We start from the raw sequence: 144,179 nt of genomic DNA, 5'->3' as shown, positions 1-144,179 counted from the left end.
TGCCAGCATTCATAAGGAGTTAGAGGTTTGGCTTTTGTTTCAACTCTATTTAAGATATACGCAGCGGTGGACAAGGCTTTCCCCCAAAAATGAATAGGAAGATCAGCATGAGCCATCATAGACCATGTCATTTCCATGAGAGTACGATTTCGTCTTTCTGCAACCCCATTTTGTTGTGGTGTATATGGCATTGTAAACAAATGTTTTATGCCATACTCTTTGCAGAAAGAATACATAGCTTCATATTCGCCACCTCTATCATTATTCAAGTGTTTAATGGACCGACCAAGTTATTTTTCTACCTCTAATTTATATTCCTTAAACTTTTCAAGTGCTTCTGATTTGTATTTAAAAAGGTAGATATGTCCATATCTTGAATAATCATCAGTGAAAGTAATAAAGTATTCCATGCTTCGATGAGTTTTAGTTCTTAAAGGCCCACAAATGTCCGAATGAATTATTTCAAGTAATTCTGATGATTTCCAATGTTTAAAAAATGGCTTGCTAGTCATTTTACCTTTGATACATGATTCACATATATCAAAATCATCAGAACATACTTTAGGCAATAAACCACTTTTAAACATTCGAGACATTTTATTTTTATTAATGTGACCTAACCTTAAATGCCACAAATAAGAACTATTACTAGTAGAAACATGCAAATAATCAGAAATACATACTTTATTATCAATAGGAAGAGAGTACATGTCATTCACTCTTATACCTTTCACTAATACACTCCATTTCTTAATCAATACTGTGTTAAACCTAAAATTAATCTCAAAACCTTTTTGAGTTAACACCGGAACTGAAATTAAATTTCGCCGAATGTTAGGTACATAAAGCACATCATGAAGCACAATAGAAGTCCCTTTAATAGAGAATTGACAATTGCCGATACCCAAAACATCACTATAGGAGTTGTTGCCCATGTAGATTCTGTGTTCACCAACCTTCTTTTCAGTAAACTCCACGAACATGTCTTTATTTTTGCACAATATGTCTAGTTGCAGCAGAATCAATCCACCATGAATTTGATGAAGGCTCAAGTACCAATGCTTCAGAAATTGTCATGGCAACAGGGTTATTATCCTTGTTCTGCTTCTTCTGAGGGCAATTGGCTTTGATATGGCATTTTTTACCACACTTGTAACATGAGCCAATTTGATGCTTGTGATGTTGTTGTTTTTGCCATTCTTGTGGTTTCTTCCATCCTTTCTGAAATCCCTTCTTCCATTTTTTCTTGAAAAAAGTTGTCTTTTTCTTGTTGAATGGAGTGTGGGTATTATTTTGTAGTTGTGGTGAAGATTGCGCCATCAACAAGTTAAAAGACAATCCTTCTTTACGCCTGCGCTTCATTCTTTCTTCTTCCAAAACTAAGAGTACAAGCAATGTGACCATTGAAATCTCTCGTCCGCTATGAGTTAAAGATGTGATAACATGATCCCAAGATAATTGAAGACTATTAAGTATAGTAGTTACTTGCATCTTGTCCGACAAAGAGTGTTCAGCGTTGGATAATTCTTTAGCAATTAATTCCATTTGATTAACATAATCACCAACACTATCATTATCACTCATACGAGTATTATTATATTTGTCCAAGAGCATATGAATTTGAGTATCCGATCGAACTCCATACTTACTTTCTAGTGCTTCCATTAGTTGTCGGCAGTTTCATGTTTTTCAAAGAGCGAAATAATATTATCTTTCATATTATGTAACATAGTTGCCTTTGCCATTGCATCATCTTCTATCCATTTATTTTGGAACCAATTAGAATCATCATTTGGTTTAGAAGTGGATAAAGTATGCAATGTTTTCTCATGTGTAAAAAGATAAGAAATGTGGCATTTCCATGCTCGGAAATTATTTCCATTAAGTATTTCGATCCTTGAAGAATCCATGGTATTTTTAATTGTCATTAAAAACAAATGTATACTATTAATTAATATAAAATAAAATAAAATACAATTGTGGACCCAAAATTATTAAAATAATAATAATAATAATAATAATGTATGTTGAGTGAAAAGCAACTTCTTTTCCAAGAGGGGTTTTAAATATTTTATGGCCTTACTTTAATCCTTGGGCTAGGCTTGGCTTTGAAACAGGCCCAAAAGCAAGAGAACTCAAAATTAAATTAGGCCCAAAAAATATGAGAACTCAAAATTAAATTAAGCCCAAAGACAAGAGAACTCAAAATTAAATTAGGCCCAAAAAAAAAAACATGAGAACTCAAAATTAAATTAAGTCCAAAGACAAAAGAACTCAAAATTGAAGTAGGCCCAAAAACAAGAGAATAATGTATTCTTGTTTCAAATTTTCAAACTAGCAGCAAATAGCATTCCGGTTGTCTTCTTCGGCAAGGAGAGACGAAGAACAAAAATGAAAAATAGGAACTTGAGGGCAAATTGTTCGAACTTTTTCACTACATAATTCACCACCTCGCACCAAATTCTACGATGAACAATATGGAGAAGTTGGTGACTCACTTCAGTAACCGAACAAAGATTTGTAAATCTTCTTTAACCGACGGTATTCGGATTCACTTTCGACAACTATTCTTCCGTCGTTTTCACACACAACAACTTCCTTCGTGTGTATTATTGGGTTAATCGGATAATCGAATAATCGAATGATAGAATAATCGAATGGAAGTTACCAAAGTGAAACACTGTTTTATCAAATTGTTCACTGAATTTTCAACAAAATAAATTCTGAAAATTCTTATTCTCAGGACTGTAATTTCACATTTGCGTACACAATTAAACCATGCTCTGATATCACTGAAAGATAAACTGAACAATGGTAATGATCGATTAGCCCATGAGGGTGTTTATCATGCAAGACAAAATAGCCAATCTGGAAGCAAACGGAATGTTTATATATGTATACTGTTTTCTGGGTTTTGATTGAAGTAAAGTATAAGAACTACATCTTCAACTATTTATAAGTGCTTTGATAACCTTTGCCAAGAGTTATCATGATGTATGGGAATAGATACAATGCTATGAAGCATTGTGTCTCTTTGTGTTTAAATTCAAACACCAAATTACTTCCAGATTGTTCTATGTCTTGCAGGAAGGTTTATTACACTGCATATGAGAGAAGTTTCAGTGAAGTGAGTCACACCAATTTATGGTGTGGTCACTCTTTATTCCATCAAATACACCCTATGTTTTTTCACAAATTACCTTTTAAAGTAAACCCAAATAATAAACAAATCAAAAATTCCAAATTACACCACTGTAAAAAAACTCATTCAAAAAATCTTAAACAAATTTCTCACTACAACTATCCATTTTATTCACATACAAAGAACGATTGGTGTGAGTTATTCTATATGGCATCATATTTACTTATATGTGTTCATATTATATTAGTGATAACCCATGAAACACTTTGTTGAAAAATTCCATGATTATTTTATGAAGATTGAAAAACACTTTTGTTGTTGAACCCCCATGGCATCTCTAAATGACCATCTAACAATTCCCAAGAACTAAAGCCTTCCAAGAGAATACTAGTTGATATTAATTGAACAAGACATTACTTATTTTTCAATTTGATTAATTGAACAAGATGCTTTTTTTTTTTTTTTTTTGATTAATTGAATAAACAAATTATTGTGTTCTTGACAATTCCCAGATTTTTTTTTTTTTTTTTTTTAAACAGTGGCACATATTATTCTGTTCTTGTTTTGTTCTATTTGTAAGTAACAACACAATAAGAAATAATGATATTGATGATCATTGTGAGTTTTGGTGGAATGGAATAGAGTTTTGAAGTGAGAAAGAAGATGAAGAAAATAATTAAAACTTAGAGAGGAAGATGAAAAGCATTGAACATGAAGAATACATATAAGTGATTTGGGTGTATCATAAGAAAAAAATAATATCTTATTTTAGGGTTTAATTAGTATCGTCCTTATTAGTAAATTTATATTAAGGTATAGTAAAAATTAAAATTTCAAATTTTTTATTAAATTTATTGAATTATTATTTAAGTGCAAATAGACTCATCCTTGCAGGACCCCTCAAAAATTAAAACAAAGGATATTCTGCCATAAGTGCTTTGTTATTTTATTTTGAGTAATGTTTGAGGGCCCGAAATTCGTGGGTCGAATTTGGCTCAAAACCCAAAACGACGTCGTTTTGGGTTTTGATTTTTTTTTTTTTTTTTTTTCCTTTTCTTTTCTTCCGCCATTTTCTTCTTCTTCGTCTTCTTCGCAGAGACAGAGAGGGAGAGGGAGAGAAAGAGAAGAGAGAAAGAGAGAGAGAGGGAAGACAGGTCGCCGGTCGCCGATCGCGTCGCCGCGCCTCCATCGCCGATCGCCGCCTCTGCTCGTCGCCGTGCCTCCGCCTCCGTCGCCGATCGCCGCCTCTGCTCGTCGCCGCGCCTCCGCCTCTGTAGCCGATCGCCACCTCTTCTTCCTCCGTCTTCTTCCTCCATTTTTTAGGCCCCCTCCAGTCCTTCCTCCCCCTCCTCCTCCTCCCCCTTCCCCCTCCCCCTCCCCTCCCCTCCTTCTCTTCTTCGTCTGCTGAAAAAAAAAAAAAAAAAAAAAAATTCGGGGCATTCGGGGGTCCCGTTTTCGGGCCCCCAATCACTACTGTTTTATTTTAGGATCTCTCTGTTGTCTAGTTAGGTGGAAGCCCAATTCAATGTTGTTGGGTTTGTGAGGCCCATTAATGGTGATTTGAAGAGGGATCCTATTTGTACTTAAAAAATCATTAAGTATACTCAATTTTTTAATATACGTTATAAAATTATTTAGAATTATAATTTCCTTTCAATTTACCTTATCTTTTTTTTCTAAATTACCCTTCAAGGTACACCCAAATAATAAATAAATCAAAAACTCTAAATTACACCATTTTGAAAAACTCTTTCAAAAACCCTTAAATAAATTTCTTATTACATCTATTCCATTTGCTCACTAAACATACAACAACATTCCAGAACTAATTGAGATTTTTAAAAACCACAAAACTAATTTTTTAATCATACAAGTGTAATCAAAAATCAAAATTATTGAATTCCAAAAGGCACACTAAATCTTCAAATTTCTGGTATATTTTGGGACAAAATCTTTAGGGTTTTTGTTTTAATCTCTATAGTCTAATATATCTATATGTATACATACATATGATATATCTGGTTTATGTTTATGCAGGTACTCTTCGAAACTATTTTACTTTCAATTTTACGAAACACAAAGATTCAGGTACTCATATTCGAAACAATTTCAGGAGCTTACACCACCACTCGCACTCACAACCACGCTTCAATCATCTTGTTCTGGGAAAGGCATCTCCAAAGACTCTAAAATTCCACTAGAATTCTATTTGATGCCAACCCCAGGCTTTTGTTCAAATCTGGAAATTTTGATTTTGGAAAAACCTTTCAAAAATTCTTAAACAAATTTATCATTACAGTTATTCTGGAACGACAACACTTGGGGAAGAAGACAAGGAGAATTCAATATGAAAAATATGCTTAAGTGATTTGAGTGCTATGAAAAAAAAAAAAAAAAATTAAGAATTTAATATGTATTGTCCGTATTAATAAATTTATATTAGAGAATAATAGGAACTAAAATTTTAAAATTTTGCTGGACATACTAGATTATTATTTGGGTGCAAATAGAATCCCCTAATTTAAATCAATCATTTTTTAAGGATTTTGTATATAGATCATTTATGAAAAAATTAAGTCAATTCGATGATTATAGCTACATAATTTTATTAAATTTGTTTACAAAAAATAAAAGACAACTATGATTTTGAAATGTCTTTTTGTAGACAAATTTGATAAAATTATATAGTTATTGTTATCAGATTGACTCTTTTTTTTTCTTGTATGATTTATATGTAATGACCTCGGATTATCAAAGTGGGAATCAAAATGGGTCCTATAGGCCCAACAACACTAAATTGAACTTCTCTCCCGCTAAAGAAAATGGAGAGTTACAGGCCAATCCTACTTAGGAAACTTATTACCTGCTATGTCCAGCCCAATTTAACGAAGTCATTTTTGCAATTTTACCCCTAGCCTCAACTCCTGTCCTCCTCTATCATCGTCAACATCGTTGGCCTCAACCATCATTCTCGTCTTCTTTCCTCACCATCGCTCACCTGACACTACCATCCTCCACCTGCATTGCCATCACCATAACTCCTCCATCATCCATCTACTATCTGCAACACCATCGTTGCCACCATAATCCTTCTCTATTACCGATCTATAATCTTTGATACCAATCTTCACAAGCAACTTCAAATCTATCCAATTTCAACGCCGATCTACAATCTTCAACCTTAGAACTAGATAGGTTGTGTATAAAAACTGAAAGAATCTACTTGAATAAATTCATCGGTGATAAATTTATCATTGATTATCACTGATAAATTTATTAATAAATTTGTTGAATTCTTTGCTATTAATTCATCAGTGTTTTGGTTGTATAGTGTTAGTAATTGTTGAATGATGATTGAATCACAAATTAATTTGATTATTGATCATAGAATGATAAAAATGATTAGGGCAAACTTCACTTTACCCCTTGTGGTTTGGGCCGGGTGCAGATTACTCCCTGACATTCAGAAATCACTACATAACCCCCTTGTGGTTGGTGGACTAAAACACACATTAACTTCTATTAACAGAAGTTGTAAATTGACAGTTATACCCTTCTCTCTCTCTCTCTTCTCTTCTTCTTCCTCCATACCCATTCAACAAAACACTTGATTTAGCTTCATGCTACCAACTCTAACACACACACACACATATATGTATAAACCTACAAATTGCATATATATAATCTATACATATGTATATATATAGGCGTATATATTCCTAAAATCTATTAAGACGCTTAAGATCAAACTGTATTAAAAGGAATATAAAAAATATATATATAGTTTTATGAAGTGTATATATATATGTATATATTCACTATTATATATTTATGAGGTTTGATCTTCAATTTAAGAATGAGCTCAAGAAAAAAAAATAAAAATAAAAATAAAATAAAATACATTGCAGATCTAATGATGTAATTGATGCTAGCTTCGAAAATTAAAACCAAACATGCCTTAGTTTGTTTATGTTGAATTAGATGTAGCCTTGTGAATTTGATTGTGGAGGTTTGTTGATTTGGGTTATGTACAGAAAGTGTGGCTGGATAAGAATACAAGAAAGCTTTTGTTTGTCAATTTCTTCAAACGAGTTGGCAATTACTGGAATTGATGATCGGAGATACTGAAACAGTATTCCGACCGATGAATCTAGGTGGGAACTTGAAATCGTTGTTGATTTTTGTTGCTTCTGTGGGTTCTTTGAATATATACATATATATAGTTACAAATTATATATATACATTAATTTTTTATAGAAACTATGTTGTTTAAATTAATTTAGGTTTTTGTTTTGGGTTGTAATTTTAGAGAGAGAATGAGGAAGACCCATGGCATGCCTTTGCAAATTTAAAGATGTTCTAAGGGTATTTTGGTCTTAAAATGTAACTTATTCTCTGTGTGAGTGTTTGAACTACACGGCCCGTTAACTTGGATAGAAAAGTGAACAGTGCATTTTAATCCACCAACCACAAGAGTGTTATATGGTGATATTCAAATGTCAGGGGGGTAATCCGCACATGTCCCAAACTATAAGGGGGTAAATTGAAGTTTGACCAAATGACCCAAATGATTAATTGATCATCCTACATATTTATGACTTTACATTGACAAAAATGATAAATTTATCACTATATTAATATTAAAATTCCACCACAACAACAACCATATATCGAACAAAATCAGTGGTAAATTTATCACTATAGTAATATCAAAATTTTAGCATAGCAACAGTCCATAGCATATTGAACAAATTAGCTTTCATTGAAACTATAACTAAAAATGTATAATCCTCTAAATATATACACAACAATCTCCAACAAACACACAATAATCTCTACATTGTGATTAACAAATAATTGAAGAAAAAATCACACAAACAATCTCCATATTCATTCAAAACAATACATAAACTCAACGTTGAATATAGCAGATTGATGATGGAAGAAAATAATGGTGACAGCGGCAGAGGACGGTGATGGTTGACACGAGCGACGTTAAAGGTGATAGAGAACAGCGGTGGTTGAACTGAGCGGCATTAAAGGCAACGGAGAAGGACGTGTGCCGACTGGAGAAATCATTAGAGGAAGAGAGAGAGAGAGAGAGAGAGAGAGAGAGAGAGAGAGAAAACAATGAACAAGGGCAAAACAGAGCAGGAGTAAAACGGAAAGAAAAAAAGAGCCCCAGGATTTATTGGTGTATAAAACCAAACTTCATGACTAAAATAGGAAAAACTCTTCAGAGCAGAACCGACTAGTAAAAAAGCTTAAAGAGAAGCTAGGTGTTTTATTATTTAGGTCTTTTTAACGTGCTGCTTATTCTTTATGGCATATGCACTTTCATACAAGATATACAAATTTTTTAATTTTCTCAATGTGTCCTAAGGCTCCCATTAATAAAATCCTTCATCTTTTTTTTTTTTTTTTGCTTGGGTGTCAAAAGGACATGCATGTAAAAGTAAATGCACATACCCATTGATTGAATGAAACATATGAATTAATTCTTTCTACAAAAAAAAAAAATTCACTCCACACACTTAATGAAAAAAAAATTAATTACATTTTTATCCTAAAACAAAAATATCAAAATATCATTTTATTTTCCACATCCAAAATCTTAATTTCCAAGCCACCCAAAAATTGCTAACCATAACTAGTTGCCGCACCACCGCTGGCCGCCTCTCTTCACCGCTTTAGTAGGGGTATGAATTCAAGATTGGATTACGAGAAACAACTCTATCTGTGTGGTAGCAGATCAAGTATTGCTAATGATAACATGTCCCCATATAGATATAGAGAGGCGAGTCACTTTAATGTAGAAAAAGAACAAGTGCAATCAATGATTAGAAGCCATTTAAAAAGCTTATCCTGAGAGATGGAGTTAGATATGTCAAGTTTGCAGTTGACAAGTGTGAACTCTCTGGTTGTATAGGCAATAGAAAGTTTGGAAACACTGCGCCGTATTTTGAGACGAGCTATGGCAGTGGCTATGGTGAAGGTGGCAACAGAGACTAGTTATGATTAGAGAATAGGTTATTGGTGGAAGGATGAAAAAGGGAAAATTTCCGAGTATAAAAGGTTGTATATTGAGTAAACATTTTTTTTTTTTAAATTCATTAAGTGCGTGAACTGAAATATAATAGGCACAAAGATAAAAGAGCACGTGGAAATAAAATTTCCTGAATTAATAAGAGTTTCAAAGGGCCAATAAACATGATACAATTTATAGAAATTCAATAGACAATTAACAAGCCTAAGAGGCCACAAAAAGTAGTTAAAAAAAATCCCACGAAAAGTAGGCCTCAATACATGCTATATATAGGGTCCCATATGAAACTGGCAATGAATAAAAATGAGTTCACAAATTCAGTGAATGAAAAGCTGAGTAATACGATATAATTTGAATATAAGAAATAAACATAATTGTACACAACTTAAAGATAACATACTATATTGGTCAAAATCAACATTTGAATATGTAAATTTCTGTCACAGTTTGGGTTTTTAGTGAAAATTGTAGTCATGAATCTCAATACAGAAGTAAAATTGGTTACAAAAAAGTAATTTATTTTTATTTTTAGTGAATTTTTAAGTTCAAATAGTAGGCCCGAAGTTGAAAAAATCACTAAAAAACAAATTTAAAAATAAGTTAACTTTTAAGTTAGAACTAAATAAATGATATTCTTTCTCTATAAGTAAACTTCCAAGTTTAACTTTCGACAAAATTTTTAGTGTTGAAAGAATCCTCACTCTTTGACATTAGTGGGAGAAGATCTCAAAATAGGGTGGGAAAGACTAATATAAGCATCATTTTCGTAATTTAATTTTATTAAATGGGTAACCAAATATAAATACCAATAAATAAAAAGGGTGATATAATAATAGACAAAACGTGAGACAAACATAGTTGGGTCCCGAACCTGCTAATAATATCCTACGAAATTTTATTTTTACACACCATTTCATCTCTATACACATCATATCTTAGTTCACACATTTATGAATTTGATTATGTATTATTATTGAGTAGTGCTATTTACCCTTATTTTTTTTCTTAGGACCTCCCACATCTTCCTTTTTTTAATTCTAATTTTGTTCAAACATAAAATTTCATTTTTATCCCCATCCCTAACTTTCTAATCCTAATTTTTCAAACCCTAACCTTAATCTCACCTACCATCCCGATCACCCCAACACTGGTGGCCGCCCCTTATTTCGGCCAGCAACTTCCACTGCCATCACCAACATCACCTCTAGCCACTAACACCTTCACTCTTACTCACCAACCACCAACAATGCCACCACCTACACCACTCTTAGACTCTTTCTCTTTCTCTATCTCTATTTATCTATCTCTCATCAAATCGCAATCACGATCACAGAAGATCAGTGATGGTGGCAAATCTACCCACCATGCATGATTGTCACGACTATAGTGTTGCTTGCGATTTCTCCAGATTTTGTTTGGTAGTTCAAGGCCAAAACACTACCATTTGTTCGGTGGCCTATAACTGAACTACTACTGTTTGTTCGATACTGGTTTTCCGAAACAAGCGAGACAATTTCAAATGAAAAAAAATTGAACATGAGCATGTGTAAGGGGGCTCTAGGGCAGTTGTATGGGTGGTAGGGATGGCAAATGACTGAGATTTGTGGAATGAGAGACTTGGGTAAAAAAAACGAAGTAGAGGATCGCCAGTGGAAGAAGGGGAAGGAAGATGCCGTCAGAAAAGAAAAGTCGCCGGTGAAGGAGGAGGGTTGAAGGAGGGTCTCTAGTGAAGGAGGAGGTGTGGGAGGGTTGCCGATGAAGGAAAGAGGTTGTCGGATGTAGGGGAGATTATCGGTTGAAAAGTGTTAGGATCAGAGTTTAAAGAGTACATTTGAAATTATGGAAGGGATCCAAAGAAAAATAAGAAATAGAGTAATTTTGGTGGTGGGGGTTCAAAGAAGTGGAAGGTCCTAAGAAAAAAAGTAAAAGCATTTAGTAATTCCCATTATTATTATCATTCTATATACCACATGTTCCAATTATACCCCTAACTTACATCTTGTACACATACCACCTAAATAAGTTTTCCATACACCTTCAAACCTTTTAGAGACCCACACGTCACTTTTCCACACACCCACCCACAATGGTTGTTCCAACAAAACACAACTCCATTGAAGACCCTTATTCCAACAAAACACAACCCCATCGAAGACTTACATTGAGCTATATTGCATTGTTGAAGGTAAGTAATGTGTATCTCCCTCCCATTTTGTAGTTATTAGAATAAATTTAGTTTTGCCCATTTCATATCTCCCTCCCATTTCATAAGTAATGTGTATCTATCTTTTATTTTCGATAATTGGTTGATTTTTTCCCGAACAAAATAAGTTTTGCTCATTCGATACTGGTTTTTCGAATAAAATAGATTTATTCGGTTGTTTACTTCCAAATTTTTTTGAACATTTCAATTCTATACTTCCGAATGGACATAGATTTTCGATTCTATACCTTCTAATTGTTTATAGGTTTTCGGTACTTAATTTCTGAATTTTTTACATTTATTCAGCTTTGTTCTTCTGAATTTTTTATAGAGACAATTGGTGATAAACCTAATATGGAGAGTGCTTGAGGAGTTAGGTCCATTTGATATTTTTTTATTGGTGAGAGATCCACTATTTGTGAAATAGTTTAATGAAAAATCCTTTTGTTATTTTTAGAGGATATTTTATTTCCATATTTATCCCTTATCTATCTGTTTAATTTTTCTATATATTTAATTTTTTTAATTATCTATTCAAATATTTTTATATATTTAATTTTAAACCTACCTGTTGAAATTTGCGTCTATCTGTTCAAATTTTTTCCCTATCTGTTTAATTTTTTCTTTATCTGTTCATTTTTTCCCCTATCTGTTGAAATATGTATTAATTTTTTATTATCTGCCCAAGTTTTCGTCTATCAAATTTGTTTTAATGTTTTTTTAATCCCAAATTTTTATATGTACAATTTTTTATCAGTCCAAATTGGTTCTATCTGTTCAAATTTCTTCAGTTCTCCATCTCATTCTATCTGCACAAATTTCTTCACACTATTAAATTTTCTAATCTGAACTGTTTAATTGGTCTACCCTCTACAACACAGCCATTGAAGTCTCAGATCCTGATCTGTTCAACACAACCTTTGATATTGAAAATTATTGAGTCCTCATAAAGTAACAAATTTTTTTTTTTTAATGGCATTTGGCCATATCCATTTTTTGAACCAAATCAAAAACTGAATAGGAAAGCTCAGAGATTTAGAAGGGTTCAAGCACAATCATTGACTTTGTGAACCAAAACAAGACCTACAAGATTATAAATTAACAATCAAACAGATTATACTTAGTCCAAATACCACAACAACATAAAATAACTATTGAATAAATGTATTGTATTGTATAATTTTCGATTACCAGAGAGTCATTTTGCAGTAGTCTTATCTGACATTGCAAGGACGATTGGTAGTGGTTATGGGGATCGAGGCTCGTTTGGAGAAGAAATCCTCCATCAGATCTCTCAGCCAAACTTTGTGACTAAGAAACAACAGAAGAAATTCTCCATCAGACCTCTGTTCGATCGATCCATTATAGCAACTTCTTTTGCATATATATATACACATACGAGTATAAGCAATAATGGCGAGTGTCGGTGAGGAGGACAACGACGCCGTTTTGAGCGACATTGAGGCCGACGATCTGGTGCCAATTTCCATCAAGTCGCCGGAGGATTTGATAGAAGGGCTTACTGGAGAAGTTCGGCCATTGGTAGAGAGAGAAAGGCAGCGGCGACGCGAGAGAAAATCCCCAAATCGGCATCCTCCGTCGTCACTCCCGGTGGACCTCGGCTACTGTATGGGTGAGGCCATCGATGTACTGAAACTATGATGAGTGAATCGTGTACTCCCAATGTGTTCCACAGCTTGACTGATCGATCTTTGGAGGTTGAAACGATTTGACGATTGTCAATTGAGAAAGCGACGGAGACGATATCTTTGGTGTGGCTGACAAAATGGCGAGCGGTGGTGTCAGTGGCGAGGTCCCAGAGACGGAGCTCGCGTTCACCGACGAAGTGAGAAAGGCCGGTGAACGTCGGCGAGAGAGAGGGCTTCGATGGAGGTGGCAATTCAAAACCCTAACCCTAGAGAGTAGAGAGAGAGAGAAATGTGAGATTTGAGAGAAAATTAAAACGCGTGAGAAGGGTGAAGGAAATGGAAGGGTAATTTACTCATTTTACGGGGCATTACGGGTGACTGTTGTGTCTCTAACAGCAATGGTGGTTGTGAGTTAGACCTCATTTTGGGAATAGACTATTTTAGTAATTTTTTGAATTTTTATGAAAAGATGTGTAGAAAAGTAAAGAGGTAATGTGATAATTTTTAGTAATTTTTTGACTTTTTGACTAAAATAGCCACTCCCCAAACGAGGCCTTAATTTGAAGTGTATTACGAGATTATTTTTATAATTTAATTTGTTATTTTGTAAGATTTGTTAAGTACTTTATGTTTATTAAAAATTATATTAATCGGATATCAATAATTATATGATTGATAATCAAAAAAGAAGTTTTATGATTAAGTTTTTCTTTTGTGAAAATTTTATTGTTTATTTTTTGATTATCAATCATATAATTATTGATATTTGATTAATATGATTTTTGGTAAGTACAAAGTACTTAACAAATCTTACAAAATAACAGTTTGGATCATAAAAATAATCTCATAATACACCTCAAATTGGGGCACAACAGTCACTGCTATACTAAAGGTACAACAGTGACTCTTACGCTGTGTTTGGTTGTATTTTCAAATTATATTTCCACCATATCATCGCGCTTCACGTTTGGATATGATTCTGAAAATACAATTCCACCATATCATTCAAAATACATTTGGACTTCCCGTTTGGCAGCTTTCTTCTTCATTTCTCCATGTCAAAAGCTTTCAACGTGTCTTCAATCTTCTTCATTTCTGAAAAGCCTACCATGTTTTTCATTTCTTAAAAGGTTCACGTGCAAAAAGAAATTTAAAGTTGAACTAATCTACTCGTCTTCCTTTGTTTGAAAGATCACGGCTGATGATTCGTCACAAGTCGCATTCGTTCCTGTGAACTGAGACCATTTTATAAACTATGTCTATGAACCCCCTTCCTCCCCATACCATCTCCCACAAATCAAGTTAGTTACAGTTTGTGCGTTGTGGAAGATTCATTCTCCGAGCAGCCAAACAACGACGACACCAAGGTCAAATAAATCACAAATTTCTGCCAAATTTTTTTTTTTACAGCTCACTGATTTTCTGAAACATCCCCAATTTTTTTCCAAATTTTTTTTGTCACAGGTCAAATTTGTCAAACCTATTCTCGAATCAGACGACTACCAAAGAAGCGCACATTCGCTCACTGTACCCACTCCATCACCGATGGCAACTATTCAACTCCCACTGATCTGGTACGTATATCCTTCAATCCATCTGGTATGTAGAAATGGCTTTTGAAATGGTTTCTAAGAAGTCGAAACGGGTATAGAAATGGTTTGTGATCTGTCTGAACTGTTTGAACTGTTTAAGCTGAGCCGGTCAACCTCTAGAACAACTAGCCGGTTGTCCCCCAGGTCATCCGGTCAGTCGACCGCCGTGCTTTCCCAGCCCTTTTCATGCTTCTCTTCTTCTGCTCTTCTTCTTCTGCTTATTTCTAGTTATTTTTTTATTGTATACACTTGTTTTACAAACTTTTTACATAAAATATTATTTGATTTTTATTTTGTATCTATTTTGCCCTTCAATTAATCTGTTTTTCCTAACACTATTTAACAAGTTCAAATAAACATTAATTTTGATTAGTACTTAAACATAAATAATTGTAGTTGATTTTTGCATTGTTATTTTTTTATATCCACTCCAGATTATTTTAAATATAAATTGTGTGTTTTTAGATGGATGGAAACAATTCAAATGACAATCAAGAATGTGAACTCCCAGAATTGAAATGAAGTTAATAAACATGTTGAGAGAAAATGTTAAAAAAAAATCAAACAACAGGTCGCAGTACTGTGTGGACAATTAGGCATGGGAATCATTTTGCAAATCAGTTGCAAAATCTGTATGGATTTCGATATACATCAAAACAGCTGCGACAAAAATATCAGCGATTGAAAGTTGATTACCAAACGTTTAAGCGGCTGCAGGCACAGACTGGTCTAGAATGAGATCCCATTGTAGGAACTGTTGTTGTAACTGATGAATTTTGGGATAAGGTTTTTCATTAACCTATACCATTTTCAATTTTTTTTTGTAACATTTCATCACACATACAGTATGCTTATTTTCAATATTTTCAATTGCTGTAGGCTACAAAAAATGTAAAGAAGTTTAGGACAAAAAGATTTGAGTATTTCCAAGAAATGGTGGAAATTGTTGAAAATTGTTGTGCCATAGGGACCTTGTCTCGTGTATCCACAAAAGGAGCCCTTGACTCAAATGAAGAAGATGAGATGCTTAACAAATTTTGGAGCCCTGAAGCTGGTGGAAGTAATGCTGCAGAAGCCATTCTCGTTGACTTATTCAGCAATGAATACATAGATCCAGCGAAGGGAAAAAGTCACAAGAGGGGCCTTACAAATAGCCAGACTGACAGTGGTCGTTCTAAAAAGTCACGGTCAAGTGGGTTCGATGATGTGTGTGCAACTTTTACTACCTACGTAAAGGCAAAAACAGAATATTCACGTGCACGATCAACTGACACAGAGGCTGTAAGTGCAAGTGGTGATGAGTATTCCCTTGATGCATGTCAAGATGCATTGCTAGAGCTTGGGGACATACCACCGGTCCAGTACGTTAGGGCACTGACACTATTTAAAGACAAGGAATGACGAAGGTTTTTTATGTGTACTCCTACCTATATGCGCCTAGCTATGATTCTAGCTTTGCAGTGAAGTGAGAAGTTGTGTTTTGATTGAGTTAGCGATTCTCTTTGTCATTGTGCAAGATGATTTGATGATTCCTAATTTATTTTTTATCATTTTTTTTCATCCCATGATATGCTCTTTTTTATCCATCTTCGTATGTTTATTTTTATTGAATTCTTAAGTAGTTTCGGTTTTACACCAATATGTTGTGTTATTGTTCTGGGTTCTTTCATGTCCATATTCTTATGACAAGATGACTACATATTAAACAAATTTTCTTCGCATGTATATTTTAGTGGATACTAGTAAATGACTAAGGCCGACTAAATGTAGCCACTTGTTAATTCAGTTTCACCAATAATGGTAACAGTTAGCATGTTGTCAAACATTATTTTATAATTATGTTTTTACTGTGATGTAGACGAAACAATATGTCATCCGACACAAAAAATAATGCAATGGAGATCTCATTAGAGGAGGATGAGGTTATTGAAGATTTTATGTATTTTTTTATGATTGCTTTTATGCATGACCATATGAATGTGTCAAGTAGCAGACGACCGCAACGAACTTGTCCATTCAAAGGTGATGATTACATCTTCAGTTTATTAAATGGCCATCCAGAAACAATGATGGACATTATGCGAATGGATGCACAAACATTCATTTTATTGAAAGACACCTTACTTCAAAATGGCTTTATTGATATTGAACATATGCATATCAATGTCAAGGAATCGCTTGGAATTTTTTTATACACTTTCGCACAAAATGACCGCCATCGACTACTGGCCGATAGATTTCAACACTCCATGGAAACTATTTGTTGGCATATCAAAATTGTTATGTGGGCACTGTGCAAGTTTGCATCAATGGTTATCAAACCACGTAACCAAGACAAGATACTGGCAAAAATTTTAAATGACAAAAGATTTTTTCTCTGGTTCAAGGTATGACTATATGTTTGTCCTGTAAGTTTTCAATAACAATAAGGAATGATAGTTTTTTTTATGTTATAAAACTAATATCCAAGTTTGTTTCGCTTTTAATGTCAAACAAATATCTTTCAAGTAGGATTATGTCGGTGCTATCGATGGCACATTAATGGATGCATGGGTCCTTACTTCAAGACAAAATACATTCTGTGGTCGCAAAGCTACAGTATCGTAAAATGTACTCGCAGCTTGCGACTTCGACATGTTGTTTACATTTATTAATTCTGACTGGGAAGGTAGCGCTCACGGCAACGCTATTTTAGTTGACTCTATTACAAGAGCTAATCTACAGTTCCCACACCTACATCTATTTGACAGAGCAGTGCATACATTATTTACATGTAGGCAAGTATTATTTAGTGGATGTTGGTTTCACGAACATGCCTGGATTTCTTGCCCCATTTCGTTCCCAATATTATCACTTGCAAGAGTTTCATGGCCGTCATTATTCTAGACCCAAGGAATTGTTTAACCATTGACATTCGTCGTTACGCAATGTCATAGAAATAACATTTGGTGTTTTGAAGAAGCGATTCCCAATATTGCGGTCTATGCCAAATTACAAGTCTACAAGACAAGGCCCTCTCGTGATTGCATGTTGTGTACTGCACAATTGGATCTGTTTGCATGCAGATATGGACCCATTCTTTATGGAAACTGATAATGAAATGGCGGCAGAAGTGGAAGCAAACGGGTTTGTTGGAGAGTAAGCTGACTATGTTGACATGTCACAACATGAGTTGACGTACCAATCAAACTTTAGAGATGCAATTGCTACTGCTATGTGGCAAAATCATGTTGACCATGGCTAGATTTGTGATGTGGACAAGGCAAGTGAATTTAATAGTGATTAATGGTTCAAATGTATAATTATTTTACTAGTTTCAATCATTATAACACCTTTATTACATAACTTCCCCTACTTTATTTGTAATTGTGAATTTAATGACTTTTTTTTTCTCTTTTTGTAGGATAACTGACAATGAGGACAAGGATTGGGCTAAATGGCAATTAAAGGAAAGGGAACCCAAGTATGTTGTTAATAAGGGAACCCAAATTCCTTTCCCAAACAGCATTACATGGTTAATCAACAAAATATAATTGCATGGATGAAAACACTTAATATATTGTTGATGCAATGTACAATATGCAAGGGAAAATACTTTTTTTGGTTGATGGTTGAATAATGCCTGCAGAAATTGTAGTTTATGATGTTCATTCAGTTTAATAGAGAGTGTTTTAGTTTAGTTTACGAAATAATTTTTTATTAATTTTTTTTTTTCATTTTATTCAAATAACGATTTTGTTATTAATTTTAATTGTTCTATTAATTTTTATATTAATTTTTATACGAAATAAGTTTTTATTAATTTTTTTCATTTTATTAAAATAATGGTTTTGTTATTAATTTTAATTTTTTTATTAATTTTCATACGAAATAATTTTTTATTAATTTTTTTCATTTTATTAAAATAATGGTTTTGTTATTAATTTTAATTGTTCTATTAATTTTTTTATTAATTTTTATATGAATTTTTTTTATTAATTTTATTTTCAAATTAATTGTTCTATTAATTTTTATGATTTTGTAAACGAAAGTTGTAATTGTTATTGGAGTTAACATTCGTACATCAGCTAGAGGAGATGTATAATATGTACTTTTTTAAAAAAATACGAATGGCATCTTCACTTCATAATACAACTCACAAATTGTTATAACATTATCACTGGTTAATTTTAGAGTGCACACAATAAATTTACTATTCATAACGTTAATACAAAATATTACAACAAAATAACCATAACAAAATAAGAAAACAAACCATTTAATCGCTCATCGAAACAAGTTAAGCATCATTGTCAGGTAGTGGTGGATATGGAGGAAAGTAGTGATGGTACACCTGAGTGACTCGATGGTCAACTTGATCAATGCGGTTACTTGTCACTTCATCACGTCTCCCAGAGTCTATACGAAACTCACCAAATTGTTGAATTAGTGAGTTCTGAGCGGCGACAAATTCATCAAACCAATTACCCAATGTATTGACCTGATTAGCCATTTATTGTTTCCATTGCAGGTGCTGATTGTAGCGTTCTTGTTCCAACGCTAAATAATCAGTACAGTATTGAGGTTGTTGATTTGGTGGCATGGCATTGTCATTGGGGTCTTCCGGATCAGGTATTTTCATTTGCAAAATTAATAGAGCCCAATAAGTTTTTAGTACCGCCAGCTCAAGTCAGTGTATACTCCAAAATTAGTGAAGTGATTTTCACATCTACTTCACCTTCAATGCTGACACGATGTGCTTTGAAAATTTTGGTTAACAAAGCTCCAAAAGGTAATGACCGGCCACTAAGAGTACCGAGATTTGCAATTATCATTTCCTTCAGTACTATGTAGTATAAATCTAATGTTTGTCCAACTTCAAAACAATATAACAAATAAACATTAAAACATGGAACAACATCAAAATGTCCTTTTTTAGGAGTGACATTTTCAACTATCCATCGATGAAAAATACAAAGGTGGGGTTTTAAATGTCTTGTTTGTAAATTAGTGCTAGTAAATCGGTTCTCACAAATTGTGGTATAAACCTCAGTTATATCACCAACAATGTTAGCTAACTCAGGCTCAGTCTGAAAATGGCATTGCAAATCCCCTGTCTAAACTCCAATAATTTGTGCCAAAGTGTAGGGTTTCAGTGTGAGTACTTTACCTTTCACATAAAAGGTCAGACTACACAGTTCCACTTCTCCCTCAGTAGGTCTCAAGTAAAAGTAAAATAAATATACAAGGCGGGGATATACCTTTTGTGGTAAATTAGTTAAAGGTAACCATCCCATCATATCAGGTCTGCCAAGCAGCAGTGGATCATATTGAGAAGGTAGATTTACCTTTCTCCCCGTAACAAATTCGATTGGCAAAATTTGAGTAAGCTTGTTCGTGATTGTATGCGAGAAAATCAATAGTTGGATAGTGATGATGTTGTTGCTGTTGTTGACATTGTGAAGGGTTAGAGGTTTCGCCATGTTCTGGTCTTGCTCTTTTTGTTCTCGGCATGATGACTGCAAAAGTTAAGAAAAATGTATAAAAAATGTAGGAAAGATGTATAGCAAAATGTATGAAAATGGTGTAGAAAAAAAAAAACAACAGATAGCCAAACTGAGCCTCTGTTGCTGGGGCAAAAAACAAGCAACAGATAGCCAAACTAAGTGCAAAAGGCAAGCAAACTGGTAGAAGCTCAGACTAAAGCCGATTGTCCCGTTTGCTGAAATATCCGGCTTTGTGCAGCTCAGCTCTGAAATTGTGAAGGTATGAAGAATATGAAGCTCTGGTTCAAACTAACCTCTTATGAAAAGCTCTTCGTCTCTTCTTTTACATGGATATCTACACTGAATTTATGATATTGTATGGGGAAGAAGTTGTTTAAGTTATTGGAATGAAGATGGTGAAGATGATGTAGTTAAACAAATGAAGATGTTGACTTATATAAAGCCTCAGTTCCAAAAGTTGCTCTTTTTTTTTTTTTTTTTGTTTCTTTCATCGAATACTGACTTATAGCACTTTTTATTTATTTTTCTTTTCTTTGGTATACTGATCACTGACTATCTGTGGCTCAGTTTTGGCTTTTTTTTTCTTTTCCTTTATCGAACAGTAACCAACTGACAACCAGCAAAGGAGAGGGGGGGTCTATTGCATGAGTGAAATTACACTATTGCCTTTTTCATTTTATACTTACATAACAATTTGACATTTTATGAAAGAGGGGCAAGTTAGTCATTTTATGTCAAGTACATCAATCAATAGCCCCCAATAATATGAACTTCACAGGTGAGGCAGGAGTGAGGGACAATAATGAAGCTAAAAAAATGGTACAAGATAAAGAATTTTTTATTAAATTGATAAAATTTAACAAATGAAAAAATGTTGATAATGTTTGGTAACGTTTACGTTTTGGTTTGTATTTAAAAAAATTTAATAAATTGGTTTTTGTTAATTTTTATAAATATGTAATCTCCAAACGTATTGGTTTGAACAAAATATTTGAAAAATATTAGAAAATATTGAACAAAATGTTTATACAGGCCTAAAAAATTAATTGACATAAAATAATGGACATAAAAGTTATTTGAAAAAAAAATTATTTAAAAAAAATTATTTAAAAACAATTAATTAAAAAAAATTCATTTTTTTATTTGAGTATTTTAAAAATAGTTTGGTTTTGACTGTTGATCAAAAACACGGATATCGAGTTGTGAGTTGTGTGTTTGATTATCAATTGTAGGTTGAATTAAGTTTTGAAAACTATTTTGAAAACTCATCACTAAACAAATTTTTTTATTTCATATGTCACATCAAACTTTCAAAACTCAATTCCACATACAATTCAAAACTCAATTAAACACTCTATTCAAAAACCATAACCAAACAAATTTTCTTCACTCAAATCATAATTTCAAAACTCATAAATTCAAAATACAACTCTATTCTCAAATCATATTTAGAAAACTCTACCAAACGCAACCTTAATCTTTTTACAGGAGTTTGTCCTTGTGGACAAATGATTTTAATGCCCAGGACTTTGGTCTAATGAAATTCAAATTTGAATTTTTGGGCCGAACGTCTTTTTCTATATTCTTATTTCAATTTGAAGTTTCATTGCTTCGAAATCTTCCATCAATAAAAATCAAGAAAGATTGTGGATTTTAATAGGAAAAAGGGTATAAATAATGGAATATAAACCTAGAGAGTGATGTAGAATATTTTATGTAAGCAAAGGAGGATAATAGAGTGTAACAATGGAGTCCAGCAAGCAATTGAGGACAATAGAAGAAATGGGAAACAATGGAGGAACTAAAGTTTTAGTTTTCTATTTTTCAAAAGATATATATTGAGATTTGTTGTTTTTAAAAGATGTGTACAAATAAAACTTGAATTTCATATTTAGTGTGTATTAATGTCAATTATGGTCATTTTGCTTCATGATAAAATTATCTTTTATTAAATATGTACACATTGACAAAAGAGTGTGTATTACAATATAATAGATTGTTAGTTCTAAATAAATAATCCCTAAACTATTTAATTAGAAATTATGTGTATTTAATTATTAGCTAGTCTTTACTTGTTTTGGGAAGTTAGTAAAAAGCTGACTTTTGATTTTTTTACCAAGCTTTTTGACTTTTTTGGAAGTGATTTGGAAAGTTGGTAAAAAGCTGACTTTTTGTTTTTTAGTTTAATATTTATTTATGGTGTCAAATCAAATTAAAATGACCAAAATACCCTTATCCAACATAAGAGATTTATTTTATTTTATTTTTTCATAGGCCCTAATTTGTAATTTTAGGGCTGCGTTTTTGGCACTTCTCAAAGGGATTTTGTTGCGTTTTTGGCAGCCATGTTTTTGGACATTTTGGGTTGTTTTGGAAAGTTGGTAAAAAGCTGACTTTTGACTTTTTATCAAGCTTTTTGGCTTTTTTGGAAGTGATTTGGGAAATTGGTAAAAAGTTTACTTTTTGCTTTTTAGTTTAATATTTATTTATGGTGTCAAATCAAATTAAAATGACCAAAATACCCTTACCCAACATAAGAGATTTATTTTTTTATTTTTTTTCATAGGCCCTAATTTGTAATTTTAGGGCTGCGTTTTTGGCACTTCCCAAAGGGATTTTGTTGCGTTTTTGGCAGCCACGTTTTTGGACAAAATGGGACTTTGTCCAAAAACGTGACTTTTTACTATGTTCCCAAAATGGCACTAAACTAATCAAATGGTGAATTCATATATTTATTAAATATGAAGTCCAATTTTACACCTCAATCTCATGAAACAAACGTCACTACTAGTGCTCACTCACTTATTTAACACCCAACCAAATCCAATCTAATTAACTATTATGGAGCATTTTGGCAAGCTAGTAAAAACCTAACTTTTTAGCTTTTTAACTTTTTTGAGTCATATTACCTCTTTATTTTTTTACACAAAAAAGCCACAAAAAGCTAAAAAGCCAGCTATCTATCTATATCTATATATAAAGAAAAGGGGGTTTCTAACCCACAAACCTTATGAGAGTTCCGATATCCGAATCTTAATTTTTAAATTTTTTGATTTAAATTTTTTTTTAGCATTTATTAACTTCTCCCAATCCACAAGCCTTTTGAGGGATTTGGTCAAAACCCCCTCATAAAAAAAACTTTAATGCATTAGGAATAAGCGTAAAAAAATTTCTTTTGAAAAGTCCAACTCATATTATTATTATCAAAATATTAAATTTTAAAATAATATAATTTTTGATGTAAATGTCGGTTTTTAATAAAAATTAATATTTTTAGAATTCTCTCATCAATATTTATCAAATAAGATCCATGTTGACTATGAAATGTATAAAAAAAAAATTATTACCTTTGAAATTGATATAAACAGTAACAATAACATGTTATTCTCTTTGATAGTAAGATGTTACTCTGTCTGACAGTAACATGTTATTTTGTCTCATAGTAACATATTACTCTAATTCACAATTACATGTTACTCTGACAATATTGTCCAATAAAAAAAAAATATATATATATATATATATATTTTACTTTGTCCTAACGCAATTATGTGTTTTTTTTCTTAGGGAGTTTATGAAATAAAATAAATTGGGTTGTCCTTTTCGCCAAACAAGTGTCCAATAAAGGAATTTTGCCTAAATTTTTTAAGCCTTTTTGACTTCTCCCATACCTATTGCCACACCCTTTTCCACTTCTCCCACACACTATAGTTAGTGATGAGATTATTAAATTTTTTTATAAAAAAATCTAAAAAAAATAATTTGTATATTAAAAAAATATTAAAAATAAATATAAATTCTTATTAAAAAATAACAAGTTGCAATTGCGAACAAAAAAGAAAAAAAAAATTACACTGTACATGTAATGCCCCAAATTTCTAGCCCAAATGATAATGCAACAATCATAGCTCTTTCAAGGAAAACCGAGTTTAAATCTCCAAACTTACATTACATGATACAATAGTTCTTCATGCAACAATACATTAATCCAACAACAAGTAAATAAACAAATAAATACCCCTAAGGGTATACAAGTTTCCAAGGCTTGAACCTAGTTATACAAAACGGTTATTCAAACCCACACACATACAACCCTTGGCTTACACACAGAGTCACAACAGAATGAGAGTCTTGTACTCTCAATACACATTTCCTCGCCTCTAGTTAGGCGGTATCACCACATCTTTTCCTGCACAAAAATCTTGTAGGGTGAGCATAAAGCCCAGTAGGAAATCCTTAACAAAGTATATACATTTTATACAAGTCTCAAGAGATGAAAGGCACATGCCATGCTATGCTTTTTTGAAAGAAAATCACATCTTCATCTTTGAAAACCATCATGCTCAATGATGTCATGCAATTTCAATTCTTCAAAACTTAACAATTCATTTCAAGAGCGATAAATACAACTCTGGTAATCCCTAGGTCGGTGTCTGCAAGTAGATTATATAAGTACTGCCAATTTGTCATTTTTACTAGTAATAACCAGAAGGCTCGACACCTATCCACACGGGTTTTCGGTCTTTCATCCCGGACTCTCAGGCCAACTTATTTAATATCATCTACACCACCTGTCAAGACTTACCAACGTATTTACCCCAAACCCATTCCATGAAAACTTATTTCTCAACATTCTTTTCTCAATGCAAGTTTTTAAATCAACTTTCAAAGTTTAATTTAATCAAATGAATTTGTCACGCCCCAAACCCAGGTATGACTGGCCGTGGCCCACAGGGCCTTAGCCCAAGGCACACGTAAGCCTAAACACGAATCTATAACCACATTGAACAACTAAACAATAGTCCAATAACAAATAACTAGAACTCAATCCAGTGACAAGCCACAATTATAAACGGCAAAATCAACCGTAATCAAAACCATCCAAACTTGTGAAATATAAACTGTTGGGAAAAACTACTCACATTACATAATTTCACATTGAATATCGCAAAATTATGAGATAAACAAAACAAACCTTCAATCCCAGGAAAAATAACATGCTGAATAAAATACAGATAAAATATAAAATGGTTAAAGGAAGCAAACCGAAGCCTGTGTGATACCACAGTCTCCTTAAAATAGATTCGTCGCCTCACCGTTGGGTGCTGGAGGTACGCCGACGTCTACTTCCCAGGATACGACGGTTTTTACCAGCTACAACAGAAGCATCTTCTGATTAGCTTAGCGAACGGACAACGGCAGCACTCTCTCTCAGGAGGAAAATTATAGGAGAAGTAGACTGACAGTGTATGGATGTCAAGGAAAAATACTATATATCTTTTCAAGGAATAGGGCCTCCTTTTATACACCATGAGGGAGAGGGGAAGAGCCTCTAGCCATCAAGGCTGGCAACTAATGCTAGCAAAACTGCCCAATCAATTTTGTAAAACTGATGAGCCTTAAATGCATGAGTTATATACACATTTATGAGGCAATTTCTTATTCAACTATTTTCCTCCAACAATCCCCCACATGAATAAAAATTGACCGAATACAGCAAACGCTCAACGTTTATCAACAAAGACTCGGAAAGAGAGAGAGCACATAGACTAACCCTGCATCAGAAAAGGTAGCTGTTGGCCTTGAACCTTTCGTAGTGAAAGCCTATCGGATTTACTGGTTGACCAGTGAACGTGATGTCTTGAACTGTTCTGCCGTTTATGTAAACCGAGACAATAGACCTCACACAGGAGTTAGTCCAACCATTGTTCTTGTTCTCACTGGTGTATCCGGTATGGCCCTGGAACACTAGCCTGGTTCTGTGAATGTTTTTAAAGAATTCAGCCTTGGCAATTCTTAAAGAAACGGCCCCACTTCGCACTCACATAGGTAACCTAGATACGGTATTTCATTATACCACATCACTAAGGTCATTAAAAGCATTAGCTTAACCTTTCACCCCCACAGGGCATCACTGTATAAAGGAATGGGCAAAAGGATTTACCTCTTCAGTGACTCACCCGTTACACGAAGTTAGGTTGTCCCTTTGAACCTAGATCTTGGGATCTCCAGCCAACTAGGTTGGGTTTTCCGTTCCGGTAACCTTTACTAAAGGCCTTAACCCCATTCCTCTTGACGACTTTTCTACTAACTCTCGAGTTAACCCTTTGGTTAGCGGATCCGCAATGTTGTCCTTAGACTTGACATAGTCTAGAGAGACAACTCCATTTGAGAGTAGTTGTCGTATGGAATTATGTCTACGATGGATATGTCTAGACTTTCCATTATACATATTACTCTGTGCCCGACCAATCGCTGATTGGCTATCGCAATGAATACTGATAGCTGGCACAGGTTTCGGCCAACGTGGAATATCCTCAATAAACTGGCGAAGCCATTCAGCTTCTTCAGTTGCTTTATCTAAAGCAATAAACTCAGATTCCATCGTTGATCTCGAGATACACGTTTGCTTGGCAGATTTTCAAGACTCGGCTGCCCCTCCGAGGGTAAACACATAACCACTAGTGGATTTGGAATCTTTTATATCAGATATCCAATTTGCGTCACTATACCCTTCTAGTACCGCTGGGTATCTGGTATAATGCAGCCCATAATCCAGGATGTAACGGATATACCCCAACACCCGCATAATGCCTTTCCAATGAGTAGCATTAGGATTACCCGTGTATCTACTCAACCTACTAACAGCGTAGGCGATATCCGGCCTTGTACAACTCATCAAATACATCAAACTCCCAATGACCCGAGAATATTCTAGTTGAGAGACACTCTCACAATTATTCTTGGTCAAATATAGACTTAAGTCTACTGGTGTCCTAAACATACTTGTATCTGACTTTCCAAATTTCTCAAGTAGCTTATTAACATAATGAGCTTGAGAAAGTACAATACCACCAGATGTTCTGGTGATCTTAACACCCAGAATGACATCTGCAAGGCCCATATCCTTCATGTCAAACTTAGAGTTTAACAATCTTTTGGTAGCTTTAATCATTTCATCATTGCTACCAACAATGAGTATGTCATCAACGTATAGACACAAAATGACATAACCTTTGTTAATGTCTTTAACATATACGCACTTATCACACTCATTGATTCGAAACCCGTTTGACAACATAGCATTGTCAAACTTCTTATGCCATTGTTTGGGAGCTTGCTTCAAACCATACAATGACTTGACAAGCTTACAAACTTTCTTACTTTTTCCTGGAGCTGAAAACCCCTTGGGTTGCTCCATGCAGATTTCTTCATCTAAATTTCCATTTAAGAAAGCTGTCTTTACATCCATCTGATGCATTTCTAAACCACGTAAAGCTGCTATTGCAATCACCATGCGAATGGATGTAATCCTTGTCACAGGTGAATACGTATCAAAGTAATTTAGGCCTTCTCACTGTCTGTATCCTTTGATAACTAGCCGAGCTTTATATTTGTCAATTGACCCATTCGCTTTCATCTTTCTTCGAAAGATCCGCTTACTCTCCAAGGCCTTACTGCCTAGGGGTAGATCAACCAACTCCCAAGTATGGTTCTGTAAGATGGAGTCAATCTTACTCTTAATTGCTTCTTTCCATAAAGGACTTTCAGGTGAAGTCACAGCTTCATGGAACGTTCAAGGTTCTCCCTCTAACATATAAGTCAAGAAGTCTGGACCAAAAGACTTTGTGGTTCTAGCCTTTTTACTCCTTCTTGGCTCATCTACTTCATCAGCTTGATCATCTACTTGATCAGTTATTTGATCAGCTGTTTGATCATCCATGTGATCATCTATGTGATCGTCTTCGTGATCATCTATTTCTTTCATGGAACTCGGAACCCTGTCTTGGGGACGACACGGAAATTCATCTTCAAAGAAAGATGCACTTCTAGATTCCATGATAGTATTCTTGTGTATATCTAAAATATCAGACTTGTGCACAAGAAATCTATATGCACTACTATTTTGTGCATAACCAATGAAAATACAGTCCACGATTTTCGGACCTATCCTAACCCGCTTGGGTGTAGGTACCGCCACTTTTGCAAGACACCCCCACATTCGTAGGTATTTATATGAAGGCTTGTGACCTTTTCACAACTCATATGGAGTTTTGTCCACTTTCTTCCGTGGTATTCTATTAAGAATATAATTCACGGAGAGAATTGCTTCCCCCCATAAGTTCTGTGGCAACCCAGAACTTATCAACATTGCATTCATTATCTCTTTTAGCGTCCTGTTTTTCCGCTCAGCAACACCATTTGACTGAGGCGAATAAGGCGCTGTGGTTTGGTGAATAATCCCAAACTGAGCACAAGTTTCGGCAAATGGGGATTCATACTCACCACCACGATCACTTCTCAATGCCTTGATTTTCCAGCTTAATTGATTCTCAATTTCATTCTTAAAAAGAATAAATTTATCAATAGCCTCGTCTTTGCTTTTAAGTAAATACACATAACAGTATTTAGTGCAATCATCAACAAAAGTGATGAATATAGCGATCCCGGTTTTCCCTTCATTGTTTAATTGTATTTCAGACTCGGTTCCGTGGATGTGTTGTTGTCTTTTTCCTGTTTCCATCCTTTACTCTTTGTATATGAGTCTTGGGTCGTGTTGGGTAGGTTTAAAATAGGTTGGTTGCGTTTGGAAACCAAGGGTTAGTGTCCATTAAATTTTCATAATGGTTCATCTAATATCCTTATTAGTGGTTCATTTAATATCCTTATTAGTGGTTCAGTTACTATCCTTATTAGTGGTCCATTAGAGTGACCAATCCTTAATATCTTATATTTATTTATGGGGTTTCATTACTTTGGTAACCTCTTGGTCATAAATGGAGGTTAAATAGAATTTATGAACTTGGTTAATGGTCATTATTTTGGTGTAACCATTTTCTTGTTTAATGGTCATTATTTTTGGTGTAACTGTAAGGTCCTAATGGCCTGTTATATATCAGTAGGCAGCAGTAGGTTAAACATGATTTTTTTCATCATCTTTTCTTTTGAAACCCTAGAGCCAACTCTCTCTCTCTCTAAACTTGTCTTCTCTCTAAGAATTGATCTACCTAGGGTGAGTATCTAACCTTAGTCCTTTATTAAAAAGATAGAGTGGGTTGAGGGCTTCGTTTTAATCTGAGAAACTTGGGATTTGGAGCACGTTGGTCTTTGGTCATCATCTCCGTTTGAGTTCTTCACTTCGAGGTAGGGATTCTTACTCATCTTTATGAGCTTTAACCTAGATGTTGGGCTTTTGTTTAAATGGTTTGATTTGGGAAGTTAGGGTTTTGAAATGTGCTATTTTGAAAAGAGGGGTTTTGTTTATTTGACTCATCCCTACGTGTTTTGGGTCTAAAATAGAGATTGTTGAGGTTGTTAGTAATATTGGAGCCTTAGGGTTGATGTTGAGAATATGGGGAAAAGCCCTAATTGTTATGATAAATTAACTTGTATAATTAATTTAGGGAAATGAGAAATTGAATAGAAAGTATTCGAATTAGAAAGGTATGGGATTAAAAGGGTGTAGTTGGATTAATTTATCGCTCACCTAGACAAAATATTGATATTTTATCCATTTGGTGCATTTATCCTCTGTTTAGAAATAACTGTTTTAGGCTATCGGTGGAGGATAGTCTTGAGGGTTGTAGACAATGCATGGGGATTAGGCAAACCAAAACTAATCAGTTGAGTATGCTATTGAATAGGGCGGTTGGTATAATACATCAAAATTTTGTATTGATTGATCGAATTTGTACATGATAATCGCTTATATACATTGTTTTGTGTGGGAGGAGATAGGGGATGTACTCCACGGTTTATTGGAAGATGGGGGATGGACCTCTAAACCGGATTTTTGTTTGATATTGATACAGCACTAAAATGTGTATCATTTGTGAAGTATAGAAGTGTTTTTGTTTGTTATTGATACAACACTAAAATGTGTATCATTTGTAAAGTATGGAAGTGTTTTGTTTGAGATTGATACAGTACTAAAATGTGTATCTATTATGAGGTATGAAATGTTTAAAATGAGTTATTATCTTGCCTGAAATAGAAATACGGTTGATATGAGATGTGATCTCGTTTAAATTGATTGACCAAGTTATGAGTCATAGTTATGAATTGAGAATTTGATAAGAAATGGAAACTGAAATAGAACATGGTCATATTAGTCATGGGATTGTAATGTGTTATAAGTTGTTGTGTAAGAGTTAAACGTTTATCAATTGCTAACGTTTTAGTTACTGTTCATACTATGTTTAGCATATCTCTACTGGGCATTGGCTCACCCTATATGGGACATCATTTTCAGGTACAGGTGTTATGCCACCTCCAAGGACATAGCTTGGAAGGCTTGAGGCTATTAGACCACCTTTTGTTGTTTTGTTGTATTACATGTTTATCAAGCCAAGGGCTTTCTTTCTATAGAGTTTGCACTCTCTTTTTGCAACCAAGCGTTGTCTTGGGAAGTTGTAAGCCCATAGGGCGATTACTTTTATTGTCAATATGTAATACATGTTGTAAGAATACTCTGATGATTGTAATATAATATCTCTTTCCTATATCTTGAATGTATGATATTATGGGTTTATTTTGAGGGCGTTACAATGAAGTACTTGTTGCCACCACGTGACTGTACAACTTTCAAGTCACACACATCACTATGCACTAAACCCAAAGGTTGGGTACTTCTTTCAATAGAATGAAAAGAAGACCTTGTCAATTTTGCTTCTACACAAGTTTCACACTTGTGTTGTGGATTAATCTTGAAAGATGGTATGTGATCTAACTTGATTAATCTACGTAAAGAGTCAAAATTTACATGACGCAATCTACCATGCCATAAATTAGGGGACTCAAGCATATAAGCAGAAGAAGAAGCTTTCTCATTAATCTTAGGGATAAGTGTCATTACATTCAATTTAAACATACCACCTGACATATATCCTTTCCCCACATAGACCCTGCCCTTGGTCAACACGACCTTGTCTGATTCAAACACCATGTGGAAGTCATACTTGCTTAGGAGAGACCCCGTCGGTTCTTACGAATGTCCGGCACAAAAAGGACATCGTTCAAAGTCAGTTCTTTTCCTGAAGTCATCTTCAGGATCACCTTGCCTTTACCCTCAATAGCTGAGGTTGCAGAGTTTCCCATAAACAACTTCTCCCCGTTTGAAACCGGTTCGAAAGTTGTGAACATTCTCTTCTCTGCACAAATATGGCGAGTAGCCCTAGTGTCCACCCACCACTCCCTCGGGTTTGACCCCACCATGTTCACTTCTGACACGACGGCTGACAGATGCATGTCGTCCACGTTGTGTGACAATTCCTCCATTTCAACCATATGTGCCCTATTTTTGTGTTGGGGAGGGTTTTTCCTGTAGGGTTTTTTCTTCAGACAATCAACTGCCCGATGCCCGTCACTTCCACAGTTGAAGCATTTGCCATCGAACCTAAAAGTAGGCTCCTTTGGCTTGTAGGCTGGCCTTTTGGAGATTCCTCCTCTAGCCCCCAACTTTGAGCTTTTGCCTGTCGGTGGTTTTTTCCTTGCTCCCGAGGACTCGCCATGCTCAACCATGTTGGCTTTGACAGTGGAGGTACTTCCTCCTTTCTTCCTGTTGTCCTCTTCAATCCGGGGCCTGACAACGAGCTCTTCGACTGTTATCTCCTTTCGTTTGTGCTTCAAGTAGTTCTTGAAGTCTTTCTAGCCGTTAGGCAGCTTCTCAATCAAAACAGCTGCCTGGAATGACTCACTTAGGATCATCCCTTCTGCATGTATCTCGTGCAGAATCACTTGGAACTCTTGGACTTGACTCATGACAGTTTTAGAGTCCACCATCTTGAAGTCCAGGAACCGGCCGACGATAAATTTCTTTACCCCAGCATCCTCAGTCTTGTACTTTTTGTCCAAGGCATCCCACAACTCCTTAGTCGATTTCTTAGCATAGAACACGTTGAAAAGCGGATCCGCCAAGCCGTTCAGAATGTAATTCCGGCATAAGAAGTCTGCTTGTTTCCAAGCGTCCAGAGCCATGAGCTTTTGTTTATCTTGCTCATTCTCCTCTACGGCTAGTACATCTTCACTCAGAAACCTCGCAAGGCTTAGAGTAGTCAAATAAAACAGTATCTTCTGCTGCCATCTATTGAAATTCACTCCCGTGAACTTCTCCGGGCGCTCGTGATGATTGAGCGGTCCTCCCGGAACAGCCGGAGTAACAACAGGAGGATTGACCACAGAGGTCACAGCAAGGGTTGGCAAGCCAGTCGCCTCGAGATTCGGATCCCCACCAACATTAGCAGCAACAGTAGCAGCATCAGAGACAGTTGCTATTTCTGAAAAATTACAACAGAATTTTCACTATTCTGTATTTCCAGAAATCAAACTTAGCACTAGAAAATCCCACAATTGGAAATTTAATTCAAAACTAGTCTCACCACGCAACCTAGAATCGAACATGGTCAGGAAAGTTTCCAAGAAGACTGGATGGGTCACACCGGTCCCACTTAAAACCCAGTTAACCTTAGACAAAACTTTCAAGAGCATGTTGACTCCTAGTCCATGGGAAACAACTTTAAGAATTAAATTTTCCAAGGGATGAACTAGGTTAAACACACCAAGTTCCAAACTGTACAAACAATTACAACAAAATTGCTACAATAATTACAATCAAATAAAACGTGCTTTACATATTGGTGAATAACCACAAATGAACACTCAAGCAAACAATTGCTTCAAATATTTAGTCCAAATTAATCCTTTTTCCCATTTCCATAGGTATTCCTGCAATAAAGAGTTAGCAGCAAAATACAACAAAACCTCCCTTAGCTTTTCTTTGCTTTTGGCAAAGTAGTGATTGAAGGGGAGGGTACTAGCAAACAAACTAATAAATAACTGTAAGTAAAGATTATAACCAACCCTTAAGTTACACATCTAGAATTTAAACTAAAAAAAACTGTAAAAAATTAATTACATAATAAACATGTAATTAACTATATAAGTTACAGACCTAAATTAAATATAATTAAACCATATTTTAAATTGGTAAAGGTTACATATGAACTTATGGTACACTAAACATGTAATTAATTGAGGCAAGTTACAAACATTTTATAACTCCTATATACTTAAATCACATTACTAGGCAAGAATTGCAAATGACATGATTAACATGCAAATAATTCTAGAGAAATTAACATGAATTTAAATATAGGCAAGTTATAAACTTTACAACTCCGCACCTAAATTAAAGATTAATAGGTACAAGTTACATGAAAATTTATTACCTAATAAACATACTAGAAATGTAAATTACACTAAAAATTAAACCCGAATGAACATGTAATTTATATTGTAAACTAGAAGCATGTGAACTAGAAGCATGTAAATCTAGAAATACAAGGCATGAACCGATACATCATAAATTAATAAATTAATTAGAAAATACAGTGAATTAACGTTACACCAATGGAACTCTTCTTCCCTATTGATAACAGTGGCCTATTCCATGCCATGGGAAGACCAAACAGTAGCATACACAAAATGGCAAAATCAAAAGCTTAACCCTGTGTACATGCATCTAATAAACCAATTAACTCGCTAGTACTACCAGTGGCCAATTACATGCAAAATTATTACACACACCTATGAATCTATTAATCTAATTCTATGATAAACGTCGAATCTATTTTAAGCTTGTTGGGAAAAACTACTCACATTACATAATTTCACATTGCATATCGCAAAATTATGAGATGAACAAAACAAACTTTCAATCCCAGGAAAAATAACAGCTGAATAAAATACAGATAAAATATAAAATGGTTAAAGGAAGCAAACCGAAGCCTGTGTGATACCACAGTCTCCTTAAAATAGATTCGCCGCCTCACCGTTGGGTGCTGGAGGTACACCGGCGTCTACTTCCCAGGATACGACGGTTTTTACCAGCTACAACAGAAGCACCTTCTAATTAGTTTAGCGAACAGACAACGGCAGCACTCTCTCTCAGGAAGAAAATTATAGGAGAAGTAGACTGACAGTGTATGGATATCAAGGAAAAATTCTATATATCTTTTCAAGAGGAGCCTCTAGCCATCAAGGCAGGCAACTAATGCTAGCAAAACTGCCCAATCAATTTTGTAAAACTGATGAGCCTTAAATGTATGAGTTATATACACATTTATGAGGCAATTTCTTATTCAACCATTTTCCTCCAACATAAACAACCCACATATCAAAATAATCCTAAATGATCCTCAATAAAAATAAATAAATAAATATGCAAAAACTTGACATAACAGTCTAAAACAAAATAAATGAATGTCCAAGAGGTCCATGCAATCGAGTCCCCGCTATGCCAAGAGTCCACTTTAAGTCCTTCAAACACCCGGAAATGGTAAACAACTAAGTCAGCTGATAGCTCAATGAGTAGCAACATGGATAGTATATACAGTTTTGAAAACATGGATCAATTCCAAAATAAGATATATATCACAGAAACTAGATTGACATACGGTTTGGTAAAGACAATCTATTTTAAAAAGAAGGTTCCACAGTTCAACAGATAAAATACTCATGTCTCTTAAAAACATGATAAATGACATTTTCCACTTAAAACGGATTACAACATGAACACCAATAATTTTCTAGGTACTAAGAAAATAACGAGTAATATGCCACGCAGTTCTCAAGGCTATAAGCCCTGTTGGATCAAATACCGAACTAAGAGTCATCCTCAGGGTGGCAACCTGGGTCTTTTCTCAAAGACGATCCGATTGAAGGTCACATAGCTTAACCTAGGTCTTTTCCTTATAATTGTTGAGCACTAAAGTCATCACGGCCCAATTCGGATCTATTCCCTAGTGGCCAGAGTCACCACACATAGTGGAATAATTTCCCTGGACTAAATACACAGATGGTCTCAATAATCAATACACATCAGTTTCGCAAAACATGGTAGTTCATCATTATAAACATGAGACCAAAACAAATAGTTTACAATATGCCAAGTTCACACATGTTTCAAAAATAATTTGATTCCATTGATAATATAATAATTTATCAAAACAGTTTAGTCATGAAAACAACAATTTAATTTCTCAACAGTTCAATGTAGGAAAACATTTATAAAAATATGTAGCATGAAACTACTCACCTGGAAACGAAATAATGTAATCCTCGAATAGAGTATAAAAGTCCAACTAGTGCCCTGAACCAAGTATAAAAGCTACACGTCATTACTAATTTAAAAATACTAAAGAATATAAACTAAGCAACCTCAACTAAAGCGCACTAACACGGCTCAACCCAACTCACCGTTACTCTTAAATATTACCTAAATTCATGTTCTTCAAGGTCTAAAATCACCCAAGACATGGGTTCCGGTCGAAACTTAATTAAATGTGACTTTGAAATAAAATAGAATTTTTTATAGGTTTTCCCGAACTGTTCACTAACTTAGAAAATTAAAAGCTCACTCTACACCATTTGAAAAATTCCAAAACCCTCCATATATCAAATAATATATCCTAAGTTTCAAACCCAATTGGTTTTACTTGATTTGCTTATCAAAATAATTATTTACAATTAATTATGCTCAAACAGATTGTTTTCTACAGCACTTTAAATAAATTAATGGTTCTCTTAGTATACAGGAGCAATCAATGCAAGGCCAACAATGTAAGAAACTAGACTCGTAACCGGTTCTAATGACGCTTATTTGATAATTTTCAGATTTATACCCAAAGAGAACAACACTCCTGAATTTGCTGTTTAAACCAGTTTTTTGGACAAATTTGAACGCATCAGTTTATATGGATTTTGACTCCTAAAAATTATGAAAAAATTCAGATATGCAATTCAATATGTAATTGATCTACTGTAAAAATTTCAGTTCAAAATTCATTCGTTTGATATAGTTTCACGATTTTAAAAGTTTGCTGACAGATTAATATTCTTAAGAGCAACATTATGAATTCAATTAAAATTTCTAGAATACTATCCCAATCAGCCAATCCATTCCTTTTTCTTCCACCAACTCACAACACCCACAAGCACCATAACTATGTAAACAACATATTATAATAGAACAAGAATAGATTGATTAATACCTTAGAGAGTTGTTGAGACACAAGGGTGGTTTCTCTCCCTCTCTCTTTTTTATCTCTTGCCCTCTCTTCCTCTCTCACGTTTCTACTGCTGCTGCTATATAAACAAAAATCTAAATAATTATCCTTTATTTTATATTATTTTTTTCTCTCCATTAATTTAAATAAAATTCAAATATTATTAGATCAACATATGCTTACTAATTTGACACTTATTTATTTATTTATTTATAAATGATAAATTTTACTTCTAAATTAAAGACATTCACCATAAATTTATTTTAGGTCTTAAAATTAGTTAAACGACCCTCCAATAATATTTAATTTGCACTTAAAGATTCACAATAAAATATTTGAGATTGTAATATTATTATTATTTAATTATTTACTAAATCTTTATATTTGGGTTCTTACAGAATTGACATGCCAATAACACAAGATGAATATAAATACTTTTATTCCAATTCATCATTCAAGGAATAATACAATTCTCTCTTCTCAAGTATCCTCAACAATTAGTCATTTCAAGACTATTTCAACGTTTTGAACAATAATTTCTAAAATGAACAATAAATTCTAAAATGAACAATAATTCTCATATTCCTTGAAATTCATCATTTATATAAATATAAATAAGAAATTTTCCAAACATCTATTTATTTTGACACACAAAATAAATATAACAATATCATTCATGGATTTTCAGTCTCTTAAAAAAAATCTCCAAATTCTAGGTTTTCTCACCAAAACTATACAACTCAAATCTTTTAAAAGAAAACTTTCCAAAATCATTTTTTCTTCAATCAACGAAGATCAAAACCCATAAGATCATTTTAAAAGAACAAGAGACAAACCCACTTTTCAAAATCGCTCAACTTCTTGAATCAACAATCAATTTTCAAAACTATTGAAAGATGATTTCGACAATCATATAGATCTTGCAAAAACATATATATAACTTTAAGAAAATCCCTACCTCAAGTTTTGAAGAAGAAATTAGATGAAACCCCAAAAATCAATGGTGTCGAAACTCGATCTTCACCGCACACAACAAAGCCCTCGAGAAGTTACACAACTTTGATGAAGAACTTCAGTCTAACTCCCAACGGATTTGGAGGAATCAAAGAGAGAAGATGACTTCTAGAGAAAGGAGCTCTAGATTTGGAAATTTTGGAAAGTTTTAGAGAGAGAGAGAGAACTGAAAAAGTGATTTGAAATCTCCCTTTACGGACTGATATAACATGGCCGCTCGAGCGTGAAATACATATTCCCGTAAGCAATTTCAAATGTATTTTGCATTTTTGCTTTCGGCGAGTTGACCGGGCAGCTCGACTCCCGTAAGTTGACCGGGTCAAAATTGGGATCGCTACAGTACATTTCATTAAGCTCAAAGTACATTTCATTAAGCTCAAAAAATGTGCCAATTGTTTGTACAAAGGCTTGACACATATCTACTCTCAAATTATCAAGTGAATATAGATGAAATCAAATAACTCAACTTTGATGGCTAACAAATATTAGAAGCTCGACCATTGAAGCCTAATAATTATTAATTAATAGAATTCAGCAATTGAAATGTTTCAAACCACATCTCCTTGTCTTCTCAAATGTTTCCTTTTTTTTGGTTCATGCATTCATTTTAATATTGATAGAGAATTGGATATGTGGAAGAGTGAGAGACATTAAAATTATATATTGAGTTATGTAATTGTTGTGATAAAAATAAAGGTTGTCTTTCCCTTTTATGACGATTTATTTGGTTATACCTTCAATTAAAACTTCAGGTGTGCTTCTACATCATCATTGAACGTTACTTTTATTTTTTTTTATATACTTTGTCTTACGATTATTTGTGTTTTATGCTATGAAACTTATTATATTTGTGTTTGCTAAAGCTATTAGATAAACCTAATGCAAGAAGTGCAGACTATTTTAATGTCATTCTCAAGATTACAAGTACAAAAAATGTAAACAAAGGGTGCGTTTGATTCAAGGGATTGGGGGGGGGACTCCATTTGGATTGTAATCCATTGGAAGCTCTTTATCCGGCGTTTATTTATTTTTTAGTTCGCTGAACATGAAATCCGACCGGACTCCTTATCTCCCATTTGTGGGATTACACTGTCTCGGGAGGGGTATGTGGGACAATTTTCATGGGATAATAATCCCATGGGATTAAGTGGGGAAATGACCATTTTGACCATTTACTATTTAATTATATATTATATTTAATAAAATTGAATAAAATTTAAGTGTCTCAATTTAAAAATAAAATAATTTTATTTAACTTTTTATTGATGTATGATTTATTTAATTTTTAATTTTTTTTATAGATATTTTATTGATGTTTTATTTTAAAATTTTGTTTATATTTTATTTAATTTCATTATTTAAATTTAATAGATGTTTTATTTAATTTCATCATTTAATTATTATTATTTTTTAAAATAAATTTATTTATTATTTGTGAGTCCTACTTCTTGAAAATCCTATAATTCATTTATTTTTTTGTATTATATTTTATATTTAGTTTCTGTATTTTTTTTTTATATAATTTTCTTTAAAATTTTATTTTTAAAAATTAATAAATAAATAAGTAAATCATTTTCTATTTCAAATAAATTTATATTTGTTTTTCTTTAAAGTAGTTTTAGCTTTGGGCAATTACTTAATTTTTTTTTTCTATATATGGTAATTTTGTGTATTTTAAGTGTATCATATTTTCATTAATACACTCGGAGATGCACTATAAAAAAAGTATCATGCGAAAATCAAGTAAGAAAAAAAATAAAAATAAAACAATACGATAAATGTGGAGTAAAGATCAAAGATCAAAACTTCCAAAACAAGCAAGCAAACAAATAAGCAAGTATAATAGAATGTTTAACAATATACATTTGAAAATTTGTAACAAAATTTTGTAACTTTTCTTTTTACTAAGAAAATTCTATTTGGTACTAGCTAAATAAAATGTTTTTAAAATAGTTTTTTTTTTTTTAAAAAAAAATTTGAAATTAAAATTATAGTAAATTTATGTAAGTATAATTGCTAATCACACCTTTTTACTTAACGCATAATATTATATTGACTACCTTTCTTAAGTTTATTTTTTTAAAATATTTATATAGAAGTAAAAAAAATATCGTTAGGAATAAATTTTTTCATAATTTAATTATAAATTTTTCCCCGTATATTACTTTTAAATTTTGAATAAAAATAAATATAAAATAATTGATTGAAAATATGTTATATTTATTATATTTCTTTTTTTATATGCAAAAAAAATAAAAAACAAAAGAAGATATTTAAAATTTACAATATACATATATAAATAATTATAAACAAAAACCACCTGTACAAAACACGGCCAAAACACTAATAATATAATACGAGTAATAAATAAATAAATAATATTTGTTTATATTACCCAACTTGTTCTCTATCACCGACTAGTTCTCTAACTTTTGCAGTCCGTGAGTGTTGTGTTTTTACAAGTCCGTGAGTGTTGTGTTTTTACACTAGTACTTCACGCATTCTCTCTCTCTCTCGATATATATGTCATGTAATAATGAGTCCGTAATATCCAAGAATAATGATTTGAACCTCCTTTTCTACTCATCTCTTCCCTTGACCCCCTCTTTTCATGATTGATTGATTTTTTTTTTTTTTCTTTTTTTTTTCTCCTTCAATCACCACCCGCCCGCCACGTGTGTATGGGAGGTGGTGGGGTGGTGATTGGAGGGGTCTCAATCATCGCCCAATATCCAAATTGCTCCATCCGCCCCCACCTTGTTCTTCCGACATTGCACAGAGGGAACGCCCCAGACTTGTTTCTCTTTCTTCTCAGGCCAGTTCGTTCGTTCTCTAGTCTAGTAGTAAGTACATAACAAGGTAGGTTGTGGTTTTTACTTTTCTGTGACTCTTCTCTTCTAATCACTGCTCTGCTTGCTTATCCACTTTGTACCTACGTTCTCTCTCTCTCTCTCTCTCTCTCTCTGTATCTATGTATGTATTCTTCAGCATTTCATTTTCCGTCCCAAGTTTTCTTTTCTTTGCTAGGAAAGAATTTTGGATGACAAGGAAAAACGCACCTTTAACTTTCCCACTATATATATTTGTATTTGGTTGAATTGTGCAGAGGCTGCATTTTTTTTTTTTTTTCATTTTATTTCTCTTCTGATCTCTGAGTATTGGACTATTTCCATATATATTTTATTTCCCCACATTTTCTCAGCTAACAAACAAAAAAAGGGACCGACATTTCATCCTCGAACGAGATTCCCTTGTCGTTTATAGAGAATGCCTATTGTTTGGATTGTTCTGAATGTTAGTTGTTGAGTAAGCCGGGAAGCAATTCCATCAACAACCTACTCACTCATCCAAAATGCAACAACTTAATGCCTTAATGAAAATTAAATTGAAAATAAAAGAAAGAAAGAAGAAGAGGCAAGAAAATGGGAAACTCATAATTTCTTCTTCTGCTCTCTCTCCCTCTCTCTCCCCCTGCTAATGTGAATTTTGCTCAATTACCATTTCGAATTTCTCTGCCTTCCTCTTATTATTACATATATATTCTTTTTCCATTTTGGATATGCAGAATTTTGGGATGGTGAAGTTAGTGGCTCAAAGTCTTCTTCTTGGCCTTTACCTTCAAGTCCTTGCGGTATTTGCTGTTGATGTTCACCGCCTTAACATATGGCCAATGCCCCAATCAGTAAGCAATGGGCATCAAATTCTTCATATGAGTAAGGACTTTGAGCTAATGACTCAAGGAACCAAATATCCTGACGCTTCTGGGATATTGAAGGATGGATTCTCTAGATTACTTGATGTTGTCCAAGCTGCTCATGTTGTTGATGGAAATTTTACCCATTTCTACCAATCTGTCCTGCTTCAGGGAATTCATGTGGTTATTTTTTCACTCAATGATGAGGTCTGTTCTGTTTAATGATTGCATCATTTCTTTCTTCGTACTTACTTCTCTTGATTCACACTGGGTTAAAATGGTTTTACCTTGCTGAATTGTATGTATTATTATACTTCTTGTAAATGTTTGCTTGGTCTTCTCTTTTTTGCTTCAAGAGATCAATTTATGTGTGGAAATCTTACATTATGAAATTTTCAAAGCAAAATCATTGTTTGTCTTTTCTGAACCTCCTTAATAACATATGCGTGGAGATTGGTATTCTTCTGCATTCTTCTTCTTTATTTATTTATTTTTCAAGATGAAGTTCAATATTATTACAATAATTATACTCACTGGTGTAATTGTTGTTACTTGTTCAAATAAAATCAGAGTAACTATGATACTGCATGTGACAAAAATATTTCCCCTTATTATATGGTTGAATTGTGACAAATGTCTATATGTATTTACTTTTCTTATAAAAAAAAAATTATTGAGAAAATACTCCCTTGGGGGATGCGGCTATGTAAGTATGAAAGAAATCAATTACTCCAATGTGTTAGCAAAGTTCAAAGAACTACCAGAGAAGGATAGACATTTCTCATGACCATGCTGCAATAATAGACATGACAACCTACTCTTGACCAACTTTCAGTCTCCAACTATGAAATAACTAAAAGTGATATGAGGTTTGGCGTTGATGGCGAACATATTCAACACAAAAGCCACACCAATCCTAACACATCCCAAATTTTGTATTTGAAATCTAAGGTGTGACTCAGAGTTAAGGGTTTAGATTTGTTTAGGTTTTAAATGAGTTAAAAATAGTGAGATATTCTGTTGCAAGTTTCTGTTAGTTGTGGCCTGATATAAAGTAGTGTAACCAGTTAACTTATTTAAAGCCACATTTGGCATTCAAGGTCTTAATAATAGAAATTGAATAGGGTAAATTACACTTTACCCCCTTTATGTTTAGTCACTTTGCCACTTTGGCCCTTAAAGTTTATTTCTGTAAATTATATTACCAGTCACGTGGCATAAAAATATTGTATTATATTATATATAATTCACATTTCTAATATAATCTTAAACTCCAATATAATCATATATTTTTTATGTTATGTGATAGTTATTATGAAGAAAAAATGAAAGGTATTCCTAGATGCTATTGCATTCATTGTCTTAGGAAAAAAGGGTAATAGAACTGAGAAGCATGCAAAAATTGGATCATAATGTTAAAACCTTAATCATTAGGAACTTTTTGAACATGTTCTTCCACCACAAGCACTGCTTCAATTGCAAGAATATCCTATATTGGTTGATGTTGACAAAAGCTTTAAATGCATGGAGACAATAATCTGGATGTATTCTTTGATTAGTTGCATAGCCTAGAAATTTCTTTTGTGTGTGGCATCGGTTGACAGAAGTACTCCTTGATCGGTTCCTTATTCATAGCCTATTCAGGTTTACAGTTGAATATATGAGGTGTGATTGTTTTTTCTGGGTTGACAGTTGGCAAAATACTTAAGAGATTTAGTTATTTATTTTGATATGGGTTTAGGGGATACTATTAGATCAATCTTGTCACTTTGTTTGAAAAAAAAAACTTCATTTTTTGTTATTTTCCTCGTCAAATTCTTTATTTTTATGTTCTTTTTTTTTTTTTTGAAAAGAAAAGAAATGACTAGAGTATTTTTTTATTATTATTTATTTTCAAAAGTAACACACTGCTATTGTAGATTGAGAACCAAAGAGTGATTTCCTTAAGAAATGACTAGAGCATTTGATTTTGCCTCAGTTCTTCTAATTCATTCTTAATGAACCTGTAGTTGTCACTGGAAATCCTTATGTACACCATTTCACATCTCTGTAATTTGGTTTCTCTACAAAAGCATAATTCTCTTTCTGAAAAATTATTCTGTGTTGTGCAGTTACAATATGGGATTGATGAATCATACAAGTTATCTATTCCTGCAGCTGGAAATCCGGTTTATGCTCATCTTGAGGTGGGTGTGACTATTGCTTATGTTATTCTAAGTTAGTGCCAGGATGGTTTCCACTCAGCATCAATTATATTCTCGACTATTTTGAATTCATTCATTATTAAGTTAGTGCTGCATTCATTCATTATTAAGTTAGTGCTAGGATGGTTTCCACTCAGCATCAATTATATTCTCGACAAGGTTTTAAAAAGCGGCCGCAACCGTTACGGCCGCTTTTGCAGTGTGATAGAGATTCACAAGTGTGTCGGCCGTAGCGGCTGCTATAGCGGTCGTAACGGTGTTGTAACAGCCTGTTATGCACCGTTACGTGACGGTTCCGAATTGCTTCTTTTGAAAAAATACAAAAAAAAGAAAAAGAAAAAAAGAAGAAGAAGTTGAAAATGGGGGAAGAAAGATAGAGAGAGAAGAGGGAAGATGGAGGAACAAGAGATAGACAGAGAGAAGAGGGAAGATGAAGAACATGTTATTAATTTGTTGAAACTGTGAGACCTATGCTATTCTATTCAGCTACTATCACTCAACCATTTTGTTTGTGTGTATCTATCTATATATTATTTGAAAATAATAATAAACTCAACCATTTTGTTTGTGTGTATCTATCTATATATTATTTGAAAATAATAATAAACTCAACCATTTTGTTTGTGTGTATCTATCTATATATTGTTTGAAAATAATAATAATAATAATAATAATAATAATAATAATAATAATAATAATAATAAGTGTGATCATTATCTATTTGGCTTAATCAAAAAATATATATATATATATATATATAGGCTTTTATTTATTCTCTTACTTTTGTCATTGTTTATCTTATGTCTAATAGTTAGTGATTGATTTTTTGTATAATATAAAGTTATTAATTATTAAAATAAAATGTAAAAAACTTAGTTTATAGTGATTTAAAAATATGAAATATATTGGATCAAACGTAAAAATTTATAAAAATTGATCAATATTTATTTTAAAACCCAATAAATATGATCATGGAAAAAAAGTGTGCGTATTGGTAAGTTTTTTTCAAATTGTGCGGAAAAAAAAAAATTCACGGTTCCGGTTACCGCAACCGTTACGCTACGGCCTTTACACCCCGCAACTACGCCACCGCCACCGTTACAGCGACTGCAACCGCTTTTCAGAACCTTGGGACTAGGTTTAACTAATCCGTAATGTTTTTCCATGAAATTTTTGTTTCATTTAGGATTAAGATATTAAAAATTATTTTTTGTGTGCCGCAAAGCATGTTATCAAGATAGGGTGTTATTGAATTTATTAAGGATGTCCTTTCAGTTTAGAAAGATTAAAATATCTTTGCTTGTAAGTTTGTTGAGTTCCTTTGTCCCTTTGACTTTTGATTTTTGTTCTCTTAAAACATTCCGAACCAAACTGAATGTTGGAATAAAATCTCAGGTTGCCAGTTGAGGACCACTCATAGATCTATTAACAGCACAAAGACATAGCTCATAGTGTCTAAAAGTATATGAGGTGTCAAAATGACCATAGCCTTGGTGTTGTGCCTGGATAGTGTTTGACATGGTTATTGTGGGTTTGTTTGAAATGGCATAAATTGCCAACGAGTTGTGCGCTAAAGAGTTAGCTCATTCACATCTGCAGCTTTTCATCAATTGAGAATCTTTGTTTGACTAAATGCTATATTGTTACAATGCAGGCACAAACAGTTTATGGAGCCTTACATGGGCTGCAGGTTTTATGTTCTTACTAATGACACCTTGTAAAAGTTGCTTGTCTTGATTTTGTGAAAGAAATATTTGCATCTTAGAATATATGTTTTCACATGAAATCTTGCAGACATTCAGCCAACTTTGCCATTTTAACTTGACTACCAGAGTAATTGAAGTTCATCAGGTCCCTTGGAACATTATTGATCAGCCAAGGTTCTCTTATCGAGGGCTCTTAATTGGTGAGATGCTTCTCTTATTTCCCTTGACACATTAAATAACCAGATACAGTATTATGGATATATTCATTTTTTATGGGAGTTGACATTGGATGCCCAATTATTTATGAAGGTTGTTTTTGATATTTTACTTTTAATTTGAGCTGAATTTTAATATCGTCTCTTTCCAATGATGTTGTCTCCTTGGTGTAGTACCATTAGGGGATGAAGAAATAGAGTAAGAAAAGAAGAAATAGTGAATAAGAAGAGAAGAAGAGTAGGAGAAGGAAAAGTGATAAACCCTTGGGTAGAACTCGCCCTTGCCCAAGAAGCTTATATTCACATGACCTAGCCTATTGTTAAGCTATATGGGATCATAGTATACCACCACGTCTTGCAGTCGACGTTCATGACAACCCACTCTATCGACACTGACCCACTGGTAGACCTTTCTCTTTTGTTGGCTTCACTTACCTATTAGTGTTAAACGTGATAGTATGATACCATAGTTGTCAAATCGGGATTTGAATCGTGAATCAAAATGGTATTGTATCGAATCGCTAATTGAATCGAATCGAATCGAATCGTGAATTGTAAAGATTTAGTTACCTTTTTTAAATTACATAGAAAAATATATCTACATACTTAGATATTGAATATATCTAATAATTATGAAATATTTAGACTTAAATCAATGAAAATATTGTTTTAAATGATGGTCATGTGGTCTAGGTAAGAAGTTAATACGGGTTCCCATATTTACCAGTTTACATTTTCCCTTGTAGATACTATTTCTTATCAACCATTCTTAATAAAAAAAAAGCAAACAAAGGCAAACTTTCAATTTCCAAGTAACAACAACTTAACAACAACGTTTTTTAACTTTTTACAAGGTTAAAAAATCAAAATCTTTAATTTTTTTCTAAAATCTCACTTGATACCTTCAAAAAATTCATTTTGTAAGTGCAAGTACTTAGATAAAATTGAATATGTAAGCCTAGAATATTGTAGAGAGAGAGAGAGAGAGAGTTCATTTTTTTCCGCTAAGGTTTGAGTATTTGAGAGTAAATAGGGAGGGAGAAAGTCAAAAGATGGCATATAGTAATCCTAAAGACCTTAAAAAGGTTGTGTGAACCCTTTTCCAACAATAAAAAAGCAAAAAAGAAAGCCAAATATCGATTTTAACGATTCACGATTCACCGATTCAGTTCACCGATGCATCTATGATTCACAACTATTTGCGATTCACACAACCTGTTCGTATCGATTACCTACTAAATCGAATCGAATCGTACGATTCGATTCTAATAATAGAGTATGATACCCATACACAATACCAGGGTGTCTTAATACATCCATCCTATTGGTTTCCCCTTCTGTAGTTCGAACAACAAAGACGAAACCCATGTGATCCTATACTCGCACTGGTTGCATTTGATCCTATACTCGTCGTGGTAGCTGTCTTTGATACCCAATGATACAAAGCTTTTGGTAAAACTCACCATTGAAAACCGGCTTGCAAGGGTAGGGTGTTCGTGAGGCTTATATTCACATGACCAAGCCTATTGTTAGGCTATGTGGGATTGTAACAGAAAGAAAAGTGTAAGAAGAAGAATAGACAGAGGGGATAGAATCTGCTAGTGGAAATCACCTTAAGAAGTGGAAGATCCATAAGCTCACGTTCATTGATGAACGTAGAAAAATTCAAGAATTACTCCATAACAATGGGAACTGGAACTTAAAACCTGTTATTGGTCAGATTCCATATAAAATTGTTGAAAGCATCATCTTCTTTCAGAAACCATCTAGGCTCTTCATAGGAATATTCCTTCTTTCTGTCCTATTGAGAGGATGAACCCTTGGTCGCCTGCACTGTTGGATTAGAAAGATGACCACATCTAGTGTCAAGGTTATTGCGGTGTTCACATAAGTTTGCTTCAATGACTTCAAACAATCTCATAGCATCTTCAAAACTCTCACAAGAGATCTCTCCTCCCCCCTGGTCTTGCTAAATGTGTTTATTCTAACTTATGAATGATAATGCTGCAGATACATCTCGACACTATCAGCCACTTCCAATGATAAAGAAGGTTATTGATTCTATGGCTTACACAAAGTTGGTATGTAATGCATAACATGTGTGGTCTGTTTAATTTTCCAAGTGCTTATGATTAGAAAACCTGTAATACGAATTTGCCACTGTTTATATGATGTGTGGAATGGTTTATATATGTTTAATGACATGAGAATTTTGAGGCATCGCTGCTCATGCTAACAAAATTGGCATTAAGTCTTGCTATGTTGTTTGTATGTATGGGGGATTTTATATCTGTTATTGTTGATGTAGAACATCGGAGGCACAAGGTAGTGACAGAGATTGTTTTTATTCAAGGAAGTTTGGATTTCCATTCAGTTTCACGGCATTCTACAGTATTTTGCCACTGGTTTTGAACTTTTTTTGCTGCAGATCTTATACTTCAAAGAAAGTTGTCCTGCATCCTTTGACAGATTGCCTGTGGAAAGAGGTAAACCTATGGACCTAAGGAGAATCATTGACCCACCAGACCATCTATTAGTCTGCCTAGAGTTCATGGAACTTATTATAATCCCTTGTCTGCCCTAATGGTTTAGTGTCTGTAATGGATGCCCAACTTGATCTAGAAACTCAGCTAGTGTGGCCAAATGACCTCCCTTTTTCAATTGAATGGAATGAGCCATGGATATTGGTAGAGTTTTTAATAAACAGAAAGATGGCTTTGTTGGTGGTCCAAATTGGTCACACGCCATGTGGTTGTGAACGCATGATATTGTACTGCTAAAGAGAGGGCTATTATTAAGATGGAAAACAAATGCTGGACTGAGACTTGAAGTAGAACCTTTTTGATGGAGGTTAGTGAAGTCTCATGTTTCTCAATCTTGGCACTTTTGTGACAAGAAGTTATGTACCTTCACTATGATGGTATGATTTCTCTCTGTGTTGCCACAATGAGTCTTTCTATTGAGCATTTATTTCTCAAGGGCCACCATGGCGCCAAGGCATTGTAGGGGACAACTGATGCTAAATAAAACAATTGATTTAACAAAAATGATTTCAGGAAAATATAAAATAATTGATTTCAGGAGACTCATGAGACTTATGCTTTTAGAGGCTTAAATGTGTTGGGGTGGAAACTTTACACTTCAAAACTCAGATGCCTATAATCAATTATATCTTCACTGCACAAATTGCAAAAAACACAGTCTCCAAATACTTGTATATATCCTGCACATTTTTGCATGTATGTGTTATAGAACAATAGCAGGCTTAGTTTTCTTACAGCCTTTCTAACTCTCGAGTTATTGCATAGACTCTTTTTCCATATGAGGATAAAGCCTTTTAAATGGAGGGTATCTCATGTATCCCTGTCTTGTATTGTGCTAAGATTTAATTTGCGACTAGTGCTAGCTTATTAAGCAAAGGAACCTCTAAAGGGGAAATATGTGTTAGATATCGTGTCCAGAATTAATAGCAATTTAAACATATACTTTTATAGGTATGGTTATGATTGATCAGAGGTTGAATCGATCATCAGGAATACATATTGTCATGTCCTTGCCTTTTCACTAATTTTATGCTCAGTGACTCAGCGTGTGTCAATGCCACTTTGAATGGCCTGATTCTTTCCATCTATTAAAGCTTTAGCTTGTGTCTTATATTGGGACTCTGTCAACGCTAGCTGCAGCTCCACCTGATAATTGACTTTGTAATTTCTTAACATTATTTTTGGTCTGCTCTTCCTTTTTTATTATTTTTCTTTGTATGATTGATTTCTCAAAATTTAGTTTGACTGTGACTAAGTTGTTACGTACACTGATGTCAAATTTAAATTAGTACACAAATTCATTTAAATTCATTTTATGTATATTAGTTTTTTTAAACTTTTGACTTTCATATAAATGGATTCATTTTTTACTTTTCCAATATTGCTTGACCTGTAAGCCCCAATTTTCCAAGACTTTAGGTCACTTCGGTGGGAAAAAAAATTGTATCCCCCCTTTAGTGGGAGCCTTGTGCATTGGGTCGCCCTTCGGTGATTTATTATTATTATCTTTTTATTGAGTTGAGAAATTGGTTCTAAATGATCAGGTTGGTTGAAAATAGACATATGAAATGATATAGAGGGCGTTTTCCCTTTTGTTGGACAAGAGATGCCTCAAAAGCTTGATCTATTAGGAAATGGGCCAAACACTGTGTTAAGCTCTCCAAGGCGCCTCATGTGTGACCTCCTCTTGTATGGGGAGAGAATAATGTTTCCCACGATGTGGATTAGTTTGGTACGTAGAATGAGAGTTTGGAATTTGGTTGACCACATTCTAAAAATTGTAGTACGATACAGGTAGGATTGTATACGTTATACTATCGAACTCCTTCCTGAACTCTTTCATGAAGAAAAAAAGCATACTAACAGTAACATGTTTCTTTTTCTCACATTGCCCCTTTAAAGCTACACACCCCTTTTGCCCATCGTCTCAAAATTGAAGTCTTTTAAGTTCTTTCTCATTCCTAGAAGAGTCTTTTAAGTTATTTACACGTATACTTAAATGATGTGGAGTGTAAATAAGTCATGTGCTCTGAACAATGTTATTGTAGTGCTGATTTGTGCAGATCTTGCAAGGTTCACTAGATGTATGCTTGAGCAGGCACACACGACTGCTATGTTCTTTACAAAGCGCTCAAGTTGAAAGGCACCTGCAGAGATCCTGTGAGCATTGCTTGCTATCCGCTCAAGCAGCCATGCGATTCTAAAACCTATATGAACCTTGTTTTTTTCAACTAGGGGAACATCAACATGAGATTGAGTAGCCCATTGAGTCCTTGAGAGTTTTAAAGAGCTTCAAAACCTTACTCAAGGAGTTTTGATTTGAATTCCATGTTTTTCTTAATATAGAAACATAAATACTTGAGAATCTTCTAAGTTGAGTGCTTTTGCATTAAAACCCACACCCTTGGCTGTTGGTAATGGAGTTGTGGGTGTATGGAGATAGGATCAAGGAGCCTCGTGTTGAGCTATTGGATCAGAAGAGGTTAACTGTGTCAGAGCCACAAAGGAGTGTTTGCGGATGACTTTTAGAGTTAGGTGAATCGAGTACAGAGTTGTAATTCCTAGCTTCTCGAGTCTTGTGACTTTTGATTCAATGATGCATTTTTTTTATTGTTGGAATTGTGATTTTTGTCCTTGGGGAGTGTTCTCCTTATGGTTTCCATTCATGTGCATACTTGTTCTTTATATTTTTCATGAATTGCATGATTTTGATCGCTACCGAACATTGAATTTGGACTTAATAATTACTTGGTAAACTAAAATTGGTTAATAGTTTTTTGAGTTTGGCCAATTCACCTCCTCCACCCCCCTCTAGGCACAAACAAGTACCGACCACATGATTTCAAGATAGTTTAAAGCCTAAGTTGGCATTTAGTTCCTGTGATTGGTGTATGTAATTATAAGTACATAATTTGATTTGACATTTGATAGTTTGCTAAATTAACCTACATCATCAATTCCCGATTGTTTTCATGCAGAATGTGCTACATTGGCATATTGTAGATTCCCAATCTTTCCCTTTGGAGATACCTTCATATCCCAAACTATGGTTCGGGGCTTATTCTATTTCCGAACGATATGCAATGGCCGATGCTGCTGAAATTGTGAGGCAAGTGATCTCTGCCTTGTTAGTGGCTAAATGGAGATATGATCTCTAACTTGTGCTTTCCTGAATTCTTGAATATTGTTCTTTGCAGTTATGCTCAGAGGCGAGGTATTAATGTATTGGCTGAAATTGATGTTCCAGGACATGCTCTCTCCTGGTAGTTATAATTAATGCCTGTACCCATCACGTTTGTTATATACATCTTCCTGTTCCCATGTCAAAGGAAATTCCTTTCCATGATTTAATGGAAGTTGATAATGAAATCTTTCTTTATCATCTATTGTTAGTTTCTTGTTTTTTGGTTAGGTGTGTGGGGGTGTAAAGAGGCTTCTAGAATGTTTTTATCTCAATTTTCCTCCCTTCATTTATCTTTTCTCAGATCCTATTGCACGCATTAAACTTTATAAAATGTTTTTGTGGATCATAATTATGGCGTGGTATTATCTTATAAATTAGGCCATAGCTAGGAAAACCAAATCAGCTTCTATATTAAATGAAATAGTAAAATGGCCATTATGATTTTCATGAATGTTGAAGGTTTCTTTTTGAGCATAGGGAAAGAGGAGAAATTTACAATCCTAACTGATTTCTATACCTTGATATGCATAACACAAATTTTGACCCATTGACTGTATTTTACTAGCTTGTGAAAATGGGAAGGTCTATTCTGGTGGTAAGTGCCTCAAAACCTCATGTATATTGCAACTAAAAATTTGTTTTCTTTTAGCTTTTGTGAGATCGAAAAGCTATTTTTCTTGTCAAATTCTCTTCTAGAAAGGTTTATGAGCACAAAGGATACAGTGGATGGTGGGAAGTTTTAAAACCTTCACAAGTGTGTTTGACATATCTATCATGTTCAAAATTGGGTTCAGGGACAGCTCCTTCGTGGTTTTGACATGTGTTGACCGTTTATTTGAGAGAAAACTAACTTAGAGAATTATTAGACAATCACTCTCTTTTATATTGATAATAGGTAGCTTACAATGGAAACCTTGGAAGTTGGAGGCACAAATAAAGAAATAATAGAATAAAGAAATAACAGTTAATAGAATAAGAAAATCCTAAATCACTAATTAAGGAATCAAAATATAATAAATAAGGAAACAAATAATAGAATGATCCTAACATATATTCTAGCACTCCCCCTCAAGTTGGTGCAAAGATATCTCTCATGCCCAGACTTCACAAATGGAGTACATATTGTGCCACTAGTGAGTTTCTCTTTGATGAAGTGACGATCAATCTCAACATGCTTTATCCTGTCATGTTGAACAAGATTGTGAGCTATGTTGATGGCAACCTTATTATCACAATATAGTCGTATGGAGTCTTTCTGGTCAATTCCCTGATCATACAATAACAACTTGATCCACAAGAACTTACACACACCTTCTGCTATAGCTCTAAACTTAGCTTCTGCATTAGACCTAGCAACCACATTCTGTTTCTTACTTTTCCAAGTAATCAAATTGCTTCCAACAAAAGTACAATACCCTGAAGTGGATCTCCTAGCAATTACTGATCTTGCCCAATCAGCATCCGTAAAAGCTTCCATACTAAGATGATCATGTTTGGAAAAATAAAGACCTTTTCCAGGAGAAGATTTCAAGTATTTCAAAATTCTCATAACTGTAGCCAAGTGTATTTCATGAGGAGTATGCATAAACTAGCTAACTACACTAACGGCAATAGCAATATCAGGACGAGAATGGTCTAAGTAAATAAGCTTACCTACTAGTCTTTGATAACTCCCCCTATCAACGGCTGATCCCCCACTATCATTACAAAGTTTCTGATTAGGTTCTAGTAGTGTGTCACAAGCTCGATTTCCAAGCATCGTTATTTCCTTAAACAAATCAAGGACATATTTTCTCTGACAGATGAAAATCCCATCTTTGGACCTAGCCACTTCAATCCCCAGAAAGTACTTCAGGTTCCCCAAGTCTTTGATTTCAAACTTACTGGCCAAATGCTTTTTCAACAAAGGGATTTTCTCAACACCATCTCCTGTAAGCACTATGTCATCCACGTATACAATGAGAGTTGTAGTCTTACTATGAGAGGAATGTTTAACAAACAGAGTATGATTAGTCTGACTCTGTTTGAAGCCATATTTTAGCATCGACTGAGTGAATCTGTCAAACCAAGCCTTAGGGGACTGTTTGAGGCCATATAATTGTGAGAATACGCCTATATTCAATGTTCTCCTTTTTCTTTTTAGGATTAGGAACTAGTGTTCTATATCTATTAGAATTCTATATCAGTAATGTATTCGTTTAGGATTAGGAATTAGTGTTCTATATAAGTGATGTATTCTTTGTTCAATTAATTCAATCTAATATACAGTTTCATTCAGAAAACTTACATGGTATCAGAGTCAGTAAATAGCAATTGGCTTCTAGGGTTCCGGCGATGGCTCTGATACCATGTAAGTTTTCTGAATGAAACTGTATATTAGATTGAATTAATTGAACAAAGAATACATCACTTATATAGAACACTAATTCCTAATCCTAAACGAATACATTACTGATATAGAATTCTAATAGATATAGAACACTAATTCCTAATCCTAAAAGGAAAAAGGAGAACACTGAATATAGGCATATTCTCACCCCTGCCCAAAATGGTCGAGCTGAGTGTAAACACCGTCATCTTTTTGAGACAGCTAGGTCTCTAATTCTCTTTGCCTCCGTTCCGGCTCCGTTTTGGGGTGAGGCAGTTCTTACTACTGTTTTTCTTCTCAATCGTATGCCTACCCCCCTTCTTTCTGGTCGGTCTCCTTATGAGGCTCTTTTTTCTCAACTTCCTAATTTCTCCCTCCTTCGTGTGTTTGGGTCTACTTGTTTTGTCCTTTTACCCCGTAAAGACAGGACCAAACTTAGTGTCCGGTCTGTCCTATGTGTCTTTTTGGTTATAGTCTCACTCAGAAAGGTTATCGCTGTTATGACCCTGTTTCCCGTCGCCTTTATGTCTTCTACCATGTTGCCTTTCTCGAACGTCTATCTTACTTTCAGTTTCCTCCTCTCACCGCCCCAGTTTCTAAAGAGGATTTGGTTTATATCGATCCATTTCCTTCTGAGGTCCCGTCTAAAGAGTACATCTTCACAGTTCCTCTTGCGCTTGTTCCATCTTCTCCTCCTGCTTCACCTCTGGTTGCTTCTCCTCCTCTTCCTCCTTTGTTAGTTTATTCTCGTTGTGAGAATATGCCTATATTCAGTGTTCTCCTTTGTTAAAATTCACCTACTACAAACCTACCACTACCACCTACTACACACTCACCTACTTCACCTACTCTCCACCTACTCCTCACCTACTCCATACCTACTACACACTCACCTATTCTCTTCCCACATCCTCTCTTCTATATATAGGAATCATTGTAATATAACATACATCAATCAATAATACATCAATTTTAACATGGTATCAGAGCAGGTTTAGAACCTAGTATTTTTCGCTTCACCGGCGGGCGGCAACCTCACCTTAGCCGTCCGCCGGTCCTCCACCTATTCCGCTTATTTTCTACACATACTTTCCCATCATTGCCCAAATCCTCTCTCTCTCGGAGGCAACCCAGCAACACCCACTCGAGCTTGCTCTCGGAATGACCATAGTAAGCAGCACAGTGCAAGCAGCTTCTTCCATGAATTGAATCAAACATCAAAATATTAGCTCCAGCTTCAATAAGCTTTTGCACACAAGAGATCTTCCCATGCATCGCAGCCAGCATAAGCGGAGTCTGCTTATGACGATTCAACAAATCTGGTTTAACAGATCTATCCAAAAACATAGAAACAATCTCGATCTGGCCATTGGCAGCAGCGATGTGAAGAGAAGAGTGGCGATCGTAGACTGTGGTCTGATTGATGAGAGTTGGGTCTCTCTGTAACAGATTCTCAACAGTTTCGTGGTCTCCGAACTGAACAGCAGTGGAGGGCTCTGACTTTCTCTCTCTCTCTTTCACTCTCGGTTGGGAGAGAGAAGACACTCAACCACACCACCGCTGTCATCACACACACACGGCCTCTCTCTCTCTCCAAAAAAAAAAGAAAAAAGAGAAGAAACCCACCTATCTCTTTCTCTTGGCTTGGATCGCAAGATCAGAGCACACGAAATCTACGCCGACTCCGTTGAGATCTACACCTTCGGCTATATCAAGGTCTTGTTTGGCTCTCAACATCAAGGTTTGGTTCGGCTTCATCGAGATCTACTTGCTCCATTGACTTTTGACTTCAGCCACTCCAACAATCACCTCTCATTTTTTTTTTAATAAAGCCACCCTGAGTCACTTCTTCTTTGGATGCTTCATAACCAGAACATACCACTGCATTGCAAGAAAGAGAAGGATGGGCACTGTTCTCCTGAGGTACAATGTTCATGTTACTGGTTTTATCACCACTTTCAACAGAATCAGCCTTCACAGAACCAACAATCTTTGACCCACTATCTGCCTTTCTGACAAATCGAAACATCAAATCTTTGACCCACTATCTGCCTTTTTGTGCCCCAGCACATGGTTTTTTGCCATGTATTATGGGTTAGTGCTTGAGTAGCTGTCAAGCTTATTGGTGGGACGTGTTTTGTGATGAGGTATGTCACTAGTTGATATTATATATATATATTTATATATATTCGACCCAAAAAAAAAAAAAAAAAAAAAAATCAACTCCAATTAGTGTATTCCCTTATGTGTATCTAACTCTGGATCCATATCGATGTATCTTTAATTTTTAATTTTGAAGTGTCCAACCCCTAGATATGCACCCGCGCCCGCACCCGATATCCACACTCAAGTTCTTGTAACGTAGACTGAGGCACATGGAAGCGAAAATAAAAATAAAAAACCATCTAAGGCCACCAAACATGTGGTCGACACTTACAGTAGGGACCCAACTGTTGAATCGAACCAAATACCACTAGAATGAAGCAATCGAAAAATAGGCCTATTTTTCTTAAAAATAAAGTAAAATCGAAAAAATAGGCAACTAAAAAGCAAAAATTTCGAAATTTTTTCTGGTGATTCTCCTACCCTAGTCAACCATAGTGGTAGGTTTTTTTTTTTTACATTATCAATCAAGAACAAGGGGAAAAAAACAAGAACAAACCCCCATAAATTAAGAAATAAAAAGAAAAATAAAAATAAGATTGTTGCTATGATACGACGTTAAAATTGGAACATAAGAGTTGAGAGAGAGAGAGAGAGAGAGAAGAGAATTGCTGGAAGGAGGCACAAAACCTAATTAGGTTTCTTACCTCTCTAAACACATGTATTTATGATAATAAGGGAATAATTACAATGACACTATCACCCTCAAGCACATAACTTAACAGTTTCCTTGATGGCTTTGCACAAGTTCATCCAAGTGGCTAATAATTTATTTTTTATTTTTTTAAAATTATCTTTAGGGGGACTGGTTATCCTTCCTTATGGCCGTCAAAGGATTGTCAGCAGCCACTTGATGTCAGCAATGAATTTACCTTCAAAGTAATAGATGGGATTCTTTCAGGTAAAATTATATGTTTACTTACAAAAACTTATTACATTTTTTTTAATGACAACATAAGAAAATAATTAACATTCTTGAAAGTTCTCGTTGCAGATTTCAGTAAGATCTTCAAATTTAAATTTGTTCACCTGGGAGGCGATGAAGTTGACACCAGTGAGTTCAATATTTTTTATATGATTTACTGTTCATCATACTATGCAATCTATTGTTAATTTCAAACAGAATTTGTAAGAATTTATATATTATTGATTGTTATTGATTGATTTCTGATTACAAGATAGATAAATTACAATTCCTATACAATCTATATATAGAAGAAAATGTGGTAGTAGGTGTAGTGGAGGTGATAGTGGGTTAGGTGAAGTGGAGTGTGTGGTGAAGTGGAGGTAGGTGAAGTGGAGTGTGTAGTGGAGTAGGTGAAGGTAAAGATGGGAAATTCTAACAGCCCCCCGCAAACTCAAGGAGGAGAGAAACTAACCAACTTGAGTTTGGAGAGAGTAACAAAACAAGAAAATACATAAAAATAAAAAAGGATAGGAGACACTGTATGGTCGTGTCAGACCGTTGGTGAAGACACTGAATGGTGGTGTCATAACGTTGTAGAGGACACTGTATGGGGGTGTCATAACGTTGTAGAGGACACGGTATGGTGGTGTCATAATGGTGTAGAGGACACTGGATGGCGGTGTCAGACCGCTGTAGAAGACAGTTTATGGGGTCATGTCGGACCGTTGTAGAAGACAGTTTATGGGGTCATGTCGGACCGTTGTAGAAGACAGTTTATGGGGTCATGTCGGACCGTTGTAGAAGACAGTTTACGGAGTCTTGTCGGACCCTTGTAGAAACTAACCGGAATCTATGTCGGGACAGTTTACAGAGTCTTGTCGGACCCTTGTAGAAACTAACCGGAATCTATGTCGGGACAGTTTACAGAGTCTTGTCGGACCCATAAAGGAGCTAACCGGAATCAATGTCGGGACAGTTTACAGAGTCTTGTCGGACCCCTTAAAAAATCGCACCCTCAAAAGGTGCGCCCAATTTTTCAAAAGGCGTGCCATCAAAAGGCGTGCCCACTTTATCAAAAGATGTGCCATGAAAAGGCGTGCCAGTTTGTCGGGCGTCAAGAGGCGCGCGATGCGCGTGGCTGGCCCTGGCTATTTAAAACAAGGTTGAGGCGAAGGCTGTGCATACTAGTCTGAAACCTCTGAACGCTCGGAGAGCTTGTCTCTGCAAATCTTGAAACACCCGGAAACCAACCCTTCTCTGAAACACTTAGCAACCCAAAAACATGGCCTCTTCTTCCCGTCCAGCTACCCAGAACCTGCTCACGCTCTTTCCAGAACTGAACGAGCCCACAAGAGAAATAACTGGTGCGGTGGCCAGTGAACCGCAACCAAACACCTCTGGTTTTGCTCCATTGAACTTTCCGATGCGGTCGGTGGAGCAAAAAATGGCGGTGCAAACTGATATTGAGGCTAATCAGTATACTCTGAAGTCATGCGTGGAAACCATGACGGCGGTCACAAACTTGTCGAACCGGCTGCAGAGTAGGACAAATGAAGTGCAACAGTTAAACTCCCAGCTGGCTCTGCTCCAACGCATGTATAAGGATGCGCGAGCAGAGATAAGTGTGCTGAGGGCAGAAAACAAGGAGCTGAAGCGGAAGGCCACCGTGATGTTCCGATTTGGAGGGCCACCATATGCTGTAGTGGAGGAGCAAGGAGGAGGCAACTTGCTTGGTGGTCTAGGAAGCACGGAGGCAACACCGTCAAGGGCCGTCCAAGACGGAGGCAAGAAAAAGAGACCGGCGGCAGAGTAGAGAAGAAAAAAATCCCACTGTGGGTGTGGTTGTTTTGTTGTTTTTGTGTTGGTGTTGGTGTGTTTGTTTGTTTGTTTGTTTGTTTGTTTTTTTTTTTTTTTTTTTTTTTTTTTTTTTTTTTTGATGTAAAATGGGGATCGGAATGAGCCCCGACGTGAATAAAATGAGTTTGTGGAATGATGAATTTTTTATTTTATTTTATTTTTATTTATTTATTTATTTATTTATTTATTTTTTGGAAAAGTAAGGGAAAGTAATAAAAAATAGAAAGGAAAGGGGAGATGATGGGTGTGCTTTGTGTGTCGTGGGCTTGTGCTTGTCAAAAGATGGAGTAAAATAAATATATAAAAAAAAGAAAAAGAAAGTTGAGTGGGGAACAAGAGTGTGTGGAAAGAAGGAAAAAAGAAAAAAGTATGGGTTGGAGACTTGTTCTGTTTTTTTTTTTTTTTTTTATTTAATAATAATAAGAATAATAATTTATTAATGGAAAGCATGTGCGCTGTAAAAGGGATGAAAAGAAAAAAAAAAATAAAGAAATAAAAGAAGAAAAGTAAAAATGGGTTTAAAAACAAAAACGAGAGAGAGAGAAAGAGAGAGAAAGAGAGCAATCTGTGTTGCTTGCAACAACGAAGACCAAGAAGCAGGCCAAACCATCCACTTTACTCCACAAGTCTGTTATGAAGAAGGAGTTCCGTCGCATGGCAAAGGCAGTGACAAACCAGGTGGGAAATAACTATTACAGTCCAGATTCTGATAGCATAGATCTTAATTAGAGGAAAATTTGTATTTGTTGTTGCATCATCGCCGGAGATGGCTTCAGCTTGCGTGAACAAGATTGGAATGTCGCCGGATAATTTTCTGGAACTTCCGCCTACTTATCCTTCGTACGGTTGGTTGAGTCCTCGAATCTCATTCAGCCGAGAGATTCCTGACGACGAAGCATCGAAGATCACCGGAGGAAAGTTGGAAAAGGAGGACGTTGCTCCAGAATCGTCAGATCCGGAAGTTTCTGGGAAGGATTTTGGTGATTTCGAGTTGAAGAGGAAACTATGTGTAAAAGCAAAGATTTGAAAACAGAGAGAGGTTTGAATTGGTTGAGACCCGGCGGGCGGTCAAGGCAAGGTTGCCGCCCGCCGGAAGGCGAAGAACACTAAGATCTTTAACCTGGCTCTGATACCATGTAAGAATTTATATATTATTGATTGTTATTGATTGATTTCTGATTACAAGATAGATAAATTACAATTCCTATACAATCTATATATAGAAGAAGGTGAGTGTGTAGTAGGTAAGGAGAAGTGGAGGTGGTAGTGGTGTAGTGGGTTAGGTTTAGTGGAGTAGGTGAGGTGGTAGTGGTGTAGTGGAGTAGGCGAAGGTAAAGATGGGAAATTCTAACAGAATTCATGAAATAGAAAAGGCCATAATAGCCCAAAACAGCCCCCCAAATCTCATTTTCCCTGTAAAGAGCCTACCTTTATATTATCTGACATGAACCCTAAGGGACCAAATATTTTACCAACCTCCTAATCACCAAAAAAAAGAAGCTGTAATCAGCGCTAAATAAAGCCGTATGCTACCAAATTGCATTCATTTTGGGCTTACTACTTGTAGAAGAGTGTTCCTCACAATCTTCCTACATGAAAGTGCAAAGTTCAGTCATTTAAGTGGACAACTTTAACATCAGAGAGAGAAATCTTATTGGTCAATATGATTGCACGAACCATTATGAGTGAATATAAAAGATGCATACTGTGCATCACCTCGAATCTCCAGAAGATCAATGTTCACTTGATACTGATGATCAATGTGTCATATCAATGAATGTGTTTGTGTCCTCTTTTTAACATGCGCACTTTTTTCTATGAGTTGTTTGTCAATACCTGAGTACATTGGTAGAATACATTTAACTTAACATCGATGTTTCTCTTCAGCATTTTCAAATGGCACTTGATAATTTAATGATGATTACTCAGACACTCAATTGAACTATTAATTTCAGGTTGCTGGGCTATAACTCCTCATGTGAAAAAATGGTAACAATCCTAAAATCTTACTTATTTCTCCTTTTTATAACCAAAATTTTTATGTTTACGTTATTACATACCTATTGTTCACTGAGTTTCTTGCTTCCACCCTAAAGATGTTTTTAGCATAAATAGAATTCTTGTGCAATACTTACCCAAAAAAGGAATTCTTGTGGAAGTCAAAAAAGTTGCATCATGTTTATATGTACGAGAACTATTCAATCAATATCTTTCTTCTTTTTCATTTATTATTTTATTGGTGTGGAGGGGCGGGTGGATTGCATTTGGAGGTGGTGTGTGGAGTATTAGCTATTGACATTAATGTAGTTCTTGATTTCCTTGCACTGTTTTGGCAATGTTCTGTCACAATTTGTTTGTTTGTTTTTTATACAAGTAAAATTTTATTGAAAAAAGCATCAGGAGATGCAGCCTGCATACAAATGCAAAAGCAAATTAAAGAACCAAATAAATTTAGTATAACTCCACACCTGTTCTCTAAACTGGGTGAGTGTCATGCTCTAAATTTTGCAGGCTTATTTTTTGTATCCAACCATGTCTTGTTTCACGATTTCACACGTATGAATGTTTTCATGAAAATTCAAGCATTTGTTGTACATTTAGGCACTAATGAATTTTTACTTGCGTCTTACTATCTTTGTTAAATGCATACCAATTGTTCCAGTTCTAAGCTAACTGAAAACATTTACCAAAAATGAATGGTGCTCTGCGTATTGATCTGTTTGTGATCTTTACTACCTTAGATAGGTATTTGACCTTGTAGGTGAAAAATGAGCGTCAAATTTGACCAAGTAGGAGAAATTCAAAACAAGCCCTCCCATTTTGTTGGATTTTCTTTTGTTTCTTCCTTGAACCGTATTTATAAATCAGGTAAATTACAATTAGCTCTCGTAAGGTTTTTGAAAAATACATTTGACACCTTGAGATTCTAGAAATTACCTCCTACCCTAGGGAAATTCTATTTTCACACACCCTTCCATCTCTGTGCACATCATATCTCAGTTCACACACTTATAAATTTGGTTATATGTTGTTATTCTCATTCCACACACCACATGTTCTAATTGTACCCCTAACTTACATCTTTTACACACACCATCTAAATTGGTTTTGCACACACCTTCAAACCCTTCAAAGACCCACACATTACTTTTCCACACACCACCCACCCACGGTGACTGTTCCAGCAAAACACAACTCCATTGAAGACCTATATTGAGCTCCATTGCATTGTTGAAGGTACTTAATGTGTATCCCCCTCCCATTTCGTAGTTATTAGAACAAATTTGGTTTTTTCCATTTCATATCTTCCTTCCATTTCGTAAGTAATGTGCATCTATCTCTCATTTTCGATAATCGGTTGATTTTTTCCGAATAAAATTGGTTTTGCTCATTCGGTATTGGTTTTCCAAATAAAATAGGCTTATTCGGTTGTTTACTTCCGATTTTTTTTGAACATTTCGATTCTATACTTCCAAATCGGTTATAGGTTTTCGGTTCTGTACCTTCGAATTGTTTATAGGTTTTCTGTACTTAATTTCCGAATTTTTTACATTTATTCGGTTTTTTACTTCCGAATTTTTTATATTTTGCAAATCTTCCATCAATAAAATCAAGAATGATGGTGGATTCTAATGGGAAAATGGTATAAACAACGGAGTATGAACCTAGAGAGTAATTCAGAGTATTTTATGCAAGCAATGGAGGACAACAAAGTGTAACAATGGAGTGTAGCAAGCAATGGAGGACAATAGAGGAAGTGAGAAACAATGGAGGAACTAGGTTGCAGTTTTTTGTTTTTCCAAAAGATGTGCACTGAGAATTGTTGTTTTAAAAGATGTGTACAGAGAAAACTTGGATTTCATATTTAGTGTGTGTTGATGTCCATTATGGTCATTTTGCTTTATGGTAAAATTGTCATTAAAATTGTCTTTCATTAAATGTGTACATACACAGAGACAAAAAGGTGTGTAGAAATAGAATTTCCCCCTGCCCCATGAAGTTTCCAATTGCATTAAAAATGCCCCCTTCTGTTAGTCAACTGTTAAGCTAAATGAATGGATTGTGTGATGTCAGCAATTTTTATTTTTTGAAATACCAGTTTTAGAAAGTACTATTTCTTTTTCATTTTTTCACTCCTTTTTCATTTCCCAATCTCTTTCAGCCTCTTCCCTTCATCATCCTCTGTTTCTCGCACCAACACATGCACACACATAAATATCAAACTATCATCATTAGAAAGAAATTCAGACTTCTATATTTCTAGCTTCCTTTATCAAATTATTTGTTTACTTAATTAGCACGAGATTTTTTTTTTTATAAAAAAAACCTTTAGCAAATATTTAATTTCAATTATTTTGTTACTTCTGTTAACCAACAACTACTAACTTGAGGGGGAATCTGTAATTTTTAGAACCTAATGGGGAACCCCTTAAGAACACAATCCTCCTAGAACTAATGACAAAGGGCTTGTGACAATCAGAAGTGTCAGGGGCATGTCAAAATCATGGCTCGCTTGAAGATTGCGAGAGTGAGATCTGAAAGGAAAAAATACCTCCTCATAGATGAAATCACCCTGACAAAGTGAGTCTGCCTCGGTTGAGATGGTAGGACTCAGGAAGCCCCTCAAGTTTGTTGTGCGGCCATAGTGTGGTTGGTACAAGACTATACCATGACACATACTGGGACATTGGGGATCAGGTGGCTTGGTGGCTAAGAGTAGGGGATTGCCCAAGTAGTCTTCCCGAGAAGGTTGATCCGAGGGACTTATGAAGTACCTACTCACCACGACTTAGCAGTTAGGGGAAGGAATATTCCCACGTGATCCTTGAGACACATGGCATCACCCTATTGACTATTTGACCTCCTCGTGAGCCAAGAATGCCTATAACTATGATACAATTCCCACAACTCGAAAGAGATTATTTGGGAAAGGAGTCGTCTTTGCCACTTTGACTACCGCCATATCCTTTTGTGATTTGCTAGCCCTGCTCTCACCCAGACAGCTAATCCCCTTCCCTCCAGCTTAGTATCTACATTTTCTTGCCTCTTCAGTGATACAAATTCTTGTACTCCGTTTTCAGACCTCTTACACTTGATTTACAGTACTATGCTAGTCATTCTTAGCTCTGTAAATCCATTTGGACCTGTCCTTGTGTCCAAAAGCTAAATAGCATTACTCATTGGGTTACTCAAACATACAATTTGTGAATGATTGTCTGCACCCACCATTGGTGGTCAAGTTATATTGCTGGTGTTAAAGGTTTACATGAGAAAAATGTTTCCACGAGGATCACTTGGGAAAACCATTCTCACACATCTACAAAAACCAACTCTCTGATTTTCAGGTTACAGAAGCATGCTCTGAATGAATCCGAAGCTTATCAGTACTTTGTCCTGCGGGCTCAGAAAATAGCATTGTCATATGGATATGAAATTATCAACTGGTAAAAATCTTAGGTAGTGTTTGGTTTAGTTTTTAAATTAACATTTGAATAAAAAAATCAAAAAACATGTTTGGTTAACAAATTTTCAAAACTCTTTTCAAAATTATTTTTTCTCTCTCCTCTCTCGTTCTCTTTTTTTTTTTATTTATATATTATTAATAAATAAATCAGTCATTTTTTCTCTCTTATCTCTCTTCTCTCATTCTCTCACATTTTACACATCAATCAATCAAATTTTCTCTCATACACATCTACTCAACTAAAAACAATAAAAATAAAAAAAAGCACCGCCATCCACCAAATTTATTTAGCCTGAATTCGCTTGAATGAGTCATTCGGGCAAATTCGGGCTAAATAAATTTGGTGAACGAATAATTAATCAAAATAAAACTACAAATCATCCTAAAATTATTTTTAAAACTCATAACTAAACAAATTTTCAAATTTCAAAATTCTTTCAACAACTTATCTTTCAAAATATAACTCAAAACTCAAAACTCTTTTCAAAATTTAAACCAAACGGAGCCTTAGTTTTGAGATTTTGTGTTCTATTTTGTGTTTTGTGTGTAAATTATGCTCACAAAAGAATTGCAGGGAAGAAACCTTCAACAACTTTGGAGATAAATTGAGCCGGAAAACTGTGGTGCACAACTGGTATGCCCTAAAGACGTCCATGCCATCTAACTATTGTTGTTAAAATAGTTTAATTGTGCATCCTATTCTAACTATTATTGTTAAAGTAGTGGGACAATTAGGTATATCTTAGGGTTGTAGGTGGGCTCCGAGAGTTGGAAGTTATATTAGCACTAAAGGCAAAGCAGCACCTGTATATCTTTCCCTGTGGAGAGGGTAACTGGATGTGAACTCAATTGGATTAGATCCATGTTCTTCAGTTGCTTTTTAGTTTTCAGGCATTAGCCTCAGTGAGTTCTTTTTCTCAAATGTAGAGAGGTGGCTTTACAAAAAATGGGATCTTATTGTTCTCATTTGAGAATCTGTTAGTATCACCTATGTCCCTGATGTTTGGGGAAATGGCACGTTATCTGAAACCTTTTGAAAATAAGCAGAGGCATCCTGTTGGGGGTTGGAGTGTTCACAACTAGATACCTTCTGCAATGATATATAGAAAAGGTGAACGAGGAAAACCTTGTCCAAAGCTATGAGAGGGGGAGAAATCAACTAACTCTTTGATAGTAGAAGAAGAACCAGCAATGAACATGATTGTTGAGTTCAAATGAAAACTATCTACAATAATCAGATCATGTCTCCTGTGCATGATTATTGTCAGAGCTATTGAAATTTGGGTAGAAATCTGTTGTGCATTCTTATGAAACTATTTAAAGGAAATATGATATTGCATTATGGATTGGGTAATATTAATTGCTTTACTACATTATTTCTTCTGCCCTGAGATATCAGGTAGAAGCACATTGAGGCTGGTGTTGCTATATTGTTCACAATTTGCTTACTGTGTGTGTGGCAGGCTTGGGGGTGGTGTTGCAGAGCGAGTGGTTGCAGCTGGATTGAGGTGCATTGTAAGCAACCAAGATAAGTGGTATTTGGATCATTTGGATACCACATGGCCAGAATTCTATATGAATGAACCACTCACAAATATCACAAACCCCAAGCAACAAGAATTGGTTATTGGAGGTGAGGTATGCATGTGGGGTGAACAGATTGACGGATCCGATATTGAACAAACAATATGGCCACGTGCTGCAGCAGCTGCTGGTAATCTTTTCATTAAACTGAAAGTTAAATTCTGTTCTGCAGTGATACACATGCGATGAATATAGAAACTTAGGTTATTCATGTGATGGGGGTATTCAGTGACACCTTCGAGCTTCATAAGTAATGACCAGATTGGACCATTGATCTCATTATCAAAGTTCTGAATGATAGGAGGAAATAGTCCCCATAAATCTTTTAATATATTTCCATCATTCACTGAAAAATATGGGGTCTGACATTTAAATTATACAATTTTCTATTCCTAAGAAGTTTTTAGGTTTAGGATAGAAAAAATTGAAGGAGAAAGGAGGATAATAAAGGGGAAGTAGAAAATGGATAAATTTGATAAAAATAATATATTTTACCAGGATATGATGTTTCCGGTAATGAATTTCAATTGTCAAAAGACATTTTTTTAAAAGTTATTTTTGTGGATGTCTTCTGTAAGTTTTATTTATTTTTTGGTTATTGTTTTGCATATAACCTCTTATTTTTTCCCTGGATGAAGAGAGGCTCTGGTCACCTTATGACAACCTTGCAAAGGATCCTCGGCAAATCACTGGAAGGTTAGCACACTTTAGGTGTTTGCTGAATCAGAGAGGAGTTGCTGCTGCTCCATTAGCTGGACCTGGTCGAGTTGCCCCACAAGACCCAGGTTCCTGTTATATGCAATAAAGCTGAAGATGATTTCAACTGCATCGGAATTATGCTGTTGTATCCAACCATGTCCTATCTGCACCAAATAATATCCACAACAATAACGAGTCTCCTGATAAAGTCAGGCAGCTCTCTGTCTCTGATGTTTTAGGCTTTTTGAGCCATGTAATCTTTCTTTGTTTTTCCTTTTTGAGTGATGTCTGTTTGAAATGCATTTGTTCTATCTTGCACTAAAGATGAGGGAAGGCTGATTAATTTATACGCCCTCAATTTATCATGTAGTACTCAAAGATCATTGTATCTGTGAAATGCCTACATAATTCTTCTCTCTTACCTAATATTTAGTTTATTTTAGTTTTACTATATATATGGAGAAAGATATATATTCTCACTGAAATTATCTTGAATTAGTCTTGAAAAGAGTCCTGAATGGTCATTTTTCCCGTCCTTGTTCCACTCCGCACGGGTTTTCCCCGCCTTGATGAGGAAGTGGGGCGGGGACAGATTTTTCTTCCCCTATCCTATTTTACTCGACTCCCGTCTCAATTATATTTATTAAATATATTTATGTATATATAACATATATAATTTAATTTTTTTTATTATAATAAAATTAAAATACTAAAATATTATACTTAATATTAATTTGTACTCGTTTATTTTTATCTTATATCTTATAATTTTTAATAAATGTAAATCATTATACGTAATATTCCATATTATTTATAATTTTTTTTAAAGAAAATAAGTGATGGGCCGTAAATGAGATGTGCCCAGGAGAGCAGGTAAATCCAGAGTATGATTCAAGAGCACAAATAGTTGAAACGGAAAAAAAATGAAAAAAAAATAAAATTTAAGACAATGAACTCTATGAAGACGCTCAGGCCAGAGGAGGATAGGTATATATACTAGTGGTATACGTTGGGAATGAATTTTCAGGGCTTCCATGGCGGCGGTGGTGGTGGGCTCAGGGGGTACAGTGGTGGAACTGCTGAAAACATGGTGTTCTTGTCAATGGCATAGCCACCAGAGGCAGTGAGGGAGACAAGTGCAGCGACCAAACCGGCATTACCAGCCATTGTAGGCTGAGTGTAGCTGAAATTGGTGCGGATATCCTGGAATCTGTCGAAGCGGTCAGGGCCTCCAACCATGGCTCCTGTAATGGTGTTAGGATTGGGGTTGCGGGAGTCACGCCACTTCCAGCCACCTGTGCAAGAGTATTTGTTCTTGTCATGTGGTATGGATGCCCCACGGTGATTCACATGTTTCGGGTACTTATTCCCATACCCCACCATGTAGCTCATGTTCATGGGATTCGCACCTAGAATATAATCAATCTGTTCATAGAATAGCACAACACTATTCAATTCAATTACTCATTTAATAAGATGATGATCATCATCTTCAGAAAGAAAGAAAGAAAGAAAGAAATAGGGGAAGGAAGCCTAATTAATTAACCTGGGAGGTTGCAAATGTGCGGAGAACATCCAAGGTGATAAAAGAGGTTCCACAATACCATCCTGGAACACCAGTTGCATTCATATAATCAACATATAGTGATGCCAAGAAGGCTGCATTCGCCACGTACTGTAGAGGCTGTCCTCCCCCATGGTTCAGTTGGATCAGTCCTCCTGCATGCAATTAATAATAATAATAATATTATTATTATTATATTTGAAAAAAGTCTTTCTAAATAAGAAGTTTTAATATATGTATATATATATAGTATTAATTTGAAGAAAATACATACATGTACGTACCTCGAGTCCAGTTGAAGACATGATATGTTTGAAGATAAGAACACATGGTAAGGCTGGTGACGTTCTGATAGCTGCGGAGCATGTCCTCATAAGGGTAGCCTGGGTTTATGAATATCCTGAGCCTGGTGAGCAACAGCATGGCCGCGGGTAGTTTGTTGTCCCAACTCAGCACGCTCAAGTCAGGAATCATGAAGAATGCCTTGGAGTTCTGAGGCAAGCCCGGGTTGGTTGCCAGAGAAACATAGCTGTTATTCCCGGTGGCGTAATACAACCATGCTGCACCCCACATGTACTCATCAAAGTATCCCGTGGAGTTGTAGTAAGGATCTATGTACAGGTTCCCTCGGGAATAGGGAGTCCGCTTCCCCCTGTCCCTCGCAAAGGCAAACACGGTTGCCGCACCTTTCACCAGCTTGCTCGAGTAGCTGTTGTCATCCCTAAACACTATGGAGGCGGCTGCAAGAGCAGCAGCCATTTCGCCGCTGAGGTCAGGACCTGAAACTGCAGTTTGGACAGGGCGAGGATAGTCCATGTCTTCAGGCCTCTTCCAGCAGTAATGGTCATCGGGGGTGGTGGTAGAACCATTTCGAGAACCCCCAACCTGGCTATAAATCTTGTCAATTTTGGAGGCGGAGGAGTTGAAGGTAAGGAGTAAGTAATCGGTGCCCCATTTGATGAGGTCTCGGGTGTGGTCGTACTCGCCGATGGCTTGGTACTTGTGCTCGTATTCGATGACACTCCAACTCAACATTGTCATGGCAAATGACATAGGAAAATGGTACTTGGTATTGTCTCCACCGTCGTAGTAGCCTCCCACCAGTCCTCCTTTAACGTCACTCAATGTGGATCCATCCTGCAGCCCGGAGTTCCCTCTCCATGATATTCCATTGTTCTTTGGCAATCTCCCAGCTGCCAATCCATTGCCCAGTCACATTCCCAAATAACTAAACTATTATTATATATTAATTAAATACTTTTTAAACTATTAGTATTAATTACGTTGTTAATAGTTTATTGTAATTTAATTATGTGTGTGGATGCACCTCACATCGCTTTGTGAGAATATTATATTCCACCTTAGAAGTTGATTAACTTCTTCTAATTAGCACAAGATTTTTCTTAAGGAAAAAATAATACTGTGAGAATAGGATGCACCTACAATGTCTATTTTCCTCCTTTAACCTTCTCTCATTTTTTCTTTTTTCCTTCCCGTACTATATATCAAAATAACACAAGCCTTTCTTTTGTGCATGGTTGGTTACGTTACATCCTCCAAAGTCAACCTCTATGCTTCTGTTTTTATTTTTATTTCTGTGGGGCACAACATGGATCATATTAAATTGACCAATTCTGAGTATTGTTGTGATGTGATGTTGATTCGGAACAAGACTGCACCAAGTTAGTCGCACGTCAAGATTTTAATGTTGAAAAAAAAAAAGAAAGAAAGGGTGCGAAATTATATAAAATATAAATATATTTTATTTATATATATATTTTTTAAATCACTTCTCAAGTCCTTCCACTAAACTAAACATAAAAATGCATTTTTTCTAACATTAACATCCTTACATACATACATACCTACCTCAGGTTGTGGTACTACAGGAAAAAGTGTTTTTTGCGACGGCAAAACGCCGTCGCAAATGGTCCGTGCGCCGTCGCTAATACCTTTTGCGACGGTAATTTGGTTTTTTGCGACGGCAAAGGGGGGTCGCGACAAAGGGGGTTGCAAAAGGGATTTAGCGACGGTAAGTGCCGTCGCCATTGTTTTTTGTGACGGGAGTCTCCCTTTTTTGCGACGGCAATGTTCTGTCGCCAATAATGGAAGAAAATCTGACTTTTTGCGATGGCACAGTATTTCCGTCGCTAAAAAAGGTTTTTGAGACGGCAAGAATGCCGTCGCTCAAAGTGTCGTAGTTGATACTATTGCCGACGGCAGACTGAGCCGTCGCTAAAGGTATTATTTTAAATTAAATTTCGTAGCTTTTGCGACAATATGGCTGCCGTCGCAAAAGCCTCCAAAAATGTTTTTGCGACGGGTTATTATGCCGTCTCAAAAAATTTAAAAAAAAAAAAAAAACCTGTTGGGAAATTATTAAAAAAATTAAAATAACCTGTATTAAATGAAAAATAAATATAAAAAAATCCAAAAATTACATAATAATATAAATACATACATAAACAAAAGTTGACAAATAATAAAAATTCATAATGTTGTTCCATTCATAACAATACAGAAATAAAAATTCATAAAAACAAAAATTATGCCACTACATAATGTCGCATACTACATACATAATGTTATTCACAAATTTAAATAACATAAATCAAAATCAAAACCAAAAGTTTTCGTCTTGATTCTTTCGTGGGTTACAAAAACAAAAGTTGGTAATAATCTTTATACGCCCGCATTCCACAAGAAGCAAACTGCTACTCAGGAAATATCTGAAAAAAACAAGATAAAAATAATTAATAACCATATAATGGTGTTAATATTTTAATTACAGAAAAATATAAAAAAAAATTGACTACTATATAATTAGAAAGATAGTTTAGTAAATAATTTTGACTAGACCGAAATCCGGCTCTAACTCCCAAACCGGGAACCCGATTCGAGCCCCGTCTTCTCCCACAAGTCTCTCGTGCCTAGGCGGTCGCGTGTGCCAACTTTCGTGCTAAAGCGACGCCGTTTGGTGATTTTGGAGCATTAACGCCTCGAATTCAAGTTTCTTAAGGAACTAGTTTGCCTAAAGTGAAATCCGGCTCTAACTCCCAAACCGGGGACCCGATTCGAGCCCCGTCTTCTCCCACAAGTCTCTCGTGCCTAGGCGGTCGTGTGTCCCAAGTTTCGTGCTAAACCGACGCCGTTTGGTGATTTTGGAGCATTAACGCCTCGAATTCAAGTTTCTTAAGGAACTAGTTTGCCTAAAGTGAAATCCGGCTCTAACTCCCAAACCAGGAACCCGATTCGAGCCCCGTCTTTTCCCACAAGTCTCTCGTGCCTAGGCGGTCGCGTGTGCCAAGTTTCGTGCTCAACCGACGCCGTTTGGTGATTTTGGGGCGTTAACACCTCGAATTCAAGTTTCTTAAGGAAGTAGTTTACCTAAAGTGAAATCCGGCTCTAACTCCCAAACCGGGAACCCGATTCGAGCCCCGTCTTCTCCCACAAGTCTCTCGTGCCTAGGCGGTCGCGTGTGCCAAGTTTCGTGCTAAACCGACGCCGTTTGGTGATTTTGGAGCATTAACGCCTCGAATTCAAGTTTCTTAAGGAACTAGTTTGCTTAAAGTGAAATCCGGCTCTAACTCCCAAACCGGGAACCCGATTCGAGCCCCGTCTTCTCCCACAAGTCTCTCGTGCCTAGGCGGTCGGGTGTGCCAAGTTTTGTGCTAAACCGACGCCGTTTGGTGATTTTGGGGCGTTAACGCCTCGAATTCAAGTTTCTTAAGGAAGTAGTTTACCTAAAGTGAAATCCGGCTCTAACTCCCAAACCGGGAACCTGATTCGAGCCCCGTCTTCTCCCACAAGTCTCTCGTGCCTAGGCGGTCGCGTGTGCCAACTTTCGTGCTCAACCGACGCCGTTTGGTGATTTTGGGGCGTTAACACCTCGAATTCAAGTTTCTTAAGGAAGTAGTTTACCTAAAGTGAAATCCGGCTCTAACTCCCAAACCGGGAACCCGATTCGAGCCCCGTCTTCTCCCACAAGTCTCTCGTGCCTAGGCGGTCGCGTGTCCCAAGTTTCGTGCTAAACCGACGCCGTTTGGTGATTTTGGAGCATTAACGCCTCGAATTCAAGTTTCTTAAGGAACTAGTTTGCCTAAAGTGAAATCCGGCTCTAACTCCCAAACCGGGAACCCGATTCGAGCCCCGTCTTCTCCCACAAGTCTCTCGTGCCTAGGCGGTTGTGTGTGCCAGGTTTCGTGCTAAACCGACGCCGTTTGGTGATTTTGGAGCGTTAACTCCTCGAATTCAAGTTTCTTAAAGAACTACTTTGTCTAAAGTGAAATCCGACTCTAACTCCCAAACCGGGAACCCGATTCGAGCCCCGTCTTCTCCCACAAGTCTCTCGTGCCTAGGCGGTCGCGTGTGCCAACTTTCGTGCTAAACCGACGCCGTTTGGTGATTTTGGAGCATTAACGCCTCGAATTCAAGTTTCTTAAGGAACTAGTTTGCCTAAAGTGAAATCCGGCTCTAACTCCCAAACCGGGAACCCGATTCGAGCCCCGCCTTCTCCCACAAGTCTCTCGTGCCTAGGCGGTCGCGTGTGCCAAGTTTCATGCTAAACCGACGCCGTTTGGTGATTTTGGGGCGTTAACACCTCGAATTCAAGTTTCTTAAGGAAGTAGTTTACCTAAAGTGAAATCCGGCTCTAACTCCCAAACCGGGAACCCGATTCGAGCCCCGTCTTCTCCCACAAGTCTCTCGTGCCTAGGCGGTCGCGTGTGCCAAGTTTCGTGCTCAACCGACGCCGTTTGGTGATTTTGGGGTGTTAACACCTCGAATTCAAGTTTCTTAAGGAAGTAGTTTACCTAAAGTGAAATCCGGCTCTAACTCCCAAACCGGGAACCCGATTCGAGCCCCGTCTTCTCCCACAAGTCTCTCATGCCTAGGCGGTCGCGTGTGCCAAGTTTCGTGCTCAACTGACGCCGTTTGGTGATTTTGGGGCGTGAACACCTCGAATTCAAGTTTCTTAAAGAACTAGTTTGCCAGAAGTGAAATCCGGCTCTAACTCCCAAATCGGGAACCCGATTCGAGCCCCGTCTTCTCTCACAAGTCTCTCGTGCTTAGGCGGTCGTGTGTGCCAGGTTTCGTGCTAAACCGACGCCGTTTCGTGATTTTGGGGCGTTAACTCCTCGAATTCAAGTTTGTTAAGGAACTAGTTTGCCTAAAGTGAAATCCGGCTCTAACTCCCAAACCGGGAACCCGATTCGAGCCCCGTTTTCTCCCACAAGTCTCTCTTTAACTTAGAATGTCTAAATTATGCAAAGATACATTTTAGCTTAGAATGCAAAGATACATTTTATACCTGATCTTCTGGTGGTGGTGTATATGGATTCTCGTCTTCTGCAGATTCCCTAAATGCCCGGTGGCCACTCGATGCATCAGGAACCTGTGATAGTCAATACATAATGTGGTAATCATATTCGAATTTTATACATAATCTTGTGTGAAAATTGAACTATCAAACAATTTAATTTATATCGAACCTGTCTGTTGGGATCCACACTTGCCCCCTGTGACACTAAGGCCATCATCTCAGCTCTCATCTGCTGTAAATGTGCAGAGAACTCTGCTCGCAGCTCCTCCCTCAACTCATCCCTTAGCTCTACACGAACCTTCTGCGTGATCTGATCAATAGTCGATGGCTGGGGTGTTGATTGTGATGGCCCAGCACCATCTTTATACACTGCTCTCTGAGGCACAATTCTCCCGTATGTGCGACAATATCCATGTCCGTCATGACCTATCAACTCATGGAAAATGGCATTCCTAGCCTCCAAAGTCCGACCATCCTCAGGTAGCATAGAGAGTTGACGATTAAACTCATCATGTATTGAATAAGACATATAAGTATATGCCAAATTAAGATGGTTGACACACAAAAAATAAACTTTAAATACAATCAAAGGTGTTTGGAAACTACCAAGGTCTGAATAACTTCTGGGTCATCTACTCTACGTGTCATAAGCCAAACATTCATCTTATCAGTAAACTCCCCCTTACTGGTCATCTGCATTTTTTTAGAAATATGAAAATTAGAATGTAAATAATTGGTAAATATACAATGTTTATTTATATACAAAAATATAACAATAAAATGTAAACCTCATGCCGTATCTGAGAGAAAGTAGTACGCCCTGTGGTATGAGCTATGCCGTGAGCTCGCCGATTTTTAGCGTTCCTACTTGCGATTTTCTATAACAGGTTCGACAAATGTGAGTATGTAAATATGATTTGTATGTTTACATATCATAAATATAACTTATTTGTATACCTCAGCATCGGAAGGACGCCAATACTCCACAAGTTCTTCCCACTGGCTTGGCACAATGTGCATAGGAACATTATCCTTCAGATTAGGATCAGAACTTCTAGGCTTGAAATACTTAGCCTTAAGCTTGTTCTTGTGATCCTTCCATATGCTGTTGCAGTTTTTCATGCAGATTGGCTTGTACTCCTCTGGACATATATTCAAATTGTCCTATAAAACACAATTTCAAAGTTTAAATAATAATAACACAATTTTGGAATTCGAATTTGTGGACAAAAATATACTTTTACCTTCACATCCTTCCAGATAGCATCAATAATATCATCAGGCACATTGTTCCAGTCAAGAAAAGTAAGAGGAACAATGTTACCATTCTGCACAATAATGCCAAGTTGAGTAGTTAACTTAGCCACGTTATCCCCTATTGGGCAGTAATTTCCATCAAATTGTATGTCTAGCTTTTTACCAGTACCCCACTCTTTAATGCCCTTGGCACATCCTCTACCACGCCTAGTCGAGGTTGATGAAGAACTAACATGACCTGTGAGATACAATAACAATAAACAATATGCAATGGTAATAAACAAATGCAAATTTAAATAATGTGAATACAAATCATATCACATAAACCTGAGGTGGGCTGTGAAGAAGTCGAAGGGTCTGCAAAATACAATGAGAATAAACAAGTTATATATAATGAGCATAAATAAATGTATGTTTAAATAATTTTCATACAAATCAAAGCAAATTTATATACCTGCGGATGGCTCATAAGCTGATGATGATAGCTGCTGTGGTGGCACTGATGGTGGACGCACCGATGGTAGGCGTGGAGGCTGAGTACATGGTAGCTGCTGTGGTGCCACTAAAGGCCCCTCCGATAGTGGCCGATGTGATGCCTCCTCTGATGGTGGTGCTACTAATGTCCTGTTATGTAGCACATCAGACATCATGCGCCGGGGATGATCAGGCTTCCTCTTCTTTCCCATAATAATCTGCAAGCAATATAACATTAATTGACATTAGAAACATAGACAATGGTTTTTTGTCAACTATAATATGACATTAATTGAACTAATACAATTACAAAGACAAAGTAAATTAAGAAATTGATGATTAACTACAACCTTGGCCTTAATTGAATTACTAATGTTTCCACCACTATCAGCCTATTTGAACATCAACTGTTTCCCCTTCTGCGGCTTCCCTCACCCAACCAACTTCTTCATCACGAAGCATTATATTTTCTTCCAATTGTTGGCTCATGTATGGCTCGATTTGTGGATCAGTCGAACTCATATCAAATAAACCTCTTTGAGACATCTTCACCACGACTTGCCAGTCTGGTTGTAACGGGTCTGCAACATACCAAACTTGCTCTGCTTGGGACGCCAAGATGAAAGGTTCATTGGTAATTCGATCATCTCGGTACAACAAATGATTGAAGTTCACCAACGTGAAATTGAAGACATCTTCTTTCTTTCCGTGAATGTTGTCAATCCAATCACACTTAAACAACACATGTTTCTTCTCATTGGAATATCGAATCTCAACAATATCTGTCAATTGTCCATAATAGTACACAGACCCCACACGAGGATTCTTGTCTTTTCGACTAGCATAACTTATGGTATCTGCCTTCAAAGCTACACCACAATTTTGTGTGGCTCGACGATCATCCATGGCCTTTACTCGATACCAAAACCCATTCAGTATATACCTGTTGAACCTCCTTGCCAAGTTATGAGGACCATTTGCCAATAGAATAATCTCTTCAGAAAATATGACATCAGTAGTCCTTCGCAAAGTTTGGACCTATTTTACACGAAAATGTAAAATTTAAAATGTAGTTCGACTTAAGTAACTAGAATCTATAGAGTTAAATACATACATGTTCCTTGAACCAAATGTGAAAAGTTTCAAAATGTTCACGCCGAAGCTGATGATCGTCAACACGAGGCATTTTGAGCTTAAGTACTTCAAGGTGTTCGCTGTGTAGATTGAAATTTTAGCAATACAAAAATTTTTGTAGAAAATTCAATAAAACATAATAAAATATTGAGTGAGTGACTTAACCTACTTTATGAATGGTTGAACCGCGCTTGTATTGAATAAGATGTACCGATGAGCTTGTACCCAAGAAGTATTATCAAGATAAAAGCTTGTGTTTTCACCAATAGCATGACCCAAATTATCAGCACCACTATAGTTCCTCACGGGTCGACTAGATTTGGTTTCCACATCATTGAGATATTGTGCACAAAAATTCATGTATTCTTCCATAAGATATCCTTTAGCAATTGATCCTTCAAGATGAGCTCTATTACGCACGTATTGCTTCAAAGTAAGAAGATACCTCTCAATTGGATACATCCATCGAAACTGAATCGCTCCACCCAATAAGGCTTCATCAGCTAGATGTATAGGCAAGTGCTCCATTATATCAAAAAAACTCGGAGGAAATATTTTCTCTGGATGACAAAGTGTTATAGTGATACGATCTTGAATATATTGCAAATCCGTCGCACGATTCACTTTTGAACACAATTGTCTAAAGAAATTGCTCAATTCAATCAAGGGTTCAATTACATTCTTCGGTAACGATCTTCGAATAGCCAATGGAATAAGTTGTTGCATCAGAATATGACTATCGTGACTCTTAAGACCCCCAATACTTCTATCATGTGAGCGCACACGACGTGATATATTGGATGAATAGCCGTCGGGAACTCTTACTTCCTTCAACACTTTCAAGAACAAATCTTTCTCATCTTTGGTCATCGTGAATTGTGCTGCTGGTAAATAGGCTTTATTCGACCCTTTTAACTGCAAATGTAGGGGTTTTCTAATATTCATATCTTGTAAATCACGCCGAGCATTAACGCCATCCTTTGATTTTCCTGCAACCCCTAATATTGTCCACAACACATTGTCACAAACATTCTTCGCTATATGCATCACATCGAGGTTGTGTCTTATTAGATTGTGCTCCCAATATGGCAATTCATAAAAGATACTCTTTTTCTTCTAACTGTGGGTGCGATGTCCAGCTTTCTCCTTCTCTACCTGTCTCCTATGCCTCTCCTTAAGGTCATCCCTCTTGTATTGGGTTAAAATACCCTCAGATTCTAATTGTAGCAACATCTCAGTTCCAGACAACAATTTGGGTTTGACTCGGACTTCCCGAGTACCATCAAATGATACTTTATCCTTCCGGAATTTATGGCCAGTAGGTAAAAATCTGCGATGACCCAAGTATGATTGTTTCCTACTATGCTTCAACCAACACGATGTAGTTTCCTTATTGCAACAAGGACATGCATATTCGCCTTTAGTGCTCCATCCTGACAAGTTTGCGTATGCAGGAAAATCACTAATTGTCCACAGTAAAGCTGCATGCATTTGAAACATTTGATTTGTTGATGCATCAAATGTTGACACACCCTCATTCCATAGTTCTTTCAACTCCTCAATCAACGGTTGCATGTACACATCAATCTTGTCACCAGGTCCTTTTGGGTCATCAATAAGCACGGCTAAAATTAGAAATGGTTGCTTCATGCACATCCATGGCGGCAAGTTGTATGAAACGAGCACAACAGGCCAAGTGCTATGAACTATGTTCATCGTTCTGAATGGGTTAAAACCATCAGATGCTAAGCCAAGCCTTACACTTCGGCAATCATTACTAAACTCAATATTCCGACGGTCAAAATCTTTCCATGCAAGGGAGTCAGCAGGATGCCTGAAGACACCATCATCAGTTCGTTCCTCTACATGCCATCTCATTAACTTGGCCGTCTTGGATGACATAAACAACCTCTGCAACCTTGGCTTTAAAGGAAAATACCTCATCTGTTTTGCAGCTATTCGTTTGCCACCTTTGTTAGGACCATTTGAACCACCATCACCATTTGATTTCCATCTACAACTGTTGCATATGACACATTTATCAAGATTGGCGTCCTCGTTTCGAAACAACATGCAACTGTTGGGACATGCATCCCACGTCTCATACGTGAAGCCCAAATCTGTTGTGACCTTTTGAGCTTTATAATATGAGTCCGGGAGTTTCACACCCAACGGGAACGCCTCATTCAATAACTCAAGCAGCATGTCAACAGATTTGTCTGTCCACTGATTAAGCACCTTCAAATGTAAAAGTCGAACAATGAATGACAAAGATGTGAACTTCTGACAACCCGGATACAATTCACTTTGTGCATCTTGAAGAAGTTTGAAATACTTTGCAGTCTCTGCATTTGGACCGAGCTGGGGTTCAAATGCATGGGGATCAGGCCCCTGTGGTTCATCACCCTCAACACTTGTATCGGCATGTGGATTTCCCATAGCCCCTTGTATCATTCCAATCATATCATCCCCAATGTCTGAATTAGCTAATGTTTCATTTTCTCGATTACCATGCAGAGATACGTAAGATTCCCCATGATTAATCAAATGTTTGTATTTTTTAAAAAAATCATTCAAAATCAGATGCTTCCGTACACCCTCTCGTACAAAATAGTATCGATTCTCACACTTCCTACACGGACAACTGATCATCGAACCTTCAACCCTATTGTTGTAGGCAAACACAAGGAATTCATCAATCCCATTAATGTATTCGCTCGACATCCTATTTGGAAAATCGATCCAACTCTTATCCATCATCTGTACACATCCACAAAAATATCTCATCAAAGTAACTCTAAATATAATACCTACGTATTCATGAACCATGATACCTATCCATCCAATTTCTCTCAAATAGGTAGGTAGTCTTATCCTAGTTAGTTATTTACCGATTTAATAGGAGAATATAAAAAATGATATAATTTCATACTTTCTGAGTCATAACTTAAAAAATAAATAAATCATAACCAAACACCACATGAGGCACAACCAAAGATCTTATAAGTCTTAACTAAAACAATATCATAATTAACGAAGATAATTCATCATAACTAAAGAAAAAAAAAATGACATAACTAATGATGCATATGATAAATGGATGTGTATGGTAGAATTCTCCAAATTATTAGTATTCCATAATACTATGCGGCATTATTTATGAACTTGATAGATGAGTTATACAAAAACACACTAATCAAGTATATTGTCTCAAAAATTATTTAATAAAAATGGATCATTATTCTGTATATTATAATTTTGAACATCACATACATAATCTTATGTAACAAAGTAGAATAAGAAAGCAGGTAGTTCAAAACCAATATAGACGGATCACAAAACGAAATAGGAGTACCATTTACATTCGAAAATGCAAGCAGTGTTATTATAGAATACAACAAATAAAAAGAATAGACTCTTCATAGCCCATTTTTGCAATTTACAATTCCGATTACACTTTGGCCTTTCAGCATGAAAATGCACACCCTTCTTCATATAGAAATTCAAATATATGAAAATAAACATATAGGGAGAAAATATTACAACTACAGAACTACTTTCCATGTTACCTTCCTAATTTTCATAAATGAAATCAAGTAGAGTCACTTCCTCCTGACCAAATTATTCTTGGACTAATTTGGTTGCATTTCGTGTTCAATTTTTTTTCCTAATTTTTTTTTTACATATATAAAAATAGGTTGTGAATTTTTAAAAGTTTATTATTTTTCAAAAAAATAAAATGATTGGAAATAATGAGTGTTTCCATAAATGTTATTATTATTTATTTAAATATACAAATTAAGTGTTATTATTTATTTTCAAAAAAATAAAATGATTGGAAAACAATGAAAACAGATTTTAGTTTTATAATGCATATATATATATATTTATATATAATAATGAAAACAGATTTCCATAAATGTTATTATTATTTATTTAAATATACAGATTTTATAATATCAATGTAATTAGAATTATAATGTGTGTATATATATATATATTTATATATAATTTACATATTTTTATATATATATCAATATATATATATATATAAAGATGATACAGATTTATATATATATACAGATTTAATAATGTATATATACAGATTTAATAATGTATACATATTAATTTACATATTTTTATATATATATCAATATATATATATAAAGATGATACAGATTTTTATATATATATATATACAGATTTAATAATGTATACAGATTTAATAATTATATATATATACAGATTTAATAATGTATATATTATCAATATATATATATATAGATGATACAGATCTGTATATATCTATACAGAGAGAGAGAGAGAGAGCATACCTGTTGTCCTCGCCGCAGCACCGCACCACCGTTCGCCGTTCGGCTTCGCAGGGATTTGGGGGAAAGAAATTGGTTTCACAGATTTAGGGATTTGGATAGGTTTTACACTTTTTGATCGAGCGGCAAGATGAAGAGCGGGGGCAAAAAAAATTTCACTTTTTGCGACGGTAGGTTTTACACCGTCGCAAATGTCAAGTACTTTATTCATAAAACGACGCCGTTTAACTTAGACTTATTTGCGACGGACAATTGCCGTCGCAATATGTAAAATATTTGCGACGGCAACTGTACGCCGTCTCAAAACATAGCTTTTGGCGACGGTAAAAACATCCGTCGCTAATACTGATGCATCTACTTCCTATCCGCGCATTTTTTATTACTGACGGGGACAACGCCGTCGCTAAAGCCCTCATTTGCGACGGTTTAAGCTGCCGTCGCAAAAAACCATTTTTTGCGACGGGAAAAGCGCCGTCGCTAATGTTTCCGTGTTTTTTACCCCATTTTCTTGTAGTTGGCCTGTACCTGTTAGGTTAGATATTACTATTTAATAATTTAATAACACGTGCCATGACATCTACTCTCTCTCTCTCTCTCAATTTTCCAAAACCATCGAATTAGAAAAGAATTTAAAAAGACAAAGAGAGAAAGGATGTGCAATTATATAAAATATAAATATATTTTATTTATATTTTATCTATATATTTTATTTTTATTTTTTAAATCACTTCTCAAATCATTTCACTAAACTCAACATAAAAATGCCTTTTTTTCTAACATTAACATCCTTACATACATACATACGTATAGGAGTGTGCGCGGTGTGGGTCGGTGCGGTTTGAGAGAAAAATAGAAATCGTATGGCGGGTGGCGGATTGATAAAAGTATCACTTGAATTTGCCATTTTCCTTATAAAAAACTGGCAGTTCGGTTGACAAATAATGGCGGATTTGCCTTGGCGGTTCGGGCGGATTGGCGGTTTATAAAAAATATAATTCAAATTACAAAACTTTAATCAAAGAGTAAAAAAAAGACAAGAGATACCGTGATGTTAAGCATCTTGCAAAGCTTTCTTCTGATGCAGCAAGTGTAGCAACAACATGATAATATCAACGACTATGCCATTAATTCATTACAAGTATCTGTGGAAGCTACAATGATCAAATACAATACATAAAATTAATATCATTCAGGGTTTACAATATATTGAAAATGTTTACTATTGAAAAGTATTTAGATTGAAAAGTGAGCTGATGCAAGTTTGCAACATGGCTAGAAAAAAAAAAGATTTAAAAGTGAATTGGAATCCAACTTTATTTTGGATTACTGACATCTTGAATTCTCCTCCAGCAGTAATGTAATACTACATTCTAAGGTATAGAACAACAAGCAAACTTAATAAAAAATTTTTTTAGAATCTTATAAAATATGATTTAATAGCGGTGCGGGTCGGTGCGGTTTAGAAGAAAAATAGAAATCGGCGGATTGATAAAAGTGTCACTAGAATTTGTCATTTTTCTGACCAAAAATCGGCGATTCGATTTGTAAATAATAACGAATTTGCCTTGACGGTGTGGTTCGGTGCGATTTCGACGATTTCGACGATATTATGTACGCCCCTACATACGTACCTCAGGTTTTGGTGCCCCGTACCTATTAGATTAGATATTACTATTTAATAATTTAATAACGCATGGCATGACATCTTCTCTCTCTCTCTCTCTCTCAATTTTCTAAAACTAAAACCACCGAATGACTCCGGCTTTTTATTTATTTATTTATGTGTTTGCTGTTAAGTTGGCCGATTGAAAATTTCAGTCTAACCACTTAAATTTGACATTGGGGTTCCATTAAAATAATAATAATTCTCTAATCACCTCCAAAATCTCAACTTGTTTAGTTTTACTTTTTAGAAAATTAATTTTTTTTTTTTTTTTTGTGTTTTTTTTTGTTTATACTGAATTTTTTAAAAAATATTTTAGACAATTTTTTAATTTTTAAATACACCTAACATAAATACACTTAAAAAGTATAATATTTGTGAAATTTTTTTTTAAAAAATTTACTAAATACCAAATATATAAAAAAATACGAAAATTTAGTATATATATATATATTTTATTTTTATGCATTTATTAATTTTTTAAAATATCTTTTTTATAAATATTTTATTTTTTATATACATCTAAGTAAGGTGCACCTAAAAAAACAAAAAAAAATTGTTTGAAATTTTAAAAATATTCACTAAAAATAAAAAAAATATGAAAAATAAAAAATTCAATTTTCAAAAAATTAAATCCAAACATAGTGAATATTTTTTACCCATACATATAACCATACAATGTGAATGAAATTCACAATTAGAATTAGACAGGTAATAATATTGTAGTAGTAAAGTCATCTTTTTATTTTTGAGTGGTTTCGTGTGACAACATAAGACACTGATTAGCTAGAAGTTATTTTTTCTTGAATTTTTTTTTTTAATTATTATTATTAGAGTACAGTGTCTATGAGCTGATTGAGGACAACTATCAAAGTAATTTACCTGTTCAATATATTTAGTAGAATCGTGGCAAGTTTGTCATCAGCAGTAATATCAGTGCGTGTATGTACAAACAGAGAGTCACAAGTTTTATGTAATGAGAGTGTGATAGACAAAGAATGGACCAAAAACAAACAAAAATTGAAGGAAGAGAGTAGGAAAGCAGAGTTTTGAAGTTTTTGGAACCACACGGAGGAGAATTACAATGTCAAGTCAGCAGCCTCAACCAAGTATTTTCTAGTGACAGAGTCCTCTGTAATTAGCTGGCGTTCGGCAATGAACCGTGCCCAATATTGTGTCGTGTGTCCGAAACACAAATAAAGTATAAGTACCCTTAAAAAAGGGATGGGGAAAAGTACTAATCAATTTCCAATTAATGAGGTTTTTTTTTTTTCATTTTTTTTTTATTTTTTATAGTTAATCAACTAATAAAGAAGACAAGTAAATGAGAGAGAGAGAGGGCTACGTACATTTTTGGGCGTTGAAGAAGAGGAGGGCTTTGTGGAGGGCGAGAGTGTAATTGTCAGGGGGAGAAGGGCGGGGCTTGTGCTTTGGCAAATACTTGGCGATGATGATTGGGAGGGCGATAACGAAGAAGGCGATCACCACTGACCACAACGTCCATCGAAGAGCTTTACGGTTGCAAACCACGCATCCCAAATCTACGTACTTGTTCTTCTTCTTGTTCAGGTCGTCCGGCCCCAGCAGCCAGCTCTGTTGGGTCTCGTCCAGATGATGATGATGGTACTGCTGCTGTTGCTGTTGCTGTTGCTGTTGGTGTTGGTGTGCTATCGACGCCCTGTCCCACTCCGCCATGTTTGTCTCCCTGCTCCTCTCCACGTCTTCTGTCATAGACTCCCCTCTCCCATTGCTTATCTCCAATGTTCCTCCCCAATGATTCGACGAATACATTTTCTCTCTCTGTCTCTCGAGATTGATTTGATTTGATTTGATTGTGTTGGAACCCAGAAAAAAGGAATGTGTATAAGATATCGATATTATTTAGTTACCCCATGCCATGCATACATGCACCAATGATCCAAGTCCAACCAACGAATGATGACATGAAACCACGAATATATATGGATACCAATCATCCATCACTGCCTGGCCCTGTTCATGTTCATCCTTAATCTCATTAAATGTTAGATACATAAATTTTTATATTATCATAAAAATTAAATAAATCAACATCCATTACTTCCCACAAAACAAAAACAAAAACAAAAACAAAAATTGAATATCAATAATAGTTACCTTTTTCAATTACAAATTAAGTAAAGATTATTAATTAATAGGGAATTTAATGGATCACACGGTCACCACCACTACCCAAAAAAAAAAACATAATTTAAACCTTGAGGATAAATTGCAGAGGTTTTCAAAAAATTGTAATTAAGATGCCCATGTATATCAATATCAAAATTAATATTACCGTACCTATTATATCGGAAAAATTATAAAAAGAGGAAACAGCTAAATAATAATCAAATCATGCATATGCATGGGATCTTTATCATGTTTAAATTCTGAAATACTTTCACAAATCAAAACCAAGAACAAAGATTCAATAAGTTGAGAGAGAGAGAGAGAGAGAGATACAGGCAAGTCCAAATAAGTATATGACATGAATTTGAATAATAATCATAATCATAATGAAGTTTGATAGAAATTTACCGCATGGTGCATGTTAACATACAATATCCATCATAGTGCATTTGTAGCTGTCAACCCACTACTGTTAACATACAATATCCATCATAGTGCATTTGTAGCTGTCAACCCACTACCACACACTTTCACTTTTATATTTGTTAATATATTTTATGTTAGTGCTTTAGGCTTTAGATTAGTGCATTTACTTTCAGTTAGTGGATACACTTTTGGCATGATGATGTTTGTAATGTTCTCTCCTATATAACGGAGAGTGTACCTCTTTATTCAACACATTAATATACGATACCAATCTTTCATTCCAGTCTCTCTCTTTTCTCTCTCTCTCTTTACCAATCTTTCATGGTATCAGAGCACAGTAATACAATTCTGGCATTCTTCAATTTTGGTGCTTAGTCCCGTACACAGTGGAACTACACCAAATAGCTCGGAATCTCCTTATGATTCCAACGGCACCAAGCCCTTCACCAGAAACACTCTCACGCACTCTCACGCGCCGCCCTTTTGCTCGGCGCGTCTCTGCTTCCGTTGCCACGCTCACACGTGCCTTCCACTCTGCCCTTTCGTGCGCCGCGCCTGCTACCGTGCACCTGCGTGCGCCATTCGTCTACCGTGAGCCGCGCGTGCGCCGTTCCGCTATTGTGCACCCGCGTGCGCCATTCTGCTACTATACGCCGCACGCCCTCTCTGCTACCGTGCGCCGCACGCCCTCTCTGCTAACGTGCGCCGCTGACATCGTTTTCCATCCTGCTGACATCATCTCTACACAGCCCACCTTTCCTAGCTATTTTCGACCTTCCAGACTCACTGGTACACTCTGTTTTACCTAATTTTGCTCCTACAGGTCTATTCCTATCCATTTAGCCCTACTCAACTATTATTATGGATCGTCATGATGCCTCCCATCCCATCTCCGTTATTTTGAATGGTTCCAACTATGTTCTATGGGCCCAAGCCATGTCTTCCTTCCTCAAAGGAAAGAAGCTCTGGCGAATTATCACCGGGGACATAACCCAACCAGTGAAAGACACTGCTGAAACCACGGTTCCTCCTGCTACTCCTACATATGAAGATCGCCTTGAGGAATGGGACAGTAAGAATTGCCAAATCATTACCTGGTTTCGAAATACTTCTGTTACCTCTATCAGTCTTCAGTTTGGTCGCTTTCAGCTTGACTTTGTCACTACTCCTGCAAAAGACATCTGGGATTTTTTGAAAGAACGATACCAGACTACTGGTCTTGCTCATCAATATCAACTTCAAAGCCAACTTCATCGGATGCGCTAAGAATCTAGTCAATCCATCAATGACTTCCTTTCTCAAATGTACTCCGTTTGGGACCAGCTTGCTCTTTCCGAACCGACTTAGCCTCACCGAGAAGATGCTGTTTTATTTACTGCCTATCGAAATCAGCAAAGGTTGGTGCACTTTCTCATGGCTCTCACTTCATCTTTTGAGCCCGTACGTGCCTCTCTTCTTTATCGCCATCCCTTGCCCACTCTGGAACAAGCTATTTCTGAGTTGCTATCAGAGGAAACTCGTCTTGGTACTCTCCAAACTCATCATGTAGACTCTGTTCTTGCCACTCCTCCGTACCGGCCATCATTCACCCAGCGGACCACGGCCTGCCTCTACTGTTAGAATCGGGGCCTTCCTTCAACACATCTCCTGGTCAATTGCCCCGTCCGAACCTGCCGATACTGCAACAAACTTAGTCCTGGTCATCTGCAACAGGATTGTTTTCGCAATCCATCCCGCTCATCCTCCAACAGCCACTCTTCTCGCGGTGGTTCTTCTCGGGGGAGCTTTCATCGTTCTGGGAATCAGTCTCATTCCGGGAATCAGTCTCATCACACTGCTGCTGCTGCCGCTGAGGGTTCTTTTGAGTCTCCTGCTCCATCAACTCCTCTCTTTTCTCCAACGGATGTCGAGGCCATGTTCAAACACCTTCTCTCCCCTTCTGGTACACCTCCTCATACTGCTTTGTCTGTAATTCCAGGTAACTCTTCTTGGTATTTTGACTCTGCCTGTTGTAATCATATGACCTCCAGTTCAACTATATTTTCTTCCATCTCTTCTTCTCCTCACATTCCCTCAATTCAAACTGCTGATGGTTCTCTCATGACTGTCCGTCATATTGGTACTATTTCCACATCTTCTTTATCTTTACCTCAAGTTTATCATATCCCTGCTCTCACCTTAAACCTTATCTCTATTGGTCAATTATGTGAACTTGGTCTAACTGTCACCTTTTCTGCTACTCATTGTTTGGTGCAGGACCCTTAGACGGAGCAGACTATTGGGATCGACCGTAAGCACGGACGTCTCTATGAGCTCATTCACCTTCATGTTCCTGACTCCCCTCAGATCGCTGCTCCTGCATCTACTTCCTCATTATCTCCTTTTCATCTTTGGCATTGTCGCTTAGGGCATATTTCTATTAATCGCTTAAAGTCTTTGGTTTCTAGTGGACAATTGGGTCATGTAATTCCAGATACTTTCGATTATATACCCTGTCAACTTGCCAAACAACCTGCTTTATCATTCAATAAAAGTACTTCTGTTTCCTGTGCACCTTTTGATCTTATACATTCGGATATTTGGGGCCCCTCCTCTACTACTACTATGGGGGGATCTCGTTATTTTGTTGTTTTTATTGATGATTTTTCCCTGTTTACTTGGATTTTTCTCATGAAAACTCGGTCTGAACTCAATACCCTTTATTATCGATTTGCCCAAATGATCCATACCCAATTTTCCAAATCCATCAAACTTTTTCGCTCTGACAATGCTATGGAATATCGGGATTCAGATTTCCTTTCTTTTCTTCAGAGTCATGGTACACTGCCTCATCGTTCCTGTGCTGGCACGTCCCAGCAAAATGGCCGTGCTGAACGGAAACATAGGCATATTCTTGACACTACTCGCGCTCTCCTTCTCTCTTTTTCCTGCCCTAAAAGCTTTTGGGGGGAAGCTGCCCTCACTGCTGTCTACACTATCAATTGTGCTCCTACCCCTGTCATCCATAATCAAACTCCCTTTGAACGTCTGTATGGCACTCCCCCTCCCTATACTAATCTTCGGGTTTTTGGCTCCGCTTGCTTTGTTCTCCTTCAATCTCATGACCACACCAAGCTTGAACCTCGTTCTCGACTTTGTTGCTTTCTTGGGTATGGAATTGAACATAAAGGTTTTCGCTGTTGGGACCCTATCTCTAAACGTCTTCGTATCTCCCGCCATGTTATTTTTTGGGAGCACCAAATGTTTTCCTCCCTATCCTCCTTTCACTTACCTGCACTTTCCACTAATGTACTGTTTACTAATCCTTCCATAGATCTCTTCTCTGATGATTCTGATACAGGTTCCTTCTTCATTGAGACGCCCTTGCTCACTCCTGCTCCTGACCAGACTGCTCTCCCTGAAGGTCCCCCTCTCCCTGCACCACCTTCTTCTCCACCGGTTCTTTCTCCCACCGATCCTCCTACGGGTCGACCACATCGGGTAACTCAACCTGCTATCCACCTTCGTGATTATATTGTTGGGTCTGCTGCCTTTTCTACTTATGAACCTACCTCCTATCGTGAGGCTTGTACTAATCCTCTTTGGCAGCAAGCTATGACTGATGAACTTCAAGCCTTGGACAAAACTCATACTTGGGATCTTGTTGATCTTCCTCCTGGCAAAACTGCGATGGGCTGCAAATGGGTTTACAAAATCAAGACTCATTCTGATGGCTCTATTGAACGTTACAAAGCTCGTCTTGTTGCCAAGGGTTTCAACCACGAATATGGGATTGATTATGAGGAAACCTTCTCCCCTGTTGCTCGGCTTATCTCTGTTCGCAGTTTACTGGCTGTTGCTGCTGCTCGCCACTGGGAGCTCTTTCAAATGGATGTCAAAAATGCTTTCCTCAATGGTAATCTTCTTGAGGAGGTCTACATGCAACTTCCACCTGGGTCTCCTTTTCCCCCCTCATAAGGTTTGCAAACTACAGCGTGCCCTCTATGGCCTCAAGCAAGCACCCCGCGCTTGGTTTGCTAAGTTCAGTTCTACCATTCATGACTTCGGGTTCACCTCTAGCTCCTATGACTCTGCTCTTTTTATACGGACTACTCCTCATGGTACCACTCTGCTCCTTCTGTATGTGGATGATATGATTATCACTGGTAATGATGCAGCCGGTATTCTCCACCTCAAACGTTTTCTCCACCGTCAGTTTGAGATGAAAGACCTTGGTACTCTTAACTACATTTTAGGCCTTGAAGTCTCTCATGATTCTACTGGTTCTTATTTATCTCAGGTCAAATATGCATCCGATCTTCTGGCTCGTGCTGGTCTTACTGATTGCAAAACTACATCTACTCCAGTTGATCCTCAGATTCGTCTTACTCCTCTCGATGGGGCTCTCCTCAATGATGCTACTCTTAATCGCCAGCTCGTCGGTAGTCTTGTCTATCTCACAGTGACTCGTCCTGACATTGCCTATGCTGTTCACATTGTTAGTCAGTACATGTCGGCTCCTCGCACTCCCCACTATACTGCTCTACTCCACATCCGTCGATACCTCAAAGGCACTCTGTTCCATGGCCTTCACTACTCTGCTTCCTCCTCTCTTGAACTGCGTGCCTTTTCTGATGCTGATTGGGCTGGGGATCTTACGGATCGATACTCCACCACGGGATTTTGTTTCTTCTTAGGGGATTCTCTTCTTACTTGGCGTAGCAAGAAACAATCCCTCACTGCCCGTTCTAGCACCGAAGCTGAATGCCGAGCTCTTGCTGATACTACTCAGGAACTTCTCTGGCTTCGCTGGCTCCTCACTGATATGGGTGTTTCCTCTTCTGGCGCTACCTCTCTTTATTGTGACAATCAGAGTGCCATTCAGATTGCTCACAATGATGTTTTTCATGATCGCACCAAGTATATTGAGATTGATTGTCATTTCATTCGATAGCATGTTACATGTGGTACTGTTCATCTTCTCCCTATTGCTTCTGTTGATCAACCTGCTCATATTTTCACCAAGGCTCATCCTCCTTGGCGCTTCCGTGATCTTGTTTCCAAACTCAACTTGGTCGATGCCTACCCTCCTTGAGTTTGCGGGGGGCTGTTAACATACAATATCCATCATAGTGCATTTGTAGCTGTCAACCCACTACCACACACTTTCACTTTTATATTTGTTAATATATTTTATGTTAGTGCTTTAGGTTTTAAATTAGTGCATTTACTTTCAGTTAGTGGATACACTTTTGGCATGATGATGTTTATAATGTTCTCTCCTATATAACGGAGAGTGTACCTCTTTATTCAACACATTAATATACGATACCAATCTTTCATTCCAGTCTCTCTCTTTTCTCTCTCTCTCTCTTTACCAACCCGTTCACCATTTTAGGACTCCCAGCCCTGTGACTCTTGATAACAATATATATCAATCTTCTCTTGCTACTCTCTCTGTCTAATATTTTTTTTTGTCTCTCGTTCTTAATCTTCATCATCAAGCCAATATAAATGGGTTGATAACTTTAGAGAGAGAGGAGAGAAATAAAAAGTTGACTTAATGAGGGAGAAAGAGAGTTTTCAAGTTGACCTTTTCTTTTCTTTTCTTTTTTTTTTTTAATTTCTGAAGGTTAATTTTTTATTAGTTTCTAAGTTCGATTTGTATGGTTATTAGTGGTTCTGGGGGAAAAACTGAAAGCTGGATTGATAGAGAAACTATCAACCGACCTTTTAGCAGGAAGGCTACAGCTAGGGAAGCTTTCCAGAATTTGCTTTAGCACTCCCTGTGATGCATGTATCAATTTGAATTAATATAGTGAAATGAATGGAAGACTTCTAGAGAGGTTCAAACATCCCCACCAGTATGGGTTAGATAGTAATAATAATAAAGAATCCAGGGGCTGCGTCTGAATGATTTTTTTTAAGATTGTTGATATACAAATGAAATATTTGTACAAAAAATTTATATTGAACTGTTTGTAAGTTTCATTTCAAACCAAAATACCACCATTATGGCTAATAATTTTAAGATTTTCTTTTGTCACATCTTTCTGGATGAGATTTTTTGAGCAAAAATTATGTTTCTAAATTATTTTCCTTTTTTAAAATTGAAATTCTAATTCATCATTGTCAAACAAGAAAGGGATGTTAAGAAGTAAATATTTGAACTCCTAAGAATTTTAACGTGGCACTATACATACCAATCCAATAAAAAAAGAGTTACGTACTTACCTAGCTCAAAAAGATATTTGTTACACAACCACATCGTATTCCCGTAATACTTGATAATCTCTTGATGTTGAGGTGCATAGGGTAGTGAGAGTTTGGGATTCTTTGAGGTATACTTGTTACCCGTAGGATGCACAAGTATGATTCTACTATTTGAAAAACATGTAAGTTTTTGTCTCATTATTTTGGGATTCTTTGAGATAGAATGATAACTAGTGCCGTTGCTAGGAGGTTTAGGGTTTCTTGCAATGTACTTCTTGATCTAAGAGATGGAATTGTATCACAAATATGCAATTTTTAAGCGGTGGAATTATATCTAGGAAAGTTGTTCTTCACTTCTTCTTGGGTTGTTTGTTCCAGAGAAAGGTGTTCTCTCTCCACGTGTAATCTTTTTTTTTGTTTGTTTTTGGAGTTTTAATCACAGACAAGACACAAAAGTTAGAATTCGATTGTGTTTTGTCTGTAATTAATTTTATGAATTATTTTTTTGGCGAAATTCTATTTCTACACATTTATTTATCTTAGTGCACATTATTTCTCAGTGCACACGCTTATTAATTTGGTTTGGATAAATTACAGTAACACCCCCTAAGAGTTGGTTCGATTACATTCCACCCCTTAATGTTATAGAAATTATATTTCTACATCTGCAGTTAATAGTCTCATTTCACAAACCCTCTTTTTATATAAAGGCAACAACTCCTTATGGAAAACAAAGGAAATTACATTGAAAAAAAAGAGTAAAGCAAAGAAAAAAAAAAAAAAAACAGAAAAAGCAAAGCAAAGTAAGAAAAGAGAGAGTGTATGAATTCAATCTCTTTTTGATACCCACGTTAATTCCATCTAAATAATTACAATGATAGAAAGTCAGTGTAATTTCCCAAACTTATGTGTTAAACCCAAACCTCAGGGGATGTAAGTGTAATTTACCCATTTGGATTTGATTATTTTTCTCATTCAACACACTTGATGTTCCAATTATATCCTTGTACATACATCACCTAAACCGTCATTTCACACACCTTTACCCCTTTCATCTATTTCAACACAGCTATGAACTACGGTTTAAAATCAGAGACTACCTAGATGAGTTGTTTCAATTAAGAAGTATATTATTTTTTATTGAGAAATAGTTGAATCTGTGTATTTTATTTTTGCTTTTTCCTTGTCATTATTTTCTTTAGAACATTCTCATGGTCAAAATGAAAGTATCACGCCTTTTGCAAAAGAAAGAATAATGCCACATCAGACATCATTGAACATAAGGAGAGGGCACAACATCTTGGTATTCCAATAATTTCTTTTTTTTTCTTTTTGTTATCTTTTTTTTTTTCTTTTTCCTCCACAGTTTAACCTAAAGCCTGGTGTTTCTGTGTAACAATCCTAACCCATGATTAACATTAACTCATGCTTAATTACGCCTAATAAATAATTGAAGTGAAATGTTGCATCATATGTTGCCTTGTGTGTGCATATATCTATTTAACATAGACATATCTGTTCATGTTTTCATTTCGGTTTGCGAATTGAAGGCCTTATCGGTATCTGGTTCAGAAATTGATTCGATTTATGCGTTAATTCTAATTTTTAGAATTTTATGGTAGGTTCAATTGAAATTTGATTCGGAACGATTAAATTGGATTAATTTATGCCTATTTGATTAGCTTTTAATAAACCAACACTAATGAAGCCTATATAAAACTCCATGTAAGCCTCAACTCAGCTCTTCTTATTCATTGTCAAACATATTTGAGCTATCACACACCCACACAAACGTGGAGAGAGGGAGAGCCTAAGAGGCAGTTGAGTTCAAAGAAGGATTTGGCTTGGAAACTTAAGGAATTAATGGGGTTGAGAAAGACTTCCTAAGAATCAAGGGAATTAAGACTTCTAAGTAAGAATCCAACCTTGCAACCTTGAGATTAAACTACTTAGTCCAAGAAACCAAAGAATTAAGCTATGTAATGCTAGAGTTGAGCTTGAATGAAAGAAAATGGGTCATACCATGCATGCATGTCCATTTCTTCACAAATTGAGCATGATTTCCAAGAATTCCCTCATGCATGTCTTGAATTCACCTTAATTTTGGGAAATCATCAAGTTTCATGTTGTTTTGTAGCATTTGATCATGTTTTGAGAAGATTGAGTTTAAAGGAATTCATGTATGTCATGTTCATGAAACATTCATAAATTTCAAGTTGAATTTTGCACAATTGGCAAGCTATTGGGCCATAATTTCTTGAAATGATCCTAAATTCATGATGTTTTATGAGTTCCTAAGTGTTTCCTCAAGTTTTGGCCCAGAAAAATCAAGTTTTGATGCTTAAAGATTAAGTTTTGAACTTGGAGATCAATCTGGAAATTTCAGAATTTGCACCTACGCTCGAGCGTAGGAATCACGCTCGAGCGACCACTCTGAGTGCGTGCACCTCCGCTCGAGCGACCGAAAGTCCGCTCGAGCATGAAATGCATGCTCCCAAAAGTTCATATGTTTTGTAGATCACTCGAGCGACAAAAGTCACGCTCAAGCGGGGATCGAGCGTCCATCAAGCGTGAAAATCAAGCAACTAGTACTTTTGTCAAAGTTTGCAGACCGCTTGAGCAAAGAAAGTTACGCTCAAGCAGACCCTCACATTTTGCATGTCCGCTCGAGTGAGGAAAGCCACGCTCGAGCGTGGACCTTGTTTTCAGCAAGTTTTGAAAAATATTTTCATGTATATTTTTGCAACCTCATTTCATCCTAGACATTCCTAGGCTAAGATTAAAACACCATAATGAGGATAAGGGTAGAAGCACACTAAGAACAATGAAATAAGTTATGTACACTCCAAGCGTGTGTTTCAATGTTTGTATCTGTTATGTTACGTAGGTCACGCGCCGCAAGACATCTAAATTGCTTATCCTGTTTGTTTACCTTGGAGCCTTTGTTATCTGTGAGTAATAACTTTGTAAAGTTATGTTCAATTATAAGTATTTTCTGAATGATATAAAATGATCTGTTTCCGAATTATTATTTTCTGTATGAATGAATGGTTGTCCAATGTTTCTGAAATGTATCCGTGGCATTCTTAGCTTCAAACGACATCTGTTATCTGTTATGTTATGTCTCAATTATGGGTCAACTATACATCTCATGAGCCAACTGTTATGGATCCTTATGTATACGTCCCTTAATGGGCCAACTGTACGTCTCATGAGCCAACTGTATCGTCTCTGTGCATGAGAGTCAACTGTATGCCTTTATGGCCGTCCTTTATGGGTCAACTATATGCCTTTATGGCCGTCCCTTTATGGGTCAACTGTTTCTGTTAGTGCTAATGAATATGCCACGTATGATTAACTGCAAGTTCTAATTATGAATACGACTCTGAAACTGTATCTGTTATGCACTATGATTTCTGAACATAATCACGAATTCCTCTCTGACAACTATTGAATTCTGTTTTCGGTAACTGTTATGGACAACATTCATTAAACCTCTTTACTCTGTTATTATTCACTGGGCTCTACTTTACTATTTATATTATGTATGTAGGTAAGCAGGCATGTGACCAGGCCCAGAGTTGATGGCCTATGTTTCTATTTGGTCAGCCAGCTACCGTGCCTCCAGAGGAGGTTCCTTTTGAGAGGATTATGTCAAGGCTTTAGTTGAGCTTGTTTTGTATATCTGGACTTGGGTTAAGTACCCTTCGACCCTATTTGTGTAATTAAGTGACGCAAGACTAATGTATTATTGGCATCACATCTGTATATATATAAGTTTGTTTTGAAAATTTCTGTCCCATGTATGTCTGCACAGCTCTATGGACTACGTTAATTTTATATATTTGCTTCTGCAGCCCATAACTTATGTTATCCTGTTCAGAGGCCTTTGGTAATCCAAGGATTACTAGTCAGTTACGACGCTAAAGCCATAGGGACGGGTTTGGGTCGTGACATTCTGAGATAGAAATAACAGTTAATAAGCTAAATAGAAAACTTTCAAGTTAATTAGGCTTCCAAAACACATGATAGTGGCCATTAAAAATGGGGAAAAAAGGACAGTATCAAATATGTCGTACTAAGATTTTAAGAACGGAAAAGATTCCTCGATGTGAAGGCTGGATTGCACGATCAAGGTTTTGCTTTGCTTTGACACCGAAAGGGTCAAAGGCTGGATTGTAGTTTTGGTCACTAAACAAACTTGGGAGGAAGAAAGTGAATGACCTCGAGCTATTGTAAGAAATGGTTTGAGAAATGGTTTGGGAAAAAAAGAGGTTTTTTTTCCAAACTTTGGTCTAATTTTTAGGTGAGACCCATGCACCAAAGTCGGCCGGTCCTTGTGGCAACACGTTCTTTGCCGCATAACGATTCATGTCGTATATTTGCTTACTCAAAACCATTATTGGGTGAATGAGAAATTGAAGCCAAAGTGTGCTCCATGAAAATGGTGTGTTTGGTGAAATTTTCATAAAGGTTGGAGTTAAAGTTTGTCCCACATTGCTTTGGTGGGCAAACTTTGTGTGGGTTTATAAGCCTTAGGTCTGCAATGTGGGGAGGGCCCCAAGGCATACCCAAATTTTGTGGAAGGGTGAGATTATAGGCAAAGTGGGCTAGACCCATTGGATCCAAAACAAAACACACGCGCGCACCGCTACCACCGTTCGTCCCAATGCTTATCTTTTTGGGCCAAAAACATTTGAATTTATTTTTCTTAAAAAAATTAAATTCTTATCATTTGGAATTTGAATTTGAATTTGAAAATTCAAAATTAACTCGTTTGGCCCAATACACCTATTCCTTTTTACTAAACAGGTTCCTACCTGGTTAAATTAAATCCGAATAGGTTTTTACTTGTTCAAACTGGTTTTATCTGTTCAATTCAAATCCGAACAAGTTTGTACCTATTCAACCTCTGTCTCGAACATGTTTTTACCTGTTGAAACCTTTTCTGAAAAGCCACTATTTCATCTATAAATAAGAAGTACCTCAATTGGATTTTGCATTCAATAATTTTTTGTTCTTGTTTTCTGCAATTGCTTTCTGTATTTTGCTGCATTTAATTTTCCTGTGAGAAAGTGTATAAACACAAAATGTGTTCGTTGTACAAATAGTTTGCAGTGCTGCTACTGCTTGTTGTTGATTATTTTATCTTGAGAGATAGACGCCCATAATCTGAAAGCACCGAGAAGAGGAGAAATCTGTCCTAAGGACACAGTGTTAAACACTGGATTTGATCAAAATTTTGTTTGAGAAAATAATAAGGTAAGTAATTGGTTTTTGTTTTATTTTTTTTCCTTTTTATATTCTGATTTTGTTTTTGTAACAAAATAAGAATCTGCTGTTTTATTTTTTTTATATACTGTTTTGATTTTTGTAATTAAACAGTCTTTCTCATTTCTTTGAATACATTGAAAATTGTCCAACAGCTATCAGGGAAGCAAGAAGTTTAATGGACTTTAAAGGAAGTTTAGTGGGAAGAACGATCATGAAGCATTAACATACAAAGCAAATAATGACAAGGAAAAATAAAAAATCACAGATCAACTTGCGGGAGTGATTTGATCAAGATATGGATGAATCTGTGAATGATTGGTCGAAGAAAATGAGAATTGGAAGCGATAGACAACGGTGGTTGGGTCGGATCTTGTCACGCCCCAAAATTCGAACAATTAAACATTAAATTAGGACTAAACCCCAATAATATTCCATCATCCAAATCTTAGGGGTGAAACAAAAAAAAACTAAATGCCAACTAAACCATTCACCATAATTTCATAACTAACCAATACCTCCAATATTAAAGTAACAACACATAGTCAAAATAACTTAAATAATGTACAGTTACAAACCATGCCAAAATATCTCAATACTAAGGTCATAAAAAAAAAATAAAAATAAACTGCTAACAACCTTAAGCTCAAGAAAAACAAAAGAAGTCCAAACAATATGTCCTACGATCATAGTTATTTCTTGTCACCACCATAGCCTTAACTAATCCTGCAAAGGAAGCTCGACTACGCTCAACTAGAACGCATCCGAGTTGCCAAGAGACAAAATGTGTTAGTATACAGGTATACTGGTATGAGTACAAGATTTAACATCTACGTGTCCACCAGACACAAACAAAAATACATTTAATAATTGTCACGGGACAAGACAAGTAGTTCCAACAGCACCGAGACGAATTGGTAGTTTCCCGAGATACAGTGGCATTTAGTTTCTTATCTGTACACAACGAAATATAAATTAATTATAAAATAAACAAAATAGAAATAAAAATATGGTGGGTCAGCCCTGCATAAAAAAAATTAGTAAGACCCACCATCCTGCAAAAAAATAAAGTTAGTATCATTTAATCATAAGTAACTTACTGAAAAAGTATAAAAATGCACCGTTTCATTCTTAAATAATTCGAATTGACCAAAACTCAAATAATGAAAGTTGTACAGAATCAAATTTCCTGAAAGACCACGCAAACGAATTTAATAGGAACTGAACAGGTTAAGAGAAAAGCTAGATAGAAAAACTTAGACGAAATTCAATCGAAAAATCTGAAACTGAAAACGAATAAAAATTGCTATAAGATATTTTTTTTGGAAAAGTTCAAAACACGAAAAGTGTGCAAAATAATATTTTACTTCAGTTTGCATGAAACCAATAAAAATGAGCTCGTTCCATGGGTTAAAACAGTCTCTAAAATCTGCATTACCAAAATGAATCAAAACTACAATAACCAAGATCATCTGATTATAAGTTCTAATCAATCTTTTTAATAAAAAGTTAAAACACAAAAGTTGTCTAAAATCACGTATACATGCCTCTTCTCAAATTTCATAATTTATCGAGGTCGTTTACTATTTTTCAAGATGTACAAATTAATACAATTCACACTATACTAATAAATTTATAATTAATTTCTTTGTACCTTAACTCCACCACTTCGGCCCTCTACTTCCGGCCTACACATATATCCCATGTGCCTCCTGTATACCTAACACCGCTCCGAAGCCAAACTTGCACGGGGATATCGTCTTGAGTTTGACTCACACTTCCCGGATGGTTAGCATATACGTACGCGCGTAAATCAAAGCACTCGTCTACTCATGAGAACGAGGCAACAATATTCATATACAAAACATCTCACTCTTGAGAACAAACATAACAATGCCAAGCTTACGGCATTCAAATAAATCTCATAATCCTCACTTTTTTTTATACACTCTTTCTCACCAACACTCAAATAAAACAACAATCCATGGAGTCATGGTGGAGTATAAGGAATTTATCTATGGATTCCTAATTAATTTTAATTTCATATAACCATGAGTGTGATTACAACCATAAAATAAATCCATATAAAAACAACAAATTAAATATAAATAAAGAGAAGTGAATTTTGTACTCATAATATTTTTTTTTTAAAAGTTAAAAAATTATTTAAAAAATTAATGAAATCACCAAAACAAAACCCTATTTTTTTTTTTTTTTCCTTTCCTTTTCCCACCGACTCTCTTTCTGCTTCCTCAAATATTGATCACTCTTGGTTGTTAATCTCTCTCTCTCTCTCTCACACGGCTTGCACAGCCGCACCAGCACCTCTTTTCTTTACTTTGATTAGTTTCCTAGTCCTGTTCTAACCCTAATAAACTATTATAATATATTATATTATATAATACAATATAATTATAATATATATAAATATAAATATAAATATAAGATAAAATATATATATATATACCTATATATATAACACCTTTTTTTATATATATAACAAATATAAATATATAAATATTTAGATTAATTATATATAATTAAATAACACATTAAATTAATTAATCACCACATTAAATTCATTAAATATCACATTAAATTCTCATGTGACCACACAATTAATAAAGCTAAAAATGAAATAAGATAATAATAATCATAATAATAAATAAATGATTTAAGAAAATTAGGGTCGCTACAATATACACATCTCAAAAGATTCTCGTTCCGAGATTCGATAGAAAAGAGTACTAAACAAAAAGCTCCGGGTGTATATGCCGAACTTTCTCTTCCAATTCCCAAGTGATAACGTTCTCATACTCGCTCCGTTGCACTTTCACCAAGTTCACTTTCTTGCGCCGCAACTGCTTTACATACTGATCTAGAATAGTAATCGGTCGCACCACATACGTGAGATCATCATTAATCTCCAACACATCCAGTGATACTACCTGGGAATGGTCTTGCACACACTTCCGCAATAAAGATACATGGAACACATTGTAAATCATAGCTAAAGCAGGTGGTAAAGCTAATTTGTAAGCCACATTACCAATCCTCTCAGTGATCTCGTATGGTCCCACAAATCTAAGTGCCAACTTTCCATTCTTTCCGAACCGCATGATACCCTTCATCGGCGAAACCTTCAAAAACACAAAATCTCCACAATTCAACTCAACCCCCTTACGTTTTCTATCAGCGTAACTCTTCTGACGGTTTTGTGCAATCTTAATACGTTCCCAAATAATGTTTACCTTCTCCGTGGTCTCTCTCAGCAACTCTGGCCCTAATAATGGTGCATCTCCTATCTCCATACAACAAGCAGGTGATCGACATGGCCTCTCATACAAAGCCTTGAAAGGTGCCATCCCAATACTGGAGTTGTAACAACCCTCGCTTCATCTTGGTCGTGCTCACAGGCATGCACATGAATTTGTTTTGTTAAGTTGCATTTACAGACCTTAATTTGTTTTGTCTGAGTGTTGCTAGCATGTTTTGTTTCTCGCTTGGTGTGTGTTAAACCGAGGTCATCTTAAGCCTAGGTCACACCTTCGAACCTCTTACACCTAGGACCATCTTGGAACCACTTTGGTTGACCTCCATCTTTACCTTGGCGTCTTGGCCGAGATGTCATCATCTAGGCCGAGATGCTATCATCTAGACATCCGACATCCTTGAACTTTGCACCTAGTGACATTGTATCGGGACTACACCGAGGTGTGGCACATCTAGGCCGAGGTGTGGCACATCTAGGCCAAGTGTTATCCTTCCTAACCGAGATCATTGAAACCTGCTTGCCTGAAGCCTTTGTCCTAACCCGAGATCATTACCTGCCAGAGTGCCCATGTCACCTTGCTTGTTGTATACACTTTGTCATGCTCTTGTCTTGTCGGTCAGTCACCATTTGAGGAGAGCCAACCAGCCGTTACCACATGTCCCAGCAGAGGGTTAAGTCAGCCGGCAGTAGAGAAAACATATCATTTGTTGTATCTTTGTCCTAGAAGAAAGAGAAGCTCTAGGAAGAGAGGAAGAAGAGTTCTTAGAGTGAGAATAGATTTCCAAGCTTGATCTTCACACCTTGAGCCGTTAGATCCGCGTTTTGAGGTTAGAATCTTGATATGCTCTTGTTGTTCTCCATGTTCATCTAATCACATTGCATGATCTAGCATTATTCATGAGCCATGCATTGATGTAAAGCTTGTTTTAGAAAGTGAAAATGATGTTCTTGTGTTCTTGAAATAAAGCCTTGTTTTGATCCGAAAGTTGTATCAAGATCCATGTTGTTGTGTTTGTTTCCATGAAACCTTCGAGTATGGGTACCCAGGTCCATGTTTTCGAACTCATCTCATGAAATCTCAGATTTTGTAATAACAAGTTAAGATTTTAGCATTCATGTTCTTTATGTTCTTCATGATCATGTTCTTCATGTTCCTCGAAGGGAAACCCAGATTTTCTTGACTTCATTTCCCTGAACGTGGTCATCGGGACCACACCTCGGCCAAGAGGTGTGGGACCTCGGCCAAGACCTGGCTGGTGCCCAGCATGTTTTCCCGAGATGAGAAACAGTGATTTAACTCCCAGCACTTGTTTTGCTTTGTCTTGACTTAGCTTTGAAAGAAATGCCGAGATCATTTACACTCATGCAAAGCTTGTTATAGGAATGCATTTCATATCCATCTTTGAGCATCTCTTCTTGTCTTCTTGAAATGCATTCAATGGGATTTATTATGTGCTTGTAGGCCTTGGATCCTTACTTGTAATCCCCACACCCGAAGAGCTATGTGAGTGGTATTTCTAATAAAGCTATGTTATAAAGTTTTGATAAAGCTTTGCTTTACTTTGAAAAAGTATTTGATCAAGCATGAATGCCTATCCCTAGTTTTGTATCAAGTATTATATTTTATTTTGATGACATTCTTGAAAAGTCCTTAGTGCTAGGGGACTATAATGCAACTAGTACCCTTGTTTTGAAAGTCCTTAGTGCTAGGGGACTATAATGCAACTAGCACCCTTGTTTGAGATATCTCCCTTACCTTGCCACCAACGGTTTACTCTGTGGGTTTGTCCGGAATGTCATCCTTTGTATTATATTGATGCTAGTAAGCATCCCTTGAAGTTTTGAAAGATTTGATAGATGAACTTGGTTCATCCCTTGATTTTGTACAAGTTATGATATGTATTGTTTGATAAAGATCTCAGATGTCATTCATTTAAACCTTTATTACTAATATCATTCATTGAGTATCCAAGCTCACCCTCTCTCTCTCTCTCTATATATATATATATATATGTAGGTGACGAGCAAGAAGGCGGTGACGCCTAGATGATTATTTGTAAGTTGTTTGGATTCATATTTTGTAGCATCTTGAAGATTATGCTGCTTGGCTTGGCCATTGTAGTTCGTTTTGTATATGTCGGCTTGAGAAGCCTTTTGATCAAGATGTAATATGTATTTGTTTTATTTGTACTCAAGTTGTAAAACCACGTTATGTATGACACTTCATTTGATCTATGCACAGCTCTTGTGGACTATTTAGATTTAAATTTATTGCTTCCGTACATGTGAGCCCCATATGTATACTCTGATTGTGTGTGACTTTGCAAGTTGGCCTTTTGGTAATCTCGGATTACTGGCCATTATGGCACCATTCTACTAGGGGTGGAATGGGGTCGTGACAGATTGGTATCAGAGCACCGGTTCCTTATAGTACGTTTTTCACACACTTTGAGTCCTAAAGAGCTTAGGATGTCCCTTAGAATGATGTTAGGATTGCATCATATTGCTTGCTACTTGACAAGGTGTGCATTATCTCAGCATGAATATTTGTTGCTTGAATACATATCTATTTGTTCATTTTGTTTTAAAGTCATATTCTACATACTCTTAGTGTCATGAGAAGGGGTAGACCTTCAGTTGGCCGAGATCATTCCGAGGACAGATTGGACAAACTAGAAAGGCTGGTCGAAGGCTTGGTCCGTGAGTTGAGACAACCTAGGCCACAAGACACTAGTACCACATCTACTCAGGCCGAGCAGACAAACGGCCGAAATGCAGTTCCACCTCCACCTCCTCCAGTGCCGCAATTGCCTCCACAACCAGCTTTATATGGGGACGGCACGATAACTTTGATCAAAGAGTTCAAGAAGATGAACCCGCCAAGATTCCAAGGGGGTATAGCGCCGTTGAAAGCCGAAGCGTAGGTTTTAGAAATGGAGAAGTTGTTCGAGGTTTTTTCAAGCACCGACGCTCAGAAGGTGTCGTTGGTAGCATTCACATTGGTTGACGACACTCGCAGAAGGTGGATGATGGTCCGAGAAGGTAATCTGGGTTTGACTTGGGCCAGATTTTTGGAGTTATTTTATGACAAACATTTTCCCCTTAGTGTCTGAGATCGCAAGACCACAGAGTTCCAGACTCTGACACAAGGCAACATGACAGTGGCAGAATATGACTGTGCTTTTACCGAGTTGGCGAGATATGCGCCTCACATGGTTGATAACAAATATAAGAAAGCTAGGAAGTTTGAAAGTGGGTTGCGCGGATCGATACAGGATCGAGTTAACATGCTCAACATGCCGACTTACGCCGGAGTGTTAGACAAGGCCATCCTAGCAGAAGCTAACTTGAACCGATACCAGAGCTCAGCAGAGAGCCAGAGGAAGAGGCAAAACTATGAGAATCGCCGGGTACCGTTTAATGCCAAAAAGAAGGCGACTATAGGCAGTTCCAGCAACTCAAATCAGGAAGGTGATACTAAGCCGACGTGTGCAAGTTGTGGAAAGCCATATTTTGAGGTCTGTCATTGGGCGTCAGGAGCTTGCTTTAAATGTGGCAAGATAGGCCATCGTGTGAAGGACTGTCTGAAGACAAAGGCTGACAATGGTAAGAAGAATGGGAACACTTCGGGCTCTGCACAGAAAAACAATGTCGGAAGGACGCAGGTGAGGCAGGGCAGAGTTTTTGCATTAGTGCCAGGAGACACCAAGAGTGCCGAGACAGTAGTGTCAGGTACCCTTCCAATTTGCTCTCAAGATGCATACATATTGATTGATTCAGGTTCTACACATTCATTTGTATCTGCTAAATTTGCCGAGAAGTTGAATAAGGAACTAGAACCCTTTGGTTATGTGTTATCTGTGTCTACTCTATCTGGGAGAACTATGACTGTTGTATCCATTTATAGGGCATGTATTGTTGTGATTGAGAATGTAGAGTTATTAGTTGATTTGATGCCGTTGAACATAACTCACTTTGATGTCATATTGGGAATGGATTGGTTAGTCGGAAATCATGCATCCATTAACTGTGTTTCCAAAAGTGTCACATTGAAACCTCTAAACCAAGCCGAGGTTACGTTTCAGGGTAAAGGAGTAGTATCTTTGCCTTACTTGATCTCATCCATGAAGGCCTATAAGTTGATTCAGAAAGGGTGTCAAGGTTATTTGTGTAGTATACTAAGCAATCTAAGTGGAAACGTTGAATTGGTCGATATCCCTGTTATTAAGGAATTCCCCGACGTCTTTCCAAATGACTTGCCTAGTTGCTTAGTCGATAGAGAAATAGAGTTTACTATTGACGTCATGTCGGGAACCCAGCCTATCTCCAAAACACCCTATAGAATGGCCCTAGCCGAGCTTAAGGAATTGAAACTACAACCACAAGAATTGTTGGATAAGAGATTTATTAGGCCGAGCACTTCACCATGGGGAGCACTAGTTCTACTTGTCAGGAAAAAGGATGGTACACTTCGTCTTTGTATCGACTACTGAGAACTGAACAAGGTAACCATTAAGAATAAGTACCCATTGCCGAGGATCAATGATTTGCTTGATCAACTGCAAGGGGCACGAGTCTTTTCTATGATTGATCTCAGATCGGGCTACCATCAGCTGAAGGTTAAGGCCGAGGACGTTGAGAAGACTGCTTTTTGGACAAGATATGGCCACTACGAATTTTTGGTAATGCCTTTTGGAGTGACTAATGCTCTTGCAGCATTCATGGATTTGATGAATAGAGTCTTCAAGCCATACCTAGATGAGTTCGTGGTTGTTTTCATCGACGATATATTGATCTATTCCAAGGGTAGTGATGAGCATGAGAGGCATCTAAGACTTGCCTTACAAATTCTGAGGGATAGAAAATTATATGCCAAGCTTAGCAAGTGTGAGTTTTGGCTTTCCAGCATTTCATTTTTGGGACATGTGATTAATGAAGAAGGTATTTCGGTTGATCCTAGCAAAATTGAAGCCATTGTGAATTGGCCGACACCGACTAATGTGTTCGAGGTTCGTAGTTTTCTGGGCTTGGCAGGTTATTACAGAAAGTTTGTGAAGGATTTCTCAAGGATTGCAGTACCATTGACACAATTAACTCAGAAGGGAGTGACTTATGAATGGACCGAGGATAGGGAATCAGCCTTCCAGGAGCTGAAGACTAGGTTAGTCACAGCACCAGTTCTTGTACTACTGTCTGGCAATGAAGAATTTCATATTTATAGTGATGCTTCACATAAAGGTCTGGGTTGTGTATTAATGCAAGGGGGTAAAGTCATAGCATGTGCATCTCGCCAGTTGAAGCCCCACGAAAAGAATTATCCCACTCATGATTTAGAACTAGCAACCGTAATATTCGGCTTGAAAATCTGGCGTCATTACTTGTATGGAGCCTCTTGCCAAGTTTTCACAGATCACAAGAGCCTAAAGTATTTGTTCACTCAGAAAGAATTGAATATGAGGTGGAGAAGATGGCTTGAGTTATTGAAAGACTACGATATGCAGATTCAGTACCATCCGGGTAAAGCAAACTCAGTGGCCGACGTTTTGAGCAGAAAATTTGTTGGGAGTTTGGCATGTTTGGCAACGATTTTAGTGGAGCCGACGATTTTTGAGGAAGTGAAGACCAGACAGAGGGAAGATGAATTCTTCAAGAAGGTGATTGATGAGTTTGTCACCAAGCCGAGGTCAGGGTACACCATTGATGAAAATCCTACGTGATTTGTGATTAGATCAAGATTAACTTTTTCCAAATCCCAATTAATTCAAAACACTCAACCTAAAATCATCAAACACTTACGAGAGTGATTTTAGTTTGTTTGTTTTTGAGAATAAACAATAAATCGACACAAACGATTTTTTACGTGAAAAAAACCACAATTGAAGAACCTTCAATTGTAATAAAAAACCACGGGCGAACCGCCACTATCAATCCACTACTGAAGAACGAAAAGATTACAAAGATACCATACAAATTACCCAACCCAGTCAATTTGTCTCTGAATCTTCTGTAACTCTTTCACCACACCTTCGTCACGGAATTGATCCTGAAGTTGATTCCACACCACAACTTCACTTGTCGAATTAACGACTGCGTAGAATCAAACGCCTTTTGAATTCTACGCTTTAACCTTCGGAATCCACCGAAGAGAACTTACTTGAAACTTAAGAAGCAACCTCCTTGATGTATGAATCTCAATGCATAAGTTCAGAACTCTCTCAAGAACATCAAGGAAAACTATGAAAAATCTCCAAAGAAAACTTTAAACACAACCCTAGTGCTTGTAGATCAGATCTAGGAAAAACTACTTCAAAAAAACACCCTTAACATCTTTAAATAGGAATCTGGATCCTCGATCTCCGCTCGAGCTCAACACAGACCGCTCGAGCGGACTGACCAAAAACTGCGTGCGAACAAACTGAGATGCGCTCGAGCGTAGGAGAATCCGCTCGAGCGTAAAATCACACCCACCAGTATTTTTTGCTTGCCCTGACAAAATACTGAGACCTGCTAATCTACGCTCGAGCTCACAAGGATCTGCTCGAGCGGACAGAACAAAAACCCAAAAAAATACATTTGAATCAACACAATGTTTTGTCTCCGGATTTGACAACATAGGGACCTAACAATCTCCCCCTTTGTCAATTCCCGGACAAAACCTTTCTAACCATTGTTCCTTACACACACGCACTATAAAAGTTTCAAAACAAATAAACAAAACATTCTTTTAAAACCCGAAAACACACAACTTGAGAAAGAATTCATTCATTCAACTTCATCCACTTATGCGCGTGTTCCATGAGCCTGAAAAAGAACACCCAAACACAAGCCAACCAAAAACAGGTGGAACTGGATTAAATAATAAACCATTAAGCCAATCATAAGCAAACCAGTATCCATCCATCCATAAACATATATCCATCCATCCATAAACATATATCCAAAATATAACCAAAAAGAAAAAACTATATAAAATCCAACTGTACCAAGGAAGGATAACCAGAGAACAACTGTACCAAAAAAATGTACCCAACTGTACCCACACAACATCACTCCCCCTTTTTGGCCGGGGATCAGAAATCAAGCATCGGGTGGCCGTGGAGACTGAATGAGACGGGCGAGATGGGTGAGAGTCTCCTCAAGCTGACCAAGACGACCATCAAAGGCATCGAAGCGAGCATCCAAAAAATCCAAGCGTCTGATCATGGCCTCCGCGAATTGCTGAAACAGAGCAGGAAGATCCGGAGGGGGAACAGGAGCCTGATCATCATCACCGGCTGCGGTGGCATCAAACTCGGCTTCTTCAGCAAGACCAGCAGCAACTCCTGCAGAAGGACCAACCCGGGATGACTCCCCCTTAATATGAGCTCGACTTTGAGACACAGTTTTCTTGGTAAAAGGGCGAGAAGGAGAGGCAAACTCATCATCTTCTAGGATAGGGGTCCCAAGGTCAGACAAAATTCGGTTGATCAAGCAACCGTAGGGAAGGCCAAGCTTTTTATGCCCATGAACACCGATCATCTTTTTTATAATAAGAGAGGCGAGATCAATAGACCGGTGACGGGCAATACAGGACAAAATGAATCCTTGGTCTTGTTTGACCTCGGATGAGTGTGTGGTGACAATGATGTTGGCGCAGACAATCAGATTAAGCAGTCTGAACTCCGGAAGAAGTTCAAACTGTTTAATCGAACCTCCTTTAGGCCAATGACGGGCAACACCACACAGCTCCAAAGCCACATCATCAAAGTTACAAGTAGGACGGTCAGGAACAGGGAAAGGATAGTATTGGGGAAAGACTTGCTCAATCTTAAGAAGTTGGCGAATCAATACAGGGGTGACGGAAATGGATTTTGACCGAACCCATGTAGTGAAAGATGGCTCATAATCACGAATACCCTCCATATTACAATAGAATTCTCGAACCCAATCGAGATTCTGACGCCCAGAAAACAATAAAACAAGGTCACCACCTAGAGGGTCTAACAAAGAACGAATGTGGATGGACTCAAATGTATCAGGTTGAACATTCCGTTCTAAATGAACTGTGCGATTCACAAAAGATTTGTGGAAGGACTTGGATTGTGTGGCCGACTGAAAGCTAACAGGGTTATAGGGAGGGCGAGAGACGGTGGCCTTTCGGCGTTTAGGAGCAGGAGCAGACATGACGAAAAAGACACTATAACACCCAACAACCCAACAAACCCAAAACCCAAACCACACCAAAACAAAACCAAAGCAAATCGTTAGTTCAATAACCAAATTTAAAAAAAACAAGGCATGAAATCCTTAATGTGCAATGCAAAAGATCAAGCATGAACAAAGAGGAGCATGGTATTGAAGAACTCATAACTAATACACCCAATATGAGAGAAATTGCAAAGGATAAGTATGAATCATGAGAAAATCAAAGCAATGTATTCAAGACCAGACCCATACTCACGCACAGTGACCTCAACAGCCCATAAAGACATGAAAGCAGGAACACAGATAAACCCGAATACCACAGACACAATAAAGAAAACACACATAAAAATCAGACAATAGGACGAGGAAAAGGTGTGAGAGAGAGAGAATCACAAAAACAACACACAAAACTCACAAAATCACAAACCTAACACCCACTATAACCAAATAGAACAAAAATCAACGAAAATAAAAGAGGGTAAAACTTACCAAAGAGCAAATCGGCAGGCAGGATGGAGGATGAGAGGAAAAATCGACCACAATGCAGCCACAAAACAAACCCTAGATCGAGAGAATGAAAAAGGAAGAAAAAATGACTCGAAGAGTCGAGAGAGGGAGTTAAGTATGAAAATGGTCCGCTCGAGCGTACGGATTACCGCTCGAGCGTAAAACAATGCAAGCAGACACCCGCTCGAGCGTTCATAGGGCCGCTCGAGCTCAAAAACCCATCTCTTAGAACTGCCAAAACACGAACAAACTGCTGCAAGAGTGAAAAACGCGCCCGAGCGTAAAACATTCCGCTCGAGCGGAAAAAAAACCTTTTTTTTTTTTTAAATAACAAAACACACCTAGAAAGTCCTGTAACAAGCAAGAAGAGCAAGTGTAGACTAAACCACTAAGACAAGAAAATCCATCAAATTATGAGTCCTGCAAATTTTGAGAAAAAAGATGAAACACCAGCTCATGAACAACACAGATAGTATTAAATCAAAGCCACACGCATCATGAGAATGCATAACTCAAAAACACACATGAGAGCTCATGTAAAAAATGTGTGTGTGTGCAATCCTTGAGAGCCACAAAGCTAGAGTTAATCCTAGTAGTGATCGGATGGCTGGACCTCCGACACGAGTAACTGACTATCATAGAGAAAAGTCAAACCACTGTCAATCCACTAGGAATCACGGGGTATTTGTTAAGTAAATGCGGAAGCTCCCCCTCAGACACTGTTTTTTATTTATTTATTTATTTATTTATTTATTTATTTTTTCTTGTGGGCACTCACTGGTGGCATGCACGCTCAAGAGTATGGATTCCAACCAGAGAAGAATGAATTCAAAATGATGGCCTGGTTGGTGCCTCTGAGGTAGCCTTTTCCTAATGCCCGGAGATCATGTACTGAGGGAGAAACCATGGAAGTGAACTAAGGCGGTAGATGGTTAAGAGACTTAACATCACCCATGATATACTAGTATAGGTCAATTTCTCCGCAAAAGTACAAGAAACGCTGTCAGTGGTCCATAGAGAACTTTGATCACTTATGCGGAAACCCCTGCAACAGTTTAGCTCAAGAATGTGTACAGAATGAGATCACGAAGTAAATGAGTATGGGCATTCAGAATGAGCTATGAACAAAGATGTAAAACAAATCCTGTAAGAAACATGAGCAGTGTTCATTTAATATTTTGATGCAAAAGTTACCAGGACTCAATCACAATGACATTAACACATCTAAGAACAGTAAGTCAGCCACTCACACTCACCTCACGAGCACAGGAAACAACCTAGTTACTGAGCATTACACCCAAGGTCTTTCTAAGAAACTCAAATCGAAGAAGATCAAGGGGTTTTGTAAAAATATCAGCTTTTTGATGCTCAGTAGGGATATGTTCCAAAACAACAAGGCCTTCATCCACTAACTCTCGAATAAAATGATGACGGATGTCAATATGTTTGGTGCGAGAGTGTTGGACTGGATTTTTTGAAATGTTTATGGCACTTGTGTTATCACAAAAAAGAGTGAGGGTATTCTGTTCTATTCCATAATCATGAAGCATTTGCTTCATCCACAACATTTGTGCACAACAACTCCCTGCAGCAATGTACTCAGCCTCAGCAGTGGAAAGAGAGATGGCATTCTGCTTTTTACTATGCCAAGAAACCAAATTATTCCCAAGGTAAAAACACCCCCTGGAGGTACTTTTCCTATCATCAGCACACCCTGCCCAGTCGGCATCAGAAAAACCAGTAATTTCGGCTGTAGTATCAGTGGAAAACCAAACCCCATACCCCAAGGTCCCATTAACATACTTGATGATGCGTTTTACCGCAAGAAGGTGAGACTCTTTAGGACTGGCTTGGTAACGAGCACAAACACCGACACTGAAAGAAATATCAGGACGACTGGCTGTGAGATACAAAAGACTCCCTATCATACTCCTATAAAGGGTAGGATCAACATCAATACCAGAGGAATCTTTGGAGAGGTGAAGACTGGTGCTCATGGGAGTGCGTGCATGCTTGGAAAACTCAAGACCAAACTTAGACACAAGATTTTTCGCATACTTAGACTGAGACACAAATATACCTGAAGGAGACTGTTTAATTTGAAGACCCAAAAAATAAGACAACTCTCCCATCATGCTCATCTCAAACTCATGTGTCATGCAATCTGAAAAATATTTCACAAGATGATCAGCAGTGGATCCAAACACAATATTATCAACATAAATCTGAGCAACAAGAATATGAGACTTAGTATGTTTTACAAATAAAGTCTTATCCACACTACCCCTTTGAAAATCATTGTCAAGAAGAAAGGTAGTAAGCCTATCATACCAAGCTCGAGGAGCTTGTTTCAATCCATACAAAGCCTTGTCTAACTTGTAGACATGATTAGGACATTTAGGGTCCTCAAACCCTTTTGGTTGCTCAACATATGCCTCTTCTCTCAAGTACCCATTCAAAAAGGCACTTTTCACATCCATTTGAAACAATTTAAAGCCAAGAAAGCATGCAACACCAAGCAAAATACGAATAGATTCGAGACGTGCAACTGGGGCAAACGTCTCATCATAGTCAACACCCTCTACTTGTGTGTAGCCTTGAGCAACCAACCTAGTTTTGTTCCTAACAACTGTACCATTCTCATCAGATTTATTTTTAAAGATCCACTTGGTACCTATCACATTCATGTCTCTAGGTCTGGGAACTAGAGTCCAAACTTTGTTACGCTCAAATTGACCTAATTCTTCATGCATAGCATTGACCCAACTATCATCTAGCAAGGCCTCTTTAATATTCTTAGGTTCAATTAAAGAAACATAACACATGTGTGAAACCTCATCCCGAATCTGTCTTCGGGTTTTCATTCGATCTGAAACACTTCCAATCACCTGTTGAACTGGATGATTCAGTTTCACCCTTGCTGATGGTTTTAGTTCAGGACTTGCGGTGATAGAAGCATCAGGAGTGATGTTCCTTTGAGCACTCTTGGGACTTGAACTTACCTGTGAGGATGGTGCTGTAACTTTTTCTTGTGATTGAACCTCAGCTTCTCCTAGATTTTGTGGTTGAGTGTCCAAGATTGGAAACTCACCATTGTTATCCTCATTTGTTGCTGGAGTAGGAGAACCTGTATCATCTATAACCACATTGATAGATTCCATTATTGATGAAGTTCGCAGGTTATAGACACGAAAAGCCCTACTGTTGGTTGAATACCCTAGAAAAATATCTTCATCACTTCGGGAGTCAAATTTGCCCAAGGGCTCTCTATCTTTGAAGATGTAACACTTACTCCCAAAAGTTTTGAAGTATTTTACATTAGGTTTCAAACCCTTCCACAATTCATAAGGAGTTTGTAAAGTGTCGGGCCTTAAATACACACGATTTACGACATAAACAGCAGTATTTAGGGCTTCGGCCCAAAACGTTGGAGGAAGACTCTTACTAAGGAGCATGACCCTAGCCATTTCTTGAACAACTCTGTTCTTCCTCTCAACCACTCCATTTTGTTGTGGAGTAATAGGTGCAGAAAACTCATGCTTAATTCCATGCATATCACAAAAATCCAAAAACGAACTATTTTCAAATTCACGACCATGATCAGTTCGGATTCTTATGATACGCCCAATGGAAACACCCTGTTCATTTTGGATTTTAAGGACTAAAGCCTGGAAAGCATTAAACGTATCAGATTTTTCCCTTAAAAATTTTACCCATGAGAATCGAGTAAAATCATCAACAGTTAAAAAAATATATCTTTTACCTCCAATGCTTTCAGTGCGAGTAGGACCCATTAAATCCATGTGAACCAATTCAAGAGGACGTTTGGTTGTAAAGCTGTTCACCTTTTTATGAGGAGCACGGGTTTGCTTGCCAAGCTGACATGGTCCACACACATGGCTCAAATTCTTACCTAGTTTAGGAACTCCTCTCACAAGCTCTTTGTTGGCTATCTTAGTTAGGTCTTTGAAATTCATGTGACCTAATCTTTGATGCCACAGATCAATGTTACTTATGGTGGCAGAATGACAAGTAAGATCATTAGTCGTAACAATCCCATAGCAGTTATCAGATGTGCGAACCCCATGTAAAACAGTATTTCCCTTTTTATCCAAAATTTCACATTTATCTTTTGAAAACAATACTTCATGATGGGAATCACACATTTGACTAATGCTCAAAAGATTAGCTTTAAGGCCATCAACAAGTAAGGCATTATCTAGCTTGGGGAGACCAGCAACACTTATAGAACCCTTACCAATGACTCTAGAAGTGCCGCCATCTCCAAAGGTGACAATTCCTCCTTCATATTTTTCAAGAGAGGTGAAGTAGGATTTGTTACCGGACATATGACAAGAGCACCCACTATCAAGATACCACATGTGTGAGTCACGTGCTTTTAGAGCAGTGTGAGCAACAAAACAAGTCAAATCCTCTTTTCTAATCCAAATCTTTTTAGTCTTGGTGTTCTGCCTAGACATGTAAGGTTGTCTCCTAACCCAAAAAGTATTAGAATTTCTACCCTTTTGAGACACCTTACCAAACAGTTCAAAACAGTAAGGACGAATGTGGCCATACCTACCACAGTGATGACAAATAAAAACAGGTTTTACCTCCTTCTTGTTGATCTTACCTACTTTTGCTTGATGAAGTGAAGGATCAACCTGGTCTATCTTCAATTTTCCTTTTGCTTGAGTCTTCAAGTTCTGAGAGGTAGAGGCCTGTCCTTTGTGAGCCGTCGCACCATAGCCTAGCCCTCTTTTGTCAGAACCCATTTGTTGAGACCCGAGTATGTCTTCTAGAGATCTGGAACCTTTGTTCCACATGGCAATTGTTGCTCTAGCAATACGGAGTTCTTCATCTTTCTGACTGACTTTCTCTTCTAATGCAGCTTGTGACAACTCAAGACTTTCAAGCTTTTCTTCATTTGTGGAATACACCTTCAGAAGTTCATTCCTTTCAGTTTCACAGGATAGAAGTTTTTCACATAAGTCTTGCCTGTCACTCGAGATCTTGATGATATTCTGTTTTGCTGTCAAGAGTTCTCCTTTGAGCCGGACATTCTCACTTTCACATATTTTGAGCTTGAGAGAGAGTTTGTCATTGGTTTTAGACAAATTCAGAGATTCCTCGTACAGCTTCTCGTAAGCTTGTTGTAGTTCTTCGCCATTGATCTCATCCATGTCTTCAGATGTTTCATCATCCTCTCTTTGCTCCTCATTCTCCTTGACCTCATCCAATTTAGCAACCAAGGCAGACAAGTTGCTGGATGGAGGTGGAGGTGAATCTTTTCTTTCATGGAATTGGCTCAGAATTTCCTATGCATCTTTAGCCTTTGTGCAGTGAACAACCCGTTGTTGTTCTTCATTAGAGATTGCTCCATGAATAATGATCAGGGCTCTCAGATTGCCCGGATTATCTGCACTTTCTGTATCTTCTTCAATGGCTTGCCAACCTTCTGGTTTAAAAGCTCTGAGAAACGCCCTCATTCTGATTTTCCAATACAGATAGTTAGCCCCATCAAAGGTGGGAGCATGATGCAGGTTCTGGCCACGAGCTGATTCCAAAGGCTTTGGAAGAGGTTGAGAATCCGTGGCCCAAAATGCCATGAATGCACTATCCCCATCTTCACCGGATTCAGGTTCTTCGGGTTCTTGCTCCGACCCGCTTTCATCATCCCAAGTTACGGTATAGACTTTCTTCCGATTCTTTTTCGAAGGGCATTCAAGAGACATATGGCCAAACCCTTGACATTCATAACACTTGACCCCTGGTCCCCTTACAATCCTTTTTTCAGTAGTTTGAGAAAATTTTGGTGGAACAGTTTTGGGTTTGTCATTACTCTTATCTTTTGAAATAGGGGCTCTGAAATTCGGTTTCTTTTTCAAAAATTTTTTAAACTGTTTTGTAAGCATAGCCGTCATCTCAGACTCTAAATCAAATTCAGTCTCCGGAGGTTTTGCAGTCTCATGGGCACTCGTGAAAGCCATATTTTCTTTTTGCTTTTTCTTAGAAATTTGGTGGGCTTCATAAGTCTGCAAATTTCCAACCAATTGATCGAGCTTGAGGGTATCAACATTCTGAGCCTCCTCAATGGCTGTCACCTTTGGTTGAAACCTCTCGGGAAGGGACCTCAAAATTTTTCCAACAACTTTTGCTTCCGGGATCTTTTCACCGAGAGTGAAACAGGAATTCACGATATCACTGAGTTTTGCATAAAATTCATCGAACGTCTCATCGTCGCGCATAAAAAGGGTTTCAAAGGCGGACGTGAGACGTTGAAGTTTTGACCTTTTAACAGAGGTAGTACCTTCGTGAATCGTTTCAAGAATATCCCACGCCTCTTTTGCTATTTCACACGTGCAAATTCGACGGAATTCTTCAGGTGTGACAGAGCAGAAGAGGGAGTTGAGAGCTTTGCTGTTCCAACTCGAATTCTGGTAATCGGTTGTGTCCCATTTATCAAGGGGTTTAGGAATATCAATCCCATCAATGGTGATTGTAGGTTCACTCCACCCAAAGATTACGGAGTGCCAAACTTTCTCATCGATGGATTTTAAAAATGCTCTCATACGAGCTTTCCAATAAGAATAGTTTGTACCGTCAAGTAATGGGGGTCTATGAGTCGAGTTACCTTCACGAATAGAATCCATGATACTAATCACACAAAATCACACTCCTATAGTTTTGAAAAAACAAAGAGTGACCCGCTCTGATACCAATTGAAAATCCTACGTGATTTGTGATTAGATCAAGATTAACTTATTCCAAATCCCAATTAATTCAAAACACTCAACCTAAAATCATCAAACACTTACGAGAGTGATTTTAGTTTATTTGTTTTTGAGAATAAACAATAAATTGACACAAACGATTTTTTACGTGAAAAAAACCACAATTGAAGAACCTTCAATTGTAATAAAAAACCACGGGCGAACCGCCACTATCAATCCACTACTGAAGAACGAAAAGATTACAAAGATACCATACAAATTACCCAACCCAGTCAATTTGTCTCTGAATCTTCTGTAACTCTTTCACCACACCTTCGTCACGGAATTGATCCTGAAGTTGATTCCACACCACAACTTCACTTGTCGAATTAACGACTGCGTAGAATCAAACGCCTTTTGAATTCTACGCTTTAATCTTCGGAATCCACCGAAGAGAACTTACTTGAAACTTAAGAAGCAACCTCCTTGATGTATGAATCTCAATGCATAAGTTCAGAACTCTCTCAAGAACATCAAGGAAAACTATGAAAAATCTCCAAAGAAAACTTTAAACACAACCCTAGTGCTTGTAGATCAGATCTAGGAAAAACTACTTCAAAAAAACACCCTTAACAGCTTTAAATAGGAATCTGGATCCGCGATCTCCGCTCGAGCTCAACACAGACTGCTCGAGCGGACTGACCAAAAACTGCGTGCGAACAAACTGAGATGCGCTCGAGCGTAGGAGAATCTGCTCGAGCGTAAAATCACACCCACCAGTATTTTTTGCTTGCCCTGACAAAATACTGAGACCTGCTAATCTACACTCGAGCTCACAAGGATCCGCTCGAGCAGACAAAACAAAAACACAAAAAAATACATTTGAATCAACACAATGTTTTGTCTCCGGATTTGACAACATAGGGACCTAACAATTGAGAATCAGGAACTTAGGTTTGAAGGAAGGTTGTGCGTGGCCGACGTCCCAGAGTTGAAGAGGAAGATTTTGCAGGAATCCCATGGTTCCAGATTTTCCGTTCATCCAGGAAATACCAAGATGTACCAAGATGTGAAGCAGACTTTTTGGTGGCCAAATATGAAAAGAGAAATAGCCTAGTTGGTATCTCAGTGTCTATATTGTTAACAAGTAAAAGCGGAGCATCAGAGGCCAGCAAGACTTCTTCAACCTTTATCAATTCCTGAGTGGAAATAGGAACACGTCTCCATGGATTTTGTGATTCGTTTGCCGAGGACACAAAAGGGTGTGGATTCAATTTGGGTTGTAGTTGACAGATTAACCAAGTCAGCACACTTCTTGCCTGTTAAGACTACCTTTAATGCCGATCGACTTGCTTTGTTGTGTTTGAATGAGATTGTTAGACTTCATGGAGTATTGATGTCCATTGTGTCAGACTGAGATCCGAAGTTTGTCTCTAGATTTTGGCAGAGTCTACAAAGAGCTTTGGGAGCCGAGTTGAGGTTTAGCACCACTTTTCATCCCCAGATCGATGGGCAAACAGAAAGAACAATTTAGATGCTTGAAGAAATGCTTAGACTATGTGTATTGGACTTTAAGGGAAGTTGGGAAGTGCATTTTCCATTAGTAGAATTTGCTTACAACAACAGTTATCAAACTAGCATTGACATGGCGCCGTATGAAGCTCTGTATGGAAGGAAGTGCAGATCGCCGATATGTTGGACCGAAGTAGGAGACAAAGCTTTAATTGGTCCTGAACTGATTCAAGTGACAACTGAGAAGATTAAACTTATCCGACAAAGAATTAGGACTGCTCAGAGTCGACAGAAGAGTTACGCCGACCAGAGGAGAAGAGAGTTAGAATTTGAAGTTGGGGATCATGTATTCTTGAAGATTTCGCCGATGAAGGGAGTTTCAAGATTTGGGAAGAAAGGTAAATTAGCACCTCATTATATTGGACCATTTGAAATCCTTGAAAGAGTTAACCCAAATGCTTACAGACTTGCTTTACCGCCAGAATTAAGTCAAGTCCATAATGTGTTTCACATTTCGATGTTGAGGAAGTATATTCAGGATCCATTGCATATGATTGATCATTTCGGGATTGTGATTAATGAAGATTTGGGTTATGAGGAGAATCCGATACGGATTCTTGATAGGCAAGTGAAACAGTTGAGGAACAAGTCGATATCGATGGTGAAGGTTGAATGGAAAGAGCATTATGGCAAGGATGCTACATGGGAAATGGAAGAAGAAATGAAAATCCGATATCCGGAGTTGTTTGTGGGATGAGGTAACTTAAGTTTGGGGACCAAACTTCCTTAAGGGGGGTAGGATGTAACAGCCCTCGCTTCATCTTGGTCATGCTCACAAGCATGCACATGAATTTGTTTTGTTAAGTTGCATTTACAGACCTTAATTTGTTTTGTCTGAGTGTTGCTTGCATGTTTTGTTTCTCGCTTGGTGTGTGTTAAACCGAGGTCATCTTAAGCCTAGGTCACACCTTCGAACCTCTTACACCTAGGACCATCTTGGAACCACTTTGGTTGACCTCCATCTTCACCCTGGCGTCTTGGCCGAGATGTCATCATCTAGGCCGAGATGCTATCATCTAGACATTCGACATCCTTGAACCTTGCACCTAGTGACCTTGTACCGGGACTGGAATGACCTAGACCGAGGTGTGGCACATCTAGGCCAAGTGTTATCCTTCATAGCCAAGATCATTGAAACCTGCTTGCCCGAAGCCTTTGTTCTAACCCGAGATCATTACCTGCCAGAGTGCCCATGTCACCTTGCTTGTTGTATACACTTTGTCATGCTCTTGTCTTGTCAGTCAGTCACCTTTTGAGGAGAGCCAACCAGCCGTTACCACATGTCCCAGCAGAGGGTTAAGTCAGCCGGTAGTAGAGAAAACATATCATTTGTTGTATCTTTGTCCTAGAAGAGAGAGAAGCTCTAGGAAGAGAGGAAGAAGAGTTCTTAGAGTGAGAATAGATTTCCAAGCTTGATCTTCACACCTTGAGCCGTTAGATTCGTGTTTTGAGGTTAGAATCTTGATATGCTCTTGTTGTTCTCCATGTTCATCTAATCACATTGCATGATCTAGCATTATTCATGAGCCATGCATTGATGTAAAGCTTGTTTTAGAAAGAGAAAATGATTTTCTTGTGTTCTTGAAATAAAGCCTTGTTTTGATCCGAAAGTTGTATCAAGATCCATGTTTTTGTGTTTGTTTTCATGAAACCTCCAAGTATGGGTACCCAGGTCCATGTTTTCGAACTCATCTCATGAAATCTTAGATTTTGTAATAACAAGTTAAGATTTTAGCATTCATGTTCTTTATGTTCTTCATGATCATGTTCTTCATGTTCCTCAAAGGGAAACCCAGATTTTCCTGACTTCATTTGCCTGAACGTGGTCATCGGGACCACACCTCGGCCAAGAGGTGTGGGACCTCGGCCAAGACCTAGTTGGTGCCCAGCATGTTTTCCCGAGATTAGAAACAGTGATTTAACTCCCAGCACATGTTTTGCTTTGTCTTGACTTAGTTTTGAAAGAAATGCCGAGATCATTTACACTCATGCAAAGCTTGTTTTAGAAATGCATTTCATATCCATCTTTGAGCATCTCTTATTGTCTTCTTAAAATGCATTCAATGGGATTTATTATGTGCTTGTAGGCCTTGGATCCTTGCTTGTAATCCCCACACCCGAAGAGCTATATGAGTGGTATTTCTAATAAAGCTATGTTATAAAGTTTTGATAAAGCTTTGCTTTGCTTTGGAAAAGTATTTGATCAAGTATGACTGACTATCCCTAGTTTTGTATCAAGTATTATATTTGTTTTGATGACATTCTTGGAAATTCCTTAGTGCTAGGGGACTATAATGCAACTAGTACCCTTGTTTTGAAAGTCCTTAGTGCTAGGGGACTATAATGCAATTAGCACCCTTGTTTGAGATATCTCCCTTATCTTGCCACCAACTGTTTACCACGTGGGTTTGTCCGGAATGTCATCCCCTGTATTATATTGATGCTAGTAAGCATTCCTTGAAGCTTTGAAAGATTTGATAGATGAACTTGGTTCATCCCTTGATTTTGTACAAGTTATGATATGTATTGTTTGATAAAGATCTCAGATGTCATTCATTTAAACCTTTATTACTAATATCATTCACTGAGTATCCAAGCTCACCCTCTCTATATATATATATGTAGGTGACGAGCAAGAAGGCGGTGACGCCTAGATGATTATTTGCAAATTGTTTGGATTCATATTTTGTGGTATCTTGAAGATTATGCTGCTTGGCTTGGCCATTGTAGTTCATTTTGTATATGTCGGCTTGAGAAACCTTTTGATCAAGATGTAATATGTATTTGTCTTATTTGCACTCAAGTTGTAAAACAACGTTATGTATGACATTTCATTTGATCTATGCACAACTCTTGTGGACTATTTAGATTTAAATTTATTGCTTCCGTACATGTGAGCCCCATATGTATACTCTGATTGTGTGTGACTTTGCAAGTTGGCCTTTGGTAATCTCGGATTACTGGCCATCATAGCACCATTCTACTAGGGGCGGAATGGGGTCGTGACAGGAGTGATAGCTATCATTATAAGCAAACTCCACCAATGGCAAGTGTTCTTCCCAACTACCACCAAGATCGAGGACACAAGCTCTCAATATGTCATCCAAGATCTGATTTACCCGCTCATTTTGTCCATCTGTCTGAGGATGATAAGCCGTGCTCAGTTCTAACCTAGCGCCCAAAGCATGCTGAAAACTCTCCCACAAATAACGGATCACGATCTGAAACTATAGAAACTGGTGCGCCATGACGTCGCACCATCTCCCAAATATACAACCTAGCTAGTGTATCTGCAGTTCGATGAATACTGATAGGAATAAAATGAGCAGACTTGGCGAGTCGATCCACTATCACCTAAATAGATTCATTGCCTCGTTTAGACCACGGAAATCCATCCATGAAATCCATAGAGATGCACTCCCATTTCCAAGTAGGAATCTCAAGAGGCTGCAAAAGTCCAAACAGTCGTTTGTGTTCTGCCTTAACCTGTTGGTACACATAACATCCAGAAACATACTCTCTTACGTCTTTCTTCATACCTTCCCACCAAAACGTCCTCTTTAGGTCATGATACATCTTAGTCCCACCAAGGTGAATGGTATATTTGAATCTATGGGTATCATCCATAATCTCTTTCCTCAATTCAACAATGTTAGGTACACACAACCAACCCTTGAATCGTAATCCCCCATCTGAGTCCATAGATCAATCAGTAGGACAATCATCGATTAAATCCACTACAAGGTCATCGAGCTTGCTGACGAGAAACCCATCTAAATTCTGCATCTGATGAACTTTACCCAGTAACGTTGGCTGCACGGTCACACCACCAATGTATGCCCTCTCAGCACTCTCTATTGGTTGAACATCATGCATCGAAATTAACTCCAAGGATTTCCATTCTTGAATCATCAAAGAAGCTATAATCCCATGTTGTCGACTAAGTGCATCTGCGACCACATTTCCTTTCCCTGTGTGGTAAAGGATCTCAAAATCATAACTACTGACGAATTCAACCCACCTTTGTTGCCTCATGTTCAACTCTTTTTGAGAAAAGAGATATTTGAGGCTCTTGTGATCTGTGTATAACTCAAAGTGCTCCCCAAATAAGTAGTGTCGCCACACTTTCAACGCAAAAACAACTACTACCAACTCTAAGTCATGAGTAGGGTATCGTCTCTCATGAGGTTTTAATTGTCGAGAAGCATAAGATACAACCTTCTGATGCTGTATCAACACACATCCCAACCCAGTTCCACTCGCATCAATAAACACTACTAACTTTTCCCCTTGTACCGGTGTAGTTAACACCGAAGCTGTAGTTAACCGCTGCTTTAACTCTTGGAAAGCTCTCTCACAATCATCTGTCCATACGAACTTCACATTCTTGCGGGTCAACTTGGTCATGGGTGCTGCAATAGTGGAAAACTTCTCTATAAATCTCCTATAATAACCGGCTAGTCCTAAAAAACTTCTCATCTCTGTAGGGTTTGTGGGCTGCTTCCATTCTTTGACTGCAACAACTTTCTCAAGATCTACTGCTATCCTTTGATTGGATACAACATGCACCAAAAATCAAACTTCTTTCTCCCAAAAGTGACACTTACTGAACTTAGCGTATAACTATTGCCCCCTCAAAGTCTGCAATACAACTTTCAAGTGTTCTCTGTGTTCCTTCTTATTCTTAGAATACACCAGGATATCATCTATGAAGATAATCACAAACTTATCTAGATACGGTTGAAAAATTCTGTTCATCAAGTCCATGAAATAGGCAGAAGCATTGGTCAAACCAAAAGGCATTACAGGAAATTCGTACAACCCATACCGGGTTCGAAAAGCAGTAAGCGGTATACTTTCCTCTGACACACCCATCTGATGGTAACCTGTTCTGAGATCAAACTGAGAAAAAATGGCTGCCCCCTTTCAACTGATCAAACAAGTCATCAATCCTAGGTAGTAGATACTTGTTCTTGATAGTCACCTTGTTTAGCTCTCTGTAATCTATGTACATACTGTAACCAGCCCGCGGGGGACCTCAGCTACAGCTCGGACTCGATTTGTGTAGTCACGGTTCTAAATCTGAACCAAAGAGTCCAAATCCGGCAAATCGTTTGAGAAAACAGATTTTTGAAAGAAGTGCCAAACATGGACTGCTTTGCCAGATACAGAGTCACCACCTAAATATTTTATTTTGGGAAATTTAGGAAACCCTGACTCGGTGCCAAAAGGCCACGTGTCCGTCATCACCAAAGTTGCCTCGGCTCGGGAACTTGGGTACGATTGGGGAATGTCACTTCGTGAGCACCCCCACTCGCCCGGTCATAGACCGGCCTCTACTAACCATGATATCAATTTTTGAAAACTTTGTGTGTCCTTATTCCGGTTATTAGCCTAGGTTACTATGTGACGCACACAGCATATAAGTATAGACTGGATCGTCTGAATTGGAACAAAACATTTCATGTTTGCTTTTGAAAATGGTTTGCTACCCGCAGGTAGGCTTGAAACATTTGATGATTTATTCCAATTCAAATAACTCAACCTTCACCCACAGGCATTCAAGCAGTTATATCATATAAGCACATAGCCTCATGGTAAGCATGCTATTCATGGCAGCACTCACACGCATGCAAGGATGCTAAAGCATAAAGCTTACCGAGTACTCCAAGCCAAAATAGAAACTCATTAGAAATCATGCATGATCCTAAGTATACAGAAATGCCTAATGCAACACATGCAAAATGCAACTGTAGTAGGCTCGGCTATTCTAAATATGGCATATGGAATGCTACAACTAACACGTATTCAATTTGGAATTGAAAGTACAATGCGGTTAGTATGATGCGCCGAGCCCGGTGCATGCAAAACAGATGAATGATGCAAACATGCTGTCATACTGTATGCTAATTGAAATATGCCCTAATCTAACCATCATAAGCAGGTAAATAAAAGGGAGAAAGACGTGGGGTTGGAAGACAAACATCACACTCACCCACACTTATTACAGTTGTGCCCTCGCGCAGAGGGTCCGAATAAATAATACAGTCCCAAAATAAAAGAATATTACAGTCTGAATATTACAGATTCCTAATTAATTAACAAATTAAATAATAAAACTGTAAAGCTGGCATGCAAGCCAGGGACTGCCTTGCTTCTGATGAATGTCTGAGCTGCCTTGCGCGGAAATCCACTGGGATGCCCCAATTAGCCTCTGCTTACACCTTTTCTTGAAAAGCGTGCCAAGTCCCGAAAAGTTGCTGATTCCTGATTTTGCTGCAACAGAGAGCAGGAAAGGGGCATAGCAGTGTATTTTCACAAATATATGCATGCCTCGATCCTCGTGCCACCAATCACGCATATCGATGCATGATGGCCGAGGAGCCGAATTGCACAATTTAATGTAGGATGAATGCACATGAAAACACAACAAAACCTAACTCCATCATAGATGATCCGGAGTGTCGGTGACTGGGAAATTGAGACACATTCCGTCACTCGGAGTACGAAATGCACCTCGTTTCCCGTGCCCGGGCTAACTCCTATCCCGAACACGATGCAATATGCATGACATGCAACTAAGATGCAATCTTAACATACACAATGCTATGAATATGAGATGCCTCGAAATGCGTGCACACGGGCACGCAAACCGAGAAAATGACAGAATGCAATCTAAGATACAACCTAGTATGCACTATGCTATGAAAGTGAGATGCCTCGAAATGCGTGCACACAGGCACGCAAACCGAGGCAATGGTATACGCAATGTAAGTGACTAAAATGGCATGAAAAAGGTAACATGGACTTATACTAACATGAGAGAACCTCAGCCACACTCACATAAGAAGCCGGTTGATGAAAATGAAGTGCCTCGAAATGCGTGCACACGGGCACGCAAACCGAGACAATGGCATACGCAATGCAAATGACATGAAAATGTGATATGGGCTTATACCAACATGAGTGAGCCTCAGCCACACTCACATAGGATGCCGGTTGATGAAAATGAAGTGCCTCGAAATGCGTGCACACGGGCACGCAAACTGAGGCGATGACATTCGCAATGCAAATGACATGGAAACATGATATGGACTTATATCAACATGAGTGAGCCTCAGCCACACTCACATAGGATGCCGGTGGATGAAAATGAAGTGCCTCGAAATGCGTGCACACGGGCACGCAAACCGAGGCGATGGCAGAATGCGATGTAATGGCATGAAATGGATAGCAATCATTCTAATGGAATTTCAGCACTAAAATATGGGGGAAAACAGTCCCGAAATGAGGCGAAATGACACGAAATGCATGAAAGAGTCCCGAAATGCGAATTTAGGCACCCGAAATGGCCTATAGCTATGCCAAACATGCACAATATGGACATGAAATGCAAAGACAGAAGCTAGGCAGTCCCAAAAAAGGCACTTTCACAGTTATAAACATGGCCAAACAGCAAGCATAGATAGGGCAAAAATGGCATGCAAGAATAGGGGCCAAGAGAGGGGTAATGAAGCAAGTGGTATAAGCAAAATCCAAACTGAAAAACTTCCTTCTACATCATTGAAGAGGGACCAAAAATATGAATGTTTACAGTATATGGCAAGCCTCAAATCAATATACAAACATGCTAAAAAAAGGCACAATATTGAGGCTCAAAAGGTGCTATAACATGAAGTATACAAAATAATCACCAAATAGAAAAAAATGTTAATGAAACATGAAGTATAGGCCAAAATAAGACTATTTCCAGAACTGTAAAATGGCCAAAAACAAAAGCATGATAGGCTAACAAAACATGCAAGAATGGGGAATAAAAGAGAGATATAACATGAAGTGGCATATGGAGGTCCCAAACCATGAAAGGACCTAAAAGAAACATGAAGAATGGACCAAAATAAGCACTTTTTTAGAACTGTAAAATGGCCAAAAACAAAAGCATGGTAGGCTGCCAAAACATGCAAGAATGGGGAATAAAAGAGAGATATAACATGAAGTGGCATATGGAGGTCCCAAACCATGAAAGGACCTAAATGAAACATGAAGAATGGACCAAAATAAGCACTTTTTTAGAACTGTAAAATGGCCAAAAACAAAAGCATGGTAGGCTGCCAAAACATGCAAGAATGGGACCAAAAGGGGAGTATAAAGGTAAGTACAACATGGAAGTCCCAAATGGTGTTGAGCCCTTCTTTAATGTTGGAGAGGGGCTCAAAATAAGCCTAATATCAGTTTACAACATGCTCAAAAACAGATTACTCATGGGCCAAAAATAGCATGCAAGATTATGACATATAAGAGGATCAATGAAACAAGTGCATCATGGAGGGCTCAAACAGGGTTGAGCCCTTAATGAAAAGTGAAGATAAGCTCAAAAGAGGGCCACTTTCAGTTAGGGCCGGAGCTTGAAACAAAAAGCATATTGGGCTTACAAATGGATCAAGAAAAAGGGTCAAAGAGGAGAAATGTCACTCACCCTTGAAGACTAAAGCTTTTGTTGCTTCTTGGACCAATTTGCTGCTCCTTTAGCCTTTGAGAAGCCTTCCTTGTTGCTGGAAATGAAGTGGTGATGGTAGAGCTTGGTGGTGATGAAGAACACAAGGTATAGGACTTGGAAGTTTTTTAGGAAATGAGAGGTATAGAGAGGGATTTGTGTATGGAAGCTTGAAGATGATTTTTCTAACTCCAAAAATAGATATGGAATGCTGGTTATAAGGGCCAAAATGGGGGTGTAAAGGTGGGGGAAAAGGAGGGCAACTTTCCCCCACAAAATATCCCCCGGATATTGATATTTTCTGGGGGATAAAGCTCCACAGCTGTAAAGTGAACAGTGCAAGGATCTCGGCCGGCCAGTTACTTTTGCTGCAGGTGGCCGGCCGGCCACACCCCCTAGCCGGCCGGCTAGGGGTCAAAAGGGTCAAGCAGATTTAATGGCCGGCCACCACATGATAGTGTCCTTCCATGTGTGTACATCACAAATATGTGGTTTGGGTTTGAAGAAAATGGGTCCAAGGGGTTCAACATTGGCCCGGAAGGAGGGGTTCAAAAGGGTCAGGTGGAATTACTGGCCGGCCACCATTTTTTAGGGTCCTCCCAAGTGTGTACACCACAAATATGTGGTTCAAAGTTCAAGAAAGTGGGTCCAAGGGGTTCAACATTGGCCCGGAAGTGTGAAAAACGGGCGTCGGAGGGCGTCGGAGGATATATAACTGGTTGCTGCAACAATTACTGGCTTCCCACCCTTCAGTGACCTCCCCGGTGATAAAACAGAGGTACCTGCCAAAAATGAACGAAAACCGTTGCAAAACGAATGTTCGGGGGCCAAAACGCGCAGTTCGAGGTCCCGAAAATGGGCTGTTAAGCACCGAAAGTGGCATTCGGCCACGGAGTGGGTTTCTCAGACCCTAGTGTCCCTCAAAAGGGAGAAAATAGGAAGTATGCCAAAAACCGGAGCAATAGGAGATGGTTAAGCGGTCCCGAACCGAGGCACACGGCCTGACGGCTCCGAAAACCGGAAACCGGACTCCGAAATGGGAAAAATGGCCTACGGCCACCAAATGTAGCCTACGGACATTGAGAGATGGCCTACGGGACCTCTCCCTTCCCTCAGGAAAAGAAACAAAGAAAACCGAGCCTGGTTCGCAAACCGAGGCAAAGTACAAAAGAGGGTTCGGAAGTCCGGAGGCAGGGCTCGCAGCCGCGACTCTGAGACTTCTGAACAAGCACAACATGCAATATCACCGAGTGCTCAACTGGTGACGTCTGAGTCTCAAGGTCGGTCAAAAATGGGGTGTCTACACATACGGAGAGTGCCATCTTTCTTAGAGACAAAGATCGCGGGTGCTCCCTACGGGGAGTTACTTGAACGAATGAACCCTTTCTAAAGCATCTCTTCCAACTGCTTCTTCATCTCCACCAGCTCTTTAGGTGCCATTCTGTATGCCACCTTAGAAATTGGTGTAGTTCCTGACACTAAGTTAATGCGAAATTCTACTACTCGTCGAGGAGGAGGTCCAGGTATCTCCTAAAATACATCCTCAAACTCGCGCACCACATCTACCTCACTAATATCCTGCTTAGGGATTTCTACCGAGCACAAAAAACTCGTCATCACCGACTCTTCTCTATCGCTAGAAGTGTGGGTAAGCCGTGGCATACCAAGAATATCTATATTTACAGTCTTTCCAGCACAATCTAGAGTCACAAAGTACTTTCGCAGCCAATCCATACCCAAAATAATTGTAAACCCCTCAAACCCTAACACAATTAGGTTCGCATACAAGACTCTACCCGCAAACTTAATCTCAAAATCTTTACACATCTCATAAAGAGTAACTGCCCTTCCTAAAGGGGTCTTAACATGAATAAGTCTAGACAATGAGGTAGTTACAGTATGTTCTCTTTCTACAAATTGTCTAGATATAAAAGAATAAGAGGCACCAGTATCAAAAAGTACTCTAATAGGTTCTTGAAAGAGATTAAAAGTACCTTGCACTTTGTCAGTTCCTAGCATCACTGCAAATGCCCTGGCTGGAGCTGCCTGACCCTGTTGCACCTGCTGTCTCTGAGAACAATCCTTGATTACATGCCCCAACTGCTGACACCCAAAACACTTCCTATTAATCGGTTGAGGTGCTACTGGTCTGATAGGTGGGGGGCCCTCTAATTGAGGTACAAGAGAACGAAAACCCAACTGTAGCACTTGCTGCCGCTGTCCTTGATAACCCTGTGGGCGCGGACCACCCTGTCTCTGAAAATAGTGCCCCTGGGGCCGAAAATTACCCTGAGGCCTGAAATTTCCTTGATTACCCTGTTGCTGTGGCCTCTGAAACTGCTGACCCTTATGCCTTTGATCATAGGGTCGGTATCTGTTCCCATCTTGTTGCTGGAAGTGACTCCCTCTAGAAGTCTCTCTGACCTTGGCCTTCCCTTCTTTAAATTGCTTCTCCTTTTCCTCATACTTCAGTGCCAAATCAAGAACTCTATCAAACGGTTCAGCATCAAAGGGAATAAGGGACTTTGGCAGGTAATGATTCAATCCCTTAATACACTTCTCATTCTTCTTCTCCTGCGTGTCAACCAAGTAAGGAGCATATCGAGACAACTCACGAAACTTGGTGACATACTCGATCACTGTTCTACTCTCTTGAGTCAACTTAAAAAATTCATTACTCAGTTGAGACTGAATAGCAGCAGGAACAAATTTTCGGTCAAAACGAGTCTTGAAATCTGCCCAAGTCAAAGTCTTCAAATCTAGACCCTCTTTCCACGAGTTCAACAAAAATAGGGCTACTCCCTCAAGCTGATGTGTAGCCAACTCCTGCTTTTGAACCTTGGTGAGCTGCATACGACCAAACACCATCTCACATTTCTGAACCCAAGCGTCAGCTGCAATGGGTCCTCCAAAAATAGGGCTGCTCCCTCAAGCTGATGTGTAGCTAACTCCTACTTTTGAACCTCGGTGAGCTGCATACGACCAAATACCATCTCACATTTCTGAACCCAAGCGTCAGCTGCAATGGGTCCTCCATCTCCAGAGAATTTTTGACCTCCCAAAGAACCAAAGTCTTTGTTTCTCTTCGCAAAGAGATCTCCCTGCTGGCCTTGATTATTGTTCTGAAAAACCTAAAGTAAATGAGCTATCATCTCCCCCACATTAACCTGCACCGTATTGGTTGCCTCGGTAGCAGTCGTCGTCGCCGCTGCCGCTGCCGCTGTGTTAGCAGTTGTTTCTTCCCCTATGCCATTAGGCTCAGCGCTTCTCAAATTATACCTTCCAGCCATCACCTTCAAGTTAAACGCACAAAAAGAATTCGTTCATAAATACTTAGAATAAATTCAACCACCAACCTAAACTAGCTAACCCATGTTTTCACAATCCGAGGATCACGTAAACTCTCAATAGTCTACAGCTCTGATACCAAACTGTCACGCCCCAAAATTCAGACAATTAAATATTAAATTAGGACTAAACCCCAATAATATTCCATCATCCAAATCCTAAGGGTGAAAAAAAAAAAAAAAAAAAACTAAATGCCAACTAAACCATTCACCATAATTTCATAACTAACCAATACTTCCAATATTAAAGTAACAACACATAGTCAAAATAACTTAAATAATGTACAGTTACAAACCATGCCAAAATATCTCAATACTAAGGTCATAAAAAAAAATAAAAAAAATACATAAACTACTAACAACCTTAAGCTTAAGAAAAACAAAAGAAGTCCAAACAACATGTCCTACGATCATAGTTATTTCTTGTCACCACTATAGCCTTAACTAATCCTACAAAGGAAGCTCGACTACGCTCAACTAGAACGCACCCCGAGTTGCCAAGAGACAAAATGGGTTAGTATACAAGTATACTGGTATGAGTACAAGATTTAACATCCACGTGTCCACCAGACACAAACAAAAATACATTTAATAATTGTCACGGGACAAGACAAGTAGTTCCAACCGCACCGAGATGAATGGGTAGTTTCCCGAGATACAGTGGCATTTAGTTTCTTGTCCGTACACAGCGAACTATAAATTAATTATAAAATAAACAAAATAGAAATAAAAATATGGTGGGTCAGCCCTGCATAAAAAAAATTAGTAAGACCCACCATCCTGCAAAAAAATAAAGTTAGTATCATTTAATCATAAGTAACTTGCTGAAGAAGTATAAAAATGCACCGTTTCATTCTTAAATAATTTGAATTGACCAAAACTCAAAGAATGAAAGTTGTATAGAATCAAATTTCCTAAAAAATCACGCGAACGAATTTAATAGAAACTGAACAGGTTGAGAGAAAAGCTAGATAGAAAAACCTAGACGAAATTCAATCGAAAAAATCTGAAACTGAAAACGAACAAAAACTGCTATAAGATGATTTTTTTTGGAAAAGTTCAAAACACGAAAAGTGTGCAAAATAATATTTTACTTCAGTTTGCATGAAACCAATAAAAATGAGCTCATTTCGTGGGTTAAAACAGTCTCTAAAATCTGCATTGCCAAAATGAATCAAAATTACAATAACCAAGATCATCCGATTATAAGTTCTAATCAATCTTTTTAATAAAAAGTTAAAACACAAAAGTTGTCTAAAATCACGTATACATGCCTCTTCTCAAATTTCATAATTTATCGAGGTCATTTACTATTTTTCAAGATGTACAAATCAATACAATTCACATTATACTAATAAATTTATAATTAATTTCTTTGTACCTTAACTCCACCACTTCGGCCCTCCACTTCCGGCCTACACATATATCCCATGTGCCTCCCGTATACCTAACACCACTCCGAAGCCAAACTTGCACGGGGATATCGCCCTGAGTTTGACTCACACTTTTCGGATGGTTAGCATATACGTACGCGCGTAAATCAAAGCACTCGTCTACTCATGAGAACGAGGCAACAATATTCATATACAAAACATCTCACTCTTGAGAACAAACATAACAATGCCAAGCCTAAGGCATTCAAATAAATCTCATAATCCTCACTTTTTTTTATACACTCTTTCTCACCAACACTCAAATAAAACAACAATCCATGGAGTCATGGTGGAGTATAAGGAATTTATCTAAAGGTTTCTAATTAATTTTAATTTCATATAACCATGAGTGTGATTACAACTATAAAATATGTAATGCCCTCAAAAATAAACCCATCATAGCATACATTCACAATAAATAAAAGAGTTTTCATATTACAATCATCCGAGTATTCTTACAAAAGGTATTACATGTTAACAATAAAAGTAAACGCCCTATAGGCTTACAAATTTTCAAGTCAACACTTGGTTACAAAAAGGAGAGTACTAACTCTACACAAATAAGCCCTTGGCTTGATATACATGTAATACAACAAAAACAACAAAAAAGAGTCTGTAGCCTCAAGCCTCCTAAGCTACGTCCTTGGAGGTGGCATAACACTTGTACCTGAAAATGATGTCCCATATAGGGTGAGTCAACGCCCAGTAGAGATATGCTAAACATAATATGAGCAATAACTAAAACATTAGCACTTGATAAATGTTTAACTCATATAAACCAACATACAGTACAATCCAGTTCCATAATCCTTAACTTAACAAAACCCAACTTATAAACATGGCTCAAAACCTGGCCAAACAACTTAAGTGAGACTACATCTTATGCCAACAATACTATAAACTGCCATTTTACGGAAATTGCATCTCCGAGATTCAGCACCCATGTATTTTTTATTCTCTTGCCATTTTACGGATATTCCATTCGCGGGACTCGGCACCCATGTATAGATATTTTCGGATTGCCATTTTACGAAAATTGCGTCTGTGGGATTCGGCACCCATGTATAATTACGTTCGAATTGCCATTTTACGGATATTGCGTCCGCGGGATTCGGCACCCATGTGTAATTATTTTCAAATGGCCATTTTATGGAAATTTCATCTGCGGGATTCGGCATCCATGTATTCAAATACACAACTTGATTAGTTTCAATTCACCTAATCATCATGCAATGTCTACAACAATCACGACTATCCTCCACCGATAGCCCAAAACAGTTATTTCTAAACAGATAATAAATGTCTCAACAGATATATAATTGACATTTTCAAAAGTGAGAGATTTATAAATCCAACTCCACCAATCTATCTCATAATGAGCCAATTTCATTATTCTCAACTCAATTTCATAATTCCATAACAAATGTCATTAATTACACTAATGACCCAAATATACCCAAATATGGCATTTTTTTCCCTTAAGCTTAATATTGACCCAAAGGTCCAAATATTATCAACAACACCAATATTCTCATCTCTAGGCTCAAATACACATGCATAGGCTCAAAATACAAAACCCCTCTTTTATACATTTTGAAACCCTAACACCCAAAATCACCCAACTCAACATTACATCAAAATGACCAATAGTTTATGTCAAAGACCATAGAAATGAGTAGTTATCCCTACCTCAAATTCGGAGCTCAAAGGAAGAAGATGTAGAAATCTCGAAGTTCTCCAAATCAAGAACTTTTCGGATCAAAAGATAGCCCACAACAAACTCCACACTTTTTACAAAGGGACTAAGGTGGGAGATCACTCTAATTAGATCAATACCTAGAGAGAAGTTGGGTTTCTAGTGAGAGGAGCTCTCCAATGGAGTTTTTCGAAAAGTAAGAGAGAGAAAGGATGTTGAAAAGTGATTCAAAATGACCCAGCTGTGATCTGATATACGTATGACTCGCTCAAGCGGAGAATAGGACGCTCGAGCATCAAACACAAAAAATTGAACCCGCTCGAGCGCAAGAATACCCGTTTGAGCGTCAAGACACAGTTGCAAAACACACCCGCTCGAGCGCAAAGGAAAGCCCGCTCGAGCGTAGATTTCACTCATCCAGTACTTTTACAGACATTGCACACCCACTAGAGCGCCAAGAGGCCCGCTCGAGCGTGAAAAATGAACCTGGAGAAATTTTGCAGAGGCACAAAATGCTGAGAGTGTAAACTCCGCTCGAGCGCAAATGGACCCGCTCGAGCGGACCACCAAAAATCTGGGCAACTAGGAATGGGACTTAAGCATAACCAACCTGTTCGAAACACGCCCAATACATCCTAAAACTCAAATATATGGAATTAAAGGACGACAATAAGATATATACAATAACCAACTCCATGGAACCTAAGTCCGGATACAACAATTAAAGAAGGAAGAACCAGGATCGCTATAAAATAAATCCATATAAAAACAACAAATTAAATATAAATAAAGGGAAGTGGATTTTATAATCATAATATTTTTTTTTTGAAAATCAAAAAATTATTTAAAAAATTAATGAAACCACCAAAACAAAACCCTAATTTTTTTTTCTCCTTTCCTCTTCCCACCTACTCTCTTTCTACTTCCTCAAATATTGATCACTCTTGGTTGTTAATCTCTCTCTATCTCTCTCTCTCTCTCTCTCTCGCACACACGGCTTGCACAGCCGCACCAGCACCTCTTTTCTTTACTTTGATTAGGTTCCTACTCCTATTCTAACCCTAATAAACTATTATAATATATTATATTATATAATACAATATAATTATAATATATATAAATATAAATATAAGATAATATATATATATATATACCTATATATATAACACATTTTTTTTATATATATAACAAATATAAATATATAAATATTTGGATTAATTATATATAATTGAATAACACATTAAATTAATTAATCACCACATTAAATTCATTAAATATCACATTAAATTCTCATGTGACCACACAATTAATAAAGCCAAAAATAAAATAAGATAATAACAATCATAATAATAAATAAATGATTTAAGAAAATTAGGGTCGCTGAGATCTGTGTGAAGAGGAACACTATGATACTCATTAGATGTAGAGTTTAGTTAGTTTTTTTTTTTTTAACTCAACCGATGTGTGTTGTGATTTTTTTTGTTTTAAAAAGATTAGCATAGAAAAATTTTAATATAATATTGTGAGTGTATTTTGATGTCCATTATAATAATTTTGCTTTAGGATACAATTGTCACTTAAATAATGTTTTATTAAGTGTGTGCATAGAGACAAATTGGTGTATGGAAATAGAATTTCCCATTTTTGTGTACTTAATTTTTATTTTTTTGCGTGTGTAAATTACAAATACAGTCCTTGATATTTGTTTAAAAGAAGAGGATCCCCTCTGGTTCAAATTTTGGACTAGAGGACGTTGTTTGGGCCAATAGGTTCCACCACGGGCCCCGTTTTGATAATTTGACCAGTTCATTTTGTCAGACACTTTGTGTATTTCGTCTACACACAAAACTAGATCGATCAAATAATTGTAACTTATTTAATTTATAGGATTTTTAATTAAAAAAATGTATGATTTATATCTTCACTCATTTTTGAGTTTCATTTTTGGTTAAATTACAAATACCTCCTTTGAGGTTTGATTAAAATACGAATCACCCTTGTGGTTCTGAAAATTACATTCCATCCCCTGTGATTTTTAATTTCATAATAAATCGTTCCTTTTAGTTTTTAATGATTTTATAAACATATTTCAATTAATAATTTAAGTAATTTTATTATTTAATAGGAGAGCAATTATGAATTTTATTTTTTTTAGTTAATTCTGTTAAATAAAAAATTCTAACAATAGGGTATTTGTAATTTTTCAAATCATATAGAGCAATTTATACTTTAATCAATCTCAGGGGTGCATTTGTCATTTATCCTTTATTTTTTTTAATTTTTTTTCATAATCCCTAATATTATTCCTTTTTGTTTATCTCTATTCAGATCGATCTTGCTCCACGACCATGCCGCCATCTGCTATGTCCAAATTTGAACAGACCCTGTAGCGATCCCAGTTTTCCCTCCATTGGTTGTTATATCCCGGACTCAAGTTCCGAGTTCCGTACTGATATCTGTATCTTGTTTCCATCCTTTAATTTCTTGTATTTGAGTTTTGGGATGTGTTGGGCAGGTTTGTAATAGATTGGTTGTGATTGGAAGCAAATGGTTGCTGTCCAACCTTTAGTCTCTTCGCTCGAGCCAGCACTTTGTCACTCGAGCGAAGGTTTGTACGCTCGAGAGAGCTTTATGTGTCTTCAGGTTTTGGTTCAGACGCAGCCTTGTCTCGAGCAAGCTTTTCTTCGCTCGAGCGAGCAAGCTGTATGTTTTGGGTTTCTTCGCTCGAGCAAGCATTCTTGCGCTCGAGCGTGCTTCTGGGTTGCAGACCTGAAACTCCGTGTTATTCGCTCGAGCGAGGCTTTGTGCGCTCGAGCGAGGTTTCTTTGTGTCTGGTCGCTCGAGCGACCACTCCTTCGCTCGAGCGAGGAGCGAGTTTATCAGTTCGCAGCAGCAGCTTCTTCTTCACTTTTTGATTTCCCTTTTGTCTCAAAACCCTAGATCGACAGTTTCTCTCTCTCTAAACTCTCTCTCTCTAAAAATACATCTTGTTCTTGAGACCTTCTACCCTAGTCTCTTTGTGAAAAGGGTTGAGCATCGCAGGGGCTATGTTTTGATCCGTGAAAGTTTGGGTTTGGAACACTTTCAAGTTTTGCTTTTCTTCTCCTTTGGGTTTCTCCATTTGAGGTATGGATTTCTTTGTTCTTTTTCAATACTCCGTCTATAGATAGACATGTGGTAAATTTGTATTGCATGAAAATCATGTCCATGTTGGATTTCTTTGAAAATCATGTAAGGGAACTTAGGGTTGGTTGTTTGGGAACGAATTTGTTATCATTGTTGGTTATTTGGACTATTTGGGAGGTAACATAGCATGATATTGCTGAAAGAGGAGAAAACCCTAAATTATATTTTGATTTGGTAAATTAAAGAGGGAGGTTGATTGAACAATAATTGTAAATTACTATTGTTAATATGTGTTGGGTGAAGGTGTTAATGCCTAAGGGATTAACTATGGCTTTGGGGTTGTTTTGAAATGAATGTATTGAACTGAGTTGGATTATGGCTTTATCATCCATGGAATTGGTTTTGTAAAATAAAAAGAATGGATTTGATTTTGTGAATAGGAAAAGTGTTTTTGGGAATAAGTGGTATAACATGTTGACTTGGAAAGTTTATGAAAGTTGACCTTGAAAATAGAAAATGAAATGTTAACTCTATGTGAGTCTTGGAAAATGAATATGGAAATTGAACTATTATGTCTTGAGTGTTGAATACCCACATTTGGGGTTTTACCTTTTCCTATCGTACTAGCGTTGTTGTTGGGTTTAAGATCTCATGATAGTTGAGTCTTCTAATAGGTGTACTGAATACATGCATCTAGAGGTTTTCTTCTTGGTCATCGGTGAAGGATGACATTGTTGTATTGAATTGTTGTGTTCGCATTACACCGGTGTTGATTGAACATTGTATGTAATGAAGTGCTATGATACATTATATATGTATAATTGTTAGGGAGGAGATAGGTGATGTACTCCAGTGTGTGGGAGGAGATAGGGGATGTACTCCACATACCTTTGTGTTCATATACTTTAACACATTGCTTATGTATCTTGATAGTTTATGTGTGTGCATTACACTTGTTGGTTATACTCTGTTGTATTATGATTATTGGTGTTATACACTGCGCTTATAATCAGAGGTACCGTTACCTTCTAGCTAGCGTCTGGAGAACTGACTGCGCTTATAATCAGAGGTACCGTCACCTTCCAGCTAGCGCTTAGAGAACTGACTTAGCCGGTAGAGCAGAGTTTTATTGTTATTGTCTCAGTGTATCTGAGTATATCATGGATTGCGATGGTCACAGTTTTGGAGGGCCGAGTTGCCTCATTTGTTGATTATATACATGTTGATGATTTGCTATCTCCCTTTTATTAAAGGCATGCATGTATAGATATGAATGTATTGGGAACAAATCAAAATGTCATTTTGAAATTTTGGAAAATGTGAAGGAAAATTGGGTATTTGAAAGTATGTTTGAAAAAGGAAAAATCTGTTGCAAGTATGGAAATTGGGAGAAGGGTAAGGGACTTGGTGAAACTATTTTCTAGAATTGTTTTTATCATGAAAGTTGGGGGAAAGGGGTAATGAAAAGAAAAGAAAGGTGAATCGCTTTCAGTGTTGAATGGAATGGCTGATTTGAGAAAAGTTCATACATATGTATATTTTGTATAAACTGTCACCTTACTATTTTAGTATGAGATTGGGCATTCATGATCATAGCTATCTGTAAGTTGTTATTGTTGAGGATCATGTTGAGATCCCTACTGGACTATATGTTCATCCCACGTTGTATCCTTTTTCAGGTGTTAAGTAGGATATGCTACAAGATTTGGATCTTCTTATATGTTGGCCACGGGGCCTCTTTTGTGTTGGCAGAATACCATATATGAAAAAGGGTTACACCATTCTTTTTGATTCCTTAATCATGTAAGCCCTCGGGTAGTTTATTTAGAATGCTTATGTTGTATTTTAATTTGCATTCGAATGAGAGAATTGTTATTTGTTTCTACTAGTCAAACATTTGAGTTTATTTCCGCATGTTATCTCTGAAATTGAATTAAGTTCATGAATTTGGTAATACTTTCGAGTAATAAAAAGTGGGGCGTGACAGACCCAGATCCACCACTACCACCAATGGGAAGAAAAAGGGAGAGGTTGGGTGTGGAGGGGCCTACCATTGAAGAAGAGCTTGGAAAGAGATCATTGACGTACGACCTTTTAATGCTTGTGATGAACCAGTTAATTCTTCAAAAGAAGTACCTAAGATTAATCATGGTTTGAATTTCATGTGGGACTTTTGGGTTTACTTTTGTTAATGTTTGTTAATTTTTGAAATTTTGGCTTCTGGGATATTTGATTCATTGAAAATTTGTGCAATCTTGGAGTTGAAATATGTGGATAGAAGGATGAAATTGATTTCAACTATAGTTTTTTAATATGTATTTTTTATGTTTGGTTTGATACTAGAATCTGGATCTATTTATATTCCTTGTTTCTATGTTCTTTTCTTTTTGTTTATGAAGATTGGATGAATTGTCTTCAAGATATGTGGTTTTGCTGTGGTTCATGATTTTTTAATCCCTTGTGTTTGTCGCAAAATTTATACTTACTCTATTTGTAATTGGTGTTTTGATGGGCCTTTCTTTGTGAGAGTCTCCACATGTTTGTATCACTGGGTAGGTGATGGGTTTCTCTCTCTCTATAGCACACACGGAGAGAGAGAGAGAGAGAGAGAGACAGAGAGAGTGTGTGTGGGGGGGATTGCAATAAAGCCTCAGACTTCCACTGGGGTGACTCCTAGGCCCTCAGTGGGGGTGTGATTGGTCTGTTTTTTTTTTTTTTTGATCCAATGACCAACCCTCACGTGTGTGTGGGGAGTGGTGGGGGTGCTTGGAGACTAGGGGTCTCCAGTACGGCTGGTGTGGATTGAGCTTTCTCTCATTTCTCTGTTGGTGGAGAACTGAGCAAAGATTAACCCCAAGGATGAAATTACGAATTTCAAGTGACAATAGTCTAGTGTAACAGACGTGATGAAAATGGGTAGATGTTAACAGTTGTTGTGATTTCTCTCTCTACAGTGGAGGTGACAATAGTCTCTATTTCTCTCTTTACAATAGAGGAGATTTCATTTTATTTTATTTTATTGGCTTTCAACAGATAGGAGATTTTGGGATATTTGGGATAATCTGTATCAATTTCAGTAGATAGATTTAAACAAATAAGAAAAAAAGTTGAGCAGATAATAAAATTTGGACAGATATTTGAAAATATAAGGGAAATAAAGTGTACAGATAGTCAAAAATTTAGAACAGATAGAAAATAATTTGAACAAATAGTTAAAAAAATAAAAATAAATAAAAAATTCAACAGATAAATTAAGGGATAAAATTGAAAACAAAATATCATTCAAAACAAATAAAAGGACTTCTCATCAAATTATTTCACAAATAATGGATTTCTCGACAATACAAAATATTTACTGGACTTAATAGCTTATCTCCTCCTTAGATGGGACATTTCAACTATTTTCTCATCTATATTTATAATTTATTTATTTATTATTATTTTTTGAAATCTATTGAATTCATTATGGTGCAGGACTCACATGTTATTAATTTACATAAAATATGAATTGTCCCTATAATTTTGAAAGTTACAAATACCAGTGTTATTAATTTGCTCAGAATTACTTTTATTTTTTTATTTTTTACTGTTGGATCATTATGAGTGCACCTGGCACATTTACAATTGTGGTATGGAGGATTATAGATTGTTTAGGGATAATCCAAATAAATTCACTTATTTGATAAATGTATGTATTTAAGTCACATTACCTTTCTATCTTTTTATAGATCTTCTTATAAAAAGTTAAAAAAAACAAACTAAATTAAGCAAATCTCAAAATATAGGTTTGGAGGGAACTTTTCCTAGGCATGATCGAAATATAATGACTCCTTTTTAAACTATTATATTATATATTTTTTCATATTTTATTTTACATTTTGTTGATCTCATTTTGGACTATAATAATGATTTGAACTATTTATTTCATAAATCTCACAATAAAAATCATTTGTGTAACAAATTAGCTTTATCAAATATCGATTAATAGATAAATAAATTATATTTTATTTTATAAAACAAACAATTTAAATTTAAATTCATAATTTTCATTTTAAAAAATAAAATATAATTTGTTCATGTCTGGTATGTTCAATTAAATTAGATTTTGCACAACTCGCTATTACTGTCAAATTTATAAATTAAATAATTCGAATTACAAAATAAAATATAAAAGGAGACAGAGAATACTAGTGTGAAGGGGGAGTGATTCCCGATCAAAGAACCCCATTTACTAAGGGTGTGTTTGGTAACGTTTACGTTTTCAGTTTATATTTACAAAAATTTTATAAACTGATTTTTGTTTATTTTTAGAAAAACATAAACTACAAACACGTTTGGTAACTGACAAAATATTTAAAAATATAAAAAAAGTGAGAAATGGCAAGTGGCGGCAAGTGACGGCGGAAGACGGTGATGGAAAGTGATGACGGTGGGTGGTGGGTAGCTGGTGGTGGTGGGTAGGTGAGTGACGGTGGCGGGTGGTGGGTGGTAGCGAGTGGGTGGTGGTGGTGGTGGTGGTGGCGGGTGGTGGGTGGTGGTGGCAGGTGGGTGGCGGATGGCGGGTGGTGGTAGGTGGTGGTGGATGGGTGGTGATGGTGGGTGAGTGGGTGGTGATGGTGGGTGAGTGGGTGGGTGGGTGGGTGACGGTGGCGGGTGGTGGGTGGTGGTGGTGGCAGGTGGGTGGCGGATGGTGGCGGGTGGTGGTGGTGGGTGACTGGGTAACGGTGGCGAGTGGTGGGTGGTAGCGAGTAGGTGGTGGTGGTGGTGGCGGCGGTGGCGGGTGGCGGGTGGTGGTGGCAGGTGGGTGGCGGATGGCGGGTGGTGGTTGGTGGTGACAGGTGGGTGGTGGGTAGTGATGGTGGATGAGTGGGTGGGTGGCGGTGTCGGTGGTAGTGGGTGGTGGTGGTAGGTGGGTGGCGGATGGCGGGTGGTTGTGGGTGGTGGTAGTGGTGGGTGGGTGGGTGACGGTGGCGGGTGGTAGGTGGTAGCGAGTGGGTGGTGGTGGTAGTGGTGGTGGTGGGTGGTGGTGGTAGGTGGGTGGCGGGTGATGGTGGTGGTGGTGGTGGGTGGTGGCGGTGGGTGAGTGGTAGGTGGCTGGTGGTGGTGGGTGGCTGGTGGTGGTAGGTGGTGGTTGGTGGTGGCAAGTGGGTGGTGTGTGGTGGTGGCAAGTAGGTGGCGGGCGGTGGATGGTAGTGGTGGGTGGTGGTGGTGAGTGGATGGCAGGTGGGTGGTGGGTGGTGGTGGCGGGTGGTAGTGGCAGGTGGGTGGTGAGTGGTGGTGGCAGGTGGTGGTGGGGGTGGGTGGTGGTGACAGAAGACGGTGGTGGAAAATGGTGGCGGTTGGTGGCTAGTGTTGGGTGGTAAAAAAAAAAAAAACTCAAAACTCAAAACGGAAACACATTTTTTGTGTTTTCATTTTTTGGCCAAATTTATAAACTGAGACCACTGATTTATAAATCAAAAATTTTACCAAACAAGTTTTTATTTGAGTTTTTAAATTTGTTTTAAATATAAACAGAAAATTGAAAACGTAAATGTTACCAAACGGCACTTAAAAAGTCGTCAAGTAGTAGAAATTATCCTATGAATTAGAAACCCGTGCTCATTCAATGGCATCATGTCATTTTTTAATCGTTTCCTTTCCTTAGTTTTAACCTATGCAATTATGAAGCCTTGCTAATGACTGTCAGATACTATTGGTTAGTCACACTTTCGGACTTTTTTTTGGGTGGAATTTAGGAAATTTTCGGACTCTGCCAAACAAGGCTTAGACGGCCAGATTGAGAGCTGTTGATGTGCCACAACAGTCCTGTTGCAAGTAGTGGCGTAGCCATAAATTCAGTATAGAGGGAACACAAATTAATGATAATTTGGTTTTATTTTTCTAAAAATATTTTTTAAAAAATTTTACTTTCTTGTTTTCTATTTTTTTTTTGTTTTTACTGATTTTTTTTAATATTTTAAGCAATTTTTTTTTTACTTTTTAGACATCTATATAAATATACCTAAAAAGTAAAAAAACTGTGAAAAAAACCTTTTAAACATTCACTAAATACCAAAAATATAAAAAAATATGAGAATTCAGTACATTTTTTGTATTTTTATGTATTTATTAATTTTTTAAAATATTTTTTCACAAATTTTTTACTTTTTAGATACATCTAAGTAAGGTGCATCTAAAAAAATAAAAAAAAATGTTTAAAATTTTAAAAATATTCACTAAAAACAAAAAAAAAAAAATCAAAATCAAAAAACTTAATTTTCAAAAAACTTAATCCAAAAAACTCAAACCAAACACACTGATTAATTTTTTTTTTCATAATAAACAACAATGAGATATTACTAAATTTAAATGTTAATAGTTCATTTGGATAAATGTGAATTTTAAATTAAAGGATTTGGGATTAAATTTTATACAAATTTTGGGAAGTAACTATTTTATAGGTAGATTGGAAAATTAAAAATGTAGATACGTTGAGACAGGAATGACATATTTTAGTAAAGAAATTCTATAAAACATACCGCAAAAAAAATGTCTATCATATGTTGCAATTATGATGTTCGTGATTTTTAGTTATAACACATTATTGTGTTAGATATAATTTAGTTATAACTTCTTATGGTTGTTATTTTAGTTATGACTATATATCAAGTAATAGTTAGTTATGACTCATTCTGATATTAGTTATGACCTATTGTATTTTTTTTTATTTTTTTATTTTTATAATTGAAAGTGTGTTGCTTGATTATAATTTATATAGTGGTCATTTTAGTTATGAAATGAAAGAAACCCATGAAGGATAAACTCTACATGTCAAATGTAACTAACAAGCTAATAAATTCTATATCTTCATTGAAATTTATTATGTTTGCATGTTAATAATAATAGATATCACAATTATATTGAAATTTTTATAGGTAATAATATAGCCTTTTTATTTTCAATCAAAATAACAATTATTGTTCTCACAATTTTAAAAATGTCATTGACATTTTACTTTAAATAATATTTTTATAATTTTTTTATTTAATATATTTTCTTTATGTTTAAAAAAAAAAAATTTCCCAAAACTCAGGGGGACACGTGACCCCCCTGAGCCCAGCATGGCTCCACCTATGGTTGTAAGGATCTTTAGGGTTTTTTTGGTCCTATTTTGATAATTTACAGATCTTTAAGGATCTTTAAGATCTTTTAAATTGTTCATATTATAAGATTTATTGAATATATCATTCATATAAAAAATCAAATTAATATGATATTGATAACTCCATAATCATGTCATAATTATTTTTTAAAAAAGATAAATTACATTGAAATCCCTTCTATTCTTTGAAATCACACTAACAACCTTGTCCGTCAACTCTAATTATTATTATAATAAAATTAATATATTACCCTCATATCATTACTTAATTTTTCAAGTAAATCTAGAGAGATAAACAAATAAAGGAGAATTCTATTACACACCTTCATACCACATGCATTTTTAGTTACGTTATTTTCTTTTTTAGTTATGACTAATTTTCTTCTTAAATTATTACATTATTTTGAGATATTTGGTTATGAGTTTTTGTATTTGGTTATGATTTTTTTTTTCTCTTTTAATTATGACTCAAAAAATATGAAGTAATGTCATTTCTTCTATAGTTATAAGGTGCATATGGTATACACCATTTGAAGGGTGTGTATCATAGTCATTCCCATATATATATATATATATATATCTCCTATTATAAAAGTGTGAATAACCTGCCATGTTTTTTACTTTTTTTAAATTTCAATTTTACCCTCTCAAATCTACTATATAAAAGTTATGAAGAGTCCTATATTAACCATCTCTTTATTTTTGAAGTTGAATACTCAAAAATGATATATCTGCTTCCAAACGTTTTATATAAATATAAACAAACTGTCTCCCTTATAAAAAAAAAAAGAAAGTCGTCTCCTTATTTTTTATATTAATGATGATTGAAGAAAAAAAATAATTACTCTTTTTTATTTCCTGTTTCTGCTTCTATATTGATATACATAATATTTACAATTATCCATCATGGATTAAATCACTGTGAATAATTTTGGTTGAATCTTGAAATTGTATGCATTCATTTGAATTTAGACAGAGGAAAGTGAATGCATTTTTAAAACAGAGATTTGTGTTGTATCTCAAAAATTCATAAGTTATCTTCATACACTTTCTTTTTGTTTAAATTATATTTTATGAACTGTAACCAATGTATGATGTCGAAATTCCAAACAAGAACCATTTTTGTTGGTTTTATTTTTTAAATTTGTTTTTTAATTTTAATTTTTTTTATTTTCTCAGTTTTGGTGATTAAAGATACTGAAATTTCTTCATATTTTATATTTAAATTATGCTTTTACATGAAAATCTAATATCTAATAATTTAAATAAAATTAAAAATTAAAATTTTGGTAAATTTTTTTATAAATTCAAACATGTACTATTTATTATTATTATTATTATATATATATTTTGTTATTATTATTATTATTAATAAAATTTCAAAAAGAATACACAAGAAATTATTTTCTAAGTGTATTTATATTAAGTGAATCTAAATCTAAAAGTAAAATTAAAAAACAAAAAAGTATTAAATTAAGTGAATATAAAAAGAAAATTTAAGGGTTATTAAATAAAAAGTGTCAAAGATAAAAAATATGAAAATCAAAAAAATTTAGAACAAAAGTTTGAAAAACAAACCAAACAAAACACTATAAACTTCTCTTTTTTTAAAATCTTTTTTCACTAATCTCAAATTTTATACAAATTATTCACAAATCTCTTTAAATTTTTATGTGAATTTAATAATCTAATTAAAAAATGGTATATACACACAAAAATGTAATATTAAACATGTAAATTATAACCAACTATTTAATTATGAACAATTAACTTTTTATTGTTACTTGTATTATTATGTTAAAAGAGATTTCACATATTACTTTTGTGATATCTTATATATGTCAATGTCTACATATATATATATATATATATGTAAATTTATATATGTTACTGTATTAATACATTGTCAATCTGTAATGTTATATTACTATCGGATTCTTTAATTTTCTAACATATATTGTTTTAGTAATATAGTTATATTTGTTAGGAAAAAAACTACGGAATTGTGTATTATTCTCCTATCGACTTATGTTCAATACATATATATATATATATATATATATATATATATATATATATGTATGTATATGTCATACAAATAAGTGTCCCCGTACCTAAGAGTTAAGTATCGTGATGACCAGTAACTGAAGTTACCTACGGCCAATTCTTGAACAAATTAATAAACGCGAGCGGAAATAATATTTAAGTGAGGGTACCAAAATAATCATCAGAGCTTCTACTTTCATAACAAAAATTCATTGACCAAAAAGACCGATATTGACATATGAAGAATAGAATTATAAATACTATAAAAGTGCTATGCATGTCTATTCCATAACCCCGCGTCTAAGACTCTCCAAAAGCTATTTTTGAATTGCATTATTTCCTGAAAATTGATAAAGAGCTATGGCAGAGTGAGAATATTATACCGAGAGCATAATTACCATGGATAAGCTTTAGGCTTAAAATAGATAAAATATAATACTTTTTTATTAGAGTAAATAAGTTTCTTATATTATAACAGAAATTCGTTTCAGAAATCATATATATAACCATAACCACGGTGCAGAACAGAACAGAACAGATGTCAATCGATTCATGACAATACAGAGGTACGAATTCAAAAGGTAGCTTGTACGGATTCTAGAGGTGGCTTCCACATAGTGTAACACTTAGCTCCGTGCAGAATAGAGGTCACTGGAGTGACAAACAGAACAGAGGTCAATGGATCCATGACAAATAGAGGACCACAAAGTAGTCAAACAGAGGCCAATGGTTATTTAAATCCCCTAAGACATGGGACTCCCGTGGTGGTACTTACAGAAAATAATTACTTATGAAATCATTCTCAAATAATTATTAAGATTTAAACATACATATCCATGAGTTTCATGTAAGCAAATAGAGTTCAGAAAATAATCAACGTAATTGAAATATCAATATAATTTATAAAACACAATTTTCGTAAAATAAATTATGGTAACTCAAAACATACGTAAAATATATTATGGTGACTCAAGATATAATATAACTCACCTTAATATCACTTCCCTTTTTTTTTTTGGCCATTTTGAGGCCTTCCTCCATGTTGCCTCTCCTTCTCACTTTCGTTGTTTATTATTGTT

The 144,179-nt window shown here is 36.6% G+C and overlaps 4 protein-coding genes and 1 long non-coding RNA gene across 9 annotated transcripts; 1 reads left to right on the top strand and 4 right to left on the bottom strand.

Moving 5' to 3' along the window:
• Positions 1-7,883: 7,883 nt before the first annotated feature.
• LOC145790908 (uncharacterized) lies at positions 7,884-13,369 on the bottom strand. 2 transcript variants are annotated; one of them, XR_014330275.1, is made up of 3 exons: positions 12,791-13,369; positions 12,583-12,702; positions 7,884-8,208 (listed from the first exon to the last, which is right to left on the bottom strand). It is a non-coding gene; the product is annotated as an uncharacterized LOC145790908 (long non-coding RNA). The 2 variants fall into 2 exon arrangements; XR_014330276.1 differs by lacking the exon at positions 7,884-8,208 and adding an exon at positions 12,296-12,474.
• Positions 13,370-39,918: 26,549 nt separating this feature from the next.
• Positions 39,919-66,237, top strand: LOC114300445 (beta-hexosaminidase 3). 2 transcript variants are annotated; one of them, XM_028245315.2, is made up of 15 exons: positions 39,919-40,011; positions 40,762-41,097; positions 43,002-43,076; positions 44,749-44,784; positions 44,889-45,000; positions 47,026-47,096; positions 50,537-50,667; positions 50,756-50,821; positions 56,074-56,174; positions 56,268-56,327; positions 59,993-60,026; positions 63,383-63,481; positions 64,076-64,135; positions 64,965-65,215; positions 65,724-66,237. In XM_028245315.2, exons 2-15 carry the CDS (start codon positions 40,771-40,773, stop codon positions 65,888-65,890), a joined length of 1,590 nt encoding a protein of 529 aa, XP_028101116.2. In that variant the 5' UTR covers positions 39,919-40,011; positions 40,762-40,770; the 3' UTR covers positions 65,891-66,237. The 2 variants fall into 2 exon arrangements, with proteins under 2 accessions (XP_028101116.2, XP_028101117.2); XM_028245316.2 differs by having other exon boundaries at positions 39,948-40,055.
• Positions 66,238-66,572: 335 nt separating this feature from the next.
• On the bottom strand, positions 66,573-83,540 carry LOC114300432 (endoglucanase 12-like). Its single transcript, XM_082869966.1, has 4 exons — positions 82,877-83,540; positions 67,633-68,541; positions 67,331-67,503; positions 66,573-67,209 (listed from the first exon to the last, which is right to left on the bottom strand). Exons 1-4 carry the CDS (start codon positions 83,316-83,318, stop codon positions 66,808-66,810), a joined length of 1,926 nt encoding a protein of 641 aa, XP_082726092.1. The 5' UTR covers positions 83,319-83,540; the 3' UTR covers positions 66,573-66,807.
• On the bottom strand, positions 69,801-76,080 carry LOC145789466 (uncharacterized). Of its 3 annotated transcripts, none has more exons than XM_082866113.1 (9): positions 74,750-74,888; positions 74,380-74,617; positions 74,253-74,282; positions 73,913-74,163; positions 73,626-73,832; positions 73,457-73,546; positions 72,838-73,361; positions 72,657-72,740; positions 69,801-70,077 (listed from the first exon to the last, which is right to left on the bottom strand). In XM_082866113.1, the coding sequence occupies exons 2-7, from the start codon at positions 74,609-74,611 to the stop codon at positions 73,254-73,256; spliced, it is 918 nt and encodes a 305-aa protein (XP_082722239.1). In that variant the 5' UTR covers positions 74,612-74,617; positions 74,750-74,888; the 3' UTR covers positions 69,801-70,077; positions 72,657-72,740; positions 72,838-73,253. The 3 variants fall into 3 exon arrangements, with proteins under 3 accessions (XP_082722239.1, XP_082722248.1, XP_082722233.1); XM_082866122.1 differs by lacking the exon at positions 74,750-74,888 and having other exon boundaries at positions 73,913-73,996; positions 74,089-74,163; positions 74,380-74,534; XM_082866107.1 differs by lacking the exons at positions 69,801-70,077; positions 72,657-72,740; positions 72,838-73,361; ... (2 more) ...; positions 73,913-74,163; positions 74,253-74,282 and adding exons at positions 75,514-75,613; positions 75,703-76,080 and having other exon boundaries at positions 74,496-74,617; positions 74,750-75,437.
• A 14,771-nt stretch (positions 83,541-98,311) lies between the features above and the next one.
• Positions 98,312-98,929, bottom strand: LOC145790876 (uncharacterized). The gene is made up of 2 exons (XM_082869847.1): positions 98,614-98,929; positions 98,312-98,523 (listed from the first exon to the last, which is right to left on the bottom strand). Exons 1-2 carry the CDS (start codon positions 98,927-98,929, stop codon positions 98,312-98,314), a joined length of 528 nt encoding a protein of 175 aa, XP_082725973.1.
• Between the last annotated feature and the right edge of the window lie 45,250 nt (positions 98,930-144,179).

Source organism: Camellia sinensis, chromosome 1 (genome assembly GCF_055761805.1).
Source record: "Camellia sinensis isolate YWXY chromosome 1, ASM5576180v1, whole genome shotgun sequence".
Classification (NCBI taxonomy): domain Eukaryota; kingdom Viridiplantae; phylum Streptophyta; class Magnoliopsida; order Ericales; family Theaceae; genus Camellia; species Camellia sinensis.
This window is presented reverse-complemented; position numbering and strand designations above follow the sequence as displayed.

What these genes read in the sequence shown, in the direction of transcription:
- LOC114300445 (XM_028245315.2), top strand. Translation starts at nt 40,771, where the DNA reads ATGGTGAAGTTAGTGGCTCAAAGTCTTCTTCTTGGCCTTTACCTTCAA. An exon ending in TTATCGAGGGCTCTTAATTG is followed by an intron (nt 45,001 to 47,025) that starts GTGAGATGCTTC and finishes ATAATGCTGCAG; the next exon opens with ATACATCTCGACACTATCAG. An exon ending in CCAGGACATGCTCTCTCCTG is followed by an intron (nt 50,822 to 56,073) that starts GTAGTTATAATT and finishes AATTATCTTTAG; the next exon opens with GGGGACTGGTTATCCTTCCT.
- LOC145789466 (XM_082866107.1), bottom strand. Translation starts at nt 76,061, where the DNA reads ATGGAGCACTTGCCTATACATCTAGCTGATGAAGCCTTATTGGGTGGA. An exon ending in GCGGTTCAACCATTCATAAA is followed by an intron (nt 75,614 to 75,702) that starts GTAGGTTAAGTC and finishes CAATCTACACAG; the next exon opens with CGAACACCTTGAAGTACTTA. An exon ending in ACATTTGGTTCAAGGAACAT is followed by an intron (nt 75,438 to 75,513) that starts GTATGTATTTAA and finishes CGTGTAAAATAG; the next exon opens with GTCCAAACTTTGCGAAGGAC.
- LOC114300432 (XM_082869966.1), bottom strand. Translation starts at nt 83,318, where the DNA reads ATGTATTCGTCGAATCATTGGGGAGGAACATTGGAGATAAGCAATGGG. An exon ending in TGTCTTCAACTGGACTCGAG is followed by an intron (nt 67,504 to 67,632) that starts GTACGTACATGT and finishes AATTGCATGCAG; the next exon opens with GAGGACTGATCCAACTGAAC. An exon ending in GCACATTTGCAACCTCCCAG is followed by an intron (nt 67,210 to 67,330) that starts GTTAATTAATTA and finishes TTCTATGAACAG; the next exon opens with ATTGATTATATTCTAGGTGC.
- LOC145790876 (XM_082869847.1), bottom strand. Translation starts at nt 98,929, where the DNA reads ATGGCACCTTTCAAGGCTTTGTATGAGAGGCCATGTCGATCACCTGCT. An exon ending in CGAGATCACTGAGAGGATTG is followed by an intron (nt 98,524 to 98,613) that starts GTAATGTGGCTT and finishes AGTGTGTGCAAG; the next exon opens with ACCATTCCCAGGTAGTATCA.